The 144,179-nt window shown below is 42.6% G+C and overlaps 3 protein-coding genes across 4 annotated transcripts; 2 read left to right on the forward strand and 1 right to left on the reverse strand.

Moving 5' to 3' along the window:
• Nucleotides 1–3,827: 3,827 nt before the first annotated feature.
• ETV5 (ETS variant transcription factor 5) lies at nt 3,828–61,802 on the forward strand. Of its 2 annotated transcripts, none has more exons than XM_043473484.1 (13): nt 3,828–4,020; nt 7,123–7,240; nt 7,362–7,449; nt 7,541–7,630; nt 7,724–7,774; nt 31,878–32,007; nt 32,909–33,199; nt 45,060–45,319; nt 46,305–46,361; nt 50,655–50,723; nt 50,878–51,047; nt 55,902–56,003; nt 59,332–61,802. In XM_043473484.1, exons 2-13 carry the CDS (start codon nt 7,196–7,198, stop codon nt 59,551–59,553), a joined length of 1,575 nt encoding a protein of 524 aa, XP_043329419.1. In that variant the 5' UTR covers nt 3,828–4,020; nt 7,123–7,195; the 3' UTR covers nt 59,554–61,802. The 2 variants fall into 2 exon arrangements, with proteins under 2 accessions (XP_043329419.1, XP_043329420.1); XM_043473485.1 differs by having other exon boundaries at nt 3,831–4,020; nt 7,583–7,630.
• A 4,079-nt stretch (nt 61,803–65,881) lies between these two features.
• Nucleotides 65,882–67,318, forward strand: LOC122444829 (cyclic AMP-dependent transcription factor ATF-4). Its single transcript, XM_043473486.1, has one exon. It carries the CDS (start codon nt 66,171–66,173, stop codon nt 67,230–67,232), a length of 1,062 nt encoding a protein of 353 aa, XP_043329421.1. The 5' UTR covers nt 65,882–66,170; the 3' UTR covers nt 67,233–67,318.
• A 49,044-nt stretch (nt 67,319–116,362) lies between these two features.
• On the reverse strand, nt 116,363–132,901 carry LOC122444830 (nmrA-like family domain-containing protein 1). The gene is made up of 4 exons (XM_043473487.1): nt 132,706–132,901; nt 126,080–126,329; nt 121,453–121,643; nt 116,363–117,194 (listed from the first exon to the last, which is right to left on the reverse strand). Exons 1-4 carry the CDS (start codon nt 132,862–132,864, stop codon nt 117,015–117,017), a joined length of 780 nt encoding a protein of 259 aa, XP_043329422.1. The 5' UTR covers nt 132,865–132,901; the 3' UTR covers nt 116,363–117,014.
• Between the last annotated feature and the right edge of the window lie 11,278 nt (nt 132,902–144,179).

Genomic DNA, 144,179 nt, shown 5'->3' on the forward strand with positions numbered 1-144,179 from the left:
GGTGGGATGGGGATGGGAGCTGAGGAGGTAAATCATGAAGAAGGAGAAGCAGGAGAAAGAGGTGAAGACAAGAGGCATGATAAACAACTTATCAGTAAGGAACCAACTCTGAGCCCAGGAGTCAGTCAGGCAAGTTCATCATGAGTTATACCCTCACATTTCATGGCAGAGCCAAGATGCCTGAGCCCAGGGCCTGATCCCCATCTAACAGAAGCTCCTAATCCTCAGAGTCATATTCTTAGATCTGGAGCAATCCTCTAAGTTCATCTAGCCCACCCAGTGTCATAGTCCCTCTGCATTGAATCTTTCTGCCCTAATGCCTCTTGTGACAGGAGACTCATTACTAGCAGCAGTATTCCTTTTGGAACCACTGCACACATTCCAAAGTCCTTCCTAACCCTATACTGAGTTAAAAATCTGACTCCTTATGACTTCAACCAGTTCTGCCCCCTACAATTTGGGGTTCAAATTATATTTCCTGGTGGTTTTCTAAGCAGAGACACATGCTATGTCTGCCACACATGGGGTCTGAAGCCTACTTGCCTTAGTGCTATCCAGGTTCACAAACCTACAAGATGTGCAACTATTGGCAGATGAGTTAATCTGTGCCTTTGTTTGTTGTCTATTGTTAATATCTGTACTTTATAGAGACCACTTCAATTCTATTCTTATGAGGATTAAATGAGAGAATCTGTACAGAATTGAACATGGCATGAACAGGTTTTACATTAGGTAAACTCAAGTCGTTGAATGGTATAAGAGATGGTGGGCTCCTCCAAAACAAGGACTGGATCTTACTCATTGCTAACATTTTTGCTGCACACAGGGTTTGGCTGAGTATTGGGTACAAAATAAATGTTTACTGAATGACTAATTAGTTGGCAAGAGCTCTGCTCTGGTTCAAATCCCTTCATGATCTTCTGTTGATGACAATCTTCTCCTAAAAATCCATCCTCCAACTCCTTCCCTGCCTCCAATCTAGCTGCTGTTACCACTTGGGCTTCCCAGATGGTACAGTGGTAAAGAATCCGCCTGCCAAAGCAGGAGACTCAGATCCCCTGAAGGAGGAAATGGCAACCCACTCCAGTATTTCTGCCAGGATGGGCTACAGTCCATGGGGGTCACAAAGAGTTGGACATGACTAAGCAACCATGCATCATTACCACTTAAACACCCAGCTTTTCTTCCCAAGGTGGGGTGGAGAACCTTGGCTTGAGGCAAAGGTCATCCAAGTTACACTTTAGGCTTCAAGTCCAACCCCATGGAGGAATTCACTTTAGTGTCCTGTATAGTTTCCCTGTAGCCAGTGTGATTGATGTGCCAAGGCTTATATGGTAAAGGACATGTGGCCCCATGGGCTGCCGGCCTACCCAAAGGTTGGGGCCTGAAGACAGATTGAAGAGGAGTTCTGAGCTCTTCTGGAGAAACTAGATCAGAGGGCAACACAAGATGGGATGAAATGGAGCAGGAGGAGGGCAGACAAGTTGGGGAGGAGGAGGACTGGAACCTGGAACTACCTGGGCCTTGAGTCTAGGGAGGGAGACAGCACTCAGCAACATATAGGGAGCACAACTGGTCTAGGGGTTTGCTCACTAAGGGAAAACTTCACTGCAGCTGGGGTGGGTAGCATATTGCTCTCCTAGGACACTAGATACCATGGAAGTGAAGTGAAGTGAAGTGAAGTGAAGTGAAAATCGCTCAGTGGTGTACAATTCTTTGCAACTCCATGGACTATACAGTCCATGGAATTCTCCAGGCCAGAATACTGGAGTGGGTAGCCTTTCTCTTCTCCAGGGGATCTTCCAACCCAGGGATTAAACTCAGGTCTTCCACATTGCAGGCAGATTCTTTACCAACTGAGTCACAAGGGAAGCCCAAGAATACTAGAGTGGGTAGCCTATCTCTTCTTCTCAACCCAGGACTCTTCCAGCAGATCTTCCTGACCCAGGAATCGAACCGGGGTCTCCTGCATTGCAAGTGGATTCTTTACGAACTGAGCTATTCGGGAAGCCCTAGGTATCATGGAACTGTTTGCCAAAAGTTCAGAGGACTTTCCCACCCACCCACTCATGCCCATCCCATTCTTTTGCAAAGGTTCATGCTTGTCAGCACTGGGTCTAGGAATTACAGGTTTCCTTTGGTGAATTCCAATCTTTCTTGGCTATAAATAACAGACCAAGGCTTCCTTAGTAGTTCGATGGTAAAGAATCTGCCTGCAATGCAGGAGACCCAGTTTTGGTCCCTGGATCAGGAAGATCCCCTGGAGGGAAGCATGGCAACCCACTCCAATGTTCTTACCTGGAGAATCCCATGGACAGCAGAGCCTGGCAGGCTACAGTTGTACCACAGGGCCTCAAAGAGTGGGTCAAGACTGAGTGACTAACAAGAACCCTAAGTGGAAGCAGAAAAGAAAGTGGGCAAATTTTGACTTAAAAAAAGTTTTTTTTTTCTCTAAAATCCACACTCCAGTCTCCATGCTGGTAGGAGGCAGCCCCAGAGTTGGCCAGGGCCCCCTTTTATTAGGGGCTCTCTCTTGATATTTGGCTTCTTTCCTCTCCACCCCTGGCACACGGGGTGAATGGCAGGGCACACAAATGAGAACAGAAGAACTCCCTCACAAGCCCCAGGATCCTGGGAGAGTAGAGAGCCGCCCCACGGCCTTCACAGGAGGGGACAGAGGGGGCGGAGAGGGGAGAGGATTGCTTATTTGTTTCCTGGAACACTCTGTTAAGAATCTCAGCAATTGCAGTTAGTGCCCGGTCGTTTGGCAAGCAGAGTAGCTTCTCATCGTTCCCAGCTGCACGGGATCTAATTCGCAAATACACCATCTTGCATTCAACACTTAAATGGAAAACAGCAGCCCCAGGAGGGAGGCAGGCGATCTAACTCTGTAAGCCCCTTTCGGAAGGATTTATGTTTCTAGGTCGGCTGACTGACTGGTGTTGTCTCTGGAGAGGATTTCTTTGAGCGCCGACCCTCTCTCATCTCAGGTCCTAAAACCCACTCTGGCGGTTATAAACTGCAATTAAACGTGGGGAGAAACCGAGATTTGCTTGGGCCTTGGCCTGCCAGTATAAAATAGTAACTAAAATCTGTTTGAGAGCTCAGATTTTAAAAGGAAGATACTGCTTATTCTTCCCCCACTGGAAACCTAGTTAAAGGAAATTAAGGCCTCTCTTAAAGGTAACTAAGATTAGAGGGCTCGGTTTCCGTTTTCTGTGTTTCTGTGGGCCGAACGCCCAGGTCGGTCAGCGAGTTTCTTTCTGGGTGGAATGACGGATTCCTCTCGCCTGAATGCTAAAACGATAACTTCTCTTGGTTCTGCAGCTGCGAACGACTGGCGCCCAGTAGCCCTATCCTGGCGGGGGTGTTGCTGGGAGTGGGGGGTATGGGGGGAGAGAAGTAGGAGTGAATGGGAAAGGGGAAAGAGCCAAACCTCGATAAAAAGTTGAGAGAGCTGCGAGGAAGGAACGGCGGCTCCTCGAGGCTCTCTGCCCCTTTAAGTGCTTCACTGACTCAGCTAAGCTTCCCCCACAGGTCGCGTTTTTTATGAATGAAAAACGTCCTTACATTCATTATATAAACAAGCCTGAGCTGATTGGTCAATGGCCCCCACTGCATAAATTATGCAAAACAGACCCCTGAAGGGTAGGGAGGGACGCGCTGTTGACCAATGGGAACCGGAGTTGATGGGGCGGCTTGGCTGGATTTGCCCGCAGACAGGGTAAACAAGAAGCGATGGACAGCCGCTAGGCGGCCTCGGGCCAATGGGAACGCGGCTGGCCTACAGCCGCGGGCCAATAGCAGAGAGCGGAGCGGCAGGCCGCTGGGGGCCGGGCCAGCGCTCCAGCCTGGTTGGCAGCTGCGGCGCAGAGTCCAGCCGCTGGTGCGCGGAGCGGTTCAGTGTCCCCGGAGCGGTTCGGCCCAGCCATTAGCCTAGGCTCCCAGGCCCGGTGCGCGCGTGCGTGAGCGCGCCTGCGCCCCGGGGCCGCTGCACGGGGAGGAGAGCCGCCGCCTCAGGTGAGGGGGCGTCAAGTGGACAACGGGGGCTTCGGAGGGGGGTGTCCAGGAATGGCCCAGCTGGCTAGAGTTCACTGGCTGATTCAGAATCCTCAAAGTCGGGGTGCACTTTTTAAATCGAGGTTGGGCCCCCTTCCCTCGCGGAGCTGACCGCCCGCCTACCCTCCCGGGGCCCGGTCCGGTTCGGTTCCTGGGAGGCGTTGGACGGGGGCGGCTAACGGTTCCGGAGCGCGAGGAGAACGGGTTTCCGCACGTCGCGGGGGAGGCCGGCGGGAGCGCGAGGTGCGGGGGCTCCCGGGTGGGGAGGGAGGGGTGCGGAGTTGCGGTCTTTACAGTCTCTGGAGATCTGAGAACCTCGAGGGGACTTGGAGGCTCGCGAGAAGAGGCACTCCGCAGATCTTTGCAGTGGGGAGGAGGGGGCAGAAAGCAGCTTAGGGGGAATGTTTGAGAGGTGATGCACCCCCACCCCAGTACCGGGAGGGGTTAAGTGACATAGGCATGTGCAGCGTGTGGTGCTGGGGGTCGGCCAGGAACTTATGCAGGCCCTGCAAGTTTCAGGTTGTGGAAAGCGTACACCCAATCCCCCTTATCCCACCCCCAGCAGACTGAGGGCGTCAGGTTGCCGGCGATTCTGGAGAAATCAGGGAACATCAGAACCGCGGCCTGGGGATGGTGGAAAAGAAAAAGATGGGTGCGGAGGGGGATGGAGAGATGTTGGAGCTTCGAGCTGGGTTGGGGATCTGACCGAATTTTCAGAGGGGAGGGGACCTCTAGGGGGGAAGCCGAACTCCTGATTGAGGAGGGGTGCCAAGGAGAGATGTTTGGAAGGGTTTTGGGGTGGGGGAAGGATTGGAGGCGGTTGGTAGCTCCCGGCGCCGCAGCTCGTTTTTATGAATGTGGGTGACTTTATGAATGAAGCGGGTTTCTTTCGTTGGCTCGCTGCTCCCTGCGGCTTTTTTTTTTTCTTTCCTTTTTTTGTGAATGAAGCATTGAGCTTTCTTCCTAAAACGCTGGGGTGAGGGGCCTGCGTCGGAGGCAGGGCTTGCGTTGGGAGTGGGGGCGGGGGCTCCTCTGAAGGAGTTTTCATGAATGGAGAAGGCTGGGAATTGGGTGGAAGTGTGTCTTGTTTTGTGAATGGGGCCCAGTGCGAGGGATCCAGTTACAGCCTTTACCTGATGTGGCGGCCGCGGCTCGCTCTCTCATTCATAAAACCGGGCCCGCTGCGCGCCGCGGGGGAGGGGCCTCGATCGCGCCGCCAAGCTGTGTTAAAGTTTTTCCTGGGGGTACCGGGAGGTGGGGGTTGGGGGGGGGCACAAAGGAAGTGGTCTAAACTCCTGGATGAACTCGAGCTTTCCCTTCAAGCTTAAAAAAATATGTATTCTTCGAACGCGATTTTTCTAGCCCTTGAACTTTGAGAGCTGCTTTTTAAAGACCTTCGATACCTCCTATTTTGGGTTTGCTTTTAACAGCTTCGTCAATTTTTTAAAAACTATTTTTGCTCTTCATGGTGAAGTATTTTTGTGAATCGTATTTCATCGCGAATCTCTGAGAATATCTCCCCCTCCGATCTCCTACCCGTTGTCCACTTCTATGGACGTTTACAGAATTTCTAAGGCCATGATTTATTTAAACTGACAAATTTTTGAAGGCTACAGAGAACTCGTGTTTTTGCCCTTCAACTCGCTGCTGATGCCCTCTTCAGATTTTGTTTACGGGTTGGTGACATTTGGGAAGAAAACTTTATGTTGAACTTTTTAGCGCTTTTGGAAGGCATGCAGGCAAACTACCTGGAGTGTTTTTCTAGGAAGTTATGAAGTGTGTAGTTTTGCTCCTCTCCTTCTGACTTTGAAAATATCTTATTACTTGGACTAAGGTGCGGAAGGGAGGTTGGCGGTGAGGGGTTTCCCTGTATACTAACATACAAAAATTTGATATGCTTCACACAGTGTGAAAAACAAATTAGATGCCATTGCCCACTGAGAAAAGGTTCCCTATTTAAAATTTGTATACTAGTTTAAAAAGATTTATCCTTAATTATTTTGAATTGCTTAGAGCTGGGGTGAGTGAAATTAATATTTCTCCCATTTTATTGACCTAACTGCATTTTTGTTTGAAGAATGGTGCTTTCCTGACATTGTTACTTTATACCTCCCAAATTAGAAACAGTTCCCTCCTGTCCATTTGGATCCCCAGCCTCTCTTTCCAAAACCCAATACTTGACAGTGCCGAAACAGTTTTAATTTTCTAAATCATGTAAGAAAAATTGATTTCACTATAATAAACAGATTTTTCTTTCCATGATACTTTTACTTTTAATGATTTTTAAAGATCTGTGGTAGAGATGCATTTAAAATATGTGCAATGGAATTTAGTTAACTTTAGGCATTAGTTTTCTTAGCTATTTTATTCTTTTAAAAGTTGGAAATGTTACAGCTTTCTTTGTGAGTTGCCATGGAGATATCAGTGACACTACAAACACTATACCTGTTTGGACAAAAGATTTAAGTTTTAATAAAGAGTTGTATCTGAAGATAAGTATATCTTTGGATCCTTGTATTCCTGGAACTATATATAGTATTTTACCACTGACCTACGAAATACTTTTAGAAGCACTATGTATGTCAGATTCTTAATTGAAAATAATTTGGAATGCTTAAACCCAGTTTCTCTACTTCCTGTCACTGTACTATCAAAAATTAAATTGTCTTAAAAAAAACAAACAAGCTATAACACTACAAACACCCTGGGGAATCTTCTTACAGAGAGAATCTTAAAATCATCTTTTTAAATGAAAATAAGGTCCTTTTTTTTTTTTTGGTAGGAGACAGATGGTAGTAAACCTATCATCTTAATGATTAAATAAAAAAGATTAAAAGAATGACTAGGTGAATGGATCTGGCACTGAGTATACCATGAATCTTTGATGCCCTTAATCAAGCCCAGGTCAGTCTATAAAGCTTACACCTTGAGTGGTGGTCTTTAAGTACCTCAGACAAAGTGAGTGTTTTCCCACAGAAAAGAACATTGCTAAAAGAACAAGCAGTAAACCACTTCATTTCTTTCCCCTCACCTGGGCTAAAATCTCCCAAATTCCTGTTACAGGAGGACCCCTTCCCCCCCGAAATTGCTCAATGCTGAGACCTTCCAAAGTGATATTAGAGACGTTGGAAGCACCATGGATGGGTTTTATGATCAACAAGTCCCTTTTATGGTCCCAGGGGTAAGTTTATGTGGCTTTTGGTTTGTTTTGTCTTCCTTCTTCGAATGTGAGTCTTATGGCACAGCCCCCTTCATGCCCCTTTACTACACTGACGTCTTAACTGTCTGTTGGCCTCTTTCAGAAATCTCGGTCAGAGGAGAGTAGAGGGCGGCCTGTGATTGACAGAAAGAGGAAGTTTTTGGACACAGATCTGGCTCACGATTCTGAAGGTAGTGCAGCTCTCCCCTCTGTTGTGGCTTGTTCATGTGGTTCCCTGTGAAAACTGCAGCACACAGCCAGCTTCTTCCCTCTTCTCCCTAGGAGAATTCTCCTCATTCTGGTGTCTTCTGTTTTCAATTCCAGAGTTGTTTCAGGATCTCAGTCAACTTCAAGAGGCTTGGTTAGCTGAAGGCAAGTTTCTTGGCTGTTCTGTTTTCCACATAAAACATTTTACTGTGCTTTTTAATAAAACTTAAAGATCTAAAATAAAAATCTCTTTTCTAGCACAAGTTCCTGATGACGAACAGTTTGTCCCAGATTTTCAGTCTGATAACTGTAAGTACCTTTCTGGTGGTGGCACATGTGTTCTGAGAGTGTTTGGTCCTCGATCATCCGTGTCTAGAATACTTTTCAGCTGTAGCCAGCCTCTTTGGACAGTGGTATGTGTTTGCATGCTAAGTCGCTTCAGTCGTGTCCAACTCTGTGCAACCCCATGGACAGCAGCCCACCAGGCTCCTCCATTCACAGGATTCCCCAGGCAAGAATACTGGAGTGGGTTTGCCATGTGTTTAGTTTCTTTTAATAATTCAAAGTTAACCACCTCCCCAAACTCTTGTTTCATTCCTTACTGAAGTTATTTCTAAAGTGCTTTTATTTTATTGTGGGTAAGGTTTACCAAACATGATTTTATCTTAAAATTTTTGCCTAAAGAATTTTGCAAAACTTCAAGTTCAAAAAATCCTAATTCTTAGGTTAACTAAAGTTATACTATATGAGTTACTGGACTAAGCATCCATTAATCAGACATTCTCTTCCAGTGGTTTTTTGGGGTTTTTATAAATTAAATCCTTGACAGAAATCATGAGCCTGACATTTTTTTTCTTTTAAAGGTGCAGAAAATAGTTAATGGAAGATTCCAGTTAATTGTGGCTTCACCCAACATGTTGTCAATTTCTTTTCTAGCTCAAAGTTGACCAAAAAGTGGTCACAGAGTGACCTGACTTACACTTATTTTTCATGTAGTTGTCAAGACTATCATTCAGAGAAGAGTAAAAACCTTTACTTAAAATGGTCTTTAAGTGCTCATATCACTGAGATAACAAATGCCGTGGAAGCTCAGAAGACGGCTCTAGAGTGCTGGCAAGGGCATAGTTAGCTTTGCACTGGTCTTTTGGGGGCTGTCCTCAACAGGTCTGGGAGCTTTTATGGTCCAGGCAGAGCTATCAAGGACAAAGCTGGCTGATGAAATTTGAGCAGCACAGGGCAGCTCTAGAGAGCATTAGTCACTGGCGAATGAGCAGGTTTAGAAGAGAGGCCTGGAGAAAATGCTGCCTCTTGAGAGTTGCATCACAGAAAAATTTGTGTCTTAGTCATAGTTTATAATAGCAAGCACCTGAGCCAGGCAAGGATTTGATTTCTCTTTTTGCACCAACACATTCTTCCCAGCTTTGTCTTATCTTGTGTGTGTGTATGTAAAAATGCCACTGGGATTGAGGATATCTTTGGATCTAAGTAAAAGCTGTGTGTTCTAAATCAATACATGAAAGGCCAGAGGTACCAGCTAAACATTCTTTAATGATAGGCCTCATATTCATGGGGAGACGCTAGAAAACTTTAAAAGGGAACAAACTGTAACTCACGGATGTGGGGTTACCTTAGCTTTGTCACAGCTTGCTGTGGATGTTTTCTATAGGAAAGTAAATGCATGTTAATTATTGCCCTCTGATTGCTTTCAAATGATTGGGAAACTTGCCACTGAAGGGCTAAAGAAAGATAACCTAAAGTGTGTGAGTGTGTGTGTTTACGCGCGCGTGTGTGCGTGCGTGCGTGTGCGCGCATGTGTTTGCAAGATAAAAGACAGGATTGTAATCCTACTTTGTTCTGTGTTGACAGTTTGGCCCAGCCTTTCCAGTTCTTGCTCAGAGCAGCATAAACTGCAGTCTGTTTGGGAGGCTTTTCTTGGCAGAGGTTCTTTGAAATGCTTTTATGACACTTTTGTTTGTTTCTCTATAACCCAAAAGAGTTAGAAGGGAGGTGAGATGACTGCATTCAGATAGATTTCATGTGCTGAAGCAGAGGTAGGTTCCTTAGAGAAAGATGTCAGCAGACAGAATATTTGGATATTTATCTGCAGGAAGAGGCTTCAGTAAAGGAATCAATAAATGTGTTCTGTTCTGGCTCCTTAAAAATAATTCCTGCTCGACAGATAGAATGTGCTAAATTCTTTAAAGTGCCATACCTAAAATGGAACTGCTTTGGGAGATGTTTCTGCTTACCAAGTGTGATGTGTTTCTTTGTTTGCTTTTTGCTTTAACTTCTTAAGGTTGGGGTTTTCTGTCTTTTAAGGATAAAGCAGATGTTTGAGTAGCGTCAGAGAGTCTTTGAGAATTATCCCCCCCTCTCTGACTCTTCTTTCTAGAGATGGAACCGAAAGAAGGATAGATTTAGACAGAGGTTAGGCAGGAACACAGATGTGGGGAGGTGTATTCTTGAACTATTTCTCCTTGCTGTTATATGTGTGACTTTTCACTGCAGTTGAGACGGGCAGTGTAGACTCTCGGGAGCTGGCAGAGCCCAGGGCTGGGCATACCCTTTCTCTGTGAATGCATCTCACAATCTCCTATTGAGGATCAGCTTCCACTCCAGCCCCCTTCTGGAAGAGCTCTGACTGTTCCAGGGAAGTAGGAGAAGCTCATGCAAATTTAATGAAATCTTACGAACTGGTTTAAATCACTGGATCAATGAACTGGAAACCAAACTTGCACTTGCCCTGTAAAGCAAATCCCTCCCCTAGAGTGGCTGAAATATTTGTAACAAATACTCTAATGTGACCTGCCGTGAGTAGTAGTCTACCTTTCCTGTTACTGTTGACTTGACTAGTTTTCCATGTTGTATGTGAGAGTTTTTGTATGCATGTGAGAGAAAAAGAAATACCAAGTAATGTGGGTAACTTATTTTAGAAGCTCAGGTTTGAAGATGATGGCTTACTTTTTTTTGGTGAACGCTATCAGCTCAACTTCTAAAGAGATTTTTGTATATTTTCCAGATTTGGGTTCCTACCCATAGGCATCCATTCATAAGTGGGTTTTTTTTTATTTTTTTAAATAAATGAAACCACTGTTCTTAAGAGTTAAAAGAGACGTGAGATATTTCTTAAGTCTTATAGAAATGCCCAGCCTACTTCTAGTTGTATAGATTTCCCCTTACTTCACAAATACAGTAGTTAGTTAAGTATCCCCCCTAGAATCTCTTAAAGGTCATGTTCAAGGGAATAAAAAGTGCCACCTATAGACATAGGGGTTCTGCCTTTGCCACCCACTGTCCCTTGATCCTGATAAATAACCCTGAAGATCCCATATTGTTTAAGCTACAAGTCACTTTTAGAGATGGTCTTGCCTAACCCTTTCATTTTATTAAGGGGATAATACAAGGTCCAGACAGCTGGAGACACACTGGTGATGAGGGGCAGATGGGAGGGGTTAAGTGACATGAGGGAGGAAAAGTATATAAAATCCTGTCCTTAAAGAAGCTCTCACAAAGCCGCAGAGCCAAGGGCACTGTCACACTAGAGGCTGCCTCATGATTTCAGATGCCTGGAGCTGGCCCTCGGGAAAGCCTGGCTGAGGGTGGGCTGTCCAGTCTAACCCATAGTTCTCTTCATTCTACAGTCCCAAGAAACCTATTCAGTACCTTGGTGCTTTGAGTTTTTTTGCATAGGATTTGGAAGAAAGAGAAATGAGAAAACAGAAAAATCAGAAAACTGACATGTTTTCCAAAAGCCATTCATGTGTGTGCACACTATGTATCCTATGTTATAAACGTGTTTAGCTATGTGTGCAGTAACACGCAGAGCTACCGAGCCACGGAATCTGGGCCAGTAAATAGGTGTGCACTACATCTTACAGAATTAGCTGCAAATTGAAACCCAGGATAACAATGGAAAATCAAAGTGCTTAGTGTTGGGTTAGGGCTGGAACTTGATAATTCAGTTTTCTGAACTGTTTGTTTGGACACCTTAATATTCAGTTTTCTGAACTGATTGTTTGGGCATCTTAGGGTATTACTGTTTCTTCTCAGACTGATTCTTTGGGACCCATGGACTGTAGCCCACCAGTCTCCTCTGTCTATAGGATTTCCCAGGCAAAAATACTGAAGTGGGTTGCTGGTTCCTCCTCCAGGGAGTCTTCCTGACCCAGGGATTGAACCTGCGTCTCCTGCATTGCAGGTGGATTCTTTACCGCTGAGCCCTCAGGGAAACCTAGAGTTACTAGATTCTAGCATATATACATAGCGTTTTTAAATGCAGATTTAAGTTTTGATTTTTTTAAATTTCACTCATTTGTTTCAGTGTGATATTGTGACTGTTATACCTGTCAGCATTTTGAAGAACTGAAATATTTTACTTTGAGGAGAAGGCACGGTAAAATCTTATTTTAAAACATGATCTCTAAACAAATATAGATTAAAGAATGGCTTTAAAATCCAAATGGCCGTGTTTTCCCCTTGAAGTGTTCTTTTTAGATCTGTGCTTCAAAAAGAATGGACTGACTGGAGGAAGTAAGGGTAATTTCCTAAGACTGGCTAATTAACTGATAAAATCAACTTTTCATAAAGACATTTGCAATAGATGGCTGGGGAAATAGGATTAACTGTTATGGCAGCCCTTGAACCTGAAGTATATTGATCTTAATCCCATTTCAATATGAGATTATTCATCTGGATTTTTTTTTTTTTAACTGCTCAGGAGGTTGATATGGTGAGGGAAGGGGTGCCTTCCTTTGGGAGAGGGCGGTCATTTGGCCCCAGACATACTGTAGCAAACTCTCCATTTACTTGCTTTCTGTTCTTGGGCCATCTCTGTATGAAAGGAGCAACCTAAAGTCTTTCTTAACCCAAGGTGAAAAAGACAGCAGTAGGCACTTTAAAAATAAGAGGCTTGAGGAAGTTGAGGCTCTTATTTAATCCTTTTCCAGAGCCTATAGCTCTGAAGGTAGAGAGAAGAAACAAGAGAGCTAAAGCAAGAGCAGGAAAGCTAGAGGTTATTTGACTCCCAAGTTTTACAAACCTTTCAATGTCTTTGTTAGCTAGCACACTCCCTACCTTACCACTGAGAAAGGGCTAAATGATTTGAAATCCTATCCTTGATAGCCTCCAAAATCCTTATAATGCAGGACTCCTAAGAACCAAAGCCTTAGCATTCTCATTTATTGAACAGAGCCATGTGTTTACACAAAATCTGTTTTCATCTAACTTTAATTCAGTTAGGTTTATTAAAAACAACAGACTTTTTCTCTTCCTCTTCTATGTCTCTCTGCTCTCAATCCTCTAATAAAACCCAGTAACCTTTCCAGTCTTCCATGTTTGGTGAAAAAGACTTGGGATAGAAGATTACACCTGTGTCTGCTGGGCAGATCACTTTTGTAGATTCCAGAGGTAACAAAATCCCAGCATCACGAAATTACAGTCTGTCCCCTGTTTTTCAGCATTCTTCTGCCTTAAGATTAAGATGTGGGTAGTCTGATAAAGCTGAGAATTTCTATTATCTGCCATTTCACCCATCTAGTATCACTGTTTTAACTTCAGTCCTAGAAAAAACATTACCACTGGTGGGGTGGGGTAGGGTCGGATGTGTAATCCTCTACCCAGAGACTGTTCCTGCACATGTTTCTGAGGTTTTAATTGTGATAAAGCGCATCTGGGCTCAGATGCTGACAGCCCCCCCTTGGGCACATGGCTGCCCTTGAGGCAGCCTGGGCCCCATCTGTGCCCTGGCACATAGCGCTTCTCCACTTGCAATCCAAGGAGCTCAGAGTCTTGTCATGTTGCAGCTCCCAGCTCTTGGACAAGCGCCAGGCATGCTGATGCCAGTACCGGATTAGGTTTCTTTTTTAAAAATTCATTTTGTGAACTCATCAAGCTCATTTAACAGAGGCTTTGGTCGTCAGTTTCTATCATTGTCCCATTCCTGTAAAAGACTCAGCTTAAAATAAAGGAGACACAAAGACACTAGGCCCCTAGTGTGTCCGAGTGGGTGCGCACATGAGTATGCGAGTGTGTAACCAAAAGGTTAAGTCTACCTTTAAGTTTGGCAGGTAAATGACAGTGGACTAGCAACTCAGAAACTCAGATGTTACAGTTGAGAAGAGTCCCTTCATAAAGGGGCCCTGCCTAGCAAAGAGGCACCCCTGCCTAACTGGAGGAGGCATCTAGACGAAAGCTGCAGCTGAGGGTGAAGATTCCAGGGAGCAGGATATGATCTAGCTATTAAAAAGGCCAGGAGTTTCAGACTGCTCTGCAGAGCAGCCAAGGCACTGAATGGGGAGCCTGGTTAGTTAGATTCAGAGAAGTGCTTCCGGTGGTCAAACATCTGAGTTCACTGGCTTGTGGCAGTGGGGGCAGGCAGTGAGAAGGGGTCCACATAAGACATTTGAATAGTCCAATATGTTATGAAAAAGAGGGAAAACCCATGTGCTAAAATTTATCCCCTGGATCTGGTTTCCTGAAATAGCATATTCTTCCCTTGAAACAAAGTCTACACTAGACTGGCTTCATAACATCTTCCTTAGGGTGATTATTGAAGGTTTGAGACGAGAAACCCAACCAGTTTTTAGCCTTGTACTTTACGTTGCCCTTGGAGTAGGTTTCACCCACAGACTATAGATCTTCTTTCTCTTTTGATGTCTCATGAGCATTCGGGGCGGGGGTGGGGGTGGGGGTATTATAAACCTTTCAGGCCGGATGCAAAGCCAGGAAAAGGAACTGTGAAACTGTTCATAATAGGTAGCTTGACCCCTCCCCCCTTTGCAAGTCAGACTCCTGTAGTGAGTGTCTCCAGAGACCCACTCCCTTGGGGAGGAAACCAGGTGGTTCCCAATACTGTTACTGGAATGGAAAAGCAAGGAGTCTGGAAAGGCTGGCTTCCAAAGAGAGCTGTCCTCTAATGCAAACCAGCTTACCCCTGGGGGCAGGAGAAATACCGCTGAAGTCTGTTTCAGCTGGTAGCTACAATCAGTTTCTGAAGTGGGCAGCGCAAGATAGATTCCTTTTGCCAGAGGGCACTTGCCTACCTCACTTGGAGCTGACTTGCACACCCTTGCAGATTTCAGCCAGGGTCTCGGCCATCTGAGTCTTAGGGAGAGTGTGGAGCAGGCAGGCGCCTGCAGTGTCTGAATTTCTTACATAAACACTGCGCGCTGGGCGAGCAAGCATCCCTGCGGCGACAGCTGGGCTCTGCTCCGTCTGCCCCAGCGAGCTGAGCTGCTGAGTTCCCCACCCCCCTTGCCTGAATGGAGCATTCCAAATTGGTTGTGAATGGAGGGCGGGGCTCCCTTGCAGACTTTTCAATGAATAACCAGACCCCATTGTGCAGCCTGTGGAAAAACAACCAACTCAAACAACACTGGGACTGTTAGAAATATGCTTGTGATTGGCAGCTTGGAGAACCTCCAAAATTAGTTTCCTTTGGCTTCCCTGCTGCTCCCTGTTCTCCAAGCCTGGGCTTAATAGGGTTTGAGTTTTCTTTTAAGTGCTGATTTTTAACCCCCCAACTACCAGGCTAGTGGCCTGGGCTTAGGCCGAAGGGCTGTTACTGACCCTCCAATCTGCCCCCACCCCTTTGTCTCTCGTTTTAGACTGAAGCTGTCTAAAGGGAGTGATAATAGGAGAGGGTGGTTTAGCTTCCCTGGAGAGAGAGGTGTTGAGACTTGATCTGAGGATATTACCCTTTTATCTCTTGGTTCCCTTGGGGCTGTGGCTTTATCTCTCCACCGAAGATTCCTGCCCCCTCTTCTCCAGTCTTTATTCCAGTCCTGAAGAACTAGTGGGGTGTTTGCTGCCACACCACTCGCATGTACCTTTTAACATGGGAGGACCCAGCTATAACTTCTCTACTCCTTGGCAGTCTCTCTCCCATTTACTTTCCCTGTGTGGCCAGAAACATATCATTTTAAAGTGACACTTCCCAGACTGCTGCTCAGGTAAACTCTCCCACTGGGCACTCAAATGCCTTGCCTCGTCAAATGAACGTCTCAGGAAGTGCTAAAATGAACCCAGCCTCTGATGAACCCCCAAATCAGAGTGGCCTCCTCACTCCAAAACTAGGCCAGCTTCTAGAGGTACACTTGCCTCAGTATTGCCCACCTGAAACATCTCCCAGGCTCTTGGCTGACAGCTCACAGACAACCCCCACCCCCAAAAGGACTGTGTGGGCTAGACCATGGCTGTCTGATAAGCATAAGGGACAGTCCCTTAAAAATGAAAACAAAACTTGATAGTAATGATCCGGTGTCATTTTCTCAGGGTTTTCAACTTAGATCTCTTAGTTCCTGCTCTTCATCCTCACAACCTAATGAGGCTATTTGCATTTCTGTTTTGCTGTAAGGATTTTTTTGCTGAAATATTTCCTTTGCTATAAATTGGTTTTCCAAGGATGTCTTCCTTTCCCTATTAAAAAAAAAAAAAGAACAGGCCTGGGCAGAGTGTCCTTTTATGAGAGTTTGAAACCTCTCAGGAGGTAACCCTAGATATCTGCTGTGTAAGAGGATGCTGGTGTTTGTGCTGCTTCTCCAGAGGGGCTGAGGAGGACTTAGCTGACATAAACACTTTTCAGCCGAGTGCCTGGAAATGCTTTGTAATTGCCTGAAAGGGCACTTAATGAGGGTCTTTTATCCTTTTCCCATAGAAAAGGTAGAAGAGAAGGAGAGGGGGGATGTCTCTTCTACTCAGCTGCCCACAGTAAAGACCAGATCCTGGAAGGCCTACCCCACATTTCCTAATCTGAATTTTAGTAGTGAATAATTCAGTGGTGATCATGTCACTGTGCTGGGGGTACACTCAGAGTCAGAACATTTCTGCTCCTCCCCACACTGCTTCCTTTTCTTTCCTTCCCCACCAGTCTTGAAATCTTTATTTCTTGGGGAATAAGGAGATAGCAGCATAGGGCTTTAATGTAGTCTGTATTTTGACATATTAAACATAGTCCCTGCTTCTCAACTTCCATTCCTGTTGAAGCAAGAAGCAACCAATTTCTCTTAGGCTGTCGGTGTCCAAAAGCAGAGAACCCCTGTCTTTTGTTTCTTCACCTCTGCCTGAGCCACAGCATCCTTCTCTGATCGCAGCCAACCCTAGGGGAAATGTGTTTTGCACACCACCACTCTATTCTGTTCCCTCCCTACCCTGTTGTTCAGCAGCCCCCAACACCAGCCTCCAGCCTGCAGGGAGGTAAGTCTGTAACATTAGTTCTAAGAGTCCTTGGGGTGACCTTAGGGATGAATAGGTAAAAAAAAAAAAAACGAGCTAGGGCCATTTTTCATTTTCTGATTCTTCTTTTAAAGTGCATTCACTAGCCAATTCTTCCCAGGCTGCCTCTAGATTTTGTGCAGCTAACGCTGTACCCCAGTAAGACTCTGTGCGAGGGGTGAGGTCACAGTGTAGGCACTCTGGACACACTTGATACGTTTCTGCCTTTAGGAGCAGCAAAGCTGCAGATAGAGGGGAATGGTTCTCTCGGAGGGGAAGCCACTTTCCTTAGGGTTTGAGTTTCCTCCTGTCACATTTTTAAGATGAATTTTAAACTTGAAGGTAAAATTTTCCACAGTGATTAAATCCCACTTCAAGTATTGTTGCTGCTTTAATGCCAGTTTGGATGAGAATCAAATGAATTGGGAATAAATTATAGAAGGGCTGTTAAAGGAGGCTTGTTTTGCACTTTTTTTCTCTATTCAGGAGGATTGCCCTGTTTCCCCCTTTTCCTGACGATGTGTTCCATCGTGAGCAGCCCCTCATGGTAGAGTCTGCTGTGGCTGATGGAAAGCCTACAGTAGGGGAGGCCAGCCTTTTGTCTCCAACAGAGCTGGGAGAACAGGGCTCTCTCTAGGCCTCTGTCTTGATGGTGAAAGTTAAAGAAGTTGTCTATCATATTGGTGTCTCCACAGCCCAGAGTTTGGGGATGTGACACTCTGATGCAATTAGAATACACATACTGTGCAACATTCTCTAATGGCAGAGCCCCGAATCTAATATGCAAGCCCTACTTCAGTCAGAGTTGGGCTCTTCTTTTCTAAGCTCCTTTTTCTCCCTTTCATTTCTAACTCTTCAAGGCCTCTGGGTTTCCATTTTCGGAATTCTAAAATAACAGCCCTAAATTGTTAGGATAAATGAGTCGCTGGAAGAAAAGGAACTACACAAATCCAAGCTGTTTCAAGAATAATGCTGAAGTGTGGCAAGAGTGTGAACTTGAAGGAAGTAAATCTGAAACTAGTTCATCTAGGTAAAAAAAGCCAACCTGTCTACTACCAGTGGCATTAGATTATCTTCCCTATTTGAGAACACCCGTTTTCTGTTTAGAAATGACTATTTGAAAGATGCAGTTTTGTGCTGAGGACATGTAACTGTTCAATAATAGGTCCTCTTTCTGACCTGCAGTTCCCTTCTGTAAGTCAGGACATCCCTGATTTAGTGCATTCATCCAAGGTGGGTTCCTCTTACTAACATGACCACTTCTTTTGGGAGGATAAAAAAGTACTAAAGAGTCTTTTTTCATCTATTTTAGCCAGATTTAGAATAGAAATCCTTAAAAAAAAAAACTACCTGTCATTACTGTTAGTACTAGTAGAGGTGAAGAAAAGATAAGGCCAATATCCTAAATTCCAGTTAGAAACTGGTCCTCCTAGTCGATAACCAAGGACATGAGCAGTAACCTCCTTACCCTGGCAGACTCGCCCCTGGCCCACAGGTCCCCCTTGAGGACTCCTTGGCCACTCAGGCTTCCCTGTGCTTAGCCCATCACTTTGACCTCTTCCCAGCCTCTCCCAGCGTTTTCAGCCCCTTGCAGCAGAAGAGGTAAATAGATAGCCTGGAGGACCCCTTGTCTTCCTAGCCAAAGCTATGCCCCCTGCCCACCCTTTAGGACTTGGGCATCTTCCTTGACTCGGGTCATGATTTTTCCTCTCTGGAGTGGGGAATAACGAGGTAGGGGGAACCTGGAGCACCCCTGGAGACTAGAGGACCCCACACACATTTTGAGTGGTCAGCCTGGGTGGTACAATTCTACCTTTGGGGTTGCAAATGTACATTATACAGTGACCTGCCAAACTGATTTCCATGGGCGAAATTTAGTTTTTCATCTTTGCCCAATGGTATTTCAGCCAGTGGTTGCTGTTGCTGGAAGAGGCAGTGGAAGAGGAAGGAAACTTGGTGGAATGATGTAATTAGTCATTGAGCTGGGCCTAACAGAGGCAAACCTCCAAATCACCCACCTCTCCTCCCCATTATATGAATTTACTGCTGCTGCTGCTAAATCACTTCAGTCGTGTCCGACTCTGTACGACCCCATAGACGGCAGCCCATCAGGCTCCCCAGTCCCTGGGATTCTCCAGGCAAGAATACTGGAGTGGGTTGCCATTTCCTTCTCCAGTGCATGAAAGTGAAAAGTGAAAGTGAAGTCGCTTAGTGGTTCCGACTCTTAGCAACCCCATGGACCGCAGCCTACTAGGCTCCTCCGTCCATGGGATTTTCCAAGCAGGAGTACTGGAGTGGGGTGCCATTGCCTTCTCCGATATGACTTTACTAAAAAACATAAACATGCGTGCATGCTAAGTTGCTTCAGTCGTGTCTGACTCTGCAACCCCATGAACTGTAGCCCACCAGACTTCTCTGTCCATGGGATTCTCCAGGCAAGAATACTGGAATGGGTTGCCATGCTCTCCTCCAGGGAATCTTCCAGACCCAACCCATGTCTCTCATGTCTGCTGCATTGGCAGGTGAGTTCTTTACCACTAGCACCACCTGGGAAGCCTCTAGAAAATATAAACATTCTAGTTCAACTAAGATCCCAGCCTAATAAAAATGCCCCAATAAAGACCTTTCCTATAAAGTACAACCCCCTTGTCCAGTCAGTTCCTCTTTTTCACAGAGAAATTAAAATCCCTTTATAAGTAACACTGCCACTTATCTTTTCCTGCTTTTACCCTAGCGGCAGGGCTTTGTTTGGAGGTCTAACAGAAGCTACAACCTGGGGGTTCCTGAAGCTGGAGCTTTGGTATCTTCAGAGCTGCAGTTCTCCATTGAGAACTCCAATATATTAATATCTAATATCTCCAAGATATTAATATCTTGTGTCATATATTTCACATTCCAGGGAGCAGTAAGAGCATAAAATACCATAACACCAGTCCCACCCAAGGAGAAGGCAATGGCACCCCACTCCAGTACTCTTGCCTGGAAAATCCATGGACGGAGGAGCCTGGTAGGCTGCAGTCCATGGGGTCGCTAGGAGTCGGACATGACTGAGCAACTTCACTTTCACTTTTCACTTTCATGCATAGGAGAAGAAAATGGCAACCCACTCCAGTATTCTTGCCTGGAGAATCCCAGCAACAGGGGAGCCTGGTGGGCTGCCATCTATGGGGTTGCACAGAGTCAGACACGGCTGAAGCGACTTAGCAGCAGCAATCCCGCCCAAACACAATTTAGCAGCATGTTACTCTCCAGAGCCATTATGAGCATTGCAGCTTCTTGTCATTGAAACACCAGCCCCACGTGAAGCCTTTCCCCCAGAGACAGCAGCATTTGGCAAGCCCAGTACTTGTCGAGGACACAACCTAGATCCGTATCACTCTTGTCAGCTTGAGTCTATAGCAGAGATTTAGGGTCATCCCTGATAAACAAAATGGAAGAGGGGCTTACAGAGCATGGTTTTAACTTCGTGGTATCAATTCTGTTGTCTAATTTAAAACCCAGGTGGGAGATATTCTATCAATAACTCTTAATTCCTGTCTCCCGGGAGAAATTCCACCGCCTTTGCAGGTGACCTCCTAGGAGCTTCAGATACCGCTCTCTACTGATGCTATTTATACCTTTTCAAAGTTGGGCCCTTTTTTTCTTTTTAAGCTCCTTTTCCTTCCTTTCATTTCTAAACTTGTATTCAAGACCTCTAGGTTTCCATTTTCAGAATTCTGAAGTAATCTCATGTCCCCGCTAACCCTGTTTTTCTGCCCACCCCATTTGTGAACTGATAGGGGTCTCTCTGGAGACAGTCTCCATACCTTTGTTAAAATTTTTTATTTTATATTGGAGCATAATTGACTAACAATGTGGCATTAGTTTCAGGTGTACAGCGGAGGGATTCAGTTATAAATATACATGTATCCTGTTTAAAATTTTTTTCCCATTTAGTTTATTACAGAATACTGGGCAGAGTTTCTTGTGCTATACTGTAGGTTCTTGTTGGTTATCTATATTAAATATAGCAGTATATACACATCCAATTCTCAGTTTCCCCAGTGGTTTAGCTGGTAAAGAATCCACCTGCAATGCAAGAGACACAGGAGACTCGGGTTTGTTCCCTGGGTTGGGAAGATTCCCCTGGAGGCAGAAATGGCAAGCTACTTCAGTATTCTTGCCTGGAGAATCCCATGGACAGAGGAGCCTGGCAGCTACAGTCCCATGGGGTCACAAAGAGTCGGACACGACTGAGTGACTACTCATGCATGCACACACACGTGCATTAATCCCAAATTCCCAATGTCATACCATCTTTCAATTAAGTGCCTATCATTTTTTATATAAACTCACCAACAAAGTATTCCTGAACTTACATTCCCCCAAAGGTTCCTGCCCTAGAATTTCCAAGTATTGATACTCATAAGAGTAAATGAGGTTTTACCAAGTAAGAGAAGTGTCTTCTTCCCTCACCTCTTTTTCCACTGTAGCAAGACCTAGCTCTACTTCTGCAGGTTATTATTTCACTCTGGTATTCCACAGCCATCTTCATTGCAGAGTCGTCAAGATTCAAATCTTGCTGTTGGGTTGTTCCTGTTCCAATACTGTGTAATTCTAACCCTATTTCTTGGATCTGATAGCCTTTTCCCGTAGTCCATGTCACGATAATAAGTTCAAAGATGTTTTTCTCAAGCCGACCATATTACCCCAAATTTCTAGCTCTAAATCATGAGAAGTAGAGTGGGTTTTTTTTGTCCACACCCCAATTCCCGAAGCCTGTCTTCTGCTGACTGTAGGTTTTTCCTGCAACATGGAAGAAATCTGATTCCTGGCACCAGATGTTCTAGGAACTAGCTTTATCAGTTTCTAATGTGGCTTTTGTGTTATTTATTGTACAGAAGATGGTATTGGCCATATAGGGAGGACTTCCATAGTTGTTAATTGATGAATTCTGCTACTTCAGGGTTGATTCTTTACCCTAGGGCCCTGAGATATACCACCAGGGTAATTAATATTCAGTCCTTTGGTCCTCACTGAGAAACAAGGAAGTAATAAACTGGAATAATCAACACTATAATTCCCTACCTCCATGATTAATCTCTAGTCTAAAACCCTGATTATTATTGTTACTCACCATAAACCTTGTAGTTTTATTTGATTTCTTAAACTATGTAAATTTATTAGTATGATGGAAAACAGATTACTTAAAATCTGGAATACTATTGCTGTGACAATCATGAAGAGATCTTTTCCTATACCTACTGATACTAAATTCTGTCCCAGAACAGAAACCTTGCTTTCTCCATGTAGGACTTTGCCCAGGACAAATATAGCTGTTCTTGCTGTTTGAGATTCAGAATGAACCTACCCGGAAATCTCAGCCCCTAGATGTGGTCTGCTCACCCAGGTGTTGGCTGTACCAGACGTTTGTCATATTTCCCATGAGTTATATGGAGAGCTTTTCCAGCCCAGAGTCGTGCTGCCATTCTTGATTCCCAAGACAAATGCACAGAGGATTCCCCAAGCCAACAGACTTAACACAGTTTAGGTCTTAAGCTCCACTCTTTTCTGATCCCTTATCCTAATAAGCTAGGTTGGGCCAATTGGAGCCCCCAGAAACTCTTGTGCCTTTCTCCCCGCCCCCAAGTGCTCATGGCACCAAAAGACCAGGTCACCCATTTCCAACCTCCTCTCTGGGCACTGGCCGTGCTTAACCTCTTTGGACAGAAGGAGCCAAACCAGCTGCTTAGAGGGAAGCATGAAGGAGAACATTGGGGAAGAGAACTTTCATTCCTTCTGTCACCTGCACAGGTTGGTGCAGGGTGCCCTCCTGAGGACTCAGGGGATGAAATCTGAGTTGTCCTGTCTTCTGGTTGTGTTCTAAACCTGTTATGCTCATACATTCACAAGGAGTGGACATTCTCTCTCTTTTTTTTTTTTTTGCCAAAAATGCTTTGTGAACTTGAGTTGAGCTTCTGTTTTAGTTCCTGTTAAATGTGTTATTAATGTGTATACGGAACTGCTGGTCGATTTTACTTTTGTTACTATTTTGTACTTATGTAATTGCGGTCTTTTTACCCAGCAGCTGTAGAGGTGGCATGGACAGTCGTCATGGTGATAACAGTGGCAGTTTATTTTTCCCTCTCTGGGGTGTTCCCTTCTCCTTTCTAAGTGGGCCAGGGCCAAAAAAATATTTGAGAACCACTGGCTTAGATGTTAGAGTATGACAACATTTGTCCTTGTGTAATTTTAGATTCCTGGGGCTGTATTATCCAAACATGGTAAAAGGTACAGATAAACAGGACAGTCTTCAGGTTTGGTAATAGGCCAGAGGTGACTTCCTTCATGTATAAGGGCATGGTTTTGAAGTTGTTAGCACGTCTGCTGACCTGTTTAGTCAACCATAAGATAGGTTTTTTTTCCTCCAAGTATCTCAGAGGAGATGATATAATAGCCATTTTATTGATTTTTTTTCAAGACACACTGCTACATTTACTTCATTTCTCTATATTTTATTTCCAAGTTATTGGAAAGTTGCAAGCTTTATCACATTTCACCCCCAGATACTTCAGTGTGCATCTCAAAAGATTGAGGACATTCTTCTACATAGTCTAAGAAAATTAACTTTTATTCAGTAATACTCAGAATTCCCCAGCTGTCTTTTACAACTGATATCAATATTGTTTTTGATCTAGGATATAAAAATTGTACATCAAGCTTATTGTTACATCTTTTATCTCGGACAAGAATCTGCCCACCTTGCCGTCTTCCCCCCAGTAACACTGACTGTTTTTCTGTTTTTTTTTTTGAAGAGTCCTGGCCAGCTGTTTTGTAGTTGACTTTTTAGGATACATATTTAATGGATATATAGAAACACAAACACACAGAAATGCTGAATTTAGGCCTGGAAATTCCCTATGTTGTGGGTTTTCTCACCTCATATCCATGTTATTTTGTTGACCTTGAAACACTGGTGAAAGAACAGGGTGAGTCAAATGGAGAGGTTTGTGCATGTTTGAAGAGAAGGCTTTTGAGGGACTTACAGTTTTTAGCACAGCTTACTAAATAGTTGATTTTTTACTATTTATGGGTGGTTTTTGCTACATTCAATTTTTTAATTTATGCTTACAAAGGTTAGCACTGTCAGATATTAGAGAAAATGGCAGTCCCATGTATCTCCACCAATTCTACTTTTAGAACTTGTGCCCCTAAATCTGATAACATTTCAAATTTTTATTTTTGGAAACTGTTGCCAGGCAGAAACAGTGCTAACCACCCATTCAGACGGGTTTGAGCATGTCTCTTATTTGGTTTAGAAATCCAAAAGGCATCCAGATATTTTTCCAGATATTCTTTAAGTGCCAGAACCTGTCCACTTAATCTCCCTTGAACCTCTTTTGGTTCCCAGAACAGGGAATTATCTCCTGTCCTTGTCATTTGCTATAGCAATTACAAGAAATACCAAGATTAGGAATATGTTTTATGTTTGAAATGGTTTCTAATCTACTCAGAGTAGTAGTAAACTACAATAAAGACTTCCAACTTTTAGTAATATGGTAAAACTTAAATAAACCTCAGCCTGTCTATCCTTTTCTTACTAACTGTCTGTCTTTGGTTTGTCTCAGAGTTTGTCCAAGGAAGGCCAGCACTAAGGAAAGTCAGCAGTATGTTGGAAAGTAGGTCTTTTGGGGTTTCTTTGTATGCAGAACTCAAGGGACACCACATCTAGTGACCTAAAGCCCCCTGGTCTTTGGCTGTGGGCACCCTGACAAGTTAGGAGTAATCAGGGGAGTAGAGACCACAAGTGCTCTATTTTGCCAACGTCATTTTTAAATTGACATGTCTCTCTGCCTTCTTGCCTGGTATTCTACTCACCGCCACAACCAAAGAGCAGTACAGGCAGGTGTCTCGGGCTCCCCCTGCCACCATTCTTGGAACTACACAGTACGTATTCCTTACTCCGGAGGAAAAGGAGGTGAGGTGGTAGTGGTCTAAGAAAGGAACAGTGACCCAACGCTGGTGTCAGAGAGAGCAGTAAGCTGAGGGATGAAGCTTCTTTGTAGGATTATGGCTCTGGGAATCCTCAGAAGTCTCTCAACCATGGCCGTGTACATCTGCACCACATTCGTTTACAAGTGCTGTGAGAGGCTCTGGAGACATGGGCTGGCACTGGGACATAACCGCAAGGACGTGCCATGTGGAGGCAGGTATTAGTGTCCTGGTCAACTTCCATCATGAGACACAACCTTCCGTGTACAGCAAGATCATGGCTGTCAGGCATAACCAAATAAGGTCTGCCCTGAGGTCAGGCCTGCACGCTGATTTGGGACAGATGAGTCTGCTCTAGATGAAGGTAATGAAAATGAAACTGAAGAAGGTGGAGAGGAAAACCCCAAAACAAAACCTAACAGCAACACCTAAGAGAAGCAGGCGGAGCCTCTGTGTGAAGCCAAAGAAGTAGGACTGGCTTAGTTTCGCCCCGGTCAGACCACAGCATAACTGATCGGCAGTTTCTCTGACACTCAGTATCTATTACATAAATGCCGTACGTATTCACAATAAAGGCTGTGGCGAATTGAAACTTTGACGATCATGAGGCACCAAAGGAAAGGCTTATTAGACAAGGTGGTTTATGTCTTTCTGAAAAAATTCCTTTTGACTCAAACTGTCATTTATCATAACATTCAACAAAAGTGTTTTCCTTTGTTTTGCAGCTCTGCGCTGCAGTAGTGAAGTTCACTGCCAGCACTGGCATCATAGCTGCCTTGGACAGAATCCACAGGCCTGTACTTGTGGGCAGGAAACAGATTTTGTCAGAGGGAATTATTATTTCTCTTGAATGGGTTAGTTTATCTACTTTTTTCTATTTTGAAACAATTGGGTTATTTCTTGAAAGACTGCTTCTCCACCATCACAGAAGAAAGATTTTCTAAAACGAAGAAATCTTAGTGTTAACTCAGTGGTGCTGTTTGACCAGGACAGGAGCTGCCTTTTTTGGGGGCCAGGCCCCAAGGCAAGTAGGATCCTAGTTCCGCAACTAGGGACCGAACCCTCACCCCCTACATTGGTGGCGTGGAGTCCTGACCACTGGACCACCAGGGAAGTCCCAGGGCTGTTTGTTTAAATAGAAGCAACTGAAATAATGCATAACAAGAGTAGCTTGATAAATTTTCACAAATGGTACAGGCATTTAGATCAAGACCTAGAATTTATGAGAGTGAGGAGACTCTACGTGCTCCCTAAAGAGGCACCACCCCTAGAGACAGGAGTAACCTCCATCCTGACTTGGAACACCATAGAATAATTCTGTTTCCTTTTGAATGTTATTATAAATGGGGTCATGTAGTATCTGGCTTTTAGGGTTTTTGTGAGAGTCCCTGTTAAAACTTGATTGTAATTTCTTCATTCTCATTTCTGAGTACTGAGATTTTGTTTGGGATTATATTGAGCCTATAGGTAAATTTGAGAAGAATTAATGTCATTGTAGTATCAGGCCTTCCAGCCTGTGAACTGATGTATTCTTCTATTTATTTAGAATTCTTTGATTTTCCTCGGGGTTTTATAGTTCAGTTTAGCTACCTTGCATGTCTTTTATTAGATGTGTTCCTAGGTATTAGATGTGTTCCTGGGTATTTGATGCTATCTGTTGCTACAGTAAATGTATTTTTTAAATTTTACACTGTTTAGGTTACTGTGGATGTAAGTCATTCTTTTTATGTACTGGCCTTGTAGCGAATGATCTTGGTAAGTTAGCTTACTGATTCTCATACTTGGTGGATACTTTCATATTTTCTATGTACCCACCTTGGAATAAATGAATGAGTTATTTTTCCTTCTCGTTTTTCCTTTTATTCATTTTTCTTAACTTACTACACTGGCTAGGATCACAGGCTTAATGTTTTATCATGGTGTCAGATAGAAAAATCTTCCAAGGAGTTTCCTAGTAAGAAAAGAAACTATGAAATTAAGTTAGTTGATTTGTGAGCATCCTGTCTAAATTTTAAACGGTGTTATGGTGGTCTACAGAGCAATGCATTGTACTTTGTAGTGCATGCCCACGGATGTAGACATATCTTATCAGCCAGCCAACCCATCTTTCCTATCCCAGACAAACGGAGACTCTCATTTGTGTACGGATCCTTAACAGAGTTCTGATAGTCAAATAGAAGTCCAGAGAGCTCACTCACAATGTTCTTGTCTCAGAGGTGGCATTTAGGAGGAAGCAGGAGCTTCAGGAGGGGCGGGGCATTTGGGGGTGCACGACGGTATCCACAGCAACAGTGTGGCATCTGGCTGGTCAGTGACTGGCTGTAGATGCCAGGTCTTCCACAGTGCCTGCAGTTATCTGAAAAGATTTTGATTAGCTGGACAATAGAAGGGGAATGAGATCTTATAGATGGAATACTAGGATGGGAAGCAAGGACTAAGAAGTAGAAACCGCTAGAATCAAGATATATTAGTTGCAAGTAAGAGTGAGGGAGGGAACCTGGGCGTTTTGGGGACCTAGAGACAGGAGAAAGTGTAAGTCCTTGAGTGGCTTCAGATGTGTCAGGCATGTCAGCAGCTGGAGAGTACAGAGTAAACACGGGGATATAGACCCCGAGAACTGGCAAGTAATGTTCTTCTGCTTCTCTGGTGTTGTCTTCTTTCTCCATCTCTTTCCGTATTTCTTTTAATCCCTTTTTGATTTAGTTCTTTATGCTCAGATTCCATTTGGGAGGCAATATAATGGAATGACTGACAACTGATTGGTATACTAACCACTTAGAGCTATGAGACTTTGGCAGTTTACCTTTTGAGCCTTGATTTTTCTTATCTCTTATATGGAGACAATGAAAGTAGCTTTCTCACTGGGTTTGGAAGATTGGATAAAATAATGTTAAGTAAACTGGCCACAGCCAATGAAGGGATCCATCTGGTTGCCTCTTTCTTGGTCTGCCTGGTTCTTTTCCAGAGGTATTAGTTATCCATTGTTCTTTTGTTCTAGAACACTTTCTTTTAATCAGGTGTAGTGTGGTATTTTTGTTGTTTTCATTGAAAACAGGGTTTATGTCCTCTTTTTGATGAACATAGTGGGTGAATGCAATATCGCCCATTTCTGTCAATGTGGAAGATGATCGAGATGACAGTTGGGGGCACTCTTCCTTCCTTTCCTCTCCAGTATCAACAGCTTCAAGACCTCAAGCCATTCCTTTAACTCCTTTGGGCCTCAGGGTCCTTCTCCATAAATGGAAAGACCTAAATTAAGTGGACTATGAGACTCTAGTCCAACTCTAATTACATTTATCGGAAGATGCTAAAAGTCAGATCCCTCACTAAATTATGCATGCCATGAGGAAAAGGACCACCATGTCTATTTTGTTTATCAGCATATCCCTAGCACCTTCAGGAACCTGACCCATGGAAGATGCTCAACAAATGAATCAATGGATGAATGAATGAAAGAAATCTTTGCAATAAGGAAGGTAGCCCTTATTTGCCAGAAATTGTTCATAGGACATCATGGCTTTATGGGTCCATCTTCTGTAATTGAGCTTAATTAAACTCAAGTTTTCTGTTGTAGAAAATGTCTATCAATTCAAATAGTCAAACAGCTTTTTTTTTTTTTTTTCTTAAACTTCTTCAGGAGTTCATGCTCCTCTTTTAATTGCGATTCGTTGCCATGGTTTATAGTCCTCAGTCTCTGTCATGGTTTAGTAAGTCATCTGTGAGAAGGTAAGCACTCTACTTTTGAAACCATAGTGTATGATTATATAACATCATAACACCATCTGCAAGGTGCTGTGCTATTTTCTTTATTTCTCAAGGCAGCATCGTATATCTCATTTTACAAAGAGGGAACAGGTTAAAAGTTACTAGCATTCCTTGGGCTTCTACTTTCCTACTTAAAACACACACATATGACTATCAGGCTCTTTCATACTTCCTCTGACCCAGCAACCTCTCTGTGGAGACCAAGCCTCCTTCCTTGCCCCTCACACTGCCCCTCCTGGCTTTCCTGTCCATTACTGTGAAACTTCCAAATCTCATTCCTGCCATATTCCGCTCTCTTCTCCCTCCTTCGAATGGTTGACTCCCAAGGGGAAAAAAAAATAATGACTAACATCATGTCTAGCCTTGAAAGGCAAATGCGGACCCTGCCTTCAAAGTTAAAAATTAATTGGAAATATAACCCCTGAATCTTAGTAGAGCTTGAAGGGAAAGATTGAAGGCAAAAGGAGAAGAGGACAGCAGAGGATGAGATGGTTGGATAGCATCACTGGCTCAATAGACATGAGTTTGAGCAAACTCCAGGAGATAATGAAGGTCAGGGAAACCTGACGTGCTACAGTCCATGGGGTCAGAGAGAGTCAGATCCAACTTAGCAATTAAACAACCATACTACAGACTGGGGAGCTAATAGACAACAGAAATTTATTTCTCACTGTTCTGGAAGCTAGAAGAGGAAGAAGTTTGAGATCATGGTGTCGGCATGGCTGGGTGAGGGCTCCCTTTCATAGACTTGTGTCCTCAGATACCTCTGCCCTTGTGATCTAATCATCTCCCAAAAGGCGCCGCTCCCTAATATCACATAGGACATTAGAATTTCAACGTATGAATTTGGGAGGTTATAACAATCCAAACCACAGCACTCAGTTACTTCTTGAACTCCTCCTTTGGATAGAGAACATAAGAGTCCAGGTATAGGACAGTTATGGTATGATAGAAGGTACTATATGATGTAGAGCCATAATGGCGTGGTGCACACGAGGAATGCCGTGTGGATTTGAGGAAATTGAGACATCAGAATTGGGCTTCCCAGGTGGCACTAGTGGTAAAGAATCCGCCTGCCAGTGCAGGAGATGCAAGAAACATGGGTTTCTTCCCTGGGTTGGGAAGATCCTCTGGAGAAGAGAATGACAACCCACTCCAATACTCTTGCCTGGAGAATTCCATTGGCCGAGGCGCCTTGTGGGCTATATAGTCCATGGATCCTCAAAGAGTCAGACACAACTGAGCACCCACAGATATCAGAATTAGCCAAAGCTTAAGACTTTCAAAATGTGTATATGGTATTTCTGAAGCCATTATAAAAGTTTGCTTTCTGGAAAACTTTGGTTTACCCTCTGGTATTAATCTTGTCAGAAGAACTGATAACTTTTATAATACCATGAAAATGTCAAAATGTTTCTGAAGCCTGAAATGAGAAAATTGAACAATGCCATTACTATTTACTCTCTAAACTTAGGAGAAGTGATTGTAAATGATTTTATTTAAATAAAATCAGAAAAGTACTTTCTAGTACATGTAACTGCTGCTTACATTGGGGCATCATCACCAGTTCTCATTATCTTGCCAAAACTTTTATGACAGAAAACTGGTAAGAGGAGAAGCAATGACCCAGGAGCAGTGCCGAGAACCAGGAACATCCCCTGCACACCCGACTCTCCCTTCTCGTTTACCAACAACATTCTAACAAGAACAAGTTTAGCCATTTTCTGTGTCTGAATGTCTGAAAACATTTGATAGCAATTGAGGGTTGGCTGCCATGATGTCACCATCAAAAAAATCACGAGAGAGACTCTAATGACTTCTAAATATAATCTGCCAGTTCCGAACTTATTTTGTGTGTTCGGGAAAAGCAGTTGGCGTTTTGTAGGAAAGGAATTATGAAAACCTGCCCTTGCCAGTCAGTCACTGGCAGGACTTTGCTTTATAAATTTGTCATCTGTGATCAAGTCTTCAGTCTCATTTGTTAACTTCTGAGTCCAGAATTCAGGGTTGGAGGAAGCACCTGAGAGACCAGTTGGCAGGAAGATTGTTCAGTCTTAGAAAAGAATTGTCATTTCACTAATTCTGCCTAATATAAATCACTAAGAAAACCAAACTTCTGGAAGATGGCTCAGGAGTAAACATTGAGTGCAACAGAAAAATTCGGTGGGTCACCAGAGACTAAGCACTGTTAGCCATTTAATGAGAACTTTGATCCAGTGGATAACAGCTAGTAGGGAAGCTTAACTAGTTCCTTTTCCTCTCCCTCCCAGACACCCCGCAGAAAGTAGCATTTCTTGCCCATAGCCAGAAGACAATCCTTACAGTACAGTGTCTTCTAAGAGTTTGCCCTTCTACTTTGGGTAAAACACCCTCTTTAAAATGAGTTAGCCCCGAGATACATTTGAAAAACTCTTAACTCCTCTGCCATCTCAGCATCACATATGGAATGTTCGATCAACTTCCAAACAAAGCAGCAGCTCTGTATACTGTCAATTTAGGAAGAGTAATTGGCACCATCTGTGAAAGGATTGGTTATGAGTGCCTGCCCTTCCTGGTAGGGCACTGGAAGCAGACACAAGCATGGAGGTTTTCCAGGCCTCCCGTATGTAGCTAGCCTCTCCTTATTTGTGGTTTGGGGTCCATCGTTGTATTCCTTTGCTTTTGAAAATTTGAGATTGAGATGTACACACTGCTGTGTTTAAAGTAGAAAACCAGCAAGGACCTACTGTGTAGCATAGGGAAGTCTGCTCAATGCTGTGTGGCAGTCTGGTTGGAAGGGAAGTTTGGGGGGAGAATGGAGGCATGTATATGTCCCTTTGCACTTGAAATGATCACAACATTGTGAATCTGCTGTACTCCAATATAAAGTTTAAAAGTTTTTGAAGTGCCCCTAAAGATTGGGTATTTCTTACTCAGAACTAATATTTAGAGTTGCTTGAGGAAGGACTTTAAAATCATATTTTTAAAGTCATATTTAATTTGTATATACACCTCTTTTTTTTTTTTCGCCATGGCAATTTTAAGCCTTAGATAAGCTAACATGTAATGTCTACCAGTATATTTTTGGCTGTTTTGTCCTTCTCAGAAACAGAGTTGTTCTTGTCTGCAATCCTTGGTATTCTTATCACACCTGTGTTTTTCTTGAAGCACCGTCACCTACAGGATCTTTTAGGGCTTCAGAGCCTCCAGGCAGTGGACCCAACACAGAAAAAGTTTGGGTGGGGGGATTAAAAAAAAAAAAAGCCTTGGCTAATTTAAAGTGTCAGATGATGATTTCTGACTTTAAAGAACTTTTCGTTGGTTTTAGATGGAAGGCTCTGTGTTAAGTGTTTGGCTTCCTCTGGCGTGTGACTGGACTTGAGTTCCAAGAACAATCAGCTAAAATAGGGTTTGCAGAAGGAAGCATTGTGCTCCCTGTTAATCACTGTCCTCTCTGTCCCTCCCCTCATCCCTCTTCTGATTTCAGTGGTGCTTCATGCCCCACCTCCAACCAAGATCAAACGGGAGCTGCACAGCCCCTCCTCTGAGCTGTCGTCCTGTAGCCACGAGCAGGCTCTTGGTGCTAATTATGGAGAAAAGTGCCTCTACAACTATTGGTAAGTGGAGCCAGAGAAAGGCTGGCCAGGAAGTGGCCGGCACGTTGATTGTTTCCAGTATTATTCAGCAGACGCTCAGCATAGCGCACCCGTCTCTGGTGGCAGTATAATGATCCTCTAGCTGTAGCCAGTCCAAATGGGCTTTGTCTGCATGTAACGTGCAGAACTGTTAAATCAGCCCTGCAGGGGACTGATTTCATGGGGCCCTGAGCCCTCCCAAGGGAAAGAACCCTGAATGCTGGGCTATTTGATCTGTGGCTTCAAGGGAGGGACTATATGCTCCTTCGTGTCTATCATATGTTAATGTGAACTTTAAGCACCAAAGAAGTAATCTTCACATCAGAATATATGAAGAAAATCCCCATGCCAGTGCCCTTTACTTAAGAATATCCAAGCCCCAGGAATGAAGCTTTAATTTTAAATCATTCTTTGCTCTAGAAGATAAACATAGATCTGCCTGAAAAGGGGAGGAGAAGCTTTGTTAAGTGATGTTACAGCAGAAATTTGTCTTCCAAAGGTTCTAGTTCCTGGGAACCCCGGAATTCTTGGGAGAGGGTGCCAGAAAACTCCCCCAGGACCTCATTTCTCCCCTCATCCATCCACCCCTGCATGCGCATACATGGAGAATTCTTTTAGAAAAGGGGAAAAAGGAAACCGGAAGCTGAGGCTAAAATTATCTTTGAGAAGAATCACTAGAAGTGTTAAACAAGTCCCTGTGACGCAGTGTGTTTGTCACTTTTCAGAGGTACAAATATTCCCTCAGGGCTGCCAGCAATTTAACTATGTTAATGCTGTCATTTCCTGGCAACCGTGGGCTGCAACCTCGAGTTCTGCTGGACCTGGTGACCACGCTAATGGCTTCATTGCAGCTAAATGGTTCCTTCTCTTTTTCTGTTTACAGTGCCTATGATAGGAAGCCTCCCTCTGGGTTCAAGCCATTAACCCCTCCAACCACCCCCCTGTCTCCCACCCATCAGAATTCCCTATTTCCCCCACCTCAGGCAACTCTGCCCACCTCGGCGGCACATGGCCCTGCAGCTGGCCCAGTCCCAGGTGTGGGCCCCGCCCCCACCCCTCATTCGCTTCCGGAACCTGGACCACAGCAGCAAACCTTTGCGGTCCCCCGGCCGCCACATCAGCCCTTGCAGATGCCAAAGATGATGCCTGAAAACCAGTATCCATCAGAACAGAGGTGGGTGCTGATCTGGGCTTCCTTTACCGCCTCCTCCCACCCCTCTATCTCCCAGGGAGAGGGGAAGTAGTAGTCATATTTACCAGGTACCTATAAAGTTCTCATTCCACTGAGGCATCTTGTGAGGTAAGACTACTAATAATATGAATATGACCTGTTTATATTATCACCATGGGGCTTCCCTGGTGGCTCAATGGTAAGGAATCCCCCTGCAATGCAGGAGACTAGATTCAATCCCCGGGTTAGGAAGATCCCCCGGAGGAGGGCATGGCAACTCACTCCAGTATTCTTGCCTGGAGAAGTCCATGGACAGAGGAGCCTAGTGGGGTCGCAGAGAGTCAAACATGACTGAGCGACTAAACAACATATCACCCTTCTCCTAAGGTACTGCAGAGGGGACATAGGCCTTGCAACACCCTTATGAAGTAGGTAAGGGAGAGGTAGCTTGTACTCTCCCCCATTGTAGAAGCAGAGGAAGACGGACCTGCTCAGGTCTGTTGACCCTGGCTGAGGGCAGCTTCCCTGGCTCCTCATTGGATACTGCCTGCTAGAATCACACCTTGGTTTATGCTACCCATAAATACTTTATTACCATTTTACTTACGTGTTAGGGAAGATTGCTGAGTTATCAGAGGTGTTATTACTCATTTCATTATAATACATTTTCACAGTAGGGGATTACCTGAGGACTGTATTTTTAATTTTCTGCTTTTGAGATAGAGATCTTGATTTCACTCCAGGTATTTCTGCATTCTTAATAAGGAAATAGAGGCATCAGAATAACTTGTCCAAAGTCATTCATTCTCAGAAAAACTTCAGATGTAAAAGGAATCTACTCTGCAAGTACCAAACTTAACCTGTTAGGACCCAGCCTTTGAAGTTCATTATCTGTGGTATTCTAGAACTTTGCATGCTTGTGGCCTTCCCATAATACAGGATATTCTGGGGGCCTTTTTTATTTCAGTCCCTCTGGAATGAAGTGATAACGTAGGCAGGTAGTTACCTGTGGTTACCAATGGCTGCAAGGTGGCGACTGTTGTTTGTCCTTTCTGCCTTTCTTGCTCTGCTTGGGGGAGGGAGGCAAGAGAGGAAGAATATATAAGTTATCTTCCTCTGGCCTGGTCCAACCCAGATGCTTGCTGGTATCTAATTGGAGGTCACTATTTCTAGATGAAATGCAGAAAAAAGCAAGCACTCCTTTCTGGTTCCAGTTCCCTTCCCCCTTTGCGGTGAAAGTCACCGTAAAGAACCACATCATTTGTCTGGTTGGTGTTTAGCCCCCTGCTGATCCAGGGGCCATGAATGGTATACGGGGCCTGAGGGGAGAGAGTGTTGACTGGAGGCTGGCTCAGTGGTAGGCCTCAGTTTCCACAGGGAGCCGCTTCATCTGAAGGAGGCAGGTACCTCACAGTTTTTGCTAGTCACTAGCTTGTATCAACAGTTGTACTTCTTTGAGGGAGTATGGAAATTTGGAATTTTAGTGTAGAAATTCCAGGGTTTTTGTTTTTGTTTTTAAAGCTGGCAACTAATTCAAATTTAAAACAGCAGTAATACTTTGCAGACTAAACAAAATCTCTGTGGGCAGAATCATCCCCCGAGGCCTGCCAGTTTGTGAACTCGGGCCTGGATACCATTTTTATTTCAATAATTTTGGTTTTATGTTTTTAAACTGTCTTTTCTGATTTTATGCAGAGATTATTAATTGAAGAGGCGGGTTGGGGTGGGGTGTATATTTTGTATTTGAAATAATTAGCCAACTTTAATTTGTTATACCATATGTAAAGGGAAATCACTTTGTGTTAAATCTCTTATTCGTATTTTCCCTTAATCCATTTCATGTCCAGGGAGCCTGTGTAAACAGTTGTGTCAATGGCTGACTGAACTGGGGGAGAATCTCCTATTACTAATTCTGCTGGTAGTTATTCATCTTCCTACAGCCCTGGAAGATAGGATGCCTTAGTCTCAGTGATGGAGTAGGTTTGTCTCCAGGCTACCCGGCCTCCTCCCAAAAGGAGGACATTTGATCCCTGCTATTTGAGTGTCTGTCCTCAGGTATCCAAAGGCAGGAGCCAGAAAGTAGATATTTCTTTTAGGGGGCGATTCCTCCCTGAAATCTGCCTTCCATCTTGCACTCACCTCCCCTTACCCTCCGCCTTTAGGAGTGGTGGGTCTGAAATCAAGACCTCACCCACACATGGAGTGATACTGAGATCCTTGAGAGAACTGAGGTGAAGGGCAGGTGCCTGGATAGATATAACACAAACAAACACGGGCTCTTGGGCTTCTATACCAGAGCACTGTATTATCAACTCTGAAGGTGTACTAGAGGAGTCCTCAGCGGGGGATTATTAGTAGTGTAGACTTCTTGCTCTACTCCAGAGATGGAGTTGTGGGTCTGGGGCAGGACATGGAAATATTACTGTCATACTTTGAGAAATCATGGTGCACCCCTGTCTTCTACCCCCACACCTATTCAGCTTTTTTTTTTTTCTTTCTAAGAATCAAGTGCCCAGTACTCAATTTTGTTCTTATTGTGCTTGTCTGTTATTAATGAGATAATGATATCTGTGTGATGCAAAATACACCAGAAACATGACAAGTGATTTTGCTTGTAGATACAGGATTGCACACAGAAAATGAGACAAACTAAAATCCCTAGTCCGATTCTGGCTCATACTGTGAAGAATCTGCCTGCAGTGTGGGAGACCCAGGTTGAGTCCCTGGGTTGGGAAGATCCCCTGGAGGAGGGCATGGCTACCTACTACAGTATTCTGACCTAGGGAATTTCGTGGACAGAGGAGCCTGGCAGTCTGTAGTCTATGGGGTCACAAAGAGTCAGGCACAACTGAGCCACTCACAACACAATAGAAATTGCAGTCAGGTATGATAAGCTTAGTAACTACACATTTAATAACTTATGCCTGCTTGAAAGTGGAGTAGATTAGTTAGTAACTGGAGTTTTTCTTGTGCTTTTAAGTTAGAGGGAATGTTACTTCAAAATTAGCCCCATAACAAAAATGTGGTATTTTGCAGGATAGAAGGAAATTAGTCTTATCTGAGATTTTCTAAATAGCTCTGTAACAAAGGCAAGATTAAAAACAAAACAAAAACAACCCTATCTTACAGATTAAAAAAAAAAAAAAAAAATCAGACCTCAGAGCATCTAAAGGACTTCCTAAAAGTCACATAGCCAAATACCAGGTCCTACCTTTAGAAACCAAAAACATAAGTACCCCACTTTGGTTATGCTTAGAGGAGAGGGGTTGCTAACAATGTACTAAAAGCTAAGTAAGGGACCTTGAAAAATCCATTTCGACCTTGAATTTTATCCATCTATTTCTTTAAACTAGCAGGACTTTCTCTTAAAACTACAAAATCCTACTTAATTCCTACATCATTAATCTAAACCCATGTTGTCACACCTTTATTTTTTGTTTTGCTGAGTGCCTTATTCCTTCAGTTGAGTAGAACAAGCTCTTTTGAGGTTTAAAAACCATGATGTATACCCCTTTCTTTAGACCATATTTCACTCAATATCTTGTCTTCAAGATATTTTGTTTATTGACAGTGATTGTTAGCTAAGACTATATAATCTAGTCAGTTATATTCTTAATGTTTTATATCATCAGTATATAATTCTTTACGACTCAAAATTCGTTTTAGGAGATAAATACTGTATTTGAAAGCCACGATTTATATTCGTGATTTCCTCCCCCCAAAGAGGAAAAAAATGCCATGTAATTTGGCATGTTCAGACATGTTTCATTTATCCTTAAAGACCAGCTGCTCCTTGAAAAGGAGGACTGCTTCTCATTCAACCTTCCCACTCTCACAGGGGTTTATTGTGCTATTTATAATGTGTACAAAAATCTTCCTATGTTATGCCCATAGTACTGGCCAGATATGGAATAAAGAAAAACTGTCATCCCATCTCAAGTTGAGTCCCCACAGTTCAACTGAAGAGACTCCACTAAGAAATGCAGCATCTAGAAATTTTGGGAAAGATTGAAGGCAAGAGGAGAAGGGGAAAACAGAGGATGAGATGGTTGGATAGCATCACCGACTGAATGGACATGGGTTTGAGCAAACTTTGGGAGATAGTGAAGAACAGGGAAGCCTGGTGTACTGCAGTCCATGGAATCGCAAAAAGTTAGACACGACTTAGTGACTCAACAGGAATTTTGAAATCCACTGCACGCTCATGTGACAGCAAGAAGCAAAAAATCAAAAAGCAAAATTTAAGAAGATACCCCTGATGGGGAAATCATCTGCTTCGGGCTTCCATGGTGGCTCAACGGTGAAGAATTCACCTGCCAGTGCAGGGGACATGGATTCGATCCCTGGTCCTGGGGAGGTCCCACACGCCTCGGAGCAGCTCAGCCCCATGCACCACAACTACCGAAGCCCACGTGCCTAGGAGCCTGTGCTCTGCAACGAGGAAAACCACTGAAATGAGAAGCCCGTGCCCTGTAAGAGAGTGGCCCCTGCTCACTTACAGCTGGAGAAGGTTCTCACGCAACAGTAATTTTTTTAAAAACTCCCTTTTAAAAAATCCTCTACTTCTTGATGCTCCCTAAGGGCATCAGTTATTGCAATAGCCTACCACACTGAAATGGATAGTTAGAACCCAGTCCCCAGAGTCATCAAGAAAGGGTCTGTTGTGTGAATGGCCTGTTTGAGAAGGTTCTCTCTGTCAAAACTTTAGAGCTTAGAGGATGAGCTTACATTTAATAGAAAACTACTTATTCCCTAAAGATGCTAAAGAGACATAATATATGCAAGGTTTTTCTCTTCTGCTTCCTTTCAAGTCTACGCCTTATTGTTCATTTTTGTCCTTCACGTTTTGTAGTTTTTAGACAGGAAAGAACTTGGCGGTGAGTCACACTTGTAGCCTGTCAGACACATGCCTTTCCATGCAGTCCTATTAACAGTGTTTTTATGTGTGGCAGCACAGATTCACTTTACTCTCCGAAACTGAGTTTCATAGATGCTTAACGGAACCTTCAGCAGACTGAGTAGTGTTACTTGTAGTCAGACATGACTTAGCAACTAAAACCAACAACGGTTCGAGGATGGGAAGTTTTTTTGGTTCTGCATCTTAAGAGGGCTTGTTTTCTGCATTTCCTTATGTTTAAAATAGGGTTGTTTTTGTTTTACCTTTTATCAAGCTGAAGAAAATTTCCTTCTATTCCTAGTATGCTGAGTTTTGTTTTTTTTTTTTTAATATGAATATGCGTTGAATCTTATCAAATGCTTCTTCTGCCTCTATTGAGATCAAATGAATAGCTCTCCTTTAATTTTTCTATGTGGTGAATTGTACTGATTTTTATATGAAACCAATCTCATATTCTTGTGATAAGCTAAGCTTTGTTATGTACAATCATTTATACATTGCTGGGCTAGGTTTTCCAACATGTATTTAGGACTCCTGCATCTGTATTTATGATTGAGAATGGTATATAATTTCCCTTTCTTACATTATCCCTGTTGGGTTTTAGCATTGAGGTTATTCTCACCAGATGAGTAGTGATATTTTCCTTTCTATATATTCGAAAATAGCTTGTGTGAAATTGGGGTTTTTCACTCCTTGAAATTTTGGAAGAATTTACCAGTACAGCCACTGGGGCCTGATATTTTCTTTGTGGGAAGATTTTTAATTACTAGTTTAGTATCCTCACCTTCTATGGTCTTGCTCTGGATTTCTGTTTAGTTGAGTGAATTTAACAAATTTTTCTAGGAATTTGTTTCACGAGTTTTAAAAATTGGCATATGGTGTTCCCTGGTGGCTCAGTGATAAAGAATCCGCCTGCCAATGCAAGAGACATGAGTTCGATCCCTGATATGGGAAGATCCCACATGCCACGGAGCAAATAAGCCCATGTGCATTTAAAATAAAGAAGAAATACACAATTAATTGGCATAAAACTGTTCCTAATGTCAGCATGCTGCACTCCATGGGGTCACAAAGAATCAGATGTGACTGAGCATCTAAACAACAATGCCCTTTTAATAGCCTCTGTAGCATCATCTGTTTATCCATTTTTCATTTTTTGTTCTATTTATCTAAACTGTGTTAGTCTTAGGAGGTTATATCACTTGTCTTTTCAGTAAATCAACTCTGGATTTGCTTGTTCTATTGGATATTTTCTATTTCATTGGTTTCTGCTCCTGCTGAGATTTTCTATATTTTTTGTTTATTCTGTTTTAGCTTCTTTGGTTGGCTAACTTGTAGCTTCTTTATACTCTAAATACATGACCAAATAAGATTTCTCCTAAGGTTGGGGTGACCATACCTTCAGTTTTTCCTGGGTCACATAGCTTGTGAAAGTAATTCCTGATAGCTTTTCTTTTTACTCCCCAAAATATCCTGGTTACAAGTAATCAATTATTTGATCTCCCTGCCCGAGTTCTGCCTTAGCTATACCCCACAAGTTCTGACCTGTGGTATTTTAAAAATTAAGTTTCAAGTGTTTATTATTTTTTCAATCCTAGAGTTCTTCAAATGTATATTTCTGAATTTCCAAACTTAAGGTTTCTAGCTGCCTGGACTGTATGATATTTAAATGTCATCAAGAAGGTATTTAAAAACAATTATAGAAACAATTGTATGAATAATATAGGCTCTGGAGTTGAACAGGTTAACAGATCTGGAATTGAATCCCAACTCTGCTGCTTCGTATCTGTGTGACCTCAGGGAGGCATTTAATTTTCCCAAGCTTTGGTTTCTTTATCTGAAAATGGGAGACTACTAGATACTTAAACATAGAATCATTGGCTGACTTAATCACATTGGCATAGGGAAAGAACTCAGACATGACATGACAATCTTGTTTTAAAAATCACTTTTATGTTCCATAAAGAAAACTACTAAAGGAATCTTCCTAAAATGATATAGATACTATTACCTAGAAACTTTTAGCTTCTCGTTTAAAGTTTTAAAAATGTAAAGTTCTCTACCCCTAATCTTTTCATCTTTAGACTCATTAATGTTGTGTACATAAAAAACTAATACTTTTACCATCTAATCTCCTGGGAAGATCTTGTATTTACATCACTTTCCATATTTGATCTTGAAAAATCAAATATCTAGGCCTTTAAAAGGCATACTTGGTTCCTCATCTCTGTGTTCTGTCACAGTTTGGATGGGCCAGTTTGAGTCTAATTGCCGACAGGCCTCACACAAAGTTCTGAGAGCTGTTTCAGAGCTGTTTGGTGGGCTTTTAGGGGCAGCGTTTGGGTTTTCTTTTGCAACAGTGCCTGGCTCTTGGTATATGGCAGGAAAATAAATATTAATTGAAATTGGGTGGCACGATGCAACCTGGAATAAAAACCAGCATTCTCTTTCTGAGAAAGGAGACTAAAGGCTGTCTAGGTAGCAAGGGGACTCGTGTGTGTGAAAGTCTCCCAGTTCCTTAAGATCTTCCCTACCATTCTGCATAATTTCTGAATTTAGCTTGTGGCAGGCTATGGGGAGGAGGTTGGATAGTTGATGTCTGAGAGTAATGTGTATCTAAGAACCTAGCAGTGTGCTGCGACCTTTTACATGGGTTGTCTTATGTAACCTTTACAACAGATCTTTGGGACAAGTAACCTGATTGTTCTTACTTTCCTGATGAGGAAACTGAGGCTCAGAGCAGTTATGTAACTAGCTCTGTGACCTTGGGTCAGTAAGTTATAAAGATTGGATTTCAGCCCAGGATGTGCCAGCTTTGCAGCCAGAGCCTCTTTTACCGAGCTGTGCTGCTTTGCTGTTTTCAATTTTTTCTTTGCCCTAACGGGAATATTAAGTACATAGTGGTGGTTTCTTGGCCAGTTTTCCATATCATCTCAGCTGACCTCTGAACCGCTCACTCCTTCACCTGGCACCCAGGGCCACTGTGTAGCCTTCGTTGAATCCACACTTTTCTCCTTTTTTTCTCTAAGTATTGTGTTTACTCTGTGTTGGCAGCAGAAACCAAAAAGGAAATGCAGAAAAAGCATCTAACGGTTTTCATAATGTAAACCAAATGTTGGTAGCGTGGGTGAGCTCTTGGGAGGAAAGGCGCTATATAAATCTGACAAATAAATAAATAACTGGTTCTTTAAATAAACTGGCACTGAGAAAGCCTTAATCTGTAACCTATTGAATATAGGCTTGCTCAGTAGTCAGAAGTGTCCTTTTGCTCACCAGCTGTGAGCTCATGATGGCCTGAGCTCTGCTGGGATAACGGGTGGGGGTGGAGGGCGGGGTGGCTAGTGGGGGGAGGAAGAGGGTCTGTTAGGAACCAAGCCTTCCTTCCTTGGAAAATGATTGCCTGCCTCAGTAAACAACAGGCATCTCTGTTGTAGCTGTACTATGTATACAACACATTCTCAGCTACTTCAAAAGGATTGCATTGCGGGAAGGGGGTTCAAATGAAGGTCAGTGGTTGAAGTGCACAGAGTGTATTTTGAGGACAAGAACTGAATTACTTTACTAATCTCTGCAAATAAAAGCTGTTATCGGCAGCAAGCTCAGAGAGAAATCTTTCTTCCAAATATGTTGGTTTTATGACCTACCCTTAAGCTGCCCTTTGCCACTCCCGCTCTCTCAAAACAAACCAGGACAAGCCAATCCCAGTTGTAGAATGTGTTCCACAGATCCCAGGCCTGTAAGCTTCATACATCCTTAAAGTAATGCTGCAGGGAGGGGATGAAGGTTGCTGGCTGGTACCCATATGGAAGCACCTTTTCCTGAGGGCGTCGGACTAGGCCAACTCTAGAGTTTCATTCTGGAAAGCGAGATGAGCACTGAGCGGAAGTGAAGTGATGGGCCTGTCAGCTGCACTGGCTCTGGTTACAGAGCGGAGTTGGTTCCGTGCCATCTCAGAGCCATCAAGGAAGCGATTTGGGGAGGTCACCTTGGAAGGTGCTAGAAGGTTGCAGAGTCAGGAGGGGAGAAGACATGGACAGTGGGTGCCCTTGTTACTGTTCTTGCTGGCATAAGCTCTGGGTACTTTAATGAAAATAAGCCTAAACAATATCTTCACTTTCCTGCCCACTTCAGAATTTTCTTTACAAAATCAGGTTTGCAGCCTGTTGCTGGTGCCTGTATTCCAAATATCAAACCTAAACACAAGTTTCAGATTTATACTTCAGAGACCATGCAAGGGTTTCCTGAAATAGCAATAACCTTGAAAATCAGCATTCCTGATTGACAGTCCACTGTCACAGCATTCAGTACCCTCTGATCCTTAGAGTTCATAAAACTTGTTTCAGTAATTTCATCAATCAGATCCTGATGCTTTTGGTATAAAAGGATAAATGTATGTAAAATAGTTTGGGGATCTTCCTGTTATAAAGGATCTTGTGGTACTGCTATTGGTAAGATAGTAAAGACTCAGAGTGAGAGTCCTGATTTAAAGTGTTTTATTCTTCACACGAATCTCTTCACTAAGATTTTAAATCTTGATGTTCTATGCCATATGACCCAGCAATCCCACTTCTGGGCATACACACTGAGGAAACCAGATCTGAAAGAGACACGTGCACCCCAGTGTTCATCGCAGCACTGTTTATAATAGCCAGGACATGGAAGCAACCTAGATGCCCATCAGCAGATGAGTGGATAAGGAAGCTGTGGTATATATACACCATGGAATATTACTCAGCCGTTAAAAAGAATTCATTTGAATCAGTCCTAATGAGATGGATGAAACTGGAGCCCCTTATACAGAGTGAAGTAAGCCAGAAAGATAAAGAACATTACAGCATACTAACACATATATATGGAATTTAGAAAGATGGTAACGATAACCCTATATGCAAAACGGAAAAAGAGACACAGAAATACAGAACAGCCTTTTGAACTCTATGGGAGAATGTGAGGGTGGGATATTTCAAAAGAACAGCATGTATACTATTTATGGTGAAACAGATCACCAGCCCAGGTGGGATGCATGAGACGAGTGCTCGGGCCTGGTGCACTGGGAAGACCCAGAGGGATCGGGTGGAGAGGGAGGTGGGAGGGGGGATCGGGATGGGGAATACGTGTAAATCTATGGCTGATTCATATCAATGTATGACAAAAAAATAAATAAATAAATAAAAATTAAAAAAAAAAATCTTGATGTTCTAGAAATCTGTTGGCCCGTAGATGTCACAAATTGATTCAGATCAAGTTATTTGCTTAAAGCTATTGATAGGATTCTTCGGAGAAGGCAATGGCACCCCACTCCAGTACTCTTGCCTGGAAAATCCCATGGACAGAGGAGCCTGGTAGGCTGCAGTCCATGGGGTCGCAAAGAGTCGGACATACTGAGCGACTTCACTTTCACTTTTCACTTTTATGCATTGGAGAAAGAAATGGCAACCCACTCCAGTGTTCTTGCCTGGAGAATCCCAGGGATGGGGTCGCACAGAGTCGGACACGACTGAAGTGACTTAGCAGCAGTAGCATTGATAGGATTCAAACTAAAAGTAGAGAGTAAGACCTTATAGGCTTACATTGTTGACTTTTAGACTTATTTTGCTTATTGATGAAGTTGAACTTTGTTTATGACCATTTGCATTTCTTTAGTGATTTCCCTATTTGTGTTCTTTACCCATTTTTTTTTCTGTTGGCATGTCCATCTTTTATTAATTTCCCTCACCGCAATCTGTATTCTTTTATCCTCTTGCTTTGCAACATTCTTAAGTTGGGGGTAGGTTTTCATTCTATAGGCTACTAAGAATACAAAGCATGGCCCTTATATCAAACCATATGAACATTGCTATAGCTGCTAGAGATTTTCAATTTAATTTGGGGTCTTATTTCTGGTATTTTCTGACTATTACAGAATTATTCCCCCAGTTTGTTTTTCTTTAGGTTTTGTTTCTGGTGTTTGACTTACAGAAGTTTATGCAAGGATACATACCCATGTTTATCTTGATTTCTGCTATTGGTATGATATATAGAAAGGTTCCCCCCACCCACAAGGTTATTTTTTTGTATATGTTTACTATCATGGTTTCACATTGAAATCTTTACATAAAATTTATTTTGGCATATGGTATAAAACAGGGATCTTTCCCCCAACTTATTTGAAATGCTAACCTTGACAAATAGAAAATTTTGGAATATTCTTGCCTTATTCTAAGTTTGTGACTTAGTCGATACTTTGACATACCTTTCATTCTTTGTGTATTCCAATTGTTGTGGCTTAATGATATTTGTCAATATCTAGTAGAGCATTATTTCACAATTAATCATTTAAATAAAATTTAGACTCATTTTGTTGAATTGGTTGGGAAGGCATTGCTTTTATAGAATCAGTGCTGAAAACTTTCAGTGAGTGAAAACTTTCCAAGTCCTAAGCATTTTATCTTTAATTAGATCTGTTGCTCAGAAAAGGTTTAAGTTTTGTTGTATAGCCTACACATTTTGTAATTTTTCTTAGGGATTTTGTTTTTGATTGCTATTACATATGGCTTTCTTTCTTTTTTTTTTTTAGAACTACGTTTTCTAACTAGTTAATTTCTGGTTAAATACTCTTTGGTCTTTAAAAATTAATTCTGTCTACAGATGAGCGAATGAATCAATGAACAAACATAACCTAATGTTAGTGATATTTGCAAATAGTTGGTTTTATATATTCAGATACATAATCTGGCTCAACTATACACATAGACTGTGCATGAAGTAAACATGCATGGAAAATAAAGCATGATGTAGTAATTTTTTTTTTTTGACCGGTCCCTGACTCAAGAGATTTAAAATGTGGGATATAATTTTGGGGAAAAGGATGAAATATCCAGAAATAAGCATTAATGAGTACTTTGAATTTGTAATCCTCAATGCTTAAATCATAGTAGATATTCATCCTATTCTTATTTAAACAGTGTAACTACTTTCTTCTTGCAGATTTCAGAGACAGCTGTCTGAACCCTGCCACCCCTTCCCTCCTCAGTCAGGAGTTCCTGGAGATAATCGCCCTAATTACCACCGGCAAATGTCAGAACCTATTGTTCCTGCGGCTCCCCCACCCCCTCAGGGATTCAAACAAGAATACCATGACCCACTCTATGAACATGGGGTCCCAGGCATGCCTGGTCCCCCAGCACATGGGTTCCAGTCACAAATGGGAATCAAGCAGGAGCCCCGGGATTACTGCGTTGATTCAGGTGAGCATAACATCATACGATTCCTTTCTTCATCATCTCATTCATTTGTCTGGGTGTTACTGAGTGCCTTCTGTGTGCAGGACTTTGGGGAATAGTTTTCTAAAATTTGCCCTCAAAGAAGTTAGGAGCTAGTAAAGCAAACATGTTTATGCATAACTTAATACAGAACAGAAAAGTCATGCAAATGGTAGGAAGCACAGCAGACATTCAGATGTCATGCTGAGTATACCTGAGTCCATACCTGAAGATTGCCGGCAGCCAGTCTTGGTGATGCCCTTTAAGGCCTGTTATCTTAAAGTCACTGGACAAAGGATATTTCTGCATGTTAGTCCTGCCTCTAGTTTTGTGACCTTTTTTGAATACAATGACCCATTGAACTCCCAATGTAAGTATAGGAGAGTCCACACGTAGGACGGGACTCTATTGTTGAATAGCGTTCTGAGAAATTATCTGGTTTTTCATGGCTGTATGGGATCTGGGTATGCCATGGAAAAGTTTGTCCTGTTGGTTGCTTCATAGGAGTCACTTCTCTGCTGCAATCCTTTCATCTGGGAAAATTCCTGTGTCCTTCAGCTGCCAGTGTACTCAAGGAGAGGTGTAACATCTTGAAACACCTATTGTTTGCTTTTTGGCTTCTTGTCTAGAAAGTTAAACAGAAAGTTCTAGCTGTCTTTGGGGATCCTCTTTACTCCCACTCACACTTTCACTGATTTCCCATCTTGTAGGCCAAGTTTATCAAATGAGATCATTAATGGAAAGAGTGGGAATTTTGCAGCTTGCATGTTTAGAAACTCTTTCCTCTTCTTTATTTCCCCTTATTTTAGATTTTTTTTTAGTGGGGGGGCGGTGCGACGCAAAAAAGAGGTGGTACCCCTTTCCCAAGACAAGGCCAGAAAGATATGACCTCGGGGCTGGAGTTTTAAGGGCTTTCCCTCTGCCAGTTTCAGCTGCAGAGACCATTGACAGGAGTGTGTTTCTCTTTCAGAAGTGCCTAACTGCCAGTCCTACATGAGAGGGGGCTACTTCTCCGGTAGCCATGAAGGTAAGTAGCTCTTTAAGAAATTATAATATTCAAGGAAGCCCAAAGTGGCTCAGTTTCCAAGCTAAGATTTGAGATCATAGTTCAAACCTTCCTTAGCTTGTGAACACATGCTCTCACTGATTGTGATCCCCAGTCATCTTGCACACAGAGTTTGAGGCACACTCCTGACCTGTGAGGGCTGCCATCCTTTTCGGTAGTAATGACCCTAACTTTTTAAGAAAGAAAGTGAACTGCCTGGTTTCTACTTTTCCATGCAAGGAGGTCATACAGCTGTAGATAGCACTATTTAAACTGGAACTTAGGAACCACGTCATGACCTTCAGGACTTCTTTTGAACATTGAAACAGGGAAGGATTTCTTTCTTTGAACAGTTCCTCAGAAGTATGTCTTATTTCCTGTCATGGACATCTCTGTAAGCATCTAGAGCAGTGTGATTCTCCAAACCTGCAGCATCAGCTTCACCTGGGACTTGTTAGACATACAGATTTTCAGGCCCCACCCCAGACCTACTGAATCAGTCTCCAGGGGTAGGGCCCAGCTCTGTATTCCAACAGGCCCTCCAGACAACCATGATGCACCTTCACATTAGGGAACTGCCAGAGTTGTAAGGCTCAGCTTTGACTACACGTTAGAATCACCTGCATGCATGCATGCTCAGTCTGTCAGTCACGTCCGACTCTGCAACCCCGTGGACTCTAGCCCGCCAGACTCCTCTGTCCAAGGAATTCTCCAGGCAAGAATACTGGAGTGGGTTCCTATTTCCTCCTCCAGGGGATCTTCCCCAGCCAGGATCAAACCCGCGTCTCTTGCATCTCTGCTTTGACAGACAGGTACTTTACCACTGTGCTATCTGGGAATCCCTAGAATCACCTGAGGAGCTGTTAAAACTTCTGGTGTCCAGGCTTCACCCAGAGCAACTCAAGCAGAAATTCTAGGATGGGGTCGGGCATTAGTAGTTTGTAAAGCTCCCTGGGCAATTCTGTTGTGTCCAAGGATGACAACCACTGTTCTAGAGTTTTAGAGATAGTTTGAAAGAGCTGATAAATCAGCACTGGGAAGCATTGGCTGGTTATCATGAGTGACTGGTTCACAAGAGTGATTTCTATAGGTGGCTGCCTCCCAATGACTTGGTCGGAAGGGAGACCAAGTGTGACTGCCACAGGCACCCAGGGATGTTCTGAGTGAGTGTCCAGCCCTGGGAAGGAAGGGCTGTCTACTGGACCTCTGTGGTGGGCACACATGTGTAGGGCTCTCTTCCAGGTTCCCAAATGTTTCTGCAGCAGTTGTGTCTGCAACAGGCAAACTAGGAAAGAGGAAAACACTTTCCTCTTGTAATGCATAATTACAACATTTAAAGAGGCGCATGCTCTTAAAGGAAATACTTTTAGTAAGGCATTGGGGCTGCTTACTACACACAGAATATCTGGCAAGCTTCTGTTTTCCCCCACTTCTTCCCTGACCCCACACACATCGAAGAAGTTAGTTTCAAAGATATCTGCATTCTTAATTGCTCTAAATTACCCTGACACAGTTTTTCTCTCCTTATACAGGCTTGACCACAGATGCCCGTGAAAGTTAGTGAGACAAGTGTTTCTGATTGGCATCTGTGATTACTAAGATAGCCATCCTGCCTTAGCATTCACCTGGAATCTTTACATACTATTTTGAATCTTTCATTTCCACTTTGCCCCTCAAACAGGTTCTTCCTTCCTGCTACCTTTGAGTGATTAGATGGTTGTGACCACAACTGATGCAACTGCTGTGCAAATTCAACTGACAAATTCACTTAAACCAACAGCATCTTCCAGATGTTTTAGAGAAGCACATGTGGCAATGACTAGAAACCACAAAATACACCAGAACGATACTCATGGGCAGGACTTCATCTGATTAGTTTGAAAACCAAACCTAGAGTTTAATCTAGGTTTACATTTTCCCCCTATATACTGTGAGTGTATTATGCTCAAAGAAAAGCTCTAAATATAGCAATTTTGGCAGGTGTGTAAACTTGGTAGTTTACTTTTGGCTTTATATTAAGGATATTAAAACATCAGAGTAGCAAAATTCATGTAGAAAGTCAGGAAATACAAAGCTTCCCAGCAGCCAAGGCAGAAAATATGAAGCATGATGGATTATGCAATTCTTAATATAAATTATGACAGTTTGTTGTAAGTCAGTTTCCTAGTACCAAACTGGAAAATTATAGAAGTCCCTGAGAAGTTAGCATTGTATTCTTAAATCTTTTAATGGAAAACTGTAGATTCCTTCATATTTATTCCAATAGTTATTGAGCACTTACATACTAGGTGCTATAAGGATGCTAAGATATTCAGAATATGGTCCTTACCCTTTAGAAACTTAGAATTCCTTGATGGAATAAGGTATGTGCTATTAATAGATTAACTGGAGAGATTTATCACAATGTACAAGTCCTTACTGTCTTGATTTCTTTTAACTATCCTACATTGCACACCTATGTACTGGGAGCTATTCTTAAGCTCTCTGTTGTAAGGATAAATCAGTCAATGAACAGAATATGTATCAACTCATTAAATTCTCACTAACAAGCCTGTAAGGTAGGAATTATCTTCCGCAATCCTTAGATGAGGAAAAATGGCGCACTGAGAGATTAATTTGTTCCAGGCCACATAGTTAACCTAGGTCCAATCAGTCTGGCTTCAGGGCCCATGCTCTTCACATTACACCATGTTTTTTGTTTTGTTTTGTTTTGCCTACTTTGTCATCTGTCTCCACCAGTTGGAATGCAAGCTCCATTAGAGCAAGCACTGAGTCTGTATTACTCTGTCTACCCTCTTCTCTAGCACAAACATGTGCCCAGCATAAATATCTATTGGATGACATAAAAAATATACTTCTTTGTAGTTAAGCAGAGAAAAAAATGCTTGGGGCTGAGGAAACAAAAATGAATAATATGAAACCTGAAAACAATCTGTTTCCAAGTTGGGCAGTGTTTTCCCAACCCCAGGCGTCTTTAAAATTGTGCTGATCCTGCCAAGAAGAACTTGATCCAAGCCGATTGTGATGAACAGATTATTTCTTGGAGCCTTTACCCAGGGAGTTTAAGTCATAGAAAATCCTTCTTAAAAATCTAGTGATCATTCTTCACTGCAAATGGCCTCCCCTGCCTGCCTGGACCGCATACTTGACACTCATAAGCCTGGTCCACATGCCAGACGAGTTGACCAGAGAACTGAGAACGGGGAGCACTGCTATGCAAACAGGAGCTCCTGGTGCTTCCTCTTGAGAAGCATGTGGTTAGAACGGAGTACACAGGGATGCTCACCCCTGAAATAAGCTGGACCCCAAGCAAGGGTGTGGTCCCACCATGCCTGTCTATCAGGTGGCTTTGCTTTGAGCCACTGGCCTCATCAGGGTGCCTGCTGACCTGGTAGTCAGCACTGAACCTGTATTAGGGGTTAGTGGGTTTACTTTTTTGGCCCTATTATGTGGCATAGTTCCCCAATGAGCTTGAACCGGTGCCCCCTGCATTGGGAGCCTGGAGTCCTAATCACAGGACCATTAGGAAAGTCCCAGGTTAGTGGGTTTAGAATGCCAAGCCAGCATCCTTCCTTCTCCTGGACACCTTCCACTTTTTGCCCTGCTTTCCTTTCATTTCCACTTACACATGTTGTTGGGCCAGTCAGTTCCCCTGTTTTCTTAACAGTGCAATAAGTGTTATTGCTGGAATATCATTTCATATCCCTTCCACAGTATCTGGAGGTGATGATACCTCCAACTTACCTTTCAAATTATTGTTTGTCACAGTCTTTACTCATTTGGCATCATTTTCTACCTTCCAAGCTCTTTCATAATTAAATGAAGTGTGTGGGCAGCATGGACAAGCTGTACAAAAGATTGAAATTAATATTTGCTAAAAGGGAAATGGCAAGATCCTGTATAGATCAATTAGATCTCCCCCAGTGAGGCCAGCTGAAATAGATGAGATGTCGTTTCAGGTATAAAGGCTTAGTCACTGATCCATGCAGACCTCAGGAGTAAGATGTGCAGGAACGTTCTGGTGATTCAGTGCCTCCCTGCAGTCTCGGCTCTAATAGCGAGAATCGATGCTGTTCTGACTGCAGAGCAGGCAATTGCATCAGAACACGAACACCTAGGTTCTTGTGAAGTTCTCGCCCAAATTCAATCTGGCATAGATACAGTAGTTCATTGGACTGAGGACCTGAAATGGTAGAAAATTCTGTTTTAGTCCTTCAGAGTTTTCATAGAAGTGATCCATGTTAAGCAACCTGTTCTTTCTAAATTCTCCTTCAGGTTTTTCATATGAGAAGGATCCCCGGTTGTACTTTGATGACACTTGTGTTGTTCCCGAGAGACTGGAAGGTAAGTAGCCCCATCTGGTTTGGTGCAAAGCTGGAATTCTTGCCGTGTCAGAGCATCTTCGTCAGTCATCTTGATGCCAGGTTGACAACATTTGCCCAAATCAGGTGAGAAACTTGAGACTAAAGAACCGCATATGTATCTTTATCCTGAACAGGCAAAGTGAAACAGGAGCCCACCATGTATCGGGAGGGGCCCCCTTACCAGAGGCGAGGTTCCCTTCAGCTCTGGCAGTTCCTGGTTACCCTTCTTGACGACCCAGCCAACGCCCACTTCATTGCCTGGACAGGCCGAGGCATGGAATTCAAGCTGATAGAACCTGAAGAGGTAAGCACTGGGTGCTGATTTTTGGTTTGTTGATGTTTGTTCCTATTTAGTTCTTCATCTAGCTTTTTTACTGTGTCAGATGTGCTCTTCTCATTCAGATTCTGGCCTGGCCAATGGGCTTGGCAGTGCTTTTTTCTATTAATGGGACAGGCAAAGTTCTCCACTGCAAAATATGTAAAAAGTATTAGTAACCCTTCTGCAAACTCTGGGGAGGGAGGCCATGAAGACTTACATTCTAATAGGGTCTGCTTTTTCTCTTGGAAAGTCTTTCAAGTGTTCTTTCAGTGATACCAACTCTTTTTTTGATGTAAGCCCTCCTATGTCATAGCCTGTGTCAGAGATTATGTGAACAGATTGTAAGACATTTTTGGTAATACAGGTTGCAACTGTCCTATGGTATATTTAAAATGTGGGATGGGGAGGGAGGTGGGAATGGGGTTCAGGATGGGGAACACATGTAAATCCATGGCTGATTCATGTCAATGTATGGCAAAAACCACTACAATATTGTAAAGTAATTAGCCTCCAACTAATAAATGAAAAAAAATAATTCTAGAGAAATAACATTATCAGAGATGAATCAATCTTGATCTCAGAAACCTAGTGGGGTTTTTTTTTTATTTTTATTTTTTTATTGTAATATCACAGGAGCTTCCCTGGTGGCTCAGTGGTAAAGAATCCACCTGCCAATGCAGGAGACACAGGTTCAATACCTGGTCTGGGAAATCCCTACATGCCACAGAGCAACTAAGCTCTGCATCACAAGTACTGAGCCTGTGCTTGAGAGTCAGCCATAACTACTGAGCCCACAGGCCGAAACTACTGAAGCCCAAAAACTCTAGAGCCTGTGCTCTGCAAAAGAGAAGCCCCCGCAGTGAGAAGCCCAAGCACTGTAACTAGAGTAGCCCCTGCTCACCTCAGCTAGAGAAAAACTGGCGCAGCAATGAAGACCCAGCACAGCAAAAACACAAAAGTTAATGTCATCAAGTTCTTACTGTCCCTTTTTTAAAGTATCACAATGAGATAACAAACCTTCCTTATTTTGCTAATAGAAAAAACCTCCCTTATTTTGTTAATAGAGAAAAACATTGTTACCATCTTTTTGCCCAGATTGACAGAAAGGCCAGTGGACAGAACCAATGCCATTTCTTCAAAGGAGAGGATACATCATAGAATCTCCCCTTTCCTAAATATCACAAAGCAAATTAAATCAGGCTCTGGGCTTGCCATTATTTCAAAGAGGTTGATTTTTGTTTGATTTAGAATCTAGAGATTAGAAATGGAAAAGAAATAACTTCCCTGAAAGTCTGACATATGCTTCTTTCGGTAGCATAGACTTGAGCGTTACACATTAAGCCAGAAGAACAAAAAGATATCTTTGGGTTGGTGTGACTGGAATGAGAACAATGCTCTCGAAGGCTTCTGAACAAGAACTGCAGTTGTAGATGTTGTTCAATCAGTTCCAGGGCTCACTTTAGTACACCCAAGGGGACAGGTGGGCATGGGGGCTGATAGCAGGAAATTTGGAGGAAGAAAATGGCCTGAAAGTTAAGATGAGCAAAGGAGAATGTGTGAATTGGAGGCTTATGGAGAATCCTGACTGGTAGAGGAAGGCAGGTTTCATTAAAGGCCGTTAGAGAAGATATACATGTGTATATACATACACAATTTCTGTTAAGACTTGTTCTGTCCTCAGAGCCAAAGTTTGGTACTGCTGTGTTCTCCTGAGGGTGTCTTTTGGCTAAGTCGTGTAGAAATGGAGCCGTGTTTCCGGCCACACTGAAAGGCATCCACCCCACATTCTTTTCCTCATAATGTGGCCTGGTTTGTATGAGACTTGAGGAAAGCATGTCGCCCAGACTCACTGAGGCTTTTTGAAAGTCAAGTCTGTCATGTGAGCAGCCCTTTTTGATTTATCTCATTTCACAAAAAGGAGCTCTTAACGACTTTATTGCCACTGCCTTGGGCCTCAGCAGAGGCTGTACAGCTGCAGGTAAACCTGGTTATGACCCTTTGTAAAGCCGTTATTGAATCTGTTGCTCTCCGACCAATGGTAAAGAAAATGATGAACAGATGGCAAAGGGCCCCAGCTTTCTTAAAGAAATTAATGCTAATCCAGAATGCTCACATAAATGCCAAGCTGCCCAGTCACAGGGGAGTCTCCTGTGGCCTTGCACCTCTGTCAGCTGATTAAACAGCTCTGTTTCTTCAGAAAGTACTTCTTGCCACCGCAGCTTGAAATCCCCGAGCATTCCATGAACTCTGAATGTTCCATTCCCTTAACCCCAGGATCAGCTCTGTTCCAGTGTGAGCTTTGGCCCCAGGACATGCAGCATTTTTTCCCCCACTCTCTAATCTTTGTATAACTTGGCGGGCCCTCCTTTGGTAGTGTCAGGAAGATACCAACTCCTCGAAAAAAGCTGTAAGAAGTTGTCATGGAGGGAGCTTGAAGGGTGAAGCGGAGGAGGAAGCTGTTTGGGACGTAATTGTAGGCAGCTGTGTGGCTGAGTAGTGCACTCTGGGTAATTATCCATAATATCCATTACACTGTGCATGGAAATTGTGGTTTTAGAACTGCGTTTTGGCAGGCCCCCTAATCAAATGTCTTTTGATAGTCATCCAGCTTAGCACCCTCTCAATTACGACTGACTCGGCTTTAATCTGGAGCCATTTTAACTGTGAATCTGCATTAATGAATATTTTGGGGGGTAGGGTTGTTTGTTGAACATGTGGCAGATAACTGATGCCATGGGGAGGTTTAAAAGGACGTGCTGCTTAGAAAGAGCCGCTCCCTGTGCTGCTGTGGCTGCGCTCTTACAAAGAGAGGAAGAAAGATGTGAGTTTTGATTTTTGTTTTGTTTTTAACTCCTGCGGCCTCCATCCTCAAGATGCTGTCAAAGTAACAAATGTGAAAGATGAAGGAAAGAAGGAGCTGGCAGCGAGCTATTGCCTGCTCCCTCCACCCCCCAAAAATGGGGCAGCCGTTATTCCCAGCTGCTCTGCAGTTGCGCCGCATCATGATTACTGCATTAGGAGCAGCCCCGGTGAGGGCTACTGAATCACAGGGCCCTGGCCCAAGAGGATGAGTCAGTAACTATGGCTACCAGAGCTGCTTTGAAGTCTACGGATATATAAAACCTCTCTCCAGTAAGCTACTGCATATGCAAGTGACATCAAAGAAAGGTCACAGCTGAAGTTAAATAGTCAAGAATTGTTTTCCACCTCGGGAGAAGGAAATGGCAACCCACTCCAGTGTTCTTGCCTAGGGAATCCCGTGGACAGAGGAGCCTGGTGGGCTGCTGTCCATGGGGTCGCACAGAGTCGGACACGACTGAAGTGACTTAGCAACAGCAGTTTTCCACCACTGCAATACAGTCAAATGATGAGGCTGGGCCTCTTAAGGGTTCCTGCATCACTTATGGCCAACAGCAGTTCAATAATACCTTCATGGTGTTATTTCTTTTGAGGAAAATAAAAAGGACATGTATTGATTTACCTGGTTTTCTTTCTTACCACTATTTCTATTGGTTTAAACTGCTTTTCTCTAAACAGGGTATGTGTTTTTGCTTAATTTTGCCTTTTTGGTCATTTCAAAGAGTTGAAAGGGTGCAATATGGAGAAAGGCAGAGAACCAGGGTATCGTGTACCGTGGGGCACAAAGCAAATGAATGGAAATTTAACTTTCACGTAGTTTCTTACAAGGGAAAGTGGGATCGTGACTGTTGAATTTTTGTAATATAATTAGGACAGATGCATTTCTTCCTTATCAGATCATTTCTGATATTTATTAAAGATCATCTTGAATCCTAAGTTGAGATGTTGCTTTCAGTCTACCCCAGATACTTTTGAATAATACTTTAAGTGAAATGTGGCTTTATGATCCACTTTTCCATTTGCAGTCTCCCTACTTATTCCATGTTTACTTTTTTTTTTTTTAAGGAATGTAGTTATTTTGGTTAAATTTCCAAAACTGACCCAGAATGTTCCAAATATGATCGCTGGTTTGCATGCATTTAAAGGCCTCATATTTCCAAGGTTATTCTACCTGGACAGTCATCCTTATATGTAGGGTTTGGGATGTTGAGATACTTGAGCAGAATTGCTTGACTGTCTTGCTGAACTCCACTAGTAAGTTTTCTTGCTTTAAGGCTTCTTTGCCCAGAGTTCCAATTACATCCCCCCATCACTGCACCTCAGGTGGATCGGGTTAGATATAATGCACTTCACAACTGTTTGGGAAACCATGTTAATTTTTCATTAAATGGATAATGGTGCTACATGTTTTAATGTCCATTCTGCAAGTCCACTGGGAGCAGGGGATTGGATGGCAGCAGGCTGAAATGATCTGATTCCCTTTTTCTCCATGAACTGCAATACGTAAACATCTCCCAGCCCCTCTCCAATCTTATTAGAATTGAACTTTTGCTCTGCTGGCCCATTAGCAACTCACTAGTGTGTTTCTAATGTTTCAGGAATGACCATTCTAATTATTCCTTATTGACTGCTACAGAAACCATAGCACTTAATGGCAACATGTTAATGGTCTATGGGTATTGGTCAATAATTCATATGTGGAGAAACAGTAGAGAGCCTGCTTCCTCTGGGATGCTAGCCAAGCCCTCTGCAATCTTAAAATGCTAGGATTCTTCCACCTCCAGGTCTCACCTCTTAGCATCCATGACCGAATCATCACCTTTGTTGAATGTTGGTCTTAAGGGAATTAAGTGCTTTTCCATTCAGGACAGAGAAATGGATCACTGACCAGAGCAGTTGGGTTCTAGACCACTCCCCTGGGATTGGAAGGAAACCCACTAGACCCAGGGAATGAGTTCCATTGCTTTCCTGTCTCTTCAGGTCGCTCGACGTTGGGGCATTCAGAAGAACCGGCCAGCCATGAACTATGACAAGCTCAGCCGATCTCTACGCTATTACTATGAAAAGGGCATCATGCAGAAGGTGAACAATTATGAGACAATTAAGAGCACTCTCAGAGAAAATGTCCAGGGCTTCTATAATAAGACTAATGACTTCGAGGAAATGTTAGCTTCATGATTCTGTGGTAGGAAAAATCTGGGAAAAATGAGTTAAAATGAGATACAAAGAGCACCTTTAATACTCTTGGGTATCTGAAAACGAGGTTGTGGAAGACTCTGTAGGAAAATTAGCCTCCTCTGCTTTATTTAAACTGTCTCTACTCGCGGAAATGTCCAGATAGGACTTCCCTGGTGGTCCAGTGGTTAAGAATCCACCTGCCAATGCAGGGGACAAGGGCTCGATCCCTGATTCAGGAAGATTCCACATGCTGTGGAGCAGCTAAGCCCTTCCATCTATAGAGCCCATGCTTTGCAGGAATGAGAAGCCACCACAATGAGTAGCCCCTGCCCCCCACCCTGCTGCAACTAGAAAAAACCTGCATACAGCAAGAGACCCAGTGCAGCCAAAGAAAAAAATTTTTTAATTGTCCAGATACTTAGGCCAACTATTACATCCATAAAGGAGCCAGGGAGAGAATCGACTTAAAGGTCTCTGCTCCCACAAGGGCTTAGTTGAAGTCTTTAGTTGTTAAGACACCAAGACCTCCAAATATGTTGGTTTAATACTCTTTAAGTGTTAGGAGTAAGAAAATCTTTTTCAAAAACTAGAAACTACAAGTTAAAAACCCAAGATTTGCAAAATGGCAGCAGAATCACCTGATACCAAGTTGCAGAATAAAGGATGAAGCATATTTTGAGGAAGCCAGAACAAAATCCTTGTTGTGATAGGTGGTGAAAGACCAAAATCTTAAAAGCCATGTATAAGCAAAAGATGAAGATGGCAAATCTTTGGTTTTTCTTAACCAGATTTTATACTGTGCTGTTACCCAGATTTTAGCATTTATACATTTAGGCAGTCTTTACATGGTAGATCCACTCAGAATTATATGGTCATTGTTGCTGAGAACTTGTGCTAAAACCAGGCTTATCTTCTTATAGGCAGGTGGTAATGTGACCCCATATTCCTCTCATCTCCTTGAATTATTAAAACTTCATGGATGGTCTTCTGGATAAAACTCAGACTTTAATGCTTCATATAGGCTCTAAGGCACCATCTAACCCTCATTTCCTCACTTGCACTTGTCTGCTTCCACTACCACAGCCATCTTTCTCTTAATATGTATTGTTTGGTAAATAAACACTATCAGTCATGTAAGTTATCAAACATATTATAAAATGAAAAAACACCTATTAAACTACCATTCTACTTAAGAACATTCCTAACACCTTCCTTACCCGGCCTGGCCAGCCCCTGCTTGTTTTCTCAGTCACCTCTTTACTCCAAGAACCTGAAGTTCTCAAGCCGAGCTACATGGTCCCATCTGCTTCTGAGAGCACCTGTGTTCATCTCCATCGCTTTCCTGCTCTCTGTATTGCAAACCACTCCCTGGCTTGTCAGTATCTGCCACGGGAATGTCAGCTCCTTTGGGGCAAAACTGAGGGTTCGACTTCAGTGCTTGGCATAGTTAATAGATACTCTAAAATGGGTTACCACCCCACCCTACCTATTCCCTCCCCCCCTTTTTTTAAAGGTACAATTCAGTGGGGTTTTAATACGTATGCAGAGTAGTACAACTGTCACTCACAATCAGTTTTAGAACATTTTGTTGTTGTTCAGTTGCTAAGTCATGTCTAACTCTGCAACCCCATGGACTGTAGCCCACCACGCTCCTCTGTCCATATGGTTTTCCATACAAGAATACTGGAGTGGGTTGCCATTTCCTTCTTCAGGGGATCTTCCCAGATCAGGGATTGAACCCATGTCTCCTGCACTGGCAGGCAGATTCCTGACCACTAAGCCACCAGGGAAGCCCATTAGAACAATTTATCACCCTAAAAAGAAACCCTGAACCCATTAGTAGTCACTACCCCTTTCCCCACTGCAAGCTTCACACACACTCCCCATTCAGTGTTAACACTATCAGGTAGAATTCTAAACTTAGGAAGGAGGGCCATTAGAAAAGAAACCACTGGCTTTGTGATTCCCAACTACAGATCCAATCCAAGGGAATGTAACCAAGACAGTTAACTTGAACTAACGGCAATGAATTGCGCCTATGAACTTGTCCCTAGGTTTTCTAAGAAGAGAACTCTGAGAATTAAGCATAAAATAGTACAGAGGAAGGCATGGGAATGAGACTTGGGTGGGCTCAGATCCCAACACTCCCATTTATTTATGCTTTAAGGAAAGTCAACCTTCCAAAGCCTGTTTCCAATGAAAGTGTAGCTAATAATTCTTGATCTAATCTCAAAGGGGTAATATATATGTGAAAATGTCCTAAAAATAGTAACTTGCTATCCAGTGTAAGAGATCATTGCTTTATCATGTGACCTATGAGTAAATGAGAACTAAATGAAAGAGGAGTGGTAGAATACTGATCTGCGGAGGGACTCAGAAAAGCATTAGTTCCATACCCTCAGGTTTTGAAAGGGAAAACAGATTCATAGAGATTGAGACTTGTTAGTGACCAAGCCAGGGCCGGAAGCTGGCCGAAACTCGACTTTCGGAGCTAGTATTATCATCACCGTATCCTCCTGCCTAGCTCTTCCACATGTGAACTGACTCTGGCTGGGGAACCAGAGATTTAACAGTAAACTGGCTTTTAAAAAACCCAAATAGGAATGAGTGATTGTATACACCTGCCATCCTTAATCAAGACTAGCTGGTTCAAGTAATGTTATAATGCATAAAATTCATATAAAGGTGGTTTGCAGTTCCTTCCTCCTCCTTTGTAGCAAAACCATGGCATTAGTCATTTTTAACTGCAGGTAAGCCAAAAAGCAGTTCTATTTGGTTTCGGAACAAGCTTATACATTCCCACATAGCTTCTGAATTCCTAGCCCTGTGGGACAACAAAGCTGTCCTGTGAAGACTGTAAACTTGAGGAAACTGAACACGTGGGCTGACTCCTGCATCTTTCGATCCTTACATCTCATAACACCAACCTCAGCATAACCGTCGTTTCTAGACTGATTTTAAGAGTAAGGATGTTCTTTTAAGAAGAACCTGAGTTTGATATTCACATACTCTTTTCAGCTGCTAAGCTGTGGTGTCAAAACACTTAGCAGGTAACAGGTCCCCATGGCTTATCAAAATACATTGAAGGATTTGGATAATCAACTACCATTGAGCCTCTTGGTCCCAGGCTGCCCAACAGCTTGGTGACTTAACAGATATCTCATCCTTCCCTTGGCGCCCACACCCCATGCCCTGTTTCAACTGGGCCTCATCAGGTGCATTTTCTCTCTAGGTGGCCGGGGAACGATACGTCTACAAGTTTGTCTGCGACCCCGATGCCCTTTTCTCCATGGCCTTCCCCGACAACCAGCGTCCGTTCCTGAAAGCAGAGTCTGAGTGCCACCTCAGCGAGGAGGACACCCTACCACTGACCCACTTTGAGGACAACCCTGCTTACCTCCTGGATGTGGACCGCTGCAGCAGCCTCCCCTATGCCGAAGGCTTTGCTTACTAAGTTTCTGAGCAGCTGAGCGGCCAAACCCTAGAGCTAGCAGTTCCTATTCAGGCAAATGAGAACAGTGGTTTTGTTTGTGTTTCTGGCTGTTCCTAGAGCTTGCCCTTTGAGTATTATCTGTCTCTGGAGATAGAGAATCCAATCTGTCTCCGGATTGGCACCCTTAAGGACAGAACTTTGGTGGGGGAGTGGGAACAGGGAGGGGCAGAAAACCACCCAAAGGCTGGTGCCTCAGCTCTTGATCCTGACAAGGTTTCTGGGAAGCGATTGAAATGGGGCCTCCTTCCCATGGACAATATATATGCAAAGCAATACCTTGTTCAGGTTGGTACCCGCAAACCAGGACAGAGTATGTGACAATCTGCATTGATCAAGGACTACTAAATGCCTTTACATAGAAGGGCTCTGATTTGCACAATTTATTGAAAAAGTGAGTCACAAAACCCATAGAACAGGAGGTAAGCTAAGTTGGGGAGGCTCAAACCATGAAGGGTTGCCAAGTATTACCTTAAAACTTGGACAGCTCTTGCAGCTCACTGAAATGTTTCCCCTTGGTCTAGAAAGAAGGGGAAAAGGATGAATAGCTGTTACCCACTCCACGGTTCTCAAATAAACCATTGCTACTCTTGGGAACCTTCTGGCCATGTGGTCACCAAGTAGAGCAAGCCCCCTCTCTCTTCCCAGTCACATGGCTGTGTGTGGATGGCTTTAATTTTAGGAGAAAGTGATTAACACTTTTGACAGTATTTTGTTTTGCTTTGATTCGGGGGATTGTTTTGTTTTGGAAAACCAGTTTATAAACTGATTTTTGTAGTTTTGGTATTTAAAGCAAAAAAAAAAAACAAACCTTTTGGTAACTGTGCACTGTGCCCTTTAAACAGGGCAGTGCCGACTTCTGAAGACGCTGCAGCTTGAAAGGGGCTTTGCTGGGGGCGTCCCCTTGGCTGAGTACAAGCCCTCTTTATTGCCTGCTTTGTGCTTTCTGCACCAGACAGCCTGACGGAACATTTGCACCTGAGTTGTACATTTTTGAGGTGTGCAGGGCAGCCTGGACACACCGTTTAGATTCTATGTGTATAGTCCCCAGTGTTCCCTCCCATGCCCTCTCTGGAAAGCATATGTACATAATACATGTCATGTCCATTTGAAACCTGGTCACCTGATGGAAACCCTAGGGAGTCTTCCCTGGGCATGACTGATGACAATTTCCATTTCATCCAGTTTTGTTTTTCCTTTTTCTTTAAATCCTTGGACTTTAAACCCTGCATATGATTCAATAGGGTTTGAGACGTATGCGCGACACCAACAGGTAAAACTGTACTAGCGCCTTAGTTTCCTGCCACTTTACAAAAGAGTTCTCTGATCGCTGAATTTTACTGGAAATGTTTTAAACAACCCAGCTAAACCTACATGAAAGCTCAAAGAGGAAAAGGCATTAGAAAGTGGTAGCACCTTGCTGCCTGCTGTTGAGAGTTCTGTGCTTCCCTTGACACAGCACAGAAACGATGATTATGCTACTCTTCATACACAAAGGACAGGGCTCTGTATTTCTATTGATGCAACGCTCTGTAGTCTCAAACAGTCCCCCAGGTGACCCGGAGCACATTTGTGAAGAGGGTCACAGATAATGGGTGTATTTCATAGCTGTGGAAATACAAGGTTTCCCTCTTGGAAGCTAATTAGCCCACAAAGGTATTGCACCTGTAGCTTGGGCCTTAATTAGCATTGTATTCTAATCAAAGGACTCTTTCCAAATGGTATTTATAGCTTTCTAACCTACACATAGTCTATACATAGATGCATATTTTACCCCAAGCTGGCTAGAGGTTAATTTGTTGTAAATGCTGTATAGGATTTTTTTTTTTTTCCTTTCTTATCTGGGTTTGGGTTTTGTTGGTTTTTTTTTTTTTTTTTGATGGATTTATGCTGTCTTAGCAAGTATGAAAAGAATCGTCTGTAGCCTGAGCTCCCCTCCCCCGCTCTGGCCACGTGGCCCGTGCGGTCTCGGGACACAGGATGGCGGCTTCACCGTTGCATTCCCATTGGACTCATGCATCTCCCTGATGATTTGGGGTTTTTCGGTTTTTTGTTTTTGCTTCTTTTCCAGAGTGTGGAAAATCTACAGTGCAGAAAGGCTTTAACCTGCCAGTTGATTTGAAATACTTTTCCCCTGCGCAGGGCTGTTTGCATCCTGCCAAGCTGCGTTATATTCTGTACTGTGTACAATAAAGAAGTTTGCTTTCAGTTTACCAAGTGCCTGAAACCCGCATCTTTCTTGCCCCCATCTTAAAGTAAGCGGAAGTCACCTGGCACCTTTCTCTCCCTCCCCTTCTCTACCCCTCTTAGCTGTCTAGCCTTATGACTGTAGAGTTGAGAGTCACCTTGTGCTCAGCTTCTCCTAATCTCATCTCTCAAACTCTGGCTAAACATTTGATCCAAAAGAGTGGAAGGAAAGTAGAAAGCAGAGAGGTTTTCCCAGTCAGTGGGGAGCTGACACCATCCCATCCCTCCCGTCGAACCTACCTACTCGCCAACTCAATTTTTTTTTAAAGCATAGCTGGCTTTCCTCAGGCTTTGGGTTCATTGCGAGATCACTAACTAGGCTAGGACTTTGAGTTCCAAGATATATCTGGCTCAGCCACTTAGATGAATTCTTGGAAAACCAGATAGAAGACGACCACCTCTTTTCCTAGTTTCTCCCCAGATTTTGACCTTAAGTAAAAATTTTACTAGTAGTTCCCTCAAAAATGACAGCTTAGGAAAGTCGTGGCTCTTTTGTTTTTTCCAGCCATAGAGAAGCAAAAACCTTACTTCTGAGTTTGAACCCTGTTACCAAACCAGGTCCATTTTGCCTGATGCTCAGCAAGTCAAAATGCTGAAATGCCGAGGTTTGCAGCAGAAAGAGACAGGAAAAGAAGCCTGAAAACTGCCTCCCGGACGGCTTAGGAATAAAACATCAGGGTGGAGTGAGACGTGGGGAGCCTGGGGAAAGGTGATTGGGAAAAGGTGCAGGATGGAAATTCTGCCAGGTGTAACCAGGATACAGGCACATTGTGAGGGTGGAGTTTGCAGCCTTCTGAAGTCAAAAGGTCACCCACACACACACACCAAAAAAGTCACCTACTTGCACATGCCCAGTGGGAGAGCAGACATGTTTAAGCCATGTGCTGCTCCGGGGACATGCAGGTCTTTAAACAACCTTGATTTGGGGAGGCAGGTGAAATGAATTTAACCCACAATTTTAGGTGCATATATATCACTTGGGAAAAGTTTGCAGGACTCCATGCAGTATTAAGCTTTTAGTGCTCTTATTTCACCCTTTTTCTGCACTTAATTTGGGCTTTTCAAGGCTCCTATTACAGTAGAGAAACAAGTAGATCCTTTTTTCTAGTCTATAACAGAAGGCTTTCTGTGAGTTATCTGTATCTTTCTTTCACTGTTTTACAAGCCCTAAGTGTAGAAACATCTGAGCCTGAATCAGTGCACAGCCGCTTGAATCGGAGCTCGTGAGGAATGAATGCCTGCCACATAAACCCATTGGCTTCGACAGCTTAAGAGATGCTTGGGGAGAAGGCTGGGGAGCCAGGACAAAGTAAGCCCTGCCACTCAGCTTCACCACGATTAGACGTTAACAATCAGCTCCCCATTCTTCATGGGATCATGATCCCCCTGGGCCCAAATCCAGATTGTTAACCTAATGCAGGAGGTCACCAAACACTGGGCCGCCCTTCTGTAGAGCGCTAGGATAAGAAAGCCTGGAAAATGGGAAGTTTACTCTTCATCGAGGTCTCCTTTCTTGAGCCAAGCCAATAAAACAATGCTTTTTCAGTGGTTAGATGACAGAGAAGTAGTGTGAGGGCAAAAGAATGTGGTTTTGAGAGCCAGGGTATGCACAGCATCTAAATTCTAGTGCAGCTGGAACCAATGTAAACTAATGTGGGAGAAAAACACTCACGCACACAGACAGTCGGAAATCTTGGAGAGCCAGTCCATTGCCCAGTGGTGCAGGTGGCTGGAGCTTAGTGTATGGCTTCTAAAGCACAAGAAAAAGGGAAAAGATCAGAAAACCATCATCATCTGTTAAAATCATCTGTTTTAACATACATAAGCATCCTCAGCACACTCAGCAAGAGTGTGTTATGCTTGTGGTGTGGGGGTGAGAGACAAGCCCCTGTGTCCTTCTGGTCCCAGCAAAGACACCAGTGTCCCATTTGGAAGGGGCCCCTTGAATGACCAACTTTTGTTTTGCTCCTCCGATTTGAGAACTGGCCCTACACCCAGGTCTTGTTGACCTTGGCAGTGGACCTCAGATAACTAACCTTTGGATAGCACTTCACAGTTTACACAGTACATTTCCATCTGCATTATCTTTCTGGCAGGCTTTCTTAAATGGTAACACTTTGCTGAAATTAAATCTGAAAATATCCATGGCTGTTAGCCTCCAAAATTATGTTCTTAGAATGTTCTCAGTGGCTACTATGAAAATAGAGCTAGACACTGGGAGGCGGAACATGGGGCTTCTGGTTCCAGCTCAGAGATTGATTGGGTTTGACTAAATGATCTCAGAGGGCCATCCTGGCCTAACCTCCTACATCAGTGAGGCCCCTGATGAATTGTTGCTTCCCTGATCCCTTAGGAGGTAAAGGAGAAAGGTGTTCCTTGAGAACTCAAAGCAGGGGTTGGGGGTTGGGGGCATGGGTGTGTGTGTGTTGGCAGATTTAACAGATACCTCATCTTTGAACAAACCCTGAATGTTGCTCAGCCCCACCATTAACGGCATATGTTTGTTCATTCCCTAAGCATCCCCTGAACACCTACTAGATGCCAGGCACTGCTGGATATGGAAAATAAAAGTTTAGGATGACATGTTCAAATAAATCCCTGTTCTTGACCTTGTAAATGTTTAAGTGCTCTACTCACTAGCTCCTATTGCAGCACTACTAGCATCATCTTATTCAGACCACGTACCAGAGGCTGAGGAGGCTGGGGCATTGACCCACCAACTCCTGCCCTTACTGGTTAAGGGTCATCCCCATGGAGGCCAACCCTTCAATATACTTCCTACAGGAAGGGAAGAAGAGCAAGTATTCAGTGTGGTGGGCAGTGATGAGGGTGAAGTAACTCCGGTGGGCTGAGGAGGCCTGGAGTAGGCATCAAGGTCTGTGACATTGAACACTTGTATGTCCTTGTTTCGTCATACTTAAGATGGGTAGGTGATCCTTTGCTTCCATTATTCCGTTAATAAACATATATCAAGTGTCTATTGTGCAGGGACCACCCAGTGGGTAGGGACTACCCAGTGAAACCCCCCACCCCCCCTAAATAGCTCACAGGCTAGTGGGGAAACATTTGTCCACCTGAAAGTAGAATACTTTGGAGAAGGAAATGGCAACCCACTCCAATATTCTTGCCTGGAGAATCCCATGGACAGACGCGCCTGACAGGCTACAGTCCATGGGGTTGCAAGAAGACACAACTTAGTGACTAAACCACCACCATCCAATACATAGTGTCTATTCTATGCCAGGTACTGCTCTAGGATTACTGGAGGGGGGGCGGGGAATAGAAATCTGTGCTCTCAAGGATCTTACATCTGGGGAAGGAAGCAAAAAAACAAAACAACTGATAGCATTTTTTAGATAATGTTGAGTAACTTATGGAGAAAAATTAAGCAGAGAAGGGATGTGATGAGTGGTGGGGATGGGGGGGGGGTTGCAATTTTAAATAGGAAGACCATGGAAGACCTCACAGTTGAGCAAAGACTTGACAATAAAGAGCCAGATGGTTATCTGAAGGAAAAGCATGTAGACAGAGGGAAGAGCAAAACCCCGAAACTTTAAACATGCTTGGACTATTTATGGAATAGTAAGGCCTGTGAAACAGGGTCAGAAGGAGTGAGACAGAGCACAGAGTAAGAAAGTCAAAAAAGTAACTGGGGTTGTGGGTGTCATCTGGGGTCCTATAGGTTTTTTTAGGACTCTGGCATTTACTCTGTTAATGTTTAGCTGTTAAGAGATTTTGAGCAGAGAAGTGACATGATCTGATTTATATTTTAAAGGATCACTGGCTGCTGAGTTGAAATCAATTGCAAGAGAGTGAAGAAGTAGGCAAGACCAAGGAGTAGGCTGTTGCAATAATCCAGGTGGGGCGAGATGATGTTCTGGACCATAGCACATGGAGGGCATGATCTGGATTTATTTTTAAGATAGAGCCAATAGGTTTTGAATGTGTAGAGTGAGAGGAAGAACGGAGTCAGTTATGACTCCAAAGCTTAGGGCCTGAGCACAAGGAAGTATGAGGTGCCGTTCACTGAGATAGAAAAGCCTGCATTTTTTCTTCCTCCCGCCTATAGATGTAGTTCCTCCGGGCAAGTGCGCACCGTCTCTCCTCCCGCTCCCCCCAGGGCCCGCGGCCACCATGGCGCATTAGAGGCAGCAGTGCCTGCGGCAGCATCGGCCTTTGCAGCGGCGGCAGCAGCACCAGGCTCTGCAGCGGCAACCCCCCAGCGGCTTAAGCCATGGCGCTTTTCACGGCATTCAGCAGCAGCCTTGCTGTAATCGACAAAGACACCTTCGAATTAAGCACATTCCTCGAATTAAGCATCAAAAGCTCGCAACATGGCCGAGATGAGCTTCCTGAGCAGCGAGGTGTTCGTGAGGGACTTCGTGTCCCCCTTCGACCCGTCGGGTTTGGGGGCTGAAGAGAGCTTAGGTCTCCTAGATGACTACCTGGAGGTGGCCAAGCACTTCAAACCTCATGGGTTCTCCTGCGACAAGGCTAAGGCAGGCTCCTCCGAATGGCTGGCTGTGGATGGGTTGGTCAGTTTCTCAGACAACAGCAAGGAGGATGCTTTCTCCGGGACAGATTGGATGGTGGAGAAAATGGATTTGAAGGAGTTTGATTTTAATGATACCCTGTTGAGTATGGATGACCTGGAAACCATGCCAGATGAGCTCTTGGCCACGTTGGATGACACGTGTGATCTCTTTGATCCTCTACTCCAGGAGACTAACAAGGAGCCCCCCCAGATAGTGAACCCAATTGGCCATCTTCCAGAAAGTTTACCAACAATTGACCAGGGTGCCCCCTTCACTTTCTTGCAACCTCTTCCCCCTTCCCCAGGGGCCCTTTCTTCCACTCCAGATCATTCCTTTAGTTTAGAGCTGTGCAGTGAAGTGGTTATCTCTGAAGGAGATAGTAAGCCAGACTCCACCACTTGCATTACTGTGATCCCTCAGTGCATAAAGGAGGAGGATGCCCCCTCAGATAATGATAGCGGCATCTGTATGAGCCCTGACTCCTCGCTGGGCTCTCCCCAGCACAGCCCCTCCACCTCCAGGGGCTCTCCAAATAAGAGCCTGCCATCTCCAGGTGCCCTCGGTGGCTCTTCCCGCCCCAAACCCTACGACCCTCCTGGAGAGAAGATGGTAGCAGCAAAAGTAAAGGGTGAGAAGCTAGACAAGAAGCTGAAGAAAATGGAGCAGAACAAGACAGCAGCCACTAGGTACCGCCAGAAGAAGAGGGCAGAACAGGAGGCTCTCACTGGTGAATGTAAAGAGCTAGAAAAGAAGAATGAGGCTCTGAAAGAGAAGGCAGATTCCTTGGCCAAGGAGATCCAGTATCTTAAAGATCTGATAGAAGAGGTTCGCAAGGCAAGGGAGAAGAAAAGGGTCCCCTAGTTAGGGTAGTCAGGAGTATGTGCGCTTGTATATAGGAGGCTGAAGCTGTGTTTTAATAAATTATTTTGTAGTGAAAAAAAAAAAAAGAAAAGCCTGAGGAGGACAAATGGAGGGTGGGAACAGGGGAAGAAGAGGCACTCTGTTTTGGACATAATAACTTTGAGATGCCTATTAGAAATCCAAACGGGAATGTCAACTTTGGATATACAAGTCTGGAGTCCAGGGGAGAGATCCAGACTGGAAAGAGAAATTAAGTGCCATCATTACGTGAGAGAGTGTTTAAAACTGAAACTAGATGAGACCACTAAGCCAAAAAGTCTAGATAGGAAAAAGAAAGCCCAGAGACACTCCAAGACTAAGAGGTCGGGGAAACGAAGAACCATCAGAAGAGACTGCAGAAGAGTGGCTGGTGAAGTAGGGATAACCAGGAGGGTATTTCCAGGGGGCAGAAGATCAACTACAGCAGGTGCTTCTAATGTGTCAGGCAGGGTGAGGATGGGGACTGAGTTGACAACACGGAGGTCATGGGTTACTTGCACAGGCCATTTCTATGGAGTAAGAGAGATAATAGCTAATTGATGCTACTAGAGAGCCAAAGGAGGTTTGCATTTAGTCTCAGTTGGGGGCAGAGATCAAAAAAAGCTCCGTGGACTCCAGAATCCTGGGTTTGAATTCAGCCCAGTCCCCCTCACTAAGCCCTTCCATTCTCAAACTCTCAAAATCTGAGAGGCTTAGGAATCTTGGCCAGTATCCTGCCCAGAAGGTATAGGGTGAGCCATTTGAGGATAAGAGAGAAGAAATGAAGATGCTGTTACCAACACCTTTCCCATCCCAATGGGACTCTATTCTTGTTTTGTGCTCTCAAATTTCTTTTTCTGAAATGTTAAGTGTTTTTTTTAAATAACTTTTTTTCATATTACACAATTAGCATATGTTCCTTGTAGAAAAACAGAAAAGAAAAAAAAAACACCATAGCCCAAATTTAAAACTACTCTGAAAACTCAACATGGAGACCATAGCTAACACTTTACATCTTTTCAGAAGGCTTTTCTCTGTAATGTTATTCAAATGGAAAATGTGGCTATACCATATATTATACATAGTTTGAAATTTATTTTTAACCATATATTTTAAACATCCTTCCATATTATGAAATATTCTCCTGTAATTCCTGACCACATACTATCCCTAAGTTCACAAGTCATATGACATAGTTAAGCAATCCCCTTTATTGGAGATTAAGGCACCACAAATATACATCCAAAATCAAGCCAAGTGATGTCCATCCCTCAAAATCAAATTAACAAAAAGTAATAATTTGAGCTTTTCCTAGTGTTCCCAATTAGCAGCCAACTCCTATTAATTTTATCTTCTATTAATAAATATTTCTCAAATCTACCTCCATCATCACTATCGTTATCAATTCACCGTCATCTCTCACCTGCACTTTTGCTGTCCCCCCTTAACAGGTCTTACCACATCTACTCTTAGCCCATCCCCACCCTTCTCCATATTGTAGTCTGAGCGATTTTTTTTAGCCCAACTCATTCCATTTTTTGAGACTTTAATGACACCCACTGGAATACCTAAAATTTAAAAAGACTAACCACATGAAATGTTGGCAAGTATGCAATGCTGGTAGGACTGTAAAATGGTACAGCCACTCTGAATATCTGTTTGATAATTCCTTTTTTTCTAGAAACAAGTAATGTTTTGAGTTGGTAAAATGGTTGTTTGAACACACATTTCTGGTATCTGGGACAGAGAACCAAATATCCATTTTTGTGTAACTCATGCAGCGTTGGTTTCATCTATGCCACCTCTCTTACCTAAGTATTAAAAACATTTGACACTGTTCTTCTACATCTTCACAACACACCCCTGTGAGGTAAGCAGTATTGACCCCATTCTACAGATGGGAAGGTCTAGGTACTGAAAGAATCAGTGCCTCCTCGAAAGCTACGTGGCATGGCATGGTGTGGCATGGCAGCACTTCAGTGTTTGGCAATTTCTTATCAAAGTGAACATGCATCTGCTCTATGATCCAGCAATTTCAATCTGAAGTATTTATGCAAGAGAGAAACATGTGTTCACAAAAAGACCTCTGCAAGAACGTTTGTGTTAGCTTTATTCCCATTAGCTACCAAAATAACCCAAATGTCCACCAACAGGAGGGTATCCATAACACAAAATACTACTCAGCAATTAAAAAGAAAGAATGAACCGTGATATTCTTAGTTGTAGCAACATAGCAAGGGATAAGTGGTAGCAAGGGATGGGTGGGCATTTTATTTTATGCTAATCCCCCCCCCCAAAAAAAATATCTGTAGTCATTTCTTGGGATAAAACCAAAATCCTTAACTTGGCCTTACAAGACAAGTCCTTGCCAACCTCTTCAGCTTCACCCTACACAATTCACTCCCTTAGGTTCTATGCTCCAGCGCCCCAGCCTTCTTCTGTACCTTGCTCCTTCTTGCTCCAGCCTTGATACAAACTGTTTCCTGGACCTGAAATGTTACACTATCTCTGCATGCTCAGTCCTCTGCGACCCCATGGACTGCAGCCTGCCAAGCTACATTTCCTCCTCAAGGGGATTTTCCTGACCTGGGGATCAAACCCACGTTTCCTGCATTAGCAGGCAGATTCTTTATCACTGAGACACCTGGGAAGTCACACTGCCTCTGCATCCATCCCTACCCTCCACCTAGCTCAATCTCCACACATACTTTAATCTCAATTCTGAGGTCTCCCCAGAGGCAGACAATCAGCCAATCCTGAAAACAACTGAATAAGTTTAATTTCCTTGCCTTCCTAGATGTGTTCTTTTCTCCCATTATATGCTTTCCAGCACTCATTATCTTTTTTTCACAGCACATCTCACAATTCTTAATTATTCACTTATATGAAAGATTAGTTAATTGTCTTCCCCAATAGGCTATAAATTTCATGAAGGCAGGACCATACAGTTTTGCTGCTTTCTCTTCAACATAGGTGATTTAAAAACATCTGTTGAACAAGTAAACACTGTAAGGTGTATCTTTATTCGCTTATGACTTTCAGGATAATTTCTTAGGTGGATTGTTTGGGCAAAGGGTAGAGACAGTTTAAGAATTTTCATATGTACTGCAAAAGGCTCACCAAAAAAAAAAAAAAAAATGTATTAATTTGTATCAGTAGATGACTACTTGGTTCTCACAACCTTTGTCTACACTGGGCATTATTTACATTTACATGTCTATTTGCCATTCCTATCTATTCATTATTTATTCAAATGTTACTTATTGAGTACCTATTATATATCAGGTACCAAGCTGAGTGAATTAGATTAGTAGTTTATATATTTTTTGTTTATACATCCTATAAAAGAATTTTGAAAAGCAAGATAGCCTTTAGCATTAAGTTAACATTTAAAATTTCTATCATGTTATTAAAAGTTGAAAATACATAATTTCCAGTATATTGTAAATTCTGACATTTTGAAGTATAATTATTTGCATTTAACCACAGCCTTGTCTAACTCAATGAAACTATGAACCATGCTGTGTAGGGCCACCCAAGACGGATGGGTCATGAAGAGTTCTGACAAAATGTGGTCCACTGGAGAAGGAAATGGCAAACCACTTCAGTATTCCTGCCTTGAGAACCCCGTGAACAGTATGAAAAGGCAAAAAGATAGGACACTAAAGATACACTCCCCAAGTCGGTAGGTGCCCAAAATGCTACTGGAGATCAGTGGAGAAATAACACCAGAAAGAATGAAGGGATGGAACCAAAGCAAAAACAACACCCAGTTGTGGATGTGACTGGTGATGGAAGCAAGGTCCGATGCTGTAAAGAACAATATTGCATAGGAACCTGGAGTGTTAGGTCCATGAATCAAGGCAAATTGGAAGTGGTCAAACAGGAGAAGTCAAGAGTGAACGTCAACATTTTAGGAATCAGTGAACTAAAATGGACTGGAATGGATGAATTTAACTCAGATGACCATTATATCTGCTACTGTGGACAAGAATCCCTTACAATAAATGGAGTAGCCATCATAGTCAAGAAAAGAGTCTGAAATGCAGTACTTGGATGCAGTCTCAAAAACGACAGAATGATCTCTGTTCATTTTCAAGGCAAACAATTCAATATCATGGTAATCCAAGTCTATGTCCCGACCAGTAATGCTGAAGAAGCTGACGTTGAATGGTTCTATGAAGACCTACAAGACCTTCTAGAATTAACACCCAAAAAAGATGTCCTTTTCATTATAGGGAACTGGAAGGCAAAAGTAGGAAGTCAAGAAACACCTGGAGTAACAGGCAAATTTGGCCTTGGAGTACAGAATGAAGCAGGGTGAAGGCTAATAGAGTTCTGCCAAGAGAATGCACTGGTCATAGCAAACACCCTCTTCCAACAACACGAGAAGACTCTACACATGGACATCACCAGATGGTCAATACCAAAATCAGATCGATTATATTCTTTGCAGCTAAAGATGGAGAAGCTTTATACAGTCAGCAAAAACAACACAAGGAGCTGACCATGGCTCAGATCATGAACTCCTTATTGCAAAATTCAGAATTAAATTGAAGAAAGTAGAGAAAACCAATAGACCATTCAGGTATGACCTAAATCAAATCCCTAACGATTATACAGTGGAAGTGAGAAATAGATTTAAGGGACTAGATCTGATAGAGTGCCTGATGAACTATGGATGGAGGTTCATGACATTGTACAGGAGACAGGGAGCCAGACCATCCCCTAGAAAAATAAATGCAAAAAAGCAAAATGGCTGTCTGAGGAGGCCTTACAAATAGCTGTGAAAAGAAGAGAAGCCAAAAGCAAAGGAGAAAAGGAAAGATATACCCATTTGAATGCAGAGTTCCAAAGAATAGCAAGGAGAGATAAGAAAGCCTTCCTCAGTGATCAGTGCAAAGAAATAGAGGAAAACAATAGAATGGGAAAGACTAGAGATCTCTTCAAGAAAATTAAAGATACCAAGGCAACATTTCATGCAAAGATGAGCACAATAAAGGACAGAAATGGTATGGACCTAACAGAAGCAGAAGATATTAAGAAGAGGTGGCAAGAATACACAGAACTGTACAAAAAAGATCTTCACAACCCAGATAATCATGATGGTGCAATCACTCACCTAGAACCAGACATCCTGGAATGTGAAGTCAAGTGGGCCTTAGGAAGTATCACTATGAACAAAGCTAGTGGAGGTGATGGAATGCCAGTTGAGCTATTTCAAATCCTAAAAGATAATGCTGTGAAAGTGCTGCACTCTATAAGCCAACAAATTTGGAGAACTCAGCAGTGGCCACAGGACTGGAAAAGGTCAGTTTTCATTCCAATCCCTAAAAGGCAATGCCAAAGAATGCTAAAACTACCACACAATTGCACTCATCTCACATGCTAGTAAAGTAATGCTCAAAATTCTCCAAGCCAAGCTTCAACAGTATGTGAACCGAGAACTTCCAGATGTTCAAGCTGGTTTTAGAAAAGGCAGAGGAGCCAGAGATCAAATTGCCAACATCCGCTGGATCATCGAAAAAGCAATAGAGTTCCAGAAAAACATCTATTTTTGCTTTATTGACTATTCCAAAGCCTTTGACTGTGTGGATCACAATAAACTGTGGAAAATTCTGAAAGATATGGGAATACCAGACCACCTGACCTGCCTCTTGAGAAATCTATGCAGGTCAGGAAGCAACAGTTAGAACTGGACAAAGAACCAACAGCCTGGTTCCAAACAGGAAAAGGAGTAAGTCAAGGCTATATATTGTCACCCTGCTTATTTAACTTATATACAGAGTACATCATGAGAAATGCTGGGCTGGATGAAGCACAAATTGGAATCAAGATTGCCGGGAGAAACATCAATAACCTCAGATAAGCAGATGACACCACACTTATGGCACAAAGTGAAGAAGAACTAAAGAACCTCTTGATGAAAGTGAAAAGAGGAGAGTGAAAAAAGTTGGCTTAAAGCTCAACATTCAGAAAACAAAGATCATGGCATCCATGGCATCACTTCATGGCAAATATATGGGGAAACAGTGGCAGACTGTATTTTGGGGGGCTCCAAATTCACTGCATATGGTGACTGCAGTCATGAAATTAAAAGACGCATACTCCTTGGAAGGAAAGTTATGACCAACCTAGACAACATATTAAAAAGTAGAGGCATTACTTTGCCAGCAAAGGTCTATCTAGTCAAGGCTATGGTTTTTCCAGTAGTCATGTATGTATGTGAGAGTTGGACTATAAAGAAAGCTGAGTGCCAAAAATTGATGCTTTTGAACTGTGGTGTTGGAGAAGACTCTTGAGAGTCCCTTGGACTTCAAGGAGATCCAACCAGTCCTTCCTAAAGGAAATCAGTCCTGAATGTTCATTGGAAGGACTGATGTTGAAGCTGAAGCTCCAATACTTTGGCCACCTGATGCAAAGAGCTGACTCATTGGAAAAGACCCTGATGCTGGGAAAGATTGAAGGCAGGAGGAGAAGGGGACGACAGAGGGTGAGATGATTGGATGGCATCACCAACACAATGGACATGAGTTTGGGTAAACTCTGGGAGTTGGTGATGGACAGGGAGGCCTGGCGTGCTTAGTCCATGGGGTCGCAAAGAGTCAGACACAACTGAGCTGAACTGAACTGAACACAGGTTCAATCCCTGGGTCAGGAAGATCTGATCCCCTGGAGAAGTAAATGGCAACCCACTCCAGTATTCTTGCCTGGGACATTCTGTGGACAGAGGAGCCTGATAGGCTACAGTCTGGGGGGTCACAAAAAGTCGGACAAAACTGAGCGACTGAGCACACATATACCTTGTATACGACACATTATTTTAAATAATTCCCTTTGGTATTAAGGCTTTACAAGTTAAAAAATTATGCTATATAGAGTGATTACTAAAATTATTAGTTCATAATTGATCAAAATAGCATAAATATACAGCCAAATCTGATATGTAATTATGAAACATAAAAAGTAAAAATGTGTCAGAAAAGAAAAACTCTCAGTGATCTCATTGGGATAGAAGTGTTACTGTTTTTTCCATTTCTTCACTTCAAGAATGAGACAGGGTTTAGCATCGGTTCTGTTCCTAATTTTCAATTTTAAGTAAGTGCTAAGAAATATCATGTGACAGAAAGTGCTAGCAGTCCAGCAAAACAAGTTTTCCTCTTCCTTGGTAATAAGATTGCAGGCAGACAAGTGGCTGGACTACATTTCCCAGCATCCCTTGTAGTGGCCTGGGCCATTATCAGTGTATTTCCTCTCAGCTCAAATTTATCCTTTTTGTTTGCTCTGTGAAACAGATCTGGGCCCTTTAAACATCTTTCCTTTGTTAGCTGGCCCGGAATCTCTGTCGACAGAGGGCACTGGTGTGACATTAGAGGAGAAGAGGGTTTAATTCCTAGTTCCTGTGTGCAGCCTCCTGACGTGATCAAGCTTCCCCAGGGTCCAGCTGCTGCAGGCCACAGTAGCCAGCTTCCAGCAGCTTTCTATGGCGCCACTTCTCTTGGGTGATTTTGCAGCAGAGTGCCTCTGACTCCTGCCATGCTCAGAGCTTCTCCAGTGCCTGTGAGGGTTCCTGCAATACACAGTAGTCAGCAGTACCCAGGAACCTGCAGCTCCTTTGGCATCATTCCCTCCCAGGCAGTTAGATAGCATAGTGCAAAAGTAGATTTCCACCAGTCAGGCATTTCTCTGCCTTTTGGTGAGCCATAGCCATGACCTCTATTGCAGTTTTACATTGTCTGAACCCTGCACATTCCAAAAAAAAGTTTCACCTTTGCTTGGCTTCTGGACCATAACATCTAAGCCCTTGGAATATTCTGCTTGAGAAGGGTAACTCCATTTACCTAGGACGTTGGGCCTTACTGGTGTTCGGTGCTAACAATGTGACTTATGGTGGGGCGGTAGGGGGAAGCCTTGGACCACACAGTATCAATTGGCCTCTGGAGAATGAGTAACCAAGGTCGCCCATGTGGGCAGTAAGCCTTAGACAGCAAGGCTCAGGGGAGCTTCTGTCATTGGCAGTACTTCATAAATCTATTCACACATCATTGCTGGGAGAATTAAATGCTGTCCATATGACTCCCCTGGAACAGGACAAGTAGAAGCTTACAACAGGGTCTCCCTTGGTCTCTGCCTAGTACCTTTTTCCTTGCTGATTTTAATCTATATCCTTTTACTCTCATAAACCGTAACCCAGAGTACAATAGCCTTTCTGAGTTCTTTGAGGCCTTCTCACAAATCATTGAACCTGAGTGTGATTTCAAATACACCTCTCCAACAAGTGTGACTCAGCCCCGGGGGTGGAGAAGAAGGAGGGTCCCTTCCTTGGGCACTCCATCTCAGCTCTATGAATAGTACCTGCTCTTTATCTGCTATTTGTTTACTTTTGAATGACCAATCTCTTGTTATTTCAATCTCCTGTCAGTTAATAAACTCTTCCTATTCCAGTTACTTTGTGGCTTCTCTCTTGAGTGGACCCAGATAGATATAGTGGTCATGTTACTTAGTTCTTTCTCAGGGGAAATAATGTGTGCTATTTCTGGACTGGGCTTCCCTGGTGGCTCAGCAGTAAAGAATCCATCAGCAATGCAGGAGATGCAGGTTTGATCCCTAGGTCAGGAAGATCCCCTGGAGGAGGAAATGGCAACCGACTTCAGTATCCTTGTCTGGGAAATCCCATGGATAGAGGAGCCTAGCGGGCTACAGTCCATAGGGGTCTCAAAGAGTCAGACTTGACTTAGCGACTAAACAACAACAATTTCTGGACTAGGGCTATTAAGAAAGCATGTGTACTTCCTCCATGCACTGTTCCAGTTGGAGGTAGATGATGACAAGATAGTGTAGGATGATGGAGGCACAAGGTGGGAGAAGCCAGGATCTCTGATTCACCACCTGCAGAACTCCAGCCAACTAAGAAATAGCAGTGATGATGTTTGAACCATGTTTGAGTCTATTTGTAATAGCAGTTTAACTTACCCTAACTAATACACCTTGGTCACTTAAACAAGTACTGAGGAATGAAAGGGATTGTATGTGTTGTTGTTGTTGTTGTTTTAATAGAAATGCCATTCCATTCTTGGAAGTCTTTCTAAATTCTATGCCAAAATTCACACACTGATCTTTCATCAGAAATTATCTATCAACTAACAGCTCTATTAGGCTCTCCTTCAATTGTTGAAAATAAAAGATTGAAAACAATTTAACTTGACAAAAGTAAAAGTTACCAGTTATTAGAGTCTAATCATTTTTTAAATTTTTTATAAGCATACCAAAAAGGTTTTACCAAATGCTTCCACATCAGTGGTTCTCAAAAATGTGAATTTCAGATGAGCTATATTAGCATCATCCGGCAATTTATTAGAAATGCAGTTTCAGGCCCCACCCCAGGCCTGCTGAATCAAACTCTGGAGGCAGGACAGGCAATCTGTGTTTTACCAACAAGGCCTCTAGGTGTTTCTGATGCAAGCTGCCCCTTATGTCTGTAATTCTTTCACCTGGACTTGTATTTAATTTGACAGTTTCCAACAGGGTTCACATATTGAAATATGAACTTCAGTGTATCTTTACCATTTCTATTAGGTATCCATTAGCGCACAACAGTATTACCACAAACACAGTTGCTTCAAACAGCACACATTTATTTTCTCCTAATTCCTGTGAATCAGGAGTCCCAGAACGACTGAACCAGGTCATGTACTTCAGGGTCTCACACAGCTGCAGTCAAGGTGTCAGCCGGGACAGCAGTCTCCTCTGGGACACATTGGGGAGAGGATCAACTACTAAATTCATGTGGTTGTTGGCAGCTTTTATTTTTTTAAATTTAATTGACAAATTTAATTTAATTTAATTGACAAATTTTTCCACAGGCCAGGGGTGGTTTGGGGGATGATTCAAGAGCTTTACATCTATTACACACTTTGTTTCTATTATTATTACTTAGCTCCACTTCTGATCATCCAGCATTAGATCCTGGAGGTTGGAGACTCTTGATTTAGATCATTCAATACTAGATGTTTTGAAAAACGTTTACTAGAACATCTTTTGGCAGAGCTGAAACTCATGATCAAACCTATCAGCCAAACGTGACTATGTACTACTTTCTAATAGAAACAGTATGATGTCATTTTTCAAATCAATGTGTCAGTAAAAATTTTGAGAAACAATATAAAAAGCTTGGAATATGTTTTGTAGCACATAATGTAAGAAAGATTACTGAAAGCAAGTCAAGATAAAATTGATACAGAGCTAATATAATTAATCATATCAGACTTATCAAAGCAGGATGATAATGGTAGTATTCATTATCTTCTAATTATCTAGTGTAATATGTGGCTAAAGTTATCAGTTATTATATGGGATGAGTGTTACTGACAGCAACACGCTCTTTCAGTAAATATGTGTTCATGTAAATGTTGAACTCTAGTGGACCGTTTTTGGGGATAATGCAATAAAATAATGCATTAAAAAGCCAAAATAGCTCCATTTACTTCATTAGGCATTATGATTAAATTTCCCAAGTATTTAATTAAAAAGAAAGGTATATATATTGCTAAAACTAATTGGCCTGGCAGCTAGCATATAATTTTATTTTTAGTTAGTAGCAGCTGGAAAATCTTATTATAAGCTGAAATAAGATGAGTATTGACTATAATCGTAGTGCACATTTCACAATATGATTTGACAAAATAGGTTTTAACTATATTTAATTGAATGATGCACACCAAATTTGCAAACACGTGAGATTTTTTGTAAGAATATATTTTGTGGGCTTATATGAGATATTTTCTTTGCAAATTTGCCTTATTTCAAGTCTATGAAAAGTTGTAAAAATATAATTAACACAAGTAAATACTTCACTTAAATTTATCTATCCTTCTACCTACTTACATACTTTTCAGTGAAAAGTGTATGAAGTTCAAGCTCTTTAAGTGAATGGACATTTTCTGAGCCTGTTGTCTAGTAGATTGTCTCACAAGCTGAATTTGGTGTTTTCTCATGGTTGCATTCAGATTAAACATTTTTGGCAGGACTGCTACTTACGTGTTATTGTGTGTTTCCTACTACATCACCTCAACAGACACATGACGTCAATTTACCCTGATATAACTGATGCAGAGTTTTGTCACTTGGTTAATGCACAGATGCCAAAACAAAAAGTACTATAAAAGTACTTGGTTCCCTACTCATAATTAATAAGCAGCCTGTTCCTCAACTAAATTTCACCTAATGGTTTTATTATCCTCTGATAACCTGGCTGAATAAATAAATATACACATTGGTTTTTGCCTAATGTTGATTTTCTGGTGTGTCTTGAAAGGTGAGTATATCCAGAAAACTTGGCAGATATATTTTAAAAATTAGCATCCTTAATCTGCATTGCTTCAGTTGTTAGAGAGGCGACTCTTTCCAGATAGTGATTGATCCTAGGAATGAGAGTTGAGGACATCTGAAAAGAATTCCCTCTCTCTTAGGTCAGGTCCTCCAGAAGCAGAGCCTGAGACTGGGATTCTGTGCAAGGGATTTATTGGAAAGTATTCTCAGGAGAGAAGTAAAGGCAGTCGAAAAGGGCAAGGGGGCAGGCTAGGCAAGAATGCTCCAGAACAGCAGTCCCCAACCTCTGGGATCTAATGCTTGATAATCTGAGGTGGAACTGATGTAATAATAATAGAAATAAAGTGCACCATAAATGCAATGTGCTTGCATGCATGCTCAGTTGTGTCCGACTCTTTGCAACCCTATGGAATCACCAGGCTCCTCTCTCCATGGAATTTTCCCAGCAAGAATCTGGAATGGGTTGCCGTTTCCTCCTCCAAGGGATATTCCCGGCCCAGGATCAAACCCGTGTCTCCTGCACTGCAGTCAGATTCTTTACCACTGAGCCACCAACGATGTGTTTACATCATCCCAAAATCATCCACCCCCCAACCCCCATCCCGGTCCATGGAAAAATTATCTTCCACGAAACCATCCCTACTGTAAAGAAAGGTTGGAGACTGCTGCTCTAGAACATAATCTTACTTTGAGGAAAGAAAATTGCCCTTTTTCAATTACACGTCAGTCAGTCACTAGCAGTCTGGGGGGCCAGGGGGCATAGCCTCCCTGGTAGAAGGGCTCTCCCGTTTGACCAAGAGCAATTCTCTAAAGAAGGGGGCAGCTAAAAATTGTTACCAGTGAACACTCACAGCACATTCAAATTCAAAATGTTTGAAACATTGAGCCAACTAAGCATAAGTTACCTGAAAATCAATTTCCTCTAATTTATGAAATTTGGAACAGATAAATAGGTCAATTAAAAAGACTAGAGAGATATACTTATATCATAATTTTATATATGATAAAAACATTATTTCAAGTCAGTGGATTTTTTCAGTTAGGGGTCTTTTGCTGGCAAGTGAAAACTGTAACTATGTATGTATAAATTGGCTCAGGTCACTGAAAAGTCCAGGGGTAAGACACAGTTGGATCCACAGGCTAGGAGATTTTCATCAGTATCTAGTCTCTTTCCATCACAAAGACTCTGCGTTTTCATTGTATTAGTTTCATCCTTGGACTACACATGGTGGAAGTCCCTGAAAACCCAGGCTTACACTTGTACAGCTTCAAGCCCAACAGAAAAAAACTCTCTCTTCTGAAATAATACCAATGAAAGTCTTAACGCTGAGTCATCTTGACTCTGATCATCTTAGCTTGGGTCATGCCCCAGCCCTGAACCAAAATCCGTGGGCCAGGGAGATGATACCAAGGTTGATTTACATACCCAACCCTGGAGCAGAAGCTAGTGTCAGTTCCAAACAAGCCATATGGACTAAGAGGAGATTCCCCAAGGAAACTCAAGGGGCTGCTATTAAAAAAAGAGGCAAAGGATTCTGGGCAGGAGGCAAAAACAACAGATGTTTCCCATAAACTGATTATTCAATAAAGATGTTTAGACATCTGATAAGCCATCTGAAAAGACCAAGGTTGGGGAGTGGGGAGTGAAGAGAGTCACCTACTTACTCTTTACATCAAAATAAATCCCAGATGATTTTAAAATTTTTATGTAAAAAGCAAAATCACAGAAGTACATGACTAAATAATTTTAAAAGCTGAGAGTAAAGACAGTCTATTAAAACATGACACAAAACACAGAAACTATAGAGGATGATACTGATAAAAGTTGACCACAAAAAACTTTAAAAGCTTTTGTACATCAAAAGTACACTGAATGAGATGATTCACAATGAAGGTATAATAGTTATGAAAATCTATATACAATGTAATGTAACAACAGCCATTATATACCATAAATTATAAAAGATGTAAGAAGAAGTAAACACGAACATGTTAGTAGGAAATTTTAATTTACCTCTCTCAGTCCGTGACAGGTCAAGAGGCTAAACAATGATGGATAAGATCCTTTATATATGTAAGTATCAGTAAGGAAGTCTGATAGACAAAGTTTCAACTCTGCACCCTGATAAAAAAAGAATACTTTCTCCCTCCCCCAAGGGCCCATGAAACATTCACAAAATTCTATGAAGTATTAGGCTGTAAGAAAGCATACTCAGATCAATGTACAATAAAAAAAATAAGACTACAGCAACAATAAGAAAATCAGAAACTAAAAATCCTTCCACCTTCAGAAAAAAAGAATGTTAAAATTCCATCTTTAACATTTCTTGGGCTTAAGGGAGAATAACAACTAAAAGTGCACTCTGTCTAGAAATGATAATAATGAAAACAACATATCAGAACCTAGAATTAAGCAACGTGCAGAGGAAATTCCGTATCTTTATTTGTACTAATAAAGAAGATAGGAGAGAAACCAATTTAAGTATATGACCCCAAAATTATAAAAAGAACAAGATAAAGAATAGAAAAGTAGAAAAAAGAAGAATAAATCAATGTGTTGTATGTGTGCTAAGTGGCCTCAGTCGTATTCAACTCTTTGCGACCCTATGGACTGTAGCCCACCAGACTCCTCTCTCCATAGAATTCTCCAGGCAAGAATACTGGAGTGGGTTGCCATGCCCTCCTTCAGGGGATCTTCACAACTCAGGGATCAAACCTGCATCTCTTATGTCTTCAGCATTGGCCAGGTGGGTTCTTTACCACTAGCACCACCTGGGAAGCCCAAATCAATGTGTTAGGAAACTGAAAATAGTTAAAATGAGAATAAATCAAGATGAAATGAATAAAAGAAAAAAATTTAAAAAGCTTAAAATTTAACCAATCTTATTAAGAAAAAAAAGAATATGGCAGACAGAATAATGACCTCCCAAAGATGCCCACACTCTAACCCCTACAACCTGTGACTATGTTACCTTACGTGGCAAAAGGGACTTTGCAGATGTGATTAGAATGAAGGACCTGGAGATGGAGAGAGTTTCCTGGATTATCCAGGTGGATTCAACCTAATCTATGAGTCCTTAAAATCAGAGGAATTTTCCTGGTTGTGACCAGAGAGACAGAGGTAGGTGACGGATCAGAGACATGTAAGACTTTGTCTTGCCATTACTGGTTTTTGAAGATGGAAAGAGGAGACCAGGAGCCAGGGAACCCAGGTGGTCGCTAGAAACTGGAAAAGGCAAATAATCGGCTTTTCTTCTAGAGCCTCCAGAAAGGGACACAGCCCTGTGGACATCCTGATTTTTAGGCTGGTGATGACCAAGTTGGACTTCTGACCTACTGAACTTTAAGATGATGAGCCACTATGCTTGTGGTAATTTGTTACAGCAGAAAAGCAACAACAACAATAAAACTAATACAATGAGAAAGTGAAACGTCACAAAATAAGAAATGACAAGGGAGAAATAAACCTGGCATTAGAGAAAATTTAAAAATCATGAAACTGAATTGTTAATTCTATGCAGATAACTTTGAAAATCTGAATGAAATGAATACATTTCTAGGAGAATATAGTTCTCTAAAATCAACTCCAGAACAGGTAGAAAATAAAAATAGACCAGTTTCCACAAAAATGAGGTGAGAAATTTATCAGTGAGCTACTCCCTCAAAAAGCAGAACACTCAGAGAATCTCACAGGGACTTTTTACCAGCCATTCAAGTTGATACTGCCAGTGTTATTCAAACTATTCCACAGCTTAGGGGAAAAAAAGAAAACTTGTAAATGTTTTTCATAATAAAAATATAATATCAATACACCAAGACGCAATGCACAAGAGAGAGAAATCTAATTTATAAATATGAATGCAAAAATCATAAATAAATATTGACAAATAGACCCAGCAGCATTTAAAAAAATAATAAAGCCTATGTGAGTTTTACTCTGTGAACACACAGATGGCTCAATACTAGCAGACCTATCAGTATAATTTATATTAATAGACCTAAGAGGAAAAATAATATCATTTTCACAGACACTGAAAAGGTATTTAACAAAAGTAAAAGAGCATGCATTTAAATCATAATAAATGTAAAAGGAATGAAGAAATTCGAAAATCATCATTTGGGAATCATTAGGGTAATATAATTAATTCAAGCTAAGAATCATGAAGAGTGCTAAAATTAGTACATGAAATGTTTGAGGACTAACAGGATACTTGCAAAGTCTCAGTGTATCTCCCCAAAGATAACTGCAATGGAAAAACGTGGAAAGATGTGGTTAACACCAGGAAGTAATGAACTTTAATATCACTGATAATAAGACAAGTCAATATCATGTGCCTCTTGGTATGACGCACCGCGAAAACACAGCACCACTTCTGTGGTATTCCTGCCAAAGAAGTATAACCTTATTCTAACCATGAGAAAACATCAGACAAACTTAAATTGAGGGATTTCCTACACAGAAGAAAAAAAAAAACCACCAAAAACAACAAAAACCTAGCCTCTGTTGGTTTTTTTTTTTCTTTTCTTTAAACATTTATTTATTTGGCTGTTCTGGGTCTTAGCTACAGCTCGAGGGATCTTCGATCTTTGTTGAGGCATGCCGAATCTTCAGCAAACTCTTAGTTGCATCATGTGGCATCTAGTTCCCTGACCAGAGATCCAACCCAGATCGTCTGCACTGGGAGTGCAGAGTCTTAGCCACTGGACTACCAGGGGAGTCCCTCTAGTTTTTAAAATGTCAGTGTCTTGAAACACAAAGAAAAAACTGAAGACTGTTTCAGATTTTAAAAAAACAAACAAAAACCAAAATAATTTCTAAAGGAACATGACAAATGAATGCAAAGCATGCATGATCCAGAATTTTCCTTTGCTATAAAGGACATTATTGGGACAGTGGGTCAATCTGAATAAGGTCTGCAGATTAAATAATATTGTTGATATTAATTTTCTTATTTTGATAATTATACTTACATTTATAGGAAATGAAGTATTAATATTTAAGGGTAAAGGAGCACCCTACATGCAACAGCTCAGGAAAAAAATATATATATATAAATCCATGTGTTAGAAAACACAGGGGGAACATAGTAGAAATAAGAAGTCAAAAGATATAATGAAGGAAATAAAGGGAAAAATATATACACATAAACATATGTTTATGCATTTATATTAGAGAAAGCAAATATTATAAAATGCAAGCATTTGGGAAATCTGGGTAGAGTATGTGGGAATTCTATGTACTATTTGTGTGATTCTTAAACAGATTTGATTGTGATAAGAGGAGAGATAAGTTGGTCAAAGATTGGAGTTTGGTTGGTTGGTTGGTTGGTTGGTTGGTTTTTTGAAGGAGAGAAACTTGAGCATACTTAAATACCAACAGGAAGATGTTGGTGCCGGGTGGGGGACGGGGGGGGGGGGCGGTGAGAGCATGACAGCAAGAAAGGGAAAGAACGAATGAAAGATAAGGCAATGGCTGTGACCGTGAAAAACAATACATGTGGAATACATGTAGACTGCAAAAGGGCTTCTATAAAAGAATACAAACCATGGCATAAAGAGCTAAGCACCAAGGCTCCCTGAAGGAGGCGTTTCAGGAGCAGGCAAGCCAGGAGGCTGGAAGCACAGAGGAATGGAGGAGACCTGAGAGGACCTCTGGACCTGCTCCCTCATTGCTTAGATGCAGAAACGAAGGCTGGAGACGTGAAATTACCTTCTTTAGATCACAAAGCTAGTTAATGACAAACGTCATTTTCTCACCCCCAATTCAATGTCTTGAGAATATCATGGACAGAGGAGCCTGGCAGGCTACAGTCCATAGTGTCACAAGGAGTCAGACACGACTGAAGTGATCTAGCACTAGCACGTCACTGACTTTGTCAGCAGGGGAGGTACGGTACCCCTGATGGCATGGCGAGTGTGTGGGAACCTTTGTGATCGTCATAAGGCAAGGTGATGTAGCCGCCATTTAGTGGCTGGGGAACAGATGTCAAACTTACAGCAGCCAGGAAGGTGTGCACAACGAAAAGAGCACTGTCCGGAACACCAACCCCCGCTCTGTCAGGAACCCTTCCAGAAGTTGTGCCTAGAAATCGGACTTCTGGAGTCAAGGTTCAAGCCACCAGTATTGAGTTATGTGACTGGGCAAGTCACCAATCCTTCTCATCCATCTTCAAAATGAGCACTTTATAGCAGAAGGACACTCACATCCTTCAGTCTTTGACTTGTCATCACATGTGGTTGGCCCCTCAGAGAAGGCCAACAGTGGCTATGAGCTGATTCTGCCAATGACACGCAGGTGCAAGCAGAATATTATTAAGTCCCCAAACCCTCCACTTTGTAACCTCCTTGGGCCAGGCTGGTTCACAGATTCACTAAGCTAGGCATCTAGCATCTTCAGTTCAGTTCAGTTCAGTTGCTCGGTCATGTCCGACTCTTTGTGACCCCATGAATCGCAGCACGCCAGGCCTCCCTGTCCATCACCAACTCCCGGAGTCTACCCAAACCCATGTCCATCGAGTTGGTGATGCCATCCAGCCATCTCATCCTCATCTAGCATCTTAGATGGTAACTATTTTTTTGTTTGTAAAATTCTTTGTAGTTACAAAGCCTTTTCATATGCGTTATTTCATTCTATCCTCCCATTAACCTTGTGAAATCATTATTACTACAAGTCTAATTTTATAAATGAAAGAGACTAGGTTCAGAGTACAAATGACCTGCCCCAGTAAATGGGTCAGTAGTTGAAAGATGGGGCTTCCCTGGTGGCTCAGACGGTAAAGCATCTGCCTGCAGCGTGGGAGACCTGTGTTCCATCCCTGGGTTGGGAAGATTCCCTGGAGAAGGGATAGGCTACCCACTTCAGTATTCTGGCCTGGAGAATCCCCACGGAGAGAGGAGCCTGGTGGGCTACAGTCCATTGGGGTCGCAAAGAGTCAGACACGACTGAGTGACTAACACATACCCACAGTTGAAAGATGGAGTTGGATTGAAGCCCTGTCTCCTGAAATCAAGTGCACGGCTTTTTTCAGGTCCCCTCACACTGTCCCCCATTGCCTTATGAACAAGTGCCAGTCTCGAACCTGCTCCCTTTGGTCAGGCTGGGTAACAACACCCTCTCTTTCCCATCCTCCTTCTCTCAGACCACTCCTTTCACTTGGATCAGAAATCAACTTAAGAACAAACAAAATGACCTCAAGCCTGCTCTCAGTTTCCTTACAAAACAGCTTTCTGACATGAACAATAGACAGCCAGCTGATTTGAAAGGTAGTGAGCTCTCTGTCACTAAGGGTGTTTAAGAAGACATTGGAGGACTATCTAGCAAAGATGTGGTAAATTCCTGATTCCAGAGACTAAAAAGGTCTCTGAGGTCCTTCCCGAATTTGAAGCAGAGGCCTCTATGCTTGGGAAGACAGCACCGTTCAGAAGCTGGCTGGGCAGAGGACCAAGCCGTGGAATAGAGACAAGTCTGGAGAAGAGAAAGAAAAAAAATCTGAGAGAGATTGTGAAGACGAAAGCAGAGTCTGGTCTTCCAAGAAAGAGACAGGAGACCCAACAGGGATGGGGAGACAAACTGGGTTGATGCCTAAGGAGGAAGCTAGGGGAAATGTCAGTATTTCTCAAATTGCCTTGCCCAGAAAACGTGTCCATGAACACCCAGCCAAACTTCACTGCCTACAACTCAGGCACCACAGACCAGAAACAGAGGAGCAGTCTCTTGAGAGAGAAGCACTTAAATTGGGTTAAAAATATATTAACTTCACAATCAATCAAAAATGCTAACAGCTCAAAGAATATCTTTGGATGAGACGTCTTCCATTTCCCTGAGAGTAGGTGGTGTGGGCTTCTTTTTAAAGCATTACCTGAATCAACATGCAGGGCTGGAGGGTGGGGAGGACTGGCCTTTGGTAGGAAATACGCATTTCATCTTTCAGTTGGAGCCTTGTTTTGAACACACTTCCAGAGGAGTTCTGGGACTACTGCTTTTCTTACAATGGACACCAGGCTCAGAATGTATCTTGGTGGCCTGGAGTCATAAACAATTTCATGTGAAAAAAGGATTCTCATTTACAGTATCCTACAGAATGCCCTTTCCACAAAATCCTTTAGAAATTCAATTCCTCTTTTAACCAAGGCTACAAAGACTTTTAATAAATTTAGAAAAAACTTTAAAAAGTAACTCCTTTTCTTATACACATAAAATACAGATGTACCAAGAAAAGGAAATACCTGTTTCTCCACCACTCAAAAAAATAAGCATTTTGGTTTGTTTATTAGAACTTTTTTTTAGTTTCTTGAATAGTTCAAAATCAAAGTGGTATTGAAAAGATATTCCTTAAGAAGTGTTGTCCCTAACCTACCTCCATCTATCATGTTTCTTGTGCACTCCCACCCTCTTGAAGTATTAGTCATTAGTCTTATGGACTATAGCCCGCCAGGCTCACGCTGTCCATGGAATTTTCCAGGCAAGAATATTGGAGTGGGTGGCCATTACCTTCTGCAGGGGATCTTCCTGACCCAGGGATTGAACCTGCATCTCCTGATTTCAGGCAGACTCTTTACTGTCTGAGCTACGAGGGAAGCTGACTCCCACCCCTTAGGTGAATTCTTTTTGATCGTTTGTGTATCCTTCCGATGCTTCTTAATGCAGACACAAGTACAAACATAAATTCTTATCTTACGCCTTCCTTCCTATAAAAAGCAGCATATTACATGTACTGCATCTAGTGTTTTGCACTTGACAATATATCCTAGTTCAGGTTTTTTCCATGTGTTTATGCAAACATTCTAGTTTTTTTACTAAAATAGGCTCATACTTTTGTAACTTGCTTTTTTCACTTAGGAATTTTTTACATAAATGTATTCTACAGCATGATTTTTAAGGGCTATGACATCGGGAAAAAGCTCTGGGATACTAATGTGGCTGTTTTTTGCCTCCCGTCCTAGGTGGTGCTAGGGGTAAGGAACTCACTTGCCAGTGCAGGAAACAAAAGAGACCCAGGTTCCATCCCTGGGTTGGGAAAATCCCCTGGAGAAGGGCATGGCAACCTATTCCAGTAGTCTTGCCTGGAGAATCCCGGGAACAGAGGAGCCTGGTGGGCTCCAGTCCATGGGGTCGCAAAGAGTCGGACACAACTGAAGCGACTTAGCACGCAAGCACAGGATAATCTCTGGAATAATAGAGAAGAATGCCCTGGCTCCTGTAGTCAAGAGGCTTATGGGTGAGTTCTGGCTCAACCAGTTACCAGCTGTGTGCACACAGGTAACACTGGGGCTATGAGCATCAATTACCAATATTTACGCCTTTCACCCACAATAATGCCAGTCTAGCCTCTAACCCAGGACTGTAGTAAAGATTAAATGAGACAATGGTTAGGAAAAGACCATTCAACACGAGACAACAAAATGTTAAAATATTGACACCATACACACACATACACACATATATACACCCATGCATGCATAAGTATCAGCATTTTAATAGGGAACTCTTTTCAATGCTATTTTATGGTTTTTCAAAAACATTTTTTGCAAAATGTGAGCCTTCTAAAAACATTTTTCTCTTTATATATTTAATGTATATGCAATATAGAGAAATTAGGAAGGAAAAGGAGAAAGTCGAAATAATCTAAAATTTATAAAAAGTCTTCCAAATTTTTCTTATATAGACATACATGAATGTATGTGTACACACACAAACACAAACTTAATTTACAAAACTGGGTTCATATTGTTTAGTTTGCTTTTGTAATCTCCTATCCCTACTCAGTAATATACTATGAGTACTGTTTCATATTCACAAATATAATTTTATTGTTATTAATCATTATATAGAGTTCTATTGTATTAACGAATATACCACACTTTGTCTAAACAATCCACTATGATTGGAAATTTAGGTTCTTTTGAGATTTGTATTATTAAATATGATGCTATATATAGGTTTTTACTCATAGGTCAAGACCCAATCCAAATATCCCTTGCTCTTTGGAGACTTCTCCGACCCCTCAAGAAAGAATAAATCTTTTTTATGGCCCAGAGCACCTGTCCCATTACATTTGTAATCATCCATATAGTTTTCTATCTTATCACTTTCTCAGCAGTGTAGATTCCTTGGAATTTAAAACTTTGTCATATTATTTCCAGCTATGCCCACAAGATGCCTAACACGGAGAAGGTGTCATCATTGAATGTTTATTGAATGGATCACTAGTACAATGTGCTTAGTACAATAACAAATAAACAATTAAAGTTACATTATTGGAAAGCAGGGCTCTTATCTTAGCAAAAGCCCTGGTCAGCAATCTGTTTAAGGGAAGGTTCAGCTGTCCTGGCCCACGGGATGGGCCAGCTTTTCCCACGTGCATATTTTGTCTCTCTTTGTCTTGACCCTGACTACTGAAGCCCTATGCTCCTAAGTGTCTTGGCTCACTTAGGCAGTCAAAGAATACCATGGGCTCACCAGGATCTAAAACTTTAATAATTAGGGGAACTTTTTTAAAAGAAAAATATACAGAATCATGAATATGAAATAGGTATAAAAAAATTATGTTTATTTTGACCATGGAATGAAAGCACAAGTTACAAATCTTAAGAGCTAACCAACATCACAAAACCCATACCTAACTGACACATTTCTCTAATTTTTAAAAAAATTTTAAGTTATTTTGAGAAAAACATACATTAATATGAAATTGAGTACACAAGAACAATTCAAATACATTTTAAATGGCTACAGTCTGGAGCAGGAAATATGCACGATTAGCCTGTAGCATGTTGTTATGCCAGAGTGTAAAGACATACTTTAAAAAAAAAAAAAAAGGATGTTCATCTGTCAGAGGGACACAGGAGCTGACCAGAAAAGCTACCAATGGCCAAAGCTGGAACAATTTGAGCAACAAAACTAAAGAAGTATTGGATTATATGGGACTTCCCTGGCAGTACAGTGGTTAAGACTCTGTGCTTCCAATGCAGGGGGTATGGGTTCAATCTCTGGTTGGGGAACTAAGTAAGATCCCACATGTCCTGTGGCATGGCCAAAAAGTAAAAAACAAAAAAAAAAACAAAAAAAAACACTAAAAATATTGGGTTATAACCCAAAGTATAAATATCCAGAGTCCATACTGGTATAAATAAATGATTGAACAAGTAGTAAGGAAGGGCGGGGGGAGGGAAGGAAGAAAAGGAGGTGGGAGGAAGAAAGGAAGACAGGAAGGAGAGAAAAATCTTCTAAGTCGAAGAATTCCAAATAATTTATGGAGTTACCACTCCCTCAAGCAAGGTTACCTAACTCCCCATCCCTTAAGGGTGGGCTCCTGATAGTAATTTCTTTCTAAAGAATACAGTAGGAAAGGGAAGTTCAGTGGAGAAAGATGACTAACTACTACAGCCAGATGATCATTAGCATCAACAGTGATAAGCAATGTTGACAGTACATACCCTAGATATGACATGAGGAGAACAGCACTTTTCCTCTGTGGTTTTTGTCCCCCAAACTCATAACCACAATTTAACCATGAGAGAAACAACTAATTCCAATACAGGGGCATCCTGGAAGAGCTGACCAGTACTCCTCAAAGTACTGGTCAAAGTCTTCAAAAGAATGAAAATTCTAGAAACTGTCACAACAACAGACAGTGTTAAGGATACATGACAACTAATGTAATGTGGTGTCCTGGTTGGGATCCAGAAACAGAAAAAGACATTAGGTCAGAACTAAGGAAATCTGAATAAAGTATGAACTTTAGTTAATGATAATGTAGCAATACTGGCTCACTAATTATAGCAAATATACTTATGTAGGAAAGTAATAGAAGGGGAAAACTGGGTACAGGGTATGTGGAAAACTCTGTACTGTCTTAACTTTTCTGTAAATATAAAACTGTTCCAAAAAATAAAGTCTAGGAGGAAAAATGGCTCTAGTGTTGTACTGAACTCCATAAATGTATAATTAAATTATTCCTCTTAATGAATATGGGTTGGAATTTTATCATGAGGATACTTGTTCTTAGGCCATCTTGCTGCATCTGGAGAAATTTTCCCTGTTCTTTCGTGTGGCAACCCGCTCAAATATTCTTGCCTGAAAAATTCTATGGACAGAAGAACCTGGGGGGTTACAGTCCATGGGGTCACAAAGAGAAGGAACAACTGACCACAGCACACATTTGTCTAAAACAACCAGACTTGATCAGGATATGACAAGCTTCCATATCCTACCTGGAAGTATATATTTAAAAATTAACAGATAAAAATGAGGACCTGGTGCCCAGTAAATTGGCCCTCATCTCCCCAACCATCAGTGGCATCCAACAGACTGCCCAGGACTCCAAGGAGTAAGTCTAATTCTTCTTTCAACAAATATTTGTGTTGCTAGGGGATACAGTGGTAAACAAGAGAAACAAGACCTCTGCCTTCAGTAAGCAATGGTCCGAAACACTTGCCTGGTTCTCAATCCTGGCTGGACTTTAGACTCACCTGGGGAGATTTTTTTTTTTTTTTTAATATCAATGCCTTGGCTCTCTCCAGCCTCTCTGATGGTGTGACCCAGGAGTGTGTATGCTTTAAAAGCTCCACCAAGAGATTCTAAAGTATAATCAGGACTGAGAAACGTTTGCTAAATGATCTAAGAACAACCTGCTCTAAAATGAGTATTCTGTGATCTTAGTCATTATGGAAAAGGAGAAAAGGGTTGAAGTCCAGACACTGGAGAGTGTGCCCTCCCCTGAGGGAGTCTCAGGGGTAAAGGAGCAGGGATGGCAGAGATTCCTCCGCTGAAAGCAAGGCTGGCGCTGACAGAAGTGGGGGCGAGGGGAGGCGCCGAGAAGCAGCCCTCCGTAGCAGCCTACGCACTTGCTCCTTTTAGAACAAATCAGCTCTTCTCAGACATATGTACTGAAGAAGCCTCCTCCTGGAATTTTCCAGACAGAGCTGAGGTCTACTCCCAGCATAAAAGCATCAAGCCTAGATTTTTGGCTTATCTTGGTACAAAGAATCTAAGACTGGAAGGTCCTTAAAGGGGCGCTATTCTCCCCCCACTCCACCCCTGCCCCGACATGCACGCACCTCAATACTGATAGTGCCACAGGCTGTTAAGTTTCAGAGTGAGTTTTCATGGCGCGTCCTAACAGCCCATGTAGTTATTTGATCTTCCTTTTGGCATGTTTGCAGCTGTAACCAGGTACTCTGTTAAAGGAAACGCCGAGAAAACATGTCTGAGAGGTAAAGAAAGGGAAGAACAAAGACCTGGTGGCCTAGAGTTAACCAATTTCACACCCCATTGTAACCTTATAGGGAGGGTGTGACTCGCCTCACTTTATAGAAGAGGAAGCTGTGCGTTAAAGAGTCAGATGTCTTCTCCAGGGTCGTTTAGCAAGGACAAGCTAGGATTTACTTCATCTGCACAACTTTATGAGGGAAGTATTATCATCTGTTTTCAGATGAGGAAACTGAGGCAGGAAGATGGTGGACAGCAGCATTAACCATTCACATTGGTCTCCTACTCCAAGGTCAGTGCTCTGAGGTGTCAAGCTGCCTGTTGATCTGGGAGGCACTGTGCTTCCTACCTGGCCAACACCAAGCAAGATTCTGGAGAACTCTGTGTATACCATCTTTGCAATTTTTCTGTAAAATCATTCCAAAATAAATTAATTTTCAAACAGAAAATACTCAATATTGTTGCTCTCAAACTCTTTGCATGCAATAAACAAGATAAAATTAAATTTTAAATATTTTTTATTTTTACACATTTTAAGTACCTATTTCTATATATATTTTACAATGTGCATAATATCCCAATACAGTAACACATATCTGAGTTGTATTAGTTTATTGGAGTTGCTGTAATAAAGCACCACAAACTACATAGCCTAAAACAGCAGAAATTTATTGTCTGTTCTGAATGCTAGAAGTGTGAAGTCAAGGTGTGGGCAGAGGCATGCTTCCTCTAACGTCTCTAATGCATACATGCTTAGTTGCTCAGTCGCATCCAGCTCTTTGCAACCCTGTGGACTGTAACCTACCATGCTCCTCTGTCTGAGATTCTCCAAGCAAGAATATTGGAGCTGGGGGAGAAGGGGGGATCTTCCCGTGCAGCCCAGTGGTAAAGACTCTGAGCTTCTACCCGTGGTGGGCACAGGTTCGATTCCTGGTAGGAGAACTATTCCTCATGGTACATGGTGTGGTCAAAAAAACCCCAAAAAACTGGGGACTTCCTTGGTGGTCCAGTGGTTAAGACTCTGGGCTTCCATGCCAGGGGGTATAGGTTCAATTCCTGGTTGGGGAACCAAGTTCCTGCAATGCCATGCAATGTAACCAAAAAATAATTAAAAACTCCAGGTGGGTTCTTTACCCTCTGAGTCACCAGGGAAGCCCTTTAAAGGCTCTAGGGGAGAACCCATTTTGTGACTTTGGTGTCTTCTGGTGTCTGGTCTTTGGCATTCTTTGGCTTCTAAACACATCTCTCCAATCTCTGCTTCCTTTGTCACATGGTCTTTTCCCTGTGTGTCTCTGTGTTCATCTTTTCTTATAAGGACACCAGTTATATTAGATTATGGGCCCACCCTACTCCAACATGAGCTTATCTTAACTTGTATTTTAACTGTATATGAAACAACCTTATTTCCAAATAAGTTCAAATTCTGAAATTCCAGGAAAGACATGAATTTTGGGGGACACTGGCCAATCCAGTATAATCTGCCCTCTGGCCCCCTAAAAGTCATATCTGTCCCATGTACAAAATATATTCACCTGATCCCAGCATCCCCCAAAGTCATTCCAGCATCAACTCTAAATCCAAAATCTCATCTAAAAATCATCAATTCAAAAATTTAATCATCTAAATCATTTATGACTTATGGATATTGTACCTCCTGGAGCAAAATTCCTCTCTATCTGTGAACCCATGAAACCAAAAAACAAGTATATCCTTCCAAAACACAATGGTGGGCCAGGACAGGCCTGGTATGGATAGTTCCAGTCCAAAAAGGAGAAAAAGCAAAGGGAAAAGTGGCTCATGGGTGCAAAGCAAGTCTGAAACCCAGTGCACAAGTATAAGTAATGGTCTAGGTTTACTAATCTAGTTTTGCTATTTTTATATTTGTTTAAAATTTTCCAAAATTAAAAAATAAAAGGAAAAATAGCTTCTCTTCTCCCTACTATTAAAAAGTGCAGGCTTATTGCAGGAAAAAAAATATAAGCAAGCAAACAGTAAATAAGTCACTCTCAATTCTGCAACCCAGAAGTAACCCACTGTTTACATCTGGTACATTTCTGCATATACATCAAATTTGTTTTGCATATTTTTAACTTTTATACATTATATCTGCACTATACATATGAGAAAAGGAAAATGATATATGTTATACATAGGCTGTAACTACTTTGGCCAAGCAGTCTGTGTCCATGCCACATGTTTCCTAGCCATTGTTCCAAATAGCCTTGTTGGAAGAGGTGGTTGCAATTTCAGCTGAAATCCAGCCACCAGCCAGCAGCCAAGGATCACCAATAATGAGATTTGTTGGAGCAAGGAAGATTTCTAAAAATAGATTGAAAAGTTACCTTTTTCAGATCAAAGTCCTGGGTTTTTCAAGCTTTCAGTCCAATGACTTGCATTTTTTCTTTTCTCCTCTGGCTATGATGGTGGCTCTGAAGAAATTAAACTCTGAAATATATCATCACAAAATATTGTGGAGGGAAAGGATCACAGAAATAATTCTTTGAGCTAAGGTATCCACAGCTGTCAGAATCTGTAGAGTTATTTATTTTGTTTTCAAGTATTGACCAAACTTCTAGGACTTTGCATTAATTCTGGGAGGGATATTGTATCAACAAATAAATGTGGATAGAAAAGAAACTTTCCTACTATGACAAGAGACAAACTAGGATTGAATTAAACTGATTGATAATACAATATTGAAAATTATTCAGAACGCCTCATAAAATTCCATCAGCATATTTGTATCTCCAAACACTCAATAAATTCCCTTTAGGGTTTGGTAATAATGTTGAAATTCAACTATTTAATAAAATGTTTTATTTTTCTTTAAAAATAAAAAAAATCATAGTTAAATATAACAATCCCAGCAACCTAGCATCCATCATCTCCCCTTCCATCAGACCATGCATCTTTCACCCACAACTGTTTTTATTAACTGGGATTCTGTCCACCTCTGTGTAACTTTATGAAATATGTTTTGGCTTAGAGCACAGAAAATCCATTTAGACATTAATAGTCTAGCTGCAAGTTATGTGATTCATTCACAAGAGTAACAACAGTGTGCTGTGATTTTTTTCCAGCATTTTCCCCTTAATTTTATTGGCTAATAAAATCCAAACACTGGAACTTTTTGCCCAGAAAGTGATGCCAAAGGAAAGCAGCTCCCCAACCAGACCCCCAGGGACTCACCACGTAGGACCTGAGTCTTGGGTAAGGCCCCAAGGAAAAGAGGAAAACCTGAACTCCAACTTACAGGCCTCCACACTGGGTCAGCCAGAGGTCTCCTGCTGCCTTCCGGACTGAAGGAGGAAAACTCGGGGCTCCCTCTAGTTCTAGAAATTCAAAAGGACAGTATCACTGCAGAGCATTCCCTCACTTAATTCCTTCACTCAAGCATTCTTTTTCTTCCAAACCTCAACAAGCAATTTTGAGCAAATATCGTATAATAAATCTTATGTAAGGTGTTGGGGATATAGAAAGAAACGGATGGATCAACAGAAGAAAAGTGATATATAAACCAGTAATTACAGTATAGCTTGGTAGGTACCAGAATGAAATGGAAACAAAGTACATGGAAGCCCAGGGTAAATTTGGCACAAACTCAGTTAAACTAAGATTGAAAAGGAAAACAGCTGGCCAGTATAACCATTTGTAAAAATAATTCTCCAAGAGCTATCATTTACACTGTATAAAAATGGGTAAAATATATATAAGAACATCACCTCAACCCCATTAGAAAATGAGAACAGACCAAAATAGGTAATTAACACAATAACAACAAAAGTAATAAACAGGAGTTTTAAAAGATCCTTTACTTTAATGGTCTTCAAAGACACAAAAATCAAAGCAATAAAAACAAAAATGAATAAAATCCAATTCACAGAAGTCTACAGAAAAATTGAAATTTCACTTAATCCAGTAGCAACATAAATGAATGCAAACCTCTAGGAACACAGTCAGCAATATGACACAAGTCAAAATAATAATTATATTTCAAGGGACTTCTCTTGGTGAGCTTCCCTGGTGGCTCAGAGGTTAAAGCATCTGCCCGCAATGAGGGAGACCTGGGTTCGATCCCTGGGTCGGAAAGATCCCCTGGAGAAGGAAATGGCAATCCACTCCAGTATTCTTGGCTGAAGAATCCCATGGACGGAGGAGCCTCCATGGGGTCGCAAAGAGTCATAGAGGACTGAGCGACTTCACTTTTCTGGTGGTCCAGTGGTTAAGAATCTATGCTTCCAGTAAAGGGGGTTTGGGTTCGATCCCTGATCAGGGAACTAAGATTCCACATGCTGTGTGGTGTGCCCTGCCCCCAAATATCATATTTTTAAAGCCAAGATTCTCAATGCCACAGAATTTATCCTAAGAAAATAATTGTAATGAAGGAAAAAAGCTGTTACATATAAAGATGTTTGCCACTCTTACTTCTATTATTATTACATATTACCGTCACTGTTATTTACATTAGGGATAAACTGGATATAACATACATACCTAATACAAGAGGAATGTTTTAGTAGAGTACAAAAAATAATTATAAAGGCTCTGTTATAACATGAGAAATGGTTTACTTCTTAATATAAAATTTAATAAAAGAAAAACACAACATTGTATATAATAATAAATATAACTCTAGCCTCCAGACCCAGCTAGGACTCCAGCATTAAAAACCCTCAACTGGGAGGGAGGTCCAAGAGGGAAGGGATATATGAATACACACAGCTCACTTCATTGTACAGCAGAAACTAATGCAATATTGTAAAACAATTACACCCAATACAAATTTTTGAAAATTAAAAAAATAAATACAGAAATCACAATGGAAAAACCCTCAGCTAAAACAGATTTCAAAATGGTTTAGGGAACATTCAGACAGATAATTTCATAGTCAGAGTTAATGCGCCCTTCTCTTTTATGTTTCTTTCTTCTTAGCCACCTCCCACTCTTGTCATCCCCTGCTTGATTTATTCCATTTTAAGATTCTTTTTACCTCTCCATCTCCCTCCCTTTGAGGGTAAAAACTATACCCTATATATCCTATATTTTTGTAACCACCTACCCCTTCACCAGCCGCCAACAAATTCAATAAAGTCATGATTATCTAATTTACTTAACAATGTACAAATATGTATGAGGGAGAATGCAGAGAAATGCCAATCATTTTGTTAGGCTGGTAGAACTGAGCATTTAAAAATTTCTTTCTTTTGTGTTTTGTTTTACAATTTTATTTTTGAGATAGAACCCCAATTACCTGGGCAAGGTTTCACTGTGCTATCAGAAATCAGCCTCTAGACATTTATATCCCACATGAGCAGGCAAGCTTATCTGGAAAAATAAATTGATAAACAACCCAAGACATTTTTGGAAAAAAAATTAAGGAATGGACCTGTTTCTGTAGCAATGATAACTTTCTTTAAAGCTACAGTAATTATGGAACTGATAAAGAAGTCAACAGTCTGGGCTCTCTTGGTGTGACTGTGGTTGTATCTTCACTGGAATAGGTCCGACTTTCAGACACACACAGAGCACATATGTCCAAGTGTGCAGCAGTGCTGGACACCCATACACTTCACTGTGAGCCTTGATGACGTTGAAGGGCCCACACTTGGCAGGGTAGCATAGAACCCACCTTGGACAGGACTCAAGTTCACAGAGAAGCATCATTTATTTCCTTTTTCTTCTTGTCAGTAATTCTCCAAAACACTGCAGTTTCATGATACGGCTTTTAAAGGAATTAAACTTGAATAGCACAAAATTGTATAATTATGTTAAAATTCAATTGCAATTATTAACAGATCCAAGTCTGCTACATCATTATTAGGTAATAATGATGATGTTGATAATAATGATAGCTAACATCCATAGTCTGGTGACCAAGTGCCAAATACAGTGCCAAACAATTGGGAAGATAATTAGGCCTACCAGACCGACTGTTCATATGTGCCACTATTTAGCGTAAAAAAAATTCTAGGAGAAACTTCCCTGGTGGTCCAGTGACTAAGACTCCACATTCCCAGTGCACGGAGCATGGATTCAGTACCTGGTCAGGGAACCAGATCTCACGTATTGCAATTAGGGGTTTGCATGATGCAACTGAAAGATTCCCGAATGCTGCAATGAAGACCTAGCACAGTCAAATAAATAAATAAAAATAAGTATTAAAAAAATTCTAGGAAATTCAGGTTAGCCACAATGTGGAGGCACATGAGTCACATTTAGCTCCCAGAATATGTATTGGATGCTTAGAGAGGTGCCTACATCCCCACAAGGCAACAGTGGGAAGGAGCTGAATTTCTGAGGTTTCATTTAGACAAGGCATGCATTTTCCAGTTCACCATACTCCCCATGGCTCCCTACTGAGCTGACATCAAGCCTTCTTCTTTCATTTCCATAGCTTGCCTGCTATGCATTTCAGTTTTCAGTCCCTCCATCTAGACATTATGACAGCAAGTCAGGCATCGGCCACTAAGTGGTACAATGCCTGTAGGCAGACAGAAAACTGAAAGAGACAGTAGCAATTGTATCACCTGATTGTTTTTCCAAACTCTTTAGAGCAGTGAAGTATTTCTTCTAACAAAGTCTTACACAAAGACCTGATCTCTAAACAGGAGCTGTTCTGGCCAAGAGTGGGGAAAACCCCAAGAAGTACCCAACGTGCTTGGCTCCTTCTCCTATGTACCCCTGGGAGACCTCTTGACACTTTAGGAATGCTGGCTACAGTCCAGTCTCCTCATTGCAAAGCAGAGGTACAAATAAGCGAAGCCGCCTGGTCCTCAGTCACACAGTTAGTTAGTGGTTGAGAACCCAGGTCTCTGTTAAATGCCTTGGTATTTGGCAGTTTCTTCTGTTCAAAAGGTGTTGAATTTGTAGACAGTCAATGAAGATTAAATAACTACTTCCCATCTGCTTCTTTTATCAAGCCCTCTTATTACTCCATGCCACACACCAGTGCTTACCTTTATTAGCAAAGTTTTAAACTAAATAGTCAAGCATAGAATCATGAAAGCACACTGAAACACTAAAGGTGTTTTTTCATTCCACCCCCTCATCTTATAGACCAGGAAAATGAGGAATTGCTTGAAACCAATTCCTGCTCTTAAGTGTTCCAAGTTACCATCCTGTTCAACATATCCAGGACTGTTACAACTCGACTTGGTAAAAGTCAGAACTTTCTATTTTTAAACAGTTTCTCTATGAAAATCATAAAGTTAAGATATAAGTTAAAGTTGTGATTCCTTTCTCTTTGTGATTTTTCTTCCATCTTTGAAACGTACTCTCCCAGCTGGGCATGCAAATCTCTCTTTACTCCAGAAAGTTCATTTACAAACTTATGGGAAGATTGTTTCAGACTGAACTTTTCCAAGAGAATTCAAGTCCACGGTCTGTAGTCAAAGGGCTTTTATTTTTAAATTTCCAATTCACCACATTGTAGGCCAGTAATTTGAAAATGCAATAAATTCAATTAATAGACAGGTGCCATATTGTAGGCCAGTAATTTCAAAACACAGTAAATTCAATTAATAGACAAGTGAAATTTTTAAAAGACTAACAAAACACAACTTTTTATAAGATGCCAAATCAAGGGAAGACAAACATAAAATTACTCTCAAATTTCCATAACAGTTTCTAGATGCCTACTTTCTTTCCTATACTCACCCCATCATGAACCAGTAACAAATATTTCATGGACCAATTTTGGAGCTATTTTAAGAAGATTCAGGTAAAGCACCACCCTGGTGGTCGGTCTGGACATAGGGCATGTCAGTAACGCTGCTCATCTGAACCAGATCCTGCTTCCCATCTTTTAACCCCAGCCCGTCAGCCATTTTGAGGATGTGGTTGTGGTCCTCAAAGCTCTGGGTCATGGCTTCCGTACAGGTCCGGGAGAAAGACAAGTACACAAGCTTCTGATTGCCGCACCCGAGAACGGGCAGGATTCAGATCATGGCAGGCTTTGCAAAATGGACTGTGTTGTGTTGTGCTAATTCGCTTCAGTCGTGTCCAACTCTTTGTGACCCTATGGACTGTAGCCCACCAGGCTCCTCTGTCTGTGGGATTTTCCAGGCAAGAATACTAGAGTGGGTTGCCATGCTCTCCTCCAGGAGATCTCCCCGACCCAGGGATCGAACCCGTGTCTCTGATGTCTCCTGCATTGGCAGGCAGGTTCTTTACCACTAGCGCCACTTGGGAATCCTGCAGAATAGTTTTAAGTATCATAATTTGGGGACTTCATCAAAAGTAACAAGAACTGTTAACACATATGAGTCATATCTGGGTGTAAGAAAGATAGTTTTGCCTGCAATGTGGAACATGGTTTAGAGGGAAACAAGATCATTTAGGAGGCTTCTGCAATTGTTTCGAATAGAGATGATATGACCTGAACTCAGTATCTATAGCAGTAGTGCTTCAAGAGCGCTTTAGAGGACTTGGTTATTGATTGAATGTAGGTGGTGATGGGCAAGTAAAACTGAGCAGTATCCCATGGGGCCTTGGCGGGGCGGGGGGCTGGGGGAAGAATCCCTCCGCCATATCCTCTGCTTTAGCTCCTCTCTGAGGTACCTAAATAACAGTATCTGATATACGTTTCCTGAGTTGTTTTACAGCTTCAAAAACCCCCACCAAAAGAAAGACAGTAACTATTTGATGACCATGAGCACAAACCCTCAAGCCTACAGGGACCTGAGGATTGATAATGTTAACCCCTGTGACACCACCCTGTTACCCCACCATCAGCCGATCAGATACTTATGCACAAGCTGATCATAGAGCCCTCTCTCATCTTGCCTTTAAAAATGCTTTGCTAAAACCAGTTGGAGAGTTTTGAGTATTTTGAGCACTAGCTGCCCTGGACTTCTTTCTTGGTGCCCTGCAATAAACACTGCACTTTCCTTCACTACATCGTGGGGTCAGTAGATTGGCTTGACTGCACACAGGAGAGTGGACCCAAGTTTGGTTCAGTAAACACAGGGAGAGGTCAACAATGACACTCAGGCTTTGGCTTGAATGACATGATGGCTGGTAGTGCTATTCACCAAGATGAAGAGCCCAGAAGGAAGAGAGTGTTGAAAACAATGAGTTTAGCTCCTGACCCCCTGTGTGGGAGCTTTCCTGACCTTCTGCTCTGGCTCATGGTGGTCACTAAACTGGAATGCCCTACTCTTATATTCTGTCATCAAATCCCAACCATCAAAAGGTTTTGGGATCACAAAAGAGCTTATTAAGACCATTGAAGCAACATGGGAAACATTTATTAAGTAATGTCAGATAAAGTAATAAAAATTCAAATTAAAACAACGTAAAGTTCTTCCCCTATTAAACTGGCAAAAAAAATTTTTTTTAATTAAAATGCCCAAAGCTGCCAAGGATGTGGGTAAACTGGCACCCTCACACTTTGCTGGTGGCAGTGTAAATCGGTACAAATCTCTTAAAAGAAATTTGGCAAAATGTATTAAGAACCATAAAAGAAAAAAAAAAAAAAAAGAACCATAAAAGAGTTTGTATCCTGTGACCCTGTAATTCCACTTCTGAAAATTTATTCTAAGGAAATAACTCAAAATGTGGGCGAAAGTACTTCATACCCAGAGATGTTTATCATAGAAGAAACTGAAAACAACCAAAGTGTCTAATAATAGGAGATTCGTTAAATAAGTTATGACAAATTTCTTTGGCCTCTTGAACATAATGAAGATGAATATAATGTAAAGTATATATATGTATAATATATCTGCTATTGTGCTGAGTCACTTCAGTCATGTCTGACTCTTTGTGACCTGATGGACTGTAGCCTGCCAGGCTCCTCTGTCCATGGAATTCTCCAGGCAAGAATACTGGAGTGGGTTGCCATGCCTTCCTCCAGGGGATCTTCCCAACTCAGGGATTGAAGCTGCATCTCCTGCATCTCTGGCATTGCAGACAGATTCTTTACCTCTGAGTCACTGGGGAAGCCCATATCTGCTCTCCACCCAGTAAGTTCATTTGTGCTATTTTTTAGATTCCACATAAATGATATCATATAATATCTGTCTTTCTTTGTCTGACTTACTTCACTTAGTATAATAATCTCTAGGTCCATCCATGTTGCTGCAAATGGCATTATTTCTTTCTTTTTATGGATAAGTAATATTCCATTATACACACACACACACACACACACATTTTCTTTTTCCATTCAACTGTTTAGCATGTCTTGGCTACTGTAAATAATGCTTCTGTGAACATTGGGGTGCATGTATGTTTTCAAATTAGAGCTTTTGTCTTTCCCAGTGATAACTTTCTTGGAGTTGACCAAGTTACTTAAAGTTGACTTAAAGCAAGTTACATCAGTGCTCCATGCTTTGGCTCAAGCTGTTCCTCTGCCCAGATTGTCCTTCAACTTCTATCCTATTCAGATCTCTATACATCCAAAACTCTCATCTTTCTAAGTCCAGCTCAAATGCCATCATCTTCTCTATCACTCTCTCTCTCTCTGCCACTCACCCTCTTCCCCACCCCACCAATAAACCTTCAGTCCTGAATGCTCATGGTAGCTTGAGGCTGTGTTGTTTAGACTCACTGTCTTTGCCTGTCGAGCTCCAGTACATTCTTTAATGTTCAGTCCAGTGTCACCTCCTTTAAGAAGCCTACCCTGATGCTCCCAGATTGGACTGAGCATCCCATCAAGCTTCTGTCTTGAAATCACGTGTGTGTCTATCTGTGAGGACTCCCATGGCAGGCACAGAATCACACTCACTTATGTGTCCCCAGAGTCAAACACAGAGTCTGCCACATACTAGGGAAACTTCCAGGAGCTTAACTGGGCTGGAGTAGTTGCCAGCTGGGACACTGTCTTGGAGACACGTTCTCAGGGAGCAGTAACCCAGAGTAAAGGAGAAGGCATTTCCCCACCACACTGCACTGCTCTGGAGATTAGGACAGGCAGAACCCATGAGCCTGACACAGCCAAAGACTCAGTGTGCTTCTCTGGCTTCTCCTTGGCATCGTGGGAGTTTGTCTCATCAGCTTTCATAAATGCAAGTAACAGAGTATAAGCTGAACAAGGCACCAGGTGAGGGTGGGGGAGACATGGACAAGGTCTAGTCCAGTTCCAAAGTCCCCCAGTGGTACCCGTGAACAAGTGCAGTGCACTGTCCCAGGGAGCAGAGAGGAGGTGGTGTCAGCTCCGCCTGGAGAAGCTGAGACAGGCTTTGTGGAAGGAGCCATCCTTGAACTGAGTCTTAGAGACTGCAGAGGAATCCAGGTGAAGATGGGAACTAGGATTGAGCCATCCAGGCAGAAGGACCAGCCTGGGAGAAAGCTCAAAGGTTGGAAGGTTGGAAGGTACTGTACTGGCAAGTCAGTGGATAACCACATGCCTACCTAGCTGGTGTTTGAGGCTCTGTGGAGGATGAGAGATGAGATGAGGTCAGGGGATAGTTTGGGGCCTGCCTGAAGGTGGGGGTAGGGGGGAGCTTGAGCACTCACCTAAAAGTGAGGCTTTTGTTTAATAAGCACTGGGGAGCCTTGAATGTTTTTAAGCAGAGGAATAAAAACTGGCAGCCGTGTTTAGGGTGAACAAGAGGGACGAGGAGGTGGATTAGAAAGTATTGCTGTTGCTGGTAAGGGTGATGAGGACCAGGACAGGGCTGTGCTGGAGAAGGAGAGGAAGGAATGGCTTAAGAGATGTTGTGTTGTGGGGGTGGAATCACAAGGAGCCAAGCCCGCTCAGCATCCTGAATCCTTCCAATTCCTTTCCACACACCTACCCCCTCAGCCCCCGGCTCCCAGCTCCCCAGCATCCTTCTTCCCTCCTTGGCTGTTAATTCTAAGGCAAGGAGATTCCAAATGCTGACTACATCTTCCTTGGCCCATGTCAGCTTTTGGCAAATAAGCTGGTGTCGCGTTCCCCAGAAAGCTTTTCTCGAACTTCATAAAGTTAGCAAAGAGGAGAAGTGTTAACAGTATGATCTGTTGAGTCTCAATTTCTAATCCCAGCCCTAACACTAACCCAGCTTTTCACTCCCTGAAGTTCTGCCAAAATGAAAAGAGAAGGTCTGTGCCAGACACGAGTGATTTCAGCTGAACAAGCACTTGGAGGGTCACGGAGTACTGCTGTGCTCACAAAATGCTCTTGCTTCAGAATGGGCTTTGGGCGGCCGATGGCGGTGCATCTGGGCGACATGGTCAAAAGGAGCATGGAAAGTATTTTTCTTTGGTAAATAAATATTCCAATGTTGATGCTGAATTAAACCAAAAGCTCCAAGGAGACAGGTGCCTTTCCTTTATTTAAAAAAAAAAAATTGTGGAGAGAAAGAGAAGGCATGATTTTGGACGGCCTTCTTCTAGTTAGAGACAAAAACAATTTAGCCCCAATAGCTGGAGAAAAGTCAAGGTTTGGGAGACAAACATTGCACATTCTTGTATGTCTAATCCTTTGAAAACCCTGTTGCATTTAATTCCCACAATCATCCAATATGGCTGAAGATACCATGCCCATTTCACAGATGAGGCAGCTGAGGTTTAGAATGATGAAGTCATGTGCCCAAGAGAATATATAATCAAATGTCATTATAATGAAGTACAGGCTGTACAGAAACATTCTTACCATGGGAAACATGAGGTAAAAATGGTGTCAATTCCCTTACATTTGCATAGGGCTCAGGGTTTGCAAAGCACACTCACACATGTTATTCTCACATCATACTCAGAAAGGCCCTAGGAGGAGGACAGTAATATTCCCATTGTAGAGAAGGGGGAACTGAGAGTTGGGGAGAAGAAGGGGTTTGATAGCTGGAAGCTGGGACTTGAACACAGAACTGAGTTCAGACTTCACTCTTTTTCTGTAGAGGATGGTTCTGAAAAAGACAGGGGCTTTGCTAAGAGAGAGCAGGGCTTTCCTGGGAGAGAAAGGACCAGGGGAAAAGCCCCCAAGGAGAATTTAGGGTGTATCATAGAAGCACAAGCTGGAATCAAGATTGCTGGGAGAAATATCAATAACCTCAGATATGCAGATGACACCATCCTTATGGCAAAAAGCAAAAAAGAACTAAAGAGCTTCTTGATGAAAGTGAAAGAGGAGAGTGAAAAAGTTGGCTTAAAACTCAACATTCAAAAAACTAAGATCATGGCATCCAGTCCCATCACTTCATGGCAAATAGATGGGAAAGCAATGGAAACAGTGAGAGACTTTATTTTCTTGGGCTCCAAAATCACTGCAGAGGGTGACTGCAGCCATGAAATTAAAAGACGCTTGCTCCTTGGAAGAGAAGCTACAACCAACCTAGACAGCATATTAAAAAGCAGAGACATTACTTTGCCAACAAAGGTCCATCTAGTCAAAGCTATGGTTTTTCCATTATTCTTGTATGGATGTGAGAGCTGGACTATAAAGAAAGCTGAGTGCTGAAGAACTGATGGTTTTGAACTGTGGTGTTGGAGAAGACTCTTGAGAGTCCCTCGGACTGCAAAGAGATTAAACCAGTAAATCCTAAAGGAAATTAGTCCTGAATATTCTTTGGAAGGACTGATGCTGAAGTTGAGGCTCCAATACTTTGGCCACTTGATGCAAAGAGCTGACTCATTTAAAAAGACCCTGATGCTGGGCAAGATTGAAGGCAGGAGAAGGGGACGACAGAGGACGAGATGGTTGGATGGCATCACTGACTCAATGGATGTGAGTTTGAGCAAACTCTGGGAGTTGGTGATGGACAGGGAAGCCTGGTGTGCTATAGTCCACGAGGTCGCAAAGAATCGGACATGACTGAGCGACTGAACTGAACTGATGGAAAGTCTAAAATCCATGGGGCCAAGTTACACAGTCAGGGGCATTGTGGTCATGTGTCAAACCTGGAGCCACATGGCCAGGATTTGAACCCAGATTCTGCCATTTAGCCCCCTCTCCGTGTCTCCATTTCCTCACCTGTAAGTGAGGTGACACTAGTGATAGGAACTGTGTCACCCTCAAAGAGAATGCTGTGAAAGTGAACGTGGGAGAAGCACTGAGAAGAGGACCTGAGGCATATATAATCACAAGGAAGTTTTGCTATTCTGCTCTGGTTATGATTGCTGCTACTACTACCTCTGCCATCAGAGTCCTGGGGAAAAGGCTGGGCTGAAGAGGGAAGGCTTAGGAGCTCAGTGTGCAAAGTTTGAACCTTGTTTTTTCATGCTGCTACAATAAAGTACCAAGGACTGAGTGGCTTATAAACAACAGAAGTTTATTTCTCCCCATTCCGGAAGCTGGAAGTCTGAGACTGGCATGCCCGTGGGGTCAGCTTCAGCTGAGAGCCCTCTTCTGGGTTGTAGACTGCTGACCTCTTGTTGTGTCTTCACATGACAGAAATAGGGCAAGAGAGTTTTCTGGGGTCTCTTTTATAAAGGCACTAATCCCTTTCCTGAGTGCTCCGCCTTCATGACCCAATCACTTCCCAAAGGCCCTACCCCTAATAATATCACATTGAGGGCTAGAGTTTCCACACATGGATTTGAGGTTTAGGAAACTGTCATCCCTTTGCAGACCTGAAGGAGCAAAGGCAATTGGAGGCCCACTGTGGTAAAAACAGGATAAAGTTGTTATTTTATGAAAATGAGTCTGGCAGGAGTGTGCGGACCTCCCTAACACTTCTTCCCGCCTGGACTTGGACTCCCTGAGGCATACCCTCGCAGCTAGTACCTCCTCCCTCACCACACTCACCCTCAGGCACTGTGATTGCCTGACAATCGCAACTGGACCATGCTTGTCTTACTCACTGGTACATCTTGTGTCCAATACACTACCTGGTACTTAGTGGGTGCTCAATAAATATTCTTTTGATGAATGAATAATAAATGGATATGGGATGATAACCTGAAGAGGAAAGCGTCTATAGAGAGACCAGCCAAGGAGCAGATGCAAGAGTCAGATGCAAGATGCTGACTTGGGATGGAGGCAGAGAGAGTAAAAAGAAGTAAGAAATGCAAGAGGCATGGGGGAGAAAGGACTGATAGGATTTTGTGAATGAGATTATAGGAGTTCTGGGGAAAGGAAGGGTCAATGTTGACTCCATTCCAGGGTTCCTGGTCACTGGCAATGGCCCTTTTAAAATGGGAAGAAAGAGGAAAGATTAGCTTGTAAGAGAAGATTTAGCAGTGACTTTGTGCTTGCTGAACTTCATAAAAGGTTTTTGTGGGTTTTTTTGAACTTCATAAAAGTTGCAGGTGAGGAAAATGAAGTAATAAGGGGCTCTATGGGGTGAAAAGTACTGGCTGGAGTTGGGGATTTGGGAAGAACCAGTTTGGTGACCTTCAGTGAGTGTCTCTTTTCCCTGGGAAAGGAGTGAGCACCAGGTGGAAGGTGGGACTGACAGTTGGGGGTGCTTAGAGCAGAGAGGAAGCAGGTAGATGGCAATAACCCCCTTGGATGTAAGTGTTCCCAGCTTTGCCTCAGGCAGCCCCATCCACTTCATGGAGCTGGCTTTACAGGCCACCCTTGCCCCTACCTGGCCTTCCCTGGTGGCTCAGCAGCAAAGACTCTGCCTGAAATGCAAGATCTGCAGGAGATACGGGTTCGATCCCTGGGTCAGGAAGATCCCCTGGAGGAGGACATGGCAACCCACTCCAGTGTTCTTGCATGGAGAATCCCACAGACAGAGGAGCCTGGTGGGCTACAGTCCTTAGGGTCACACAGAGCCGGATATGACTGAAGAGACTCAGCACACACACACGCACTTGGCGCTCCCCAAACTTGGACCTTCACCCTACCGCCTCACGATGCCCATCCTTGCTCTTCCCTTTCCTTGGGTGGTCACCCCCCCTTTCCCCTGCTTCACAAAGAAAAACAAAAAATACAAGCAAGAAGAAGGCACATTCATCAGGTGTCCTAAAAGAACGCAACTCTTAGCTCTTGGGACTGCTTGCTCTCCTCTTCCTTTCTTCCTCAATCCACGCTCCACCTGAGACCTGCCAGTGAAAGAACAATATCCGAAAGGAAAACCATTTTGTATCAGAAAGCCAGTATAATGTAAAGTGAATTTAGCGAAAAAGAAGACCAAGCCATTTCATGTTTGTTTTCTTGAAACATTCTATTACAGTCATGGCTACTATGAACCCACAACTTCTGGTTACCTCATTTCTGCAAGAAAAGTATAACCGCTGGGGCTCCAGAGAGTGCAAGCACAGGGCCATTTCTGCATGTTTTTCTGCCTCCCCCTGGTAGGTAGAAAATCAGGGAAAGGAAAATAAAGTGGGACTTCCCTGGTAATCCAATGGTTAAGACTTTGCCTTCACATGCTGGAGACTCGGGTTTGATCTCTGGTTGGGGAGCTAAAATCCCACATGCCTCACAGTCCAGACACCCAAACATAAAAAACAACAGAAGCAATATTGTAACAAATTGAATAAAGACTTTTAAAGAAAAAAAAAAAAAAGCTAATGCTTGCCTTCACTATGCGACAATGGGGAAAATTTACTTTGGAGTCAAATAATCTTTTTTTAATTGAAGTATAGTTGATTTACAATATTGTGTTAGTTTCAAGTATACAGCAAAGTGATTCAGTTATATATTTTTTTCAGATTATTTTCCATCATAGTCTATTATAAAGTATACATTATAGTTTCTTGTGCTATACAGTATATCCTCATTGCTTATCTATTGTATATATAGTAGTTTGTATCTATTAATCCCATACTACTCATTTATCCCTCCACTCCCTCCCTTTTCCCTTTGGTAATCATAAGTTTCTTTTCTGTGTCTGTGAGTCTGTTTCTGTTTTGTGTATAGATTCACTGGTATTATTTTTTGGATTCCACATATGAGTGATGTCATTTGATACTTGTCTTTCTCTGACTTCACTTAGTATGCTAATCTCTAGGTCCATCCATATTGCTGCAAGTGATAATATTTCATTCTTTTTTTAATGACTGAGTAACATGCCATTGTGTGTGTGTGTGTGTGTGTGTGTATATACAGTATACATACATATATATATACACACACACAATAGGTGGCACAGTTGGTAAAGAATCCACCTGCCAATGCAGGAGATGCAAGAGAAGCAGGTTCGATCCCTGGATGGTTGGGAAGATCCCCTGGAGAAGGAAATGGCAACCCACTCCAGTACTTTTGCCTAGAAAATCCCATGGACAGAGGACCCTGGCAGGCTACAGTCCATAGGGTCACAAAGAGTCGGACACAACTGAGCATGCACACACATGTATGCACACAGACACACATACACACATACACACAGCATACTTGTTAAGCCAAGCATCTGTTGATAGGCAGTTGGGTTGCTTCCACGTTTGGGCTATTGTAAGCAGTGCTGCTGCCAACATGGGTGTGCCTGTATCTTTTTGGGTTTTTTGGATATATACCCGGGATCATATGGTAACTCTATTTTTAGTTTTCTAAGGAACCTGCATACTGTTCTCCATAGTGGCTGCACCAATTTACATTCCCGCCAATAATGTAGAAGGGTTCCCTTTTCTCCACACCCTTTCCAGCATTTACTATTTGTAGACTTTTTGATGATGGCCATTCTGACTGGTGTGAGGTGACACCTCATTGTGGTTTTAATTTATATTTCTCTAATAATTAGCCATGGTGAACATCTTTTCATGTGCCTTTTGGCTACCTGTATGTCTTCTTTGGAAAACGTCTGTTTAAGTCTTCAGCACATTTTTTGATTGGGTTGTTTGGATTTGTTTTTGTTTTTGTGGGTTTTTTTTCAAATTTCTATTTTTTTTAAATTTTTATTGAGTTGCATGAGCTGCTCATATTTTGAATATTAACCCCGCATTGTCTGCAAAGATTTTCTCCCAATCTGTAGGTCATCTTTTCAACTTATTGATGATTTCTTTGCTGTGCAAAAGCTTTTGAGTAGGTCCTATTTGTTTATTTTTGGTTTTATTTTTTTTGCCTTGAAAGGCCCATCTAAGAAAATATTGCTAATATTTACGTCAGGGAATGTTTTGCCTACATTCTCTTCTATGCTGTCGAGTCTTATATTTTGGTCTTTAAACCATTTTGAGTTTATTTTTGTAGATGGTGTGAGGGTGTGTCCTAATTTCATTGATTAACACACAACTATCCAGCTTTCCCAACATCACTTGCTGAAGAGACTGTTTTTTCAGTCATTCTATATTCACGCCTCCTTTGCTGTAGACAATTGACCTAAGGTGTATGAGTTTGGAGTCATATAATCTTGGGTGTGCTCTGCAACTACTGGGCTGACTCATCATCACCTCTCAGAGCCAGTCTCCTCATTGCTCAAGCACAGCTGACAATGACTCTTACCTCCCGAGATGACATGAGGAGGCAGCAAAGTCAAGTTCTTTGCACAATGCAGGTGTGCCCTGAAGAGCTACTTCTGATGGCCTTCTGTGTTTCTCCCAGGAGCCTCCCAGCCTCTGCTCGCTGCAGACCTCTAGGGGAGCCACAGAGGAGGGATGAGTTAGAGGTCCACTCCCAAGGGAGCTTTTCATCTAGTCATTTCCAAGAATTTTCCCTTTATTACACATTTTTTTCAGGCTTCAGTCTGACTTGACTAAAATGTAAAGAAACCTCACGTATTTGGGTGGCCAGAGCAGCATGCCTGCTTTCCTAGGCTTATCACATTCTGTCAGCCAAAGCTGAACACCATCTTCAAACAAAATGTCTATTTCTGGCCAAACGAAGGCCCCAGAAAGACTGAACCATCTACCTCATCCATGGTGCACTTGCTTGGAAAAGATCCAAGCGTGTTGGAGTCCTGGCCAGCCCAAAGCACCCCAGCCACTTTCAGAGAGAGCAGGCGGAAGTGAGGGCTCTGCTTTTCATGTGAAATCCCCATTTGGCCTCGGAAACGTTAAAAATAAACTTTCACCTGCATCTGATTTTCCTCTTTGTTACTGCAACCATTGTCCGTCTGAACAAAGAGGTAGCAAGAGCCTCTTTGAGCAGTTCACAGAGTTCAAGCCAGAGCCCAAATTGTAGGGGACACAGATGTTAATGAACAAGAGGACCAAGCAAGAGCGCTACTGAGAATGGAAAAACCTCCCCAGGATTGTCAGGCCCCACGCTGCTCTGCCAGCCACTGGCCTAGCTCTCAGGAGAAAGACCTGGGAGCTGCCTGTGCCTTGCCCCCTCTGCAACTTGATGGTAGAGTGAGATCTTGGTGAGTCATACATGATTTCTTCCCACTCGCTTGCATTTTGGAGGCACCCATCAGATTTGGGGGGTGGGTGTGCTGGTTAAAATAAGATACGAAATCACAAATTATGACTGCAGCATTTATCGGTTCCCTTGGAAGCAATATGTTTTTATAGAAAGAGCCTGGGCTCGGGAACGGGATAAACCTGGGTTCAACTTCTTTCATTTTCAGTTTGTGACCTTAGGCAAATTAGTTGACTTCTCTGACCTTCATTTTACTTCTCTGTAAAATGGGTGTTTAAAATGCTCTATTAGTTAAAGCAACGCTAGTGGCTGTGATAAAAACACACACACAATTAGAGTTCATTGTCTCTAACATTAAACTGATTTCTGATGCTCATAAAGTCCACAACAGGCTTTCCTGGTCTCTGGGCTGCTCTTCTCCAAGAGAGGAGATAGGTGCCTGCATCCTTTCTTTATCTGTCTTCACTGTTTTCTAAGCATGGATTTCAAGGTCACCAGCCTTGTAGATGTCCATCCAAAGGTAGGTGGGAGACAATGTAGGACTAAGGCCAGTGGAAGGTTTTCTGCTGGGCCTATCCCATCCACTTGCACACACATCCACACACAGCATCCCATCCACTTGCAGGCTAGCATCTATCTATCACTGCAATGAATTGCAAAGAACACTTAGAAATGAGGTCCAGCTGCATGCCCAGGAAGATGAGGAAACAGGTTTGGTAAACATCTAGCTAGACTTTGCCACATACACCAACTTTTCAAGGAGATAAAAAGACTAAAATGAGATGATGATTATGAAACTGTGTGGCTCTCAACAAACGTTAATTCCTTTCTTCTTTCTCTTCCCACATGGCCAAATTTTGCTGGAAGCAATGAGAGAAAGCTTCATTTGTAATGACATACAAACAGGAGCAGTTGCTGCCAACAAGCTCCTCCCCCACCCCCACAGCCCTTGCCTTTGACATGTTCCCCATTGACTAAGCGGGGACGCCAGAGTCTTGTTCTTGCTCCTTCCTCTCATGCTCTGTCCTTACAACCTCACCAGGTACCTCGCTCCTTCTACAAAATAGGAAGATTCAGCTGTTAAACCCTAAAGTCAGAAAACCATCATGTTAGGAACAGTTGAAGCGACGATGCTTGGTGGCATTGTGTGTCTCCTAAATTCTATTCTTAACCCCTGTAGTTGGGTCACCCAGGCTCTCACTGCTGTGGTTTCCAGCGTCCTTTATTGTGTTACATCTGGCTGCTTCATAAATTTACCTGCCTGGCTCCAGGAAACATTTGGATTTGACAGCCCTCCTGAGGGTTTCCAGGTTTCTAGGCTGGGCTTTGTCCCTTAGGCCCACCCCTCCTATCCTGGATGCCTTCACACAGTCAGCCATTCAGACCTCATGGCTTTTGCTGTACCCTGGGTCACACCTTGAGTCTGCTTTCTCTTATTTCACACATACAGTTTGAGATAGCCTTTTCACGACATCCCCAAGTACTGCCTCATGCTCACCCCAATATTAGTTTCAATACTCACTTGCTTGTACATCTGGGAGAAAGGGTTAGCAAGAAACACCTTATCAAAAGTTGTGGTTTAAAAAAAAAGTTGTGGTTTCACAGTAAATGAGTAAATGTGGTTTCACCAGTTTTGGAGGTTGGTCTTTATATAGTGTTGCGAGTTAGCATTGACAGTATTTCTAAGAGAAAAATACGCCGCAAATTCCAAACAACTAAATTCTGAATGAATTCGATGACCCAGTTCTTTCTTAAGTTGAGAATTGCATTGATCAAAGTCCTGATAGGCAGGACAGCTCACGGACTTTGCATACATACAAACCTGAATTTAAATCCTGGCTCTACCACCTAGTAATGTGTGACTTTGGAAAAATTACCTAAACTCTTCAAAATATGTTTCTTTATCTGTAAAATGAGAAGATAATCTTGTTTATAGGGTTTGTGTAAAGATTTAGTGCAAGAATGTTCATACAGCTCCTATCATAGTGGCTAGTACATAGTAAATAACAATTATTATAGTTGTCATAACATAAGGAAGAATTAAGATCATCTATATTTGTTAAACTTTAAAAGGAACTTTTTAAAAATAAATAAATAAATAAAAATAAAAGGAACTTTTTTACATAAAATTTTAATGTCTAATTAACATATTTTAATTACAGAAACCTGAAAAAAAGGGAAAACTTAAAAGGAGAAAGTAGAAACCAACCAAAATCTCACTGTTCAATGAAAACCACTTTTAATGTGCTGGTGGTTTTCCTCTCGATATTTTACTATATACTTGCATACTTTACACAACTGGAATTAAGCTAGGTATAACATTACTTTACATACAATATTTTCTTTTTTCGCCACACTGTGCAGATACGGGATCTTAATTTGCCAAAAAAGGGATCAAACCTGGGACTCCCTGCATTAGAAGCAGAGTCTTAACCACTGGGCCACCAGGGAAGTCCAACATTTTTCACTTGAAACATAATAAGTTTTTTCCAGTAAAATTATTTACAAATTCTAGCTTTTAAGAATTTAAAATTTAAGGGAACTTTAAAACTATTCAGTAATTAAGTTATCCATTCCTTTAATGCTGAACATTTAGCTTATTTGCATTTTTCCACTCATGAGCAACAGTTTCATATAAAATCCTGGAAATTTAATTGTTATCTGTATTTGTGTTTATTTACCTAAAATAGTTTCCTAGAAGCATTGCCAAGCCAAAGGGTGTGCACATTTTTAGTCCTCTTGCAACCATTAGCTGAACAGCCCTTCAGAAATAGTCTAACAGCTTATACTCTGGGGTGTTTTAAAGTCTATGCTCTTGCCTTCCTGCTGACTTCTGCGAGGACTCCAGGAGCTGACTCTTGCCAGGGAACAGCTGCTTTGGACCGTGCACAGTGTTTGGCCCAATCGACACTTCAATTTTCCTAACAGTGCCCCGAATTCCTTTCGGGGAATCGTCTCTGCCCCTTGTGCAGTTTGGTGGGACATCAGAGTTGGAAGTATCCCCTGGGCAGGAGAATGGATGCTGGTGAGGAAGCCAGCTTGGATGAGGTTGCAGGGACCCTTTCCCATGCTAGATGCTAGGCTCGTCCTGCCATCTAGTGGTGGATAAAGGGAGCTGGCAGCAGGAACCAGATCTCCAGCAGAGGGTGGGGAGAGCCAGATGAATCTGCTCTCCAGGAGGCCACCAGTGCATGGCAGGTTAGGGCGTGACCCAGAGTACCCTATAGGTACCTCAGAACTCAGAGTGCTATATGAAGAAGGTGAGTGTTAGTCACTCAGTCATGTCCAACTTTGCAGCCCCATGGACTGCAGCCTGCCAGCCTCCTCTGTCCATGGAATTCTCCAGATAAGAATGCTGGAGTAGGCTGCCATTCCCTTCTCCAAGGGATCTTCCAGACCCAGGGATCAAACCTGGATCTCCCACATTGCAGGCAGATTCTTTATCATCTGAGCCAGCCACCAGGGAAGCCCAAAGGGGGTGAGGGCAGGGATTATTCTCAATACTAATTATTGAGCACTGACTATCTGCCAAAGACTGTCCAAAGCGCTTTTTCCACTTTTAATCTTGTAGCCGGAGCCCAGCAGAACCTGTGAGGATGGGGAAACTGAAGCCAAATGCACACAGCTAGTCAGTGGCACAGAGAGGAGTCAAACCCAGCATTGTGTGACTTTATAGCCAACGTTTCTAGGAACATTTATAGAATCACAGAGAGATACTGCCAGCACCCCTTCTGTTCCTGCACCTCCACCCTCACCCCCACCCACCCCACTCCCTGGACCACAGACGGTGGTTGCATTTCCTGTGGTGCATAGCTCATTTCTACCTGCTGTGCCTCTTGTGGGTCCCCAAATCTCTCCTCTGAGAAACTTGGAAGGGAAGCTTTTCTCTCCGTAGGCTTGGAGATCGTAGGGGGAAAAGGGCAGGGGTGGTGGTAGAGTCCCTCATCTGTTGTCCAGAAATGTCAAAATGTCTTAGACCAACGTTAACAGCTCTTTCCCTTTATTGATTGTGTGAGATGGAGATGCAAAGAAGATCTCTAAAAGGCAGACTCGTTTCAGATCAGCCACTGTAAAGTTTGCTTCTAAATCCACAAAGGGGGACTTCCCTGGTGGTCCAGTGGCTAAAACTCCACACTCCCAATGCAGGGGACCCAGGTTCTATCACTGGTCAGGAAACTAAATCCCACATGCTGCAAAAAAGATCAAAGATCCTATGTACTGCAACTAATATTTGGTACAGCCAAATAAACAAATATTTTAAACCCAGAATGGGTTTCGTGGGCTTTCCAGGAACAAGAGTGGGACTGGCCTAGAGTTACCCTAGCCTTGTCCCAAAGGTTGGAAGAACCAACCTGCCACCCCAGTGAACACACAGTGAGCCCAGGGGACCCACTGGCCTACAGACACTTCCACTTAGGGGATACTGAGGTTTATTTAGGAAGCAGTGGCCATTCTTCCTGCCTGGCCCACCAGATGAATAATAAGCCACCTATTTTTAGTTTAAGGCTTTGTTTTTCTTTTCCTGTTTTAGAAATTTATCCAGACCCGTTTCTCAGGGTTGATAGCTTAGGCCAAATCAAGTTGATCACTTGGGGAATAAGGAGAGTGCCCTTCAGAAAGGAGCATGGTCCTCAAGTTGACTGATTTCCCCTTAAGAATCAAAATTTGTCTGCAATAACCTCCATCATTCACCCAACAAACACCACTGGATGCATTAAGAGACAGAAAGGCTGACGTTTGGCATTGCTGAGCGTCCTCTTCTGAGCCAGGTCCCGGCCACTGCGTCCTGTCACACAGGCACCGCCACCCTTGTCCTCGCTCAGCTCCATCTGCTACCTGCCCCAGAACAGTAGGGGTCAACCCCGCTCTCCCGGACGTGGACAACCTCTTGCGCTTTAAGTATCAGTTGCTGGTTCTCACCACTCTCCAACCCATGCACCTATTTATTTCCCTTTTCTTGTAACGGTATGATCAGTTAACTTTATTCACACATTTAGTCAATCAACATTTATTGATCGCCTACCATGTGCCAGGTGCTGGGGTAAAAAGGGGTCCAAGTCTCTCACAGCCAAGAGGAAGGCTAGTAAACAAGACAATTACAATATGGGATAGAAAAATGCTAAGCCAGAAACAAAAAAAAGATACCATGGGGGCACTTCCCTCACCTTCTTTTTCCACTTTACTACCTTTGGCCAGACATTGTCTCAAGCTCCTGGACTGTACCCACTGCAGAGGCTCTGGGCTTCACTTGTCGCTAAGTAGTGACATAGCCCCCTCTCTTGCCCTCGCATGACACAATCCCAACCACAAACTGAAAAGGGGCCATGGCAGCCTTTGGAGAGTGGACCAGTCCAGCAAGAAAACAGGAGGGGAGCAAGGCCTATAGATGTACCATTGGTGCTGGGGCTGAAAAGAAAGCTGGAGGATGGATAAATGAGGGGCAGGTGAATGAAAAGACGAGTAACTGAGTAATGATTCAACAGCTGATTTAATGACAATTAGAGATGAGCTTCCAACCTTGAAGCAAAACTGAATTTCCATTTCCAACACTGGTTCACTGAACACCAAGTTCCCCAGAAAACCCTCTACAAAGATTTTTAAGAAAATTAAAATCACTTAAAACCTCACGAAGAATGTGACAACGCGCTTGAAAAAACTGGAGCTGTCTAAGGGAGTTCCAGGTGTGACAGTCACACATATGTGACCAGTTCGAGGTCACATATGAAGGAGAAAGCTGAGGGTACCCCCATCCCCACTGATTTGTGAGAAGGAAGGAGCTGCAAGTTGCTCAGGCCAGAGACTTCCAAGGCAACGTGGCTGTTGGGAAGAGAGAACTACAAAGGGTGATAGGCTGGGGGCTTCTCACTTAACCTGACAGGTGTACTATGTTTATTAGCAGCTGGAACGTTACATGTGGGTCACAGTACTGTGTGAATCAGCTCTGCAGTGTCCTACTGCCCACCCACCCCCTGCCCCCACCCCGCTCCCAACCCAGGGAAGCCTTCAGGGTATAACAACTGTATTCTAAGCTATCTGTCCCATAAACACAGTTTTAGTGCTATAAAGAAGACCAGGAACTGGGAGGAATAACACTGTGTTCTCAGAGGCCTGTGTGAACAGTTTATAAGTTCTTCAAGGCTGCCTGGTTCTCTGAGATGAACTGGCTGAAGCTTTTGACTTTGGGATTCAGTCGGTGGGTGAGCTTGATGTCACGGTCTGGCTTCATTTGATAGAAACGACACATGTTGGCCATTTCCTTTGCTGCAGGGAATTTCAGCTTCTCATAAGCCTCTGGGGTGATCTTTGAAGAACAAGTTAAAAAAGAAAGAAAGAAAAGAACAACACGAAATGTTATAGCCCTCATTTAAAACAGTTTGAAAAGAACTTGTTCACCTTCATGATGATACAAATCCACAATTCTTTTGCCTAATCCCAAGACCCAAGAAACACTGAAGTTTTTTTTCATAAGCAATTTGGCAACATATTGACTTTCCTGAACTAATTTGGGGGCAAAACCTTATCTAAACTTAAGAGAAGTAATTTATGGTCTTCATCCTGCTTAGTGGAAATTGCCCTGTCTTTCTCTGCAGAGATATTGATATGTTTGGTTACAGGGTCCTGCCCCAGCCCCTGATGGTGATGTCACATAGTGTGTGTAGACATAACCCCTCTAAAAGCTGCAAGACTCTGAAAGCTGAATTGTTTCTGGCCCCAAGCACTCGGGATAAGGTACCATGGATATATAGCCCCTTCATCTGACTGGTTTTCATATACATTTCCTCCTGGGATTCCTCAGCATGCCTTCAAGATCTTCAACCCATCAAGCCCTCCATGCAGCATCAAGGCACTAAGCTCTCCATCCTTCCCTCCTGATTGGAAACAAGCATCTGAACTTCAGCCATGCAGCCTCTGCCAGGGCCAGGCCCAACAAACACTCCCCATCACATACCCACTGAGCCACCCTCTGAAAAACCCTTCTGACACTAAGTGGATCTATAGAGATGCCATCTGCATCAACTAAGACCATTTCTTTCTTTCTTTCCTTTTTTTTTTTTGGCCATGCCACATGGTATGTATAATCTTTGTTCCCTGATCAGGGACCAAAATCTTGCCCCCTAACTACTAGCGCAGAGCCCTAACTACTGAACCACCATGGGATTCCCATTAAGAACATTTCTAACTATTGGATCCAATATAATCAGTTTTTAGTCTCCAACGATAAACTCTAACCTCACTTAGAAAACTCTAACCTCTACCTGGCCTTAGAATAATGTGACAGGTGCAAACTCATATAACATAATGACTGTCATACCATTTATAGTAATGAAAAATAAAAAACAATCTGCATATCCAGAAAATAGAGGAATGGTAAAATAAACTATGGTAACTATGGTACATCTACTCTAGAAATATTATGCAGTCAATATTTTTTAAAAAGTTGAATAGAAATATATGCTCATAATTTAATGTCAAGTGAAAAAGCCAAATACAAAATGGTACATAGCATGTTGTTTTAATTTTATTACATATATACTGGAAAAAGACCAGAAGAAAATGTACAAATCTTAACAGTTACTATCTCTGATAGATTAAACAATGTGACTTTTATATTCTTTTTAAAAATAATTTTCTGTATTTTCTGCCATAAGCATTTATAATTTTTGAAATCAGAAAACATTTTTAAATTTTAGTGAGTTTGAAAATAGAACACTATCAGAGAAGCATGGAAGATGACTTCTAAAATATCTGTCTCCTTGAGTTACTCTCTCATCCTGTAACTTTGGTAACTAATATCCCTCAGGAAAATAAGGGATGCTTTTCTGCAGGTTTTTAAGAAAAGAGATTTGCTCTGTTGTGTCTCACTTTTCTGAGAGAACAGTGTCCCTTTTGGGGTTAGACAGGCAGTTTCAGCCAGATCAGAGTTTCTGATGGGAGTTTATTCTGGGGAGTTCGGGAGTGGGGTCGGGGGTGAGGGGTAGTCGCTGAAGTAATTAAGCAAACAGCAACCTTCTGACCAGACAGCGAAAGTCAGACCGCCAGGGCTGGAGCGCCACCTTGTGGCCACATGCGTCCTTCCCCAGAGTACCGTACCAGCACCAGTGGCTTTAAGTCAAACTCGTTTCTAAGAACAGCTTTAACCATTCTGTAGAACTTCCAGCTTCCAATCCCATAAAATTCTGTGTGCCAGAGAAGTTTCTGCTGCATTGCGAAACAACTTGTACCCAAAGCCGTCAGAAACCAGGTATGTGACTGAGAGATGCTTGGACGGTCCTGAGCCATCCCAAATAACGTCTACCTGGCATTCTGAAATGAATGCACACACACCACACGCCCACATTCTTCACCTCCCTCCCCTTCTTTGTAGAGTTCAGACCCCACAGACAAAATGAATACAAGACCCAAAAGCAAAGCACTGGGAGAGGGGTCAGTCACTAAATAGTAAATTTGCACCCAGGGATAGATGACTTTGCAGAAGTTCTCATAAGAACAAAAGATGTTCTCTCACCATCTTTTGAATGAGTGCTGACTTCTTGGGCTTGGGAGTAACATTTTCTCCATGAAATTTGTGTGGCTTTCAGTGAGATCCCCAAACATGGCTTTATAGCTGGATTGATACCTACAATAGTTTTCTCCCCAAAATATCTGTCAGCCTCCTCACAGGGCCAGTACTTGAGGTGAACTGGAGTCTAGATAGCCTCTCAAGATTCACTGGCCCACGAGCTGCAGATGAAAACAAAAACCAACCCTCTGCCCCTAACTCTAGGAAACATTCTAGAGCAGGGTTCACCAAACTTACTCATGAAGGGCTAAATATAAATATTTAAGGCTTTCTGGCCATATGGTCTCTGTCACTACTACTAGAACTACTGTCTAGAACTACTCAGATCTACCAATGTATCCTGAAACCAGCCAGAGGCAATACACAAACAAAAGTGCAGGTGTGTTCCAATCAATCCTAATTTACAAAAGCAGACTCGAACTGTAAAGAGGAAGGGACTCTCTCTACTCTGGAGAAATGTCAGTACTGGGCAGAACCTGAGAAACCATCCAGACTACACTCTCCTTTCACAGATGGGAGACCAGCAGCCAGGAGAGACAAAGAGCTGTGTTAGTTGATGCCTGCCAGCTTGAGGGAAGGTAGGGTCCTCCTTTCAGCTGCGATGGTGTCCAGGCCAGGCACACACAGATGCACACTTCTTTCTCAGAAACACTGTTCTCTCTCCAGCCTCTCACAACAGCCGCTTGGAGAAATGGCTGGAAGCACTCAGGATGAACCACTGCCCTCACTTCTCTATGAAAGGTCTATCATGGCCACACTCAAGCCCAGGCCATTCCAACCCAGTTAGTTATGGAGGGCTACTAAATACCAGACCCAGTGCTAGCCTTTCCCACATGGGTCTCACCACATCCTCGCAACAAGCCTATGGCAGGTGTAATAATCTTCTTTAACATATGAACAAAGGAAGGCTGGAGAGGTTAAGTCTGCTTCCCAGGTGGCTCAGTGGTAAAGAATCCGCCTGCCAATGCAGGAGACTCAGGAAACATGTGTTCAATCCCTGGGTCAGGAAAATCCCCTGGAGAAGGGAAAGGCAACCCACTCCAATATTCTTGCCTGGGGAATCCCCATGGACAGAGGAACCTGGCAGGCTACAATCCAGGGGGTCACAAAGAGTCAGACATGACTGAACATGCACACACAACCATGGAGAAGTTAAGTAATTTTTCAAGAGCCCCCAGAGGGATAAGGGCAGAGCCAGGACTTGCTTACTTCCCCAGACTGCCTCCGGTTTATTCCTGTTCATTCTAGAACTTAGTCAGGCCACCCATTGCTCCCTCCACCCATACCCAGTCTTGCCCAGACTCAAGGACCACCTCAAAGCTACTCCTTCTGTGAAGCCTTCTCCTACCTTCTCTGACCACCCATAGAGCAGAGAGTGTGGGCAACACAATCAAGCACCACAGAGTTCTGCTCTTGTCTGATCACTATGACTTCATTCATGTGAGAATTTTCACCCCAACTCTGCTGTGAAGTCCTCAAAGGTAGCACCAGGTATATAACAGGTCCTTGAGATATGCTTGTTATATGCCAAACTCTAGGCTAAGCTCCCAAAATATACCCTAATTTTCACAAAATGCCCCAGGAAGATGCTCTCAGCCACTTTGTGAATGAGGAAGCCACAGCTTAGAGAGGCTAAGTGCCTTGCCTGATGCTGGCCAACTCTGGCACACTGGCCTGATCAGCGATGAGTCCCTGGGAGGGGAGGGATGGGATGGTGTATATGAGAACATTGTACCTTAGTCTTCAGAGTCTAAGTTCTTTCCACCCAAAAGGAATTGTACTTTAATAAGCTGATTAACCTGAAGCCAAAGCATAAAGTCTTAAGGTTAGGATTCAGATGCACCAACAAATGAAGACAGATTCATAGAACAGGAATCCTCTCCAATTTCATCTGACGGCCTCAGCTCAACCCTGCCCAAATCTGTGAAAAGTCTCCCAGAATTTGTAAGTTAGTGGGAATGTGACCTCTTGTGATCATGTTTGTCTCTTAAAAACTCACCTTTGCATCTCGGACTTCTTTCCCCAAACCCTTGGACAGAATATCAGCATACTGCTGCATAGTCAGCACTTCTGCACTGAGACCCATGGCCTTGCCTACAAACTCCTCTGGAGAATTAAAGATGCTGCAGACGATGGCTCCGATATCAGCAACCGAGATACCATCCATTGGTACATCCCCCATAGGCATTGCTAGTTTAAAAAATAAAAAGATAAAAATAGCTAATTACATCACATCCTTGGTAGCTCCCATCAATCTGAATTAATCAACCAGTTAAACAAAAGGTATGGGAATTCCATGTAACACTGAGTCGCTACCATCCATGCAGTTATAAGGTTTGTTTGAGAAAATATCATAATACCTGGGTATTGATAAAAAGAAAAAGAACTACTATTTACTAAGCATCTTCTGTGTGCAAGTTATGATTAATTGTTATGTCTAACCCTGACATCTCTGTTGAGCTCCAGATGCATTTGTCCCATGTCCTACTCAACATCCTTACTTGAATGTTTAATAAACATTAGAAACTCAGTGTGCCCCAAAATGAATTCCTGGGCAACCTGCTTCTGCTACAAACTTCCTTCTCAGTTAATGGCAACTCTATGATTCCAGTTTCTCAAATTAAAAATCTTAGAGTCAACCTTGACATGTGTCTCCCACCCCAGATCCTTTTTTTTTTTGTAGTCGTATTCACAGTGTCCAGAATTTGAAGACTTCTCGCCATCCTCACTGGTATTACCCTAGTCTAAGCCACCATCTGAGAAGAGCTAACTCGTAAAAGACCCTGATGCTGGGAAATATTGAGGGTAGGAGAAGAAGAGGGCGGCAGAGGATGAGATGGTTAGATGGCACCACCAATTCAATGCACATGAATCTGAGCAAACTCTGGGAGATGGCAAAGGACAGGGAAGCTTGGTGTGCTGTAGTCTATGGGGTCGCAAAGAGTCAGACACAACTCAGTGACTGAACAACAAAGCCACCATCATCTCTGACTTGGATTATTGCAAAGCTGGGCCCCTTATTTCCAATTCTACTCCTGCCCTTCCACAGTCTCTTTTCAACACAAAAGTCAGAGTGATTCTGTAAAAACTAAAGTTAGCTCATGTCATATCTGCCCAGACCCCTCCAATGGCTCTCTGTGTCTCTCAGAAGAAAAGCCATAGCTTACAGGACCAGACCCTCTACTAGCTCTGGCCTCACCTCCTACTCCCCTCTCCCCAACCCCCAACCTGCTCCGATCCAACCACACTGGCTGTTCTGTCTGCCTGAAAATGTCTTCCCCCGAATATTCACAAAGCCAGTTACTTACCTCTATCAGAAGTTGCTCAAATGTCACCTTCTCAAAGAAGCCCACCAATCACCTAATTTAAATTTCATACACCACGCTTACTGCTAACACTCCACATACACTTTACTCAGGCTTATTTTTTAGAGTACTTATCACTTTCTAACACATAATACATTTTACTTCTCTATTATGCTTCTCTGCTATCCACCTCCTTGACCAGAATATGAGCTTAATGAGGGCAGAGCTTTGTCTGCTTTGAGTGGTTTATTACTGAATCTCCAGTAAAGTGAAGTAAATGACTGGCACGTAGGAGGCCTTCAAATATTTATTGAATGAAATCATTAGCAAACATATTGGATGGTTTAATCCTCAAAACAACCTTGAAACATAGGAATATCAAGGAGTTGCCTGAGGTTACTCAGCCAGCAAGCAGCAGAAGGGAACTCAAGCCCTCATCCATCACTCCGAATTCTGTGCCATTCCTACAGGTGGGTACAACCTCTCGCAGATTCCCAGAAGCCCACACTCCTGAGGCTGGAACCCAATGTGGACGTGATCTAGCCCCAGCACTGTCGTTTATTTAAACTGAAGAATCTAAGTCTACTGACTCACCCAGCGCCTTACAGTTAGGAAACAACAGGCCAGGACAAGAATCAAGGTCTCTGAATTCCAGTCCAGTGTAAAAGTGACTTAAGGTTTAGCAGCCAGGAACTAAATGTCACAATTTGTCTTTTTGCAGCAAAATTAACTTCCTACCTGATTTCTGGGTAGGAAATATGTCTGCTCATTCCTCTGCATAAATTATAATTATAAAATATATAAATTATAAATTTATAAATATAAATAAATTATAAATTATAATTGTAAAAAAGCAGTCTCTGTTTTTTGAGGCACTCAGAGTCAAGTGTATTCTGACTCTGAGGTTTGCTTTTATTTGAAGATTGAGGTTCTTGGACTGAGTTTAAAAGGTGCTAAGGGACAGTGGTAAAAAAAAATATGGTTCTGGAATTCTGTTTGCAGCCGGCCAGCATCTCCTTTAGCTCTCCTAGCTCCAGCCAAAGGAGAAGGGGTTAAGTGAGGCGGTCTCTATACCATGGCTCGAATGTAAGCTAATCAACCAGCAGTAAAGCACCGAGGAAGCAACTCACTACAAAAGCCACTCGCAAGAGTGCGCCCTCTACTGGAGGGGTGACGAAACCTCATCTTTACAGGCCTGGTACTGCTGCACTCGGTGGAATGAGACGTTATCAGAAGTCCACTGAGCTGCTGATTCGCAAACTTCCCTTCCAGCATCTGGTGCAGGAAATTGGTCAGGACTTCAAAACAGATATGCGCTTCCAGGGTGCAGTTATTGGTGCTTTGCAGGAGGCAAGTGAGGCCTATCTTGTTGGCCTTTTTGAAGACACCAACCTGTCTGCTATCCATGCCAAACGTGTAACAATTATGCCAAAAGACATCCAGTTAGCATGCCGCATACGTGGAGAACGTGCTCAAGAATCCACTAAGATGGTAAACATTTCATTCTTAAAAAAAGAAAAATTCTCTTCTTCCTGTTATTGGTAGTTCTGAACGTTAGATATATGTTTTCCATGGGGTCAAAAGGTACCTAAGTATATGATTGCAAGTGGAAAAATAGGGGAGAGAAATCAGGTATTGGCAGTTTTTCCATTTTCATTTGTGTGTGAATTTTTAATGTAAATGCAGGACGTAAAGCATTAATGAATGTCAAAATGTTTCAGTGAACAAGTTTCAGCAGTTCAACTTTATAACAATTATAAATCTGTTAAATTTTTCTGGACAATGCGTGCATTTGGATTTTTTTAAAACAAGTAAATTTCTTATTGACTGAAAAAAACAAAAGAATATGGTTCTGGAATTCTCTGGTGGTCCAGTGGTTAAGACTTTGCACTTCCACTGCAGGGCGCATGATTTCAATCCCTGGTTGGGGAACTAAGATCCCACTTGCCTCATGGTGTGACCAAAAAAAAAAAAATTTTTTTTTTTTTTTTTTCATTTAAAGAGTAGTTTTGGAGTCAGATTACCAGAATTCAAGTTCTGGTTCTACCTTACTATTGATCTTGGCAAAGTTAATCTAATCTATCTGTGCCTCGGTTTTCCCATCTGTGAAACAGACACCAAACATCCAGTAAGTCCTCGGTAAACGTTAGATATTCCCTATGGTGTGTGGGGGCGGGGGGGGGGGCGCGGTGGCAGGGAGCTATTCCCTATGGAGGGGGCGGCGCTTGACGGAAGGGAGAGGACGAGATCTCAGGGATACCCGAGGCTGGGTTTTACAGATGTGGGGAACTCACATGGGACTGGGTACCAGCAAAAGGTTAAAGCATCACCTCTTCACCTAGGGCCAATCTAATTCATAGATTATAATATCCTAGTTTAGAACCTGGGAAATGTCACGGGTGCAGGCTTCTGAAACCTGGTAGAGGCATAGGAAGAAGGGAAGGGGGGTGAAGAGATGTATCACATTTATACACTTATCAGGTCACTTGTTGAACTATTACCCAAGTCATCTGTGACATGTGGCAGGTGCTCCAGGCTCTAGCTCAGATCTACTTTGCCACTAGTTACGTCCCTCATCAGTCTTAATTACATGCCAGGGAAGAAAGACTGCCTTGCAGTCACTGATTCTCTCACACTCCCTCCATTCCACAGAGCCACCCTGGACTATGGTCAAAGAAAATGTCCCCAAAGAGCAGGGGAATGCAGGCCAGGGGACTGGCAGCATTGGAATTCTAACCAGGAGTCCTGATTAGAACTATAGTCTTGCAGGCCCCAGACCAGACTTATGGAACCAGGCTCTGCAAGCAGGGCTGGAAACTCATTCTGAGGGAGTCAGTGTCCCTCCAGGATTCTCCCATCCAAGTACTAACCAGCCTGACCCTGCTTAGCTTCCGAGATCGGACAAGCTCAGGTGCAGTATGGGCATGGACCCTCTCAGGATTCTGACCCTGGGATCCAGGTCGAGAGAAGAATGTGTTCCCTGTGGCCACAGAAGGGCAGAGAGACGAGCTAGAAAGGAAAGTCATCTTGTCCAACTTTCCTATTAGACATGGGGAAACTGAGGCCTGAGGCCACGTGGCTCACTGCTTATATGAGGAACATCAGCTGGATGAGACAGGAAGTGTAATCCTTGGTTTTTCCAGCCCAAGACCCAGCTCTCCAGGAGATCTAGGACAACGTGGGGCCCCTGTCAGCACTTCACCCAGAGCTGACCACACAGCAGGCACTCGGATGGCATGTGAAGAGAGGAAGGATGGGAATAGGGGGCTGGGCAGGGGGAAAGCTGGTGTCAGGTTAGTTTCACTACAACCCTCCACATACCCAGGGTGTAGTAATCTCCATCAGAGGCCTTCACCGGCTTCAGTGGGCCAAGAAAGTTTTCAAAGTAAGCTGCCACTCGGACGCTGGTCATGGAAACGCCAATGGACCAGAAATACTCCTCCACCTCACCCTTCCCGTCAAAGTGCAGCACCTCCAGCTTGCCGTTTGTCAGGCGCTTGACGTTCTCTGGGCCGCTGTACACCACGTGCTTCAGACCCTGGCTCTTGGCAACATCAGCCACCAGTTTTCCCTGAGGGACAAAGGTAGACACCTTATAGAGAAGGTTGAATTTGCATGCAGACTGAGGGGCTGATGCTGGGTCCTCTACTCCCCCCCGACGCCTTTCTCTTATTGTCCTCTTTGGAGGGGAGCTTTCCCAGCCTCAGATCATAGGGGAGGCCACCAGGATCCAGAAGCAGAGGCTCCACTGTGTCAAAATGCTGAACCCATCTTCTGGTGCAAACAGTAAGGAATCCGGCCCCTTCCTCTTGGTTGTCAGTAACTCTGTGATCCACTACCGCATTTTATATATATATATACATATATATATATATATATAAGAGGCTCAGGGATACCTGTGAAAGCAGTGTGATGTTTTCTGATGATAGATTATATCTGCTCACCATTTGGATACTGAGGGCAAAATGGAGGGAGATATACATATAATTGGTTTTTATAAACACACACACACATACAAGCATGCATAGATGTACATATATTTTCTTTTTTGTAGTTTTAGTTCCAAGTTCTTCAAAGCTCCTTCTTCCTTCCACTCCCTCTCTTTTTTTTCCCTTCTTTTCCTCACAAAACCCCATACCAGACAGAGAAGACATAACTAATCTGGCTTAGGTTGAGAAAGTGAGACAGAGAAATGACTTGTACCCCTACATTCCACAGTGAGTGAATATCAGAATTAGAACTCAAGAGTTCCTAAAATAAGTCCTTCCTAAATTTATCACTTAAAGACAAGCTGTAAGTGATATAATTAACAGACGTTCCTGAAATGGTTCAATCTTGCTCTTAATTTTTTTAATTTTACCATTACTGAAAAAGTCCGATCCCATCCATTACATTTAAAAACTTTAATCTTCATATTTTCTATTTAAACATATGTATAATTTGCAAATAGCACTGGCATGGGGGAGGGGAAAGTAGATCTTATAATGACAGAAAAGTTCCCTGTACCCCCTATGGTGATAACTACTTTCCAGAAATTCTATGGGCTCATGCCCAATATTCTACGTGCTCATTTTCATCTTTTAGCTGCTTCTTTATTTCTAAATAACATGTTGTACTGCTAATTCTTGATTTTTCACAGTTTAAGAAATCATCTACTAAATTTCTACTATGACAGATGAGCCTCATCTTCAGCTGTCTCTCTCTCAATGTCTCTGTCTCTCTCACACAGGCTTCCCTGGTGGCTCAGCGGTAAAGTACCCGCCTGCAATGCAGGAGATGCAGCAGGAGAAGCGAGTTTGGTCTTTGGGTCAGGGAAGATCCCCTGGAGAAGAAAACAGCAACCCACTCCAGTATCTTTGCCTGGGAAATCCCCTAGATAGAGGTGCCTGGTGGGCTAAGTCCACTGGGTGGCAAAGAGCTGGACACGTCGTAACAACCGAGCACAACAGTATTCTCACACACATGGCCCCACCACCGTAACCATCACATACATACACAACTTCCTTTTTTTCATCCTCAGAATATCATATTTGGAGCTGCATCATTCATCAGTGCTAACATGGGTGAAGCAGAGCGACGCTTCACCTGTTTTATGGTCACATTCACTTTTTCTACAAATTTTCATTTTCCCTGGAGTTCATCCTTGTGACTCATTTGCTTGTTTGCTCACTTCTTTTCTTATGTACCCATTGCTAATTCATTTCCAAGTTCTCTGCCAGAAGTCTAAACATAGTCCTTACATTTGTTCTTCCCATTTCACTCTCAGAGTAACCTTAATTCATGGGATGTCCTTGCTGCCATCCCTCACATGCCATCTACAACAAATGGTAAGAATCAGAGGCTCTAATAACTGGCTCCACTACACGACCACTCTCAGATCTCCAAGGTCACCTTTGGACAGATGTCACATGACACTGATTTTACAATCACCTAACAATCCACCTGAAGCACATGGATTTCATAAATGCCAGAGAGAAGTGATGGAGTGAGGCCCACCCCCTTCCAGGGAGGGCAGCATGGGCAGGCAGGAAAAAAGAAAGGGCTTTTGAAGGTGGTTCCCACCTGACACACTTCTTTCTCTTTGCTGAAATGTTCCCAGGTGTTGGTTACCAGGAAGGCCCCATAGGCTCCCTTCAAGGCAGCCTCCACCGATGCTTTGTCATTCAGGTCCCCTTTAACCACCTCAGCCCCAAGGTCCCGGAGCACCTGCGCCTTTGGCTGGGTCACGTCTCAAGTCAGCGCTCTCACCACATACTTTTTGCTCTCTAGCATGTCCCTGGCCACAGAGCCGCCCTGGGCTCCTGCAGAATTGGGGAAGAAAAAATACAGAAAGAGTCAGGAAGAATGTTCACTAAAAGAAGCTGGGCAGGGAATCCCATTACTGCTGCTGTAACTGCTTCAGGAGGCAGTCCCATGGCTTGCAAGAGTGGTTTCAAATTAGGTTTCTCACAGCGTTCTCCGAGGTAGCTTAGCAGAAGCCATGGAGGAGAGAAAGAATGGGGGGCCCGGAGGCAACTGGGAGGCCAGGAGAGCAGGGGACCAGACCCTCCACCTCAGAGTCCACTAAGCAATTCTACTTTTAACTGGTCAGGGTCCTCTGTCCATGGAATTTTGCAGGCAAGAATACTGGAATGGATTGCCATTCCCTTCTCCAGGGGATCTTCCCAACCCAGGAATCAAACCTGGGTCTCCCACATTGCAGGCAGATTCTTTACCATCTGAGCCACAAGGGAAGCCTTAACTGGTCACAGGTTTCATTTTTTAGGTTCTTTGTAGAATTTTACTTTCAAAAGAAGTTCCTATTCTATTATTTTTTTAAAGGGTTGAAAACTTGCAGAAGTTTCTTTTTATGGTGTTCAAGACTGTTCATGATATGATCATCACTCACCTGATTTATCCACTCTACAAATGTTTACTGAATGTCCTATGGGGGATGCCACAGACTCTACACATTCACTGATATTTGGGATCCTGCATCAAACTGGTCCCATATCGGTCCTGATTTTGTGTGTGTGTGGTTCAAAATGCACCTTCCCTTCTCTCTCCTGCCTAGCTCCTGAGAGGCTGCCCTCTATGGACTCCATCAGTGGGCTCTTTTGCCTTCAGTCTGGGTCTGGCCAGAGGAGGGCATCAACAGGGGACCCAAGGGTTGGAGCAGAGGTGACCCCTTCACATTGCTGCTCTTCCCAGGTTTTAGTCATCTCTCTTGTCCTCTGGTCCTTTCGTGTTGCTTACTTAGTCTTTCTGTTCTTTCCCATCTTTACTAAATTTTCTCAACTTCTCTGAGAGACTGTGGCACTTCTTTTTGAGGCACCCCAACTGATAGACCACTGATGATCCTGTCAGCCTGACGTTCAGTGGGCTTTGCCTTTGGACCCTTAGCCAGTTTTGTACTCTTGTACTGAATATGAACAGATAGCCAAATTCATCAGATGTTCAAGGAAAGCCTCCAACATAAAAGGTAAAACCAAAATAAGCAAACTGATAAAAAAAAAAGAAAAGATAAAAAAAGGCAGGAAACAGAAGAAAAATTTTAAAGAATTAATATCCTCAGAGATTGGAGAAGATATTACATTGAGAACACTATTTCTGAAATGCAGTATCTATAAAAATTAAAATTCAATTTAAAAAATCTGTTGACCTTATTAGTTTGCTAGAGCTGCCATAACAAGATTCTACAGAATGGTGGCTTAAACAACCCATATTTTTCACACCCCTGGAGGCCAGAAGTCCATGAACAAGGTGTCCTCGGCTGGCTTGGTCTCTCCTGAAGCCTCTCTCCTTGGATTGTAAAAGGAGAGGCTGCTCACTGTGTCTTCAAGTGGTCTTTCCTGTGTGTACTCGAGCCCCTCAGGTCTCTGTGTCAGACTTCCTTTTTCTACTGAGAACAGCAGTCAGATTGGACTATGGCCCACTCTTATGGCCTCACTTTAACGGAACCGCCTCTTTAAATGACCTCTTTAACAATACAATAACACATTGTATATGTGCAAATACTGTCACATTCAGAGGTACTAGGGATTAGGGTTTCAACATATGAATTTGGGGAGGGACGGGGTACAACTCAAAACACTGACCTTTGTAATTATTTCCTTATAACTGAACTGTAACTTAAAGTTCACCTTGAAGACAAACTGTTTACTCTTTATCCCTGTTTGCTAATCATGTTTTGAGATTAGTGCCTGGAACACTGCAAGCTTTCAATATCTGTTTATTGAATGAAAGAATGAGTGAATGAAGGAAGTACAAATAATGAAACCTCTGTGCTCTGCATTCTCAGCTTTCAGGTGGACAGTCTTTGCCTGGACCCACATAAAATGGAAAAGCAAGCAATATGGACAAGTATGAAAAAATAAGAAGAGTAGAACCAAAACCAGGACTGGCTCTCCTAATCACACCCACTTTAATGTCTCATTAAGACTCAAACCAGGAGACGAATTCAACCATATTGGCCTTGCTCCCTTGAAGGTGAGTCCATGTAGAGAGCAGCATTTTAATGGCAGACACTGGAGATGATGCTCAAGAGTTTGACATTCAAATGCATACACAAGTAAGGGTTAACACTTTCCCTATCACATTTAATTAGGCATCATGTATTTTTATTCGCCGAATCTAGTAACCCTTCCCCAAATCCCCAAACACACACCCACAACTCCAAGGTTATTGAACGAAGGATTAAAAGTGGGCAGTAAAGCAATCAGCACACCTCCTCAGCCAACTGCAAGTCAACTTTCTTCAACTTTAACACATCTAACCTGATTCCTTTAGGAGCCACTCCCAAGCCTCTTACCGTCCTACTTTGAATGTTTAGGCAGCAATTCAAGTGTAAAGAGACGGAAACAGAGTTCCTGACCTGTCTTGACCTGCTCTCTCCAGGTCCTCCCCATTTCAGTGAATCGCAACTTTATTCTTTCAGTTGCTCAAACCAGAACACTTAGGAGTCATTCTTTCCCTCTGATATCTGACCCATCAGGGAACCAAGTCAATGCTCCTTAAAACATATTGGGAATCTGACCACTCCCTAGTCTAAGCCACTGTCAGTCATGCCTGGTTTAGGGCAACAGCCTCATAAGTCTCCCTGCTTCAGCCCTTGCCCCCTACAGCTTCTTCACCAGACAGATGTCAACAGGAAACTTTAGCACCAAGTCTTATCATGTCACAGCTCTGCTCAAAACCCTTCAGTGACTTCTCCTCTCTTTCAGGAAAAACCAACAACTTCACTATTGCCCTAATACGATATACAGTCATCCCCTCATCTGATTACCTTTTGTTTCCTTTTAAAGTCAGTGTCATACCTGCTTTTGGGGTTGATTTGGGGGTAGTGTGGGGAGCTGCTTTGCTGGGTCCTCCCTGCTGTGTGGGCTTTCTCTAGTCCAGGCTAGTAGGAGCTCCTTTCTGGTTGCAGCATGAGGGCTTCTCATTTTGGCGCCCTCTGTTGTTGTGGAACACAGGCTCTAGAGGGTACAGGCTTCAGCAGCTGCAGCAAACGGACTTAGTTGCTTTGCAGCATGTGGGTTCTTCCTAAACCAGGGATCGAACTGGTTGGTGTCTCCTGCATTGGCAGACAGATTCTTTACCACTGAGCCACCTGGGAAGCCCATGGCTGTTGGTTTTTTGAGAATTTGCTTCTCTTTTCTCCCCACTTTAGCACTTGCCTCCCTTCAGACAAAACCCCTGTCCTCATAGAGCTTCTATCTTAGTGTGGAGAGAAGGTGGTAAAGGAAGAAATCAAGCAGGAAGGGAGTCAGACGGTGGCAGGGTGGAGTGAAGTTGCCATTTTAAAAAAGGAAGTCTGGAGAGCGGTCATGGAGAGGGCTTGGAAGACATGAGGGAGAAAGCATCGTGGGTGACAAAGGAAGGAAGATTATTCTAGGCTGAGGGAGCAGCCAGTGCAAAGGCCTTAAGTTGGGAGTGTGTTTGAGGAACAGGCAGAGGGAGAGAGGGAGAATGGCAGAGGAGGAAGTGGGAGAAGTGTCTTGCAGACCAGGAGTTGGGCTTTCATTTCACTTGAGTGAGGTAGGGGGCCGCTGTTGGGGGATTTTGAGCCGAGACCTGCCATGATCTGACAGTTTCAAATAGATCATCAAAAGGCAGAAATGAGAACTGACAGACGGAGAGTGAGCTGATTGAAAGATTTTGGAAAGATAGGTCTAGCTGTTGGGAGAACAGATTGTGAGGGAGGCAGAGGGGAAGCAGAAATGCCAGTGGCAAGGTTCAGGCAGCTGTGCGTGAGAGAAGTCCGGGCACGTGTTCTCCTAATCCCCACCCACGGAGAAGGCAATGGCACCCACTCCAGTACTCTTGCCTGGAAAATCCCATGGATGGAGGAGCCTGGTAAGCTGCAGTCCATGGAGTCCCTAAGAGTTGGACACGACTGAGCGACTTCACTCTCACTTTTTCTTTCATGCATTGGAGAAGGAAATGGCAACCCACTCCAATGTTCTTGCCTGGAGAATCCGAGGGATGGGGGAGCCTGGTGGGCTGCCGTCTATGGGGTCGCACAGAGTCGGACACGACTGAAGCGACTTAGCAGCAGCAATCCCCACCCACTCCATCCTTTCAGAGTCCTTCCCGCACTGGTCAGGATGTGGGTATCTTCTGCCCATGGGCCTCTCACATTTGCTCCTTGTGCTTATCAGGAAGCGAGTGGAGAAAAGTCTGTAGCAGATAACTTGTGCTGAAATGAGACTTACACCAACAAATCAGCCCATGATCAAGAACAAGAAAATGTGTCCGATGTCCTTGTGCCTCTCAGATCATTTCTGTACAAATCAAGTCAAATCACCCTGCCCCTTTACCACATCATAAATGCAAGCAAATGATAAACTTTTCTCAATTTTCTCCAAAGGGCTCTTTGTTCAGTCTATGCTTGCAGGCTCTGAAGTTAAAAACAGGAAAACAAGAAAGTAACCCAAGTCAGCACACACTTTTAAAGTAAGAAGTTTTTTACCTGTTGCTCCAAACACTGCAATTATTTTCTTGCTGGTCATGTTACTAAACAAAGAGTCAATGCAGCAGCAGCACTTTCCTCCGAACAGCGACAGCAGCTGAGATGCAGTTTCTGTTGAGCGTGAGAATTTTAAACCTTTCTGATTACCACACCCATCATGGACTATGTCCCTGCCTTCTAAAAACTTTTGTTATCACCACCTAACTAACTCACTCTGACACAGCAATTTTCTAAAGGAGGTTTCATTTATTTCACTTACTCATGTGTTCAGCAAATGTGTAGTGAGTACCTTTGGTATACTAGGCACTGAACTAGAGGCTCTGGTAAGGGAGACAGACTAGTAAGTAAAAGAAAAGCAGAGAGAAAGGCAGAGGGAACGTAGGTCCCGGAAGGGAAACACGAAACCCAGAATGGTGGTGTTAAGGAAGGCTTTTGAGGGAAGATGTTGCTGGAGCTGGCCTGAAGACCCCATGGAGCGTTCAGTTAGTGAGAGCAGGAAGAGAGACCACCCCAGGCAGGAGGAGCCACACATGGTCAAGTTCACAGGCAGGGTAATCATGACAAAGGGCTCAAGATGGCTGCAACAATGCTACTTGAATGATGGGAATTAAGACTGAGAAGGATGGCAGAAGGCAGAGGACAAAGGGCCAGTTTGTGGATTTATCCTGGCAGCCACAGCAGGTTTTAGCTGATCCTCTGGCAGCAGAGTGGAGGATAGATTGAAAGAAGATGATGCTAGAAGCAGGGATTCCCCTAAGGAAGACAAATAAGAAATGATTCAGTTGAGAAATGACAAAAGCTTAAATGGAGGTGATATTTTGGGTTAAATTGTGCCCCTCCAAGATTTCTGGGTTGAAGTCCTACCTCCCAACACCTCAGGATGTGATCTTATTTGGAGAGAGAGTATATACAGAGGTCCAGTTAAGGTAAAGTGAGATTAGAATGTGCCTAATCCAATATGACTGATCTACTTATAAAAAAGGGAAATTTGGAGATTTCTCTGGTGGTCCAGTGGTTAAGACTGTGCTTCCATTGCAAAGGGTGTGGGTTTCATCCCTGGTCAGGGAACTAAGATCCCACATCCTGTACAATATGGCCAATCAATCAACCAAGAGAAAGTGGGAAGTTTGAACACAGAAGGAAGGCAATGTGAAAATACAAGGAGAATGCCACGTGAACGTTAAGGTGGCCATCCACAAGCCTACGAGAGAGATCTGGAGTAGATCCTTCCCTCACAGCCTATCGAAGGAATCAGACCTACCCAACTCTGGATTTCCAGCCTCCAGAACCATGAGATGATAAAGTTCTGTAGTTTGATCAACCCACTTTGTGGTACTTTGGTGCAGTGACCCTAGCAAGCCAACAGAGGCATGACAATGGGGGTGAAGAGAAAGATATTCAGGAAGAAAAGTAAGAAGGCCTTTATGATTGATTGGATGGGGGAAGGGAAAGTGAAAAAGGACTAAAAATGGCTCTGCCAACTGGAGGAGTTGGCAGTGGGGGAACAGTAGTGGGGCTCAGGGGGAAATGAGCTCAGAACTGGACCTTTGGTTCTGGGGCTGCAGCTGGTTGAGAAACTGGGAGCTGAGGGAATGACAAATGCAAATGCAAATGTGCAAGTTAAGGAAACTTGCCATAAAGGAAGTAAGAGTGAACTGTGGTTATAAGGTACAATGAAGTTTCATTTCAGTAGGAAAGACTTGAACACATTTGTGGATTGAAGGTGGCTCTCTCCTTCCCCTCATACTCTGCTTTATTTTTCTTGATAACGTTTATGACCTGACATGTTACAGGCATGTTTATTTGCTCATATGTTTATTTCTGCTCCTGCTCCCCACAGCTAGGCTGTTTTTGTTTTATTCACTTGCATGTATCTCCAGTGCTTACAGCTCTATTTGGCTCATGGCAGGTGCATGTTAAATACTTGTTGAATGAATGAAAGAATATTTGGTAGAGTTAGGTCACTGGGAAAGCTGTAGGGCACAAACTTTGCATCACAAATGAAGAGGAGCTGAAAATAGCAGATACCACAGGATTACCTGGAGCCCTCTGCCAAAAGACTGTGAAGATGGATCCAAAATAGGGAGCAACCTGCCCCTTGCCTGCAGCCTGTCTGCCCCTTGCCTTTCCCTTCACCCTCCTGCTCCAATCACCTGCTCCTGCCTGTTCATCCTTGTGAGAGGAAGCATTTCTCCCACCCACCCCCTTGTATAGTATAACCCACAAGGAAACAAAGAGGTAAATTCTGGAGTTGCTACAGACTTCAAGAGTTGATCATTCACATCTTTCCATTTCCTGTCACAAGAAAGATATATGACACTTCTGCTACCCTACACTACACACAGTTTTACCCTAGCCATATGGAGAGTTCTCAGTGCCACTACAAAGATTTATTATATTCAAGGAAGTTTATCCATGGCATTATTTGTGTTAAAAAAAACACCTGGAGACAATCTAAATGACCACTACGTTGTTTTTCAGTCGCTCAGTCATGTCAGACTCTCTGTGACCCCACGGACTGCCAGCACGCCAGGCTTCCGTGTCCTTCACCTTCTCCCAGAACTTGCTCAAACTCAAGTCCAGTGAGTCAGTGATGCCATCCAACCATCTCGTCCTGTGGGGGAAAAAAAGTTAGCTTTTTAACTAAGCCAATCCCTACCAGGGCAAGTAGCAACCCATTAAGAAACTAAGTGTTCAAACAGAAGTCAGTGATGCCATTTTCTTTGTAATTTGAAGGCATCCTAAGCTGATGTCTCAACATTTATTTAGGGTCCCCTTGATAGGAAAAGTTTGCTTTTTTGGTCTGCCCAGCCAAGAGAAGGAGAGAATGGGCAGGACTCTGCAGTCAACATTCAGCTGTGCACTCCCTTGGCTGTGTTTGCTTCTTACTTCCAAGTGTAATTAACCCAACCCAGTAAATCCACAACTAGAAAGCTGTGCAACACATGACAAGAGCTACCTCTTGGACACTTTGTAAAATTTCCCTAAACTTCAGTTTCTTCATCTAAAAAATGGAGCTGGGGTGGGGAGGAGGGCAGTGATTGTAGTATCTCCCTCTTATAGATGTGGTGAGGATTACATGAAATTAAACTACTTAGTCTTCCCAGGTGGTTCAGTGGTTAAGACTCCACACTTCCATTGCTGGGGGCACAGTTTGGGGAACTAAGATCCTGCATGCCATGGTGCCCCCCCAAAAAAACAAAAAACTGAAAGACAAGCCATGCAGTCTAAGTCAGAGGCCCCAGCTCCCATGGTCCTGACTGGGGGTGGCAGAGAAATGCCATAAGGAGGAAGCAAGTGAGGACACCTCCTTAGGAAAACTCTTGGATTATCAGGAGGAATTGGGGCTGGCTGGGCATGGGGAGAGGATTCTGGAAATTTAATACTGTTTTGTAATCACTCATTCAGTTTCTCACTTTGCCATGCTGATGTGGTCTGACAAGATTTGTCTTACACTTAAAAAACTCAGTCATTCAGCAAGGTAGCAGCATACAAGATCAACATTCAGAAATGGGTTGTATTTCTTTACACTAACAATGAAATATCAGAAAGGAAATGTAAAAACAAAACTAAAATCCCTTTTTAAATTGCATCCAAAAAAAAAAAAAATACTTAGGAATAAACCTGATCAAGGAGGTGAAAGACTTTTATGCTGAGAACTACTAAACATTTTTTAAATTTATTTAGTTGGAGGCTAATTATTTTACAATATTGTAGTGGTTTTGCCAACTACTAAACATTTAATAGAGGAGATTGAAGATGATTCAAAGAAATGGAAAGATAGTCCATGCTCTCAAATTGGAAGAATTAATAAAGTTAAAATGGCTATACTACCCAATGCAATCTACAGATGTCTTTCGATCCATATCAGAAAACTCAATCCATTCTTTGTGTGTGTGTGTGTTAGTTGCTTAGTCATGTCCGGCTCTTTGAGTCTTCTTTTAATGATGCCAGCCCTATAAATATTCTGATGAGGACAATATTAACATTAAGATATTCCATTTTACCCTAGCAAACCAGCAAAAGAAAATCATATCAGAAAATCCTCTGGTGGTCCAGTGGTTAGGACTCTGTGCTTCCAAGCAGAGGGCTCTGGTTCTAACCCTTATTTAGGGAACTAACTTTCTCCTGAGACACACAGCACCCCCCAAAGAAAGTCAGAAGCCAAAGCAAGTTTTCCTTTCTTTCACATCTTTCCAGTTCAGAAAATGTATCCCTGTATGCCACACTTTGTTTTCTGTGTCTTCTTCTACATTTTCACAATGACACCTGTCCAACTACTAGCATTTAAAGGAAACAATAAAAAGAAAACACCTAGAGGAAAATGTAAAGGTACATTAATTTTACTCAGGATGAAGACTTTTTCAGTCTATATGTGATAAAGACATTCCTAACAAAGAAAATCTGCAGCTCTGACTACAAGAAAATTTAGAATGTCTTGTGGTCGATACAAACTGGGATAGCTGCCCAGCTCATAATTTCCCATTGACCATTTTTGTGCCACTGCTTCTTTTCTTGGTAATAGACTCCCAGCATAGGCATGTAACCTAGGCTAGCCAATTATAGTGTCTCTATCTTCCCACTTCCTATTGATTTTTTTGTATATTAATTCATTCCAAAACTGTTTCTGGAGTGAGGATTCAATGATGAACAAAATATCCCTACATTTCCTTGAAGCTTTGGATTTAGGGAGAAATAAGCATTAATCAAACACTTATGCTAATAAACACATAATTATAAACAGAAATATGTTCTCTGAAGGAGAAGAACATGGGTCTATGAGAACTATAAAGAAAGCTGAGCACAGAATTGATGCTTTTGCACTGTGGTGTTAGAGAAGACTCCTGAGAGTCCCTTGGACTGCAAGGAGATCCAACCAGTCTGTCCTAAAGGAGATCAGTTCTGAGTGTTCATTGGAAGGACTGATGTTGAAGCTGAAACTCCAATACTTTGGCCACCTGATTCCAAGAGCTGACTCATTGGAAAAGACCCTGATGCTGGGAACGATTGAGGACAGGAGAAGGAGACGACAGAGAATGAGATGGTTGGATGGCATCACCGACTCAATGGACATGGGTTTGGGTCAACTCCAGGAGTTGGTGATGGACAGGGAGGCCTGGCGTGCTGCGGTTCATGGGGTTGCAAAGAGTCGGACACGACTGAGCGACTGAACTAAACTGAGAAGTAGGGAGGAGTGCAGTCAGGACTGAAGGAGTGTCACTGGAGATGAAAGGTGAAGAATGGGGTCGAATAAACCATTGGGACTTCCCCAGTGGCTCATTGGGTAAAGAATCTGCCTGCAATGCAGGAGACACAGTAGACGGGATGAGACCCCTGGATTGGGAAGATCCCCTGGAAGAGGAAGTGGCAACCCACTTCAGTATTCTTGCTGAAAAATCATATGGACAGAGGGGCCTGGCAGGCTACAGTACATAAGGTCACAAAGAGTCAGACAGGACTGAGCAACTAAACACAAACCAGGTGAAAGGGATAATGAGGGCAGAGAGAAGACTGCAGGTAAGGAGAACCACACCTTCTGTCAGTGATAAAAGCAACAGGAGATTAGCAGAGATAATCCTATCACTGGTTGTTAAAGAACAGCAAATTAAACAACAGTTTCACTTTTTATATTAGATTCACCTTTTACATTAGATTAGCAAAGTTTTTAATTTTGATCCCCATGATATGGTGAACATTCATAGATTGTGACCAAGAGTGTAAATTAATACAACTTTTTTTGGAAACTAAGTTGACAGTATGTTTCAAAAGTCCTAAAAAAGAGATCTAGTACACAGTATAATGAATATAGACAATAATATTTTACTACTAAAAAAAGAATCCTAAAAAAGATCATGTTTGTTGACAAAGTATTGTTTCTACAAAGCTATCCTAAACCCCCTCAAAAATTATTTTAAAAGCTCATATGTAGATTTATGAACAAAAAATATTCATTGAAGTATTATTTCAAATGTCAAAAAATTAGAAAAAAACAAAGAAAATGATTAAATTATGTATAGCCATATGGTAGAATATTATACAGCCAACAGTGCACATGCAAGATACAGCACTTTTCTAGTTAGAGGAAAGAATCCAATTAAAATGTTCCATTGCCAATAAAATATGTTAGCATTCAATGCATAATTTGTTGCTTAATAACTACTTGTTGAATACAAATTCATGATTGACAACAAATTAGATTTATGAAGCCTAGATGCATTATAAGATTTTAACATATATCTAATTTTGTATTTGTAGATGGAACTGCCTACTTGACAACATGTACTTCCATATTTTATAACCTCTCAAACTTACTGAATTCAAAATCAAACCCTAATCCCCTCCCAGTTTTTAACTCTTTCCCTTTCAGGCTTCCCCAGTCTGGCATGCCACAGCCTTTTGTGAGAGCTTCTTGATGTCTCCATCCCCTCACCCTCCTACAAGTCCATTCAATTCTGTCTTCAAAATAGATCTAAGATCTGTTTATGTCTCTCTGTCTCTTTTGTCACCACTGTATAGCAATGGTCTCTCTCTCCTGGACCACTGCAATAGCTTGATAAGTGAGTAGTCTAGTTTTCACCTCCCTCCAACCCATCTCCATCCAATGGAGAATGTGATCATATAAAAATAAAAATTGAGTCAACTCTTTCCCCCGCTGAAAACATTTCAATGGCTTTCCACTGTATTTACATAACATTCAACACCCTTCTATGACCTACATAATAATTGCTACTTATTACGGGCTAGACAATTATCCTAAATGTTTTATATTTACTAACTCAAGGAATATTAACAAAACCTGTGAAGTAGGTGCTCTTGTAATTTCTAATTTACAGACAAGGCAAATGAGGCACAGAGGTTAAATTTGCCTGAGGGCTCTCAGTAATGGTGGAAACAGGGTTCAACCCCAGGTGTTCTAGCCCCTGCTCTTAGCATCACTAGCCCCCTCCAATACTTAGCTGTGCTCACAAGGATCCTATGGTCTGATCACTAGGCTCCTGGAGACTGACCAACGTCCTCATTTTAATGCATTTGTGCCCTGGCCTGACCCTCCCAGGGACACGGTTTCCACTTCTCTTTAAACAGCTGCTGCTTCTCATCTGTATAAAAAGGGAATAATAAAATAGATCATGGCACATACTTACAGTGGAATACCATGTAACTAGTTTTAAAATATGAGCTAAATGTATATGTACTAACATGGAATTTAGTACATTTTAGATTGCTAAGTGAAAAACGCCAACCTGTAGGATAGTATATTAAAATAAAAGAATATGTATAGCATGATATTAATAAATTTGTCTACCTATCAAAGGTCTAAATGTTCAGACATTAAATTTTTAACTGAGGTTACCTCTGAGGAGTGAGATTAAAGAAAAAAATAGGAAAAAGGACTTTCACCTTCTACATTGTACAGTTCTTGTTTGAATATTTTTATTCCCAGACTACATTAGTAATGTAATAATAATTCTAAGGCAAATATTTTCTTTATATGCTAAATGTCTGATTGCTGAATTTTGTCATCTGGTATTCTAATTTTTGCTACTTTTATCCCTTTCCCAGTTCTCTCTAGGTAGCTAGAAAAGATGCCTAATTTAATTCTTTTGTTTTTTTCTAGGCTGAGCTTTTCTTTAGTGTTCAGGATACTCCAAAATGATTGGCTGTTTCACCACAATTATTTATATTATGCAGCCGTAGCCATTATTATTAACTAAATGTTTTCCTAATTTCCTCTCAGCTTTAAGCTGGTTCATGAAAATCAGCCTTAACTAAGTCGCCAACTTTTGATTTCCATGCTCATGTTTCCAAGCAATGAATAAGTGTTCAGCCACTTTTGTTGTTGTTTAGTCGCTCTATCGTGTCTGATTCTTTGTGACCCCATGCACTGCGGAGCTTGCTCAAACTCAAGTCCATTCAGTCACTTTATCTGCTATTGGTTCTCTGAGTGTTACTGAGTCCAAGCTCATACTGATCAATGCATGACAGGCCAATAAATTGAGACACAAAGTGTTGAGGCAAGAAATAGCAACTTTATTCAGAAATCCAGCAGACCGAGAAGATGGCAGACTAGTATCCCAAAGAATCATCTTACCCAAATTAGAATTTAGGCTTCTTTTATATGAAAAGGGATATCTTTTTTTTTTTTGGTGTTAGTTCTAGAAGATCTTGTAGGTCTTCACAGAACTGCTCTGCAGCCATGAAATTAAAAGACACTTGCTCCTTGGAAGAAAAGCTATGACCAACCTAGACAGCATATTAGAAAGCAGAGACAGTACTTTGCCGACAAAGGTCTGTATAGTCAAAGCTATGGTTTTTCTAGTAGTCATGTATGGATGTGAAAATTGGACCATAAAGAAATCTGAGCGCCAAAGAATTGATGCTTTTGAACTGTGGTGTTGGAGAAGACTTTTGAGAGCTCCTTGGACTGCAAGATCAAACCAGTCAATCCTAAAGGAAATCAGTTCTGAATATTCATTGGAAGGGCTGATTCTGAAGCTGAAGCTCCAATACTTTGGCCACCTTATGGGAAGAGCTGACTTATTTAAAAGACTGGGATGCTGGGAAAGATTGAAGGCAGGAGGAGAAAGGGATGACAGAGGATGAGATGGTTGGATGGCATCACCAACTTGATGTACATGAGTTTGAGCAAGCTCCGGGAGTTGGTAATGGACAGGGAAGCCTAGCGTGCTGCAGTCCACAGGGTTGCAGAGTCAGGCACTGCCGAGCAACTGAACTGAACTGAACTGATACTAAAAGGGAAGGGGGTGTGACTGGTTGTCACAGACTTCCTGGTGCCCACCAGACTCCAGAGAGCATGTGACAATGCTTTGATCTTGTAGCTGTCCATGTAGGTTCTGTAATATGTTCCTGAACACCTCCAAAAGGACAAATGTTATTTCCTGTTCTACAACTTTTTATCTCTGTATGAATGATCTACAACTTTTTATCTTTATGTGAATGAAAAGTGTGTTAACGGCTTTAAAGGTCAAACCTGGGAGGCAGAGCCTTGAGAAAGGGCTATCATGTATATTTCAGGCTCTAGGCAACATTCTTTTAAATCAAGGTACAGAGCCAGCATGACGAAGCACAAGCAACAGAGCACAAAGGTTAGAACTAAGAGAATAAACCCAATATGGACTCAGGTTTGCTGTTTTCTGTCACATGAGGACATCACTACTTTAGGCATCTTGTTTATTCAATGAAAGTTTTCCCTGACCATCTCTATACTGGTAATTCTAGTTCAGGATGTATATTCCACTCAGATCTTCCCTAAGCCCCAGACTGTTATAACCAGTACTCACTAGACACCTTCACTGGAATGTCCTAAATTGAAGTCATCATTCTGCCCCACCTTCCCTCATTTCCCCTTAGTTCATGGTACCATTGTCCTTTCACCTGTTCACCCAAGCCAGAACCCAGAAGTTGGTCTAGTTATTCTCTTTCCTTCACTTTCACATCTCTGTAGTATCTTGGGAGACCCCTCCTGAGAACAATTCTGAGCCAGTTCAGAGGCCAGAGATCTGAGTTGGAGCCCAGGTTTAGACGTGTGTTGGGAAGAAGATAGTTGTTAAATGCCCCAGGAAGAGGGAACAGTTCATTCAAAGGTATAGCTTTGATGATACATGGACTGTGAGAAGCTGTGTGCCTACTGCATAGAAAACAAGGAGAAGAGTGGCAGGTAAGGAACAAATCATGCAGAGACTTGCAGATTGTATCAAGGTTTTTGGACTTGTTCTAAAAGTTATGAGAAGCCACTGAAGGTTTCAAAGCATGTGATACCATGGCTTGACTTATATTTTTTTTCTCTCAACAGTTTATTATGAAAACATTCAAAGAGTGAAGAGGACTGTACAGTGAACACCCATATTGTTGACTTACATAGATTTTACTATTAACATTTTACTCCTGACTTAAATTTTTAAATTACATCACACAGGTAGGTATGCAGGTGTTAAAAAGGAGGAAATTAATTTCTTCATCCTAGGGAGAATACAAAAAAGTTTAGAAACAGTACAGTCTAGCTGATACAATGATTTGGTGTGGTGCTCAGTTATGTCTGACTCTTTGCAACCCAATGAACTGTAGTCAGCCAAGCTCCTCTGTCCATGAAATTTCCCAGGCAAGAATACTGGAGAGGGTTGCTATTTCCTCCTGTAGGAGATCTTCCTGACCCAGGGATCAAACCTATGTCTCTCAAGTCTCCTGTATTGCTGGTGGATTATTTACTGCTGAGCCACTAGGAGCTTCCCTGATACAGTGACTAGAAATCATTAAATACACAAAAGCACAAGAGATCGTCACAAAATTCCAAGCACAATTATTGGGAAAAAGTGTACCAGAGTTGTTTTCTCATTTTAACTTTGAAATGATAAGGTAATATTTTTAAGGTAATATTTTTTTCCATTTATTGTTATTAGTTGGAGGCTAATTACTTTACAATATTGTAGTGGTTTTTGTCATACACTGACATGAATCAGCCATGGATTTACATGTATTCTCCATCCCGATCCCCCCTCCCACCTCCCTCTCCACCCGATTCCTCTGGGTCTTCCCAGTGCACCAGGCCCGACCAGTTGTCTCATGCATCCAGCCTGGGCTGGTGATCTGTTTCACCCTAGATAATATACATGTTTCGATGCTGTTCTCTCAAAACATCCCACCCTCGCCTTCTCCCACAGAGTCCAAAATTCTGTTCTGTACATCTGTGTCTCTTTTTCTGTTTTGCATATAGGATTATCGTTACCATCTTTCTAAATTACATATATATGCGTTAGTATACTGTATTGGTCTTTATCTTTCTGGCTTACTTCACTCTGTATGATGGGCTCCAGTTTCATCCATCTCATTAGAACTGATTCAAATGAATTCTTTTTAATGGCTGAGTAATATTCCATGGTGTATATGTACCACAGCTTCCTTATCCATTCATCTGCTGATGGGCATCTAGGTTGCTTCCATGTCCTGGCTATTATA

The sequence above is a fragment of the Cervus canadensis genome, chromosome 7 (assembly GCF_019320065.1).
Source record: "Cervus canadensis isolate Bull #8, Minnesota chromosome 7, ASM1932006v1, whole genome shotgun sequence".
In the NCBI taxonomy this organism is placed as follows: Eukaryota; Metazoa; Chordata; class Mammalia; order Artiodactyla; family Cervidae; genus Cervus; species Cervus canadensis.

Coding starts and splice junctions, on each gene's coding strand:
- ETV5 (XM_043473484.1), top strand. CDS start 7,196: ATGGATGGGTTTTATGATCAACAAGTCCCTTTTATGGTCCCAGGG. Junction 7,775..31,877: donor AGATTTTCAGTCTGATAACT/GTAAGTACCTTT, acceptor TTCTGATTTCAG/TGGTGCTTCATGCCCCACCT. Junction 51,048..55,901: donor AGCTGATAGAACCTGAAGAG/GTAAGCACTGGG, acceptor CTGTCTCTTCAG/GTCGCTCGACGTTGGGGCAT.
- LOC122444829 (XM_043473486.1), top strand. CDS start 66,171: ATGGCCGAGATGAGCTTCCTGAGCAGCGAGGTGTTCGTGAGGGACTTC.
- LOC122444830 (XM_043473487.1), bottom strand. CDS start 132,864: ATGGGCAGAAGATACCCACATCCTGACCAGTGCGGGAAGGACTCTGAA. Junction 126,330..132,705: donor CCATCCCTCGGATTCTCCAG/GCAAGAACATTG, acceptor TTTGTCCCTCAG/GGAAAACTGGTGGCTGATGT. Junction 117,195..121,452: donor AAGAAGTCCGAGATGCAAAG/GTGAGTTTTTAA, acceptor TGTTCTTCAAAG/ATCACCCCAGAGGCTTATGA.